Here is a 143,363-nt window from a genome sequence, read left to right as displayed (position 1 = left end):
CAATTAAGATAAAAAAACAAAAAACAATAAACAACAAAAAATATATATATTTGAAGGTTGAACCTCTAATGGAGAAGTGATTGTGACTGGAAAATGTTGTGAAAGAATAATTTAATAACATTATTGTCGTAGTTAAACATATACCAAACATGTCAAAGCTTGCAAAGTTAAACTACTACTAAAAAATCTTTAAACCTCTCAATCACAAAAAGATGCAGTAATATATGTGAAAATATTAATAATGCTGGCTGTTCTCACTGGTGGCGCTGATTCTTCACTGAAGTGAGAATTATAATGAAAGCAAAGCTGAGAGAGACAAATGCAGTCATGCAGTGACATCAAGAGGGTGCAAACAGTACTGCTCTATTTAAACGCAGGCTGCTGCTTATTTCAGTGGTTGCACTCAGGTCAAGACACAAACATGCATTTATAAACCTTAAACACTGCTTTGTCAAAAGAAATATATGTACAAATCAATGAAATATGAACAAAATAATGTAAGATACCAAAAACGCATATCTCTCTTATAACTGCAGATATCGGTGACAGTGTCTTCCATGATGGCTATGACAAAGACCTTTATATCTTCCAATAGTTAGAATTAGTTAGAATGTTATTTAAAATGAAAACTCAGTCATACATGTGATTGGTGATGGTGATGTACCCTACTGCTTGCCCTGTGACAGACTTGCAGCTCTGAATGGACTGATGGATGAAATTCACATATTTAGGGAGTTTGTTATTCCTGTGTTTACATTTCAGTTTGACCAGAAATTTTCAGAGCTCTTTTTATTTTAGGGCACCATCATATTTGGAACTTAAATAAAGGAAATGCATATATAAAAGTGATTAGAAGTGTCATTTCAATTGAATCCAACCAAGCTATATACAAATGCCCTTTCCCATTCTTGACAGTAAACTTTAATCAGTGTAATATTTTTAATTAGAGACGGAGAGCTGTGGAGCAGGGGGGCTAGCACTAGAAAATCACGTTTCTATGTTATCATATTTTACAGTTTACATCCAATTTATAAACTTCAAGATGACATAAGTGAGTGTGTTTAACAAAAACTCAATTAGTCCAAAATAAGAAACTAATCTTTACAATCTCATCTAATGACTGCGGTCTACTTGAGCTCAACTACAGATCCATAACCAACAAAAAATCCTGCATAGAGCGGCTGAGTGAATGTTGCCTGCACTCTGTGGAGGAGAGTCATGTCGTCAGAAACACTGTAGAAGGACAGAGTACCTGCACTGTGGTCCAGATACACTCCAATAGTGGAGGACTGACACGTGGAGATGTGAGTCCTGATATTGTCATGTCTAAATTCAAATTTATCTCTTATACTATATAGCGCCCAAGATGTGTCATCATTCCCAAATCCATAAACTGGTAGTCTGTTTGTGTTTGTGACTGCTACTGCAACAGTCCTAGACCACGTCACCTCCCAGTAACACTGGCCAGCACAATTAGGATCTCCTGAAAGAAAAAAAATGTCTCATTTTTTTTCTTTCAGGAGATCCTAATTGTGCTAACATCAGCAGGTTATTAAAAAAATTTTGTTTGTGTACTATGTTTTTGTAGTGCTTTTTTCTTGCTAGCAGATATTAAAATCTCACTTTCTGTGTTTGGAACCAGTGTGATATGTTGTGAATAGTTTAAGAATTCCTCTCTAGTTGTGTGTTCTCTTTGTGACGGTGACTGATCACAGTCACTCACTGTTGCTGATAGCTTGGTCCATTGTCCTTTGAGTATGTCCTGCGTCTTTTCCCTGATTTCTGACAGAGAAGCTGTCACATCATCAAAGTTACACAGAGGGTGAATACTGATGCTGGGTGGCTTCTCACTGAAAGTCAAGCTTGGCTGTGAGGGATACTTTTGTAGAAAGGTGATGTAATCCTGCATGTGACAGAGTTGTTCCAACTCAGATTTCTTCTGTTGTAGATCAACAGTCTCCTGCTTCAACTTTTCTTGAATCTCTGTAAGTCGACTCACCTCCTTTTTTTGCTTAGATCTGATCTGCTGCTTTAAATCAGACCTTATTTTTTCTAGGAGGCAGATAAGCTCTGTGAAGATTATCTCACTGTCCCTTACAGCTTTATCTGCAGATTGACTGATGGGCTTCATTTACTGCTGAAGAACCCACATGTGTTTATCTTGGTCCTTAATTCTCTGCTGGATTTTCTCCTGACACACCTCGAGCTCTCTCTGCTTCTCACTCATTTCTTTTGCAGCTGAAACTGTGTCGTGGCCTTTATGTTCATCCATGGAGCACAGATAACAGATACACTGCTGATCAGTGCGACAGAAAATCTTCATAGCTTCATTGTGATGAGAGCAGATATTGTCCTGAAGCTTCTGGGAGGGGTCCACCAGCTTGTGTTTCCTAAAGGCGGGGGATTCATAGTGAGGCTGGAGGTGCTGCTCACAGTAAGAGACCAGACACTGCAGACAGGACTTGACAGCTTTCAGCTTTGTCTCAGTGCAGACATCACAGCTCACATCTTCAGGTCCAGCATAGCGGTGAGTAGCAGGAGCAGTTTGTCCAGTCTTCTTCAGGTCCTCCACTAATTCTGCCAACATGGTGTTTTTCCCCAGAGCAGGCCTCGGTGCAAATGTCTGTCTGCACTGAGGACAGCTGTGGATGTTCTTCCGATCCTCTTCATCCCAGTGGTTTTGAATACAGTTCATACAGTAGTTGTGTCCACAGGGAATAGTTACCGGATCCTTCAGGAGATCCAAACAGATCGAACAGCAGAGTTTGTCCTGGTTTATCTGGGCTCCTCGCTGCGTCATTTCACCTCTGAGAATGCGATTGTGAAATAGTTTCACTTTCATCTTACCAGAAAAACAGGGCTGAGCTGCAGTTATTTCATTTCAGCTTCTAACACGCACTGACTGGCATGTCAGAGCACAGCATGCCGGTTACACTCATCTTTAAACTTGCAGATCTGTGATCAGGGCAGGAACAGAAAACACCTGAAATGAATGGGACTGACTTTTCTATATAACAGGAATGAGGGGGGAGGGGCTAATTCCTTCCTCATCAAACAAAGGTCAAAGTTTGTCAAGAGTGTGTGTTTGAGAGTAAGAGCACAATAAGCTTAGCAACTTAGCTTATCTGTGACTGAACTGCACCAATTTCATTGTATCATGAGTTAAAGAGGATTAAAGATTAGTCTTATGACTGAACAGATGCCACTTCCAAACTTATAGAACTAGCAGTTATTGTGTGGGTGAGGTACACTTGTACCTCACAATTCATTATTTTCACTTAAAATTTGCTATCCGCGATTTTGTTCACCAACACAATTAATTCATTCATTTATGCATCCATTCATTTTCAAAACATTAACATTTTACTTCATCTTTTAAATGTTATATCTTCTTCAAAGTGGCCTTTAAAAGTATAAGTTATATTATTATATTATCTGAAAGCAAACACTGAGCTAGAACTAGATGGCTCTGCAGTCCCATTGTCAATCACGTCCTTTATTTCAGCATTAAGATACTTTCTTCTCTCTGGACGAACCTGATAAAACATCTAATTGTCGAGGAATCCTCCACGTCTGTGTCATGTTGGATGTTTATTCATTTAATGTACATATTTAATGCCTTTAACTACTTAAATCACCTTCAAAGTTAATCAGGCCTTACCGATGCACATTTGCTCTCCTGCTGTTTTTAATTCACAGCTTTTACCCTCTCGAAACACTTTAATGAACATCAACAGGAACACAAACAGAAAAAAAAGATTATATGCATTCAAATAGTACAAATTTTATTTATGTTAAAGAAAACCAAATCCCTAGTCAGGTTTCCCACAGCAACAATAACTGTGCACTGTATATTATTTACATCAGCAGTATTTTCACAAACAAATAACTTTAAAACCTAAAGTTACATTAAATTGAGCAAACCTAATTTACTCAGTCTTAATGTTTTAGTACAGGTGTACCCCATGTTTTTGCAAAATGAGAACCCAATGTGGAAGAAAAGGCTGAAAAGAACAAAAAGAATAAGTATTTCCAGCACTCAGATGATGTGAATTACTAAAAAAGATAAAAAGGCCCAAAAGTTATAAGCTAACTAGGAAAAACACCAGTGCAAATCAATCAATAAGAGCCAGGCAGACAATAATAATAGAGGGAAATTGTCCCGAGTATACAAATCAGAAATCCACAGGCAAGGTTTATGAAATATGAAATAATTAGAACGGAGAAAAGAAACACAAATCAGCAAAGCAAAAGCAAAAGCAGAAAAAGAAACACTGGAGAGAAGGGTAAGCATGAACACAAACAAATATTAGTTTACAAATGAGGAAACAAAACCCTGATTCACAGATATTAAGTAAACCCCAACACCCTAACAGATACAGTACCAATCATTGGTTTGGTCAAGTTTAATAATAATAATAATACATAAAACAAGCTTCTGCAAATTTGTTCTAAACAAGTAAATTTCCTAACAGAACATCAATGGTGGTAGAGAGATAGTTTAAAGGGAAATTTCTAATCATCTTGATCACTCATAAAGGTTCATTTGTGGTTTAATTTTCCTCTTAGTGGACTTTTGATTTATCCCAAACGTAGCATATTTGGTAGTAGGGATACTTTTCTGCACAGTATGGCATAAAAAGCTCCACATGTTGTTCTTTAGTAATGGGGTCATTTTTATACTCCTGGTATAAAACATGGAAAATAACTGAAAAAGAAAATTAAATAGTGTTCCCCACTATGACTGTATTCAACCTTTGACTGGTTCTGCAGCTATATATGTGGACAATAGCTGTGATAAATTATGTCAACACTAAGACATGTTCAAATAACATTTGAATGGCAACCAGCTGCTGACAGTATTATGGTGTAAAGCTTTTATTCTATCCTGGTAAAATCTACAATAAGAAACGACTGATTACAGTAGGTGCATCGTAAAATAACACTACACAGAGTGACACAGTTACTCTTTCTCCTGCCCATCTATTTGAGTTCACACAATTTCAGAGAATTACCACAACCATAAACACTGAGTCCAGCATAGAGCGGCTGACTGAATGTGGTCTGGACTCTGTGGAGGAGAGTCATGGTGTTAGAGATCCAGTAGAAAGACAGAACACCTGCACTGTGATCCAGGTACACTCCAATTCTAGCAGACCGAGGACCCGAGATGGTGTTGCTCATGCTGTTGTGAATAAATTCAACAGAATTTTCTAAAGCCCAAGATCTGTCATTGCATCCAAATTCACTTTCATCTCCTGTTCTGCTAATGTCCTTGTATGTGACTGCAACTGTAGCACTAGCTGGTCCCATCTCCACCTCCCAGTAGCAACGTCCAGTCAGGCTCTCTCTGCTCAGAACCTGCTGTCTTTGAGTGAATCTGTCTGGATGATCAGGATACAGCTGTTTTTTTATCGTCAATCTAGCTACTCTGTTGCCTTCAGATAATATCAGCTGTGGGTGTGCAGTGTTTAGATCCAGTGTGATTTGACGTGAATACTGCAAGAAGTCAGCTCTGGTCTTGGGTTCTGGCTCCGGTAGGAGTAAAAAATCCGCACTGGTCACTTTAAGTGAGATCTTGGTCCACTCAAGTTTAATAGTATTCTCGAGTTTCTTTCTGACCTCTGATACAGCTGCTGTTACTTCATCAAAGTAACACGGTGAGTGAATATTGATACTGGGCGAGTTTGTGGATTCACTTAGAGACGACAGAAGAGGGTAACTGTGTAGGAAGTGGATGTGATCTTGTGTGCATGACAGCTGTTCCAGCTCTGTCCCTTTCCTCTTCAGTTCAGCGAGCTCCTGCTGCAGCTTCTCCTGTAGCTCCCCGACTCTGTTCAACTCATTTTTCTGCTTAGATCTGATCTGCTGCTTCAGATTGGAGCTTCTTTTTTTGATGAGTGAAACAAGATCCTCGAAGACCTTCTCATTGTCTCTCACAGCTTTATCAGCAGACTGATTGATCGCCTCCACCTCCTGCTGAAGCACCTTCACGTCTTTCTCCTTTTCTTTAATTCTCTGCTGGATGTTTTGCTGACTCACCTCGAGCTCTCTCTGTTTCTCTTTCCTTTCTGTTGAAGCTGGGACTGTGTCGTGGCCTTTATGTTCAACCTTGGAGCACAGACAACAGATACACTGCTGATCAGTGCGGCAGAAAATCTTCATAGCTTCACTGTGATGAGAGCAGACATGGTCATCAAGCTTCTGGGAGGGGTCCACCAGCTTGTGTTTTTCAAAGGCAGGGGATTCATAGTGAGGCTGGAGGTGCTGCTCACAGTAAGAGACCTGACACTGCACACAGGACTTGACAGCTTTCAGCTTTGTGTCAGTGCAGAAATCACAGCTCACATCTTCAAGTTCAGAAGAAGCGCTGACTGAAGTCTTCTTCAGGTCCTCCACTGACTCTCCCAACATGGTGTTTTTCCCTAGAGCAGATCTCGGTGCAAAGGTCTGTCTCCACTGAGGACAGCTGTGGGTTTCCTTCTGATCCTCTTTATCCCAGTGGATTTGAATACAGTTCATACAGTAGCTGTGTCCACAGGGAATATTCACCGGATCCTTCGGGAGATCCAAACAGATCGAACAGCAGAGTTTGTCCTGGTTTCAGTGGGTTCCTCCCTGCGCCATTTCACCGGTCAGAGACTATGATTGTGAAATAGTTTCACTTTTGTCATACAAAGAAACAAAACTGACTCTCATTCCTTCTGTTCACATGCACTGAATGGGGTTTACGTGCACACCATGCTGGTCACACCCATCTGTAAACTTGTAGATCTAAGTATAGGAACAGGAAACATGTGGGCCGAGTGGGAGTGTTTGTTTGGAAAGCAGGAAGCTTATTTCTCTGTGTTACAAAGATCAGTGTCCGTCTGAACTGAAACATCTGATCTGAGTGAAAGTGTGTGAAAGAAACAGATTAAAGACTCATGGACCATAACTTATTGCTTATTCAAGATTAACCTTCAATCTTGTTATTATTCGCACTTAAAAGCGATCATGTATGAATCTCTTCTTATTTCTCAAATCGGTTCATATATTTTATCCAAAAATCTTTGTACAATATTCCAAAATAACAAAGCTAAAGGATTTTTAATTAAGCTCTACGTTAAAATGTTTTAAAGCAGGAATAAAAAGTGACTTTCCCGTTTACTTGTGTAAAATTTTAAAGACAAATATATGAATACAAATGTAAATAACCACCAAAAGATTTCATGAAGGTGAAACTGAGGACATTTCCCTCCTTAAATAATATCCTTTTCAAAAAATGATTGCATTGAATAAATGCATGTAACTATAGAGGTAATGAGTAATGGTAAGTATGTATGTGTATGTATGAAATGCCCAGCATGGGTGCTTGTAAAGGTTTGTGCAATATGTTGTAAAAAGAGGCATGTAACAAAAACATGTTGGCAACAGCCTCCCAGAGAGAGTGTGTGTGTGACAGATGATATACTCCCGTCACTCCCACCTTACAGGTGCAGCTGGATACTTTAACAATCTAACCCAAAACACAAAGGTGACAATAGCAGTGCTACAAGGCCATCACACTCCCACCAATAAAAATATGGCTTAGCTAGCCATCTACAAAGCTGGTTTAAACTTTTGAACTTCCTTCATCTCAGCCCCATTTCTTCCTATAGAGGCATATGGAAGCAGAAAGAAGTTAACATTTAACAAAAAATTGAAAAGAATAGTACCGAGACACAGCCCTCGATAGTGCATCAGCCAAAACATTGTGTGCACCTTTATATGTTGAACATCGAGATCATATGACTGAAGAAGGAGGCACCATCTCATAAGACGTTGGTTGGGATTCTGAAGAGAATGAGGGAATGTGAGGGGAGTGTGACCTGTGTAAACTACAACCTGCACCTACAGCTTGATGCATGCTCAATCACCCCAGTAAGAAAATCCCAAAAAGTTGATTCTGTTCATCTGGACATAGCTTTGTCAGTGGCAGAAGTGCACCTACATACACTTCAAAATGTTGTAGAGTCCATATTAAACACGATGCTCAGACTGGACAGACCTGCCCTTGCAAAAGAGAGAGAATACAATAACCTCAGTTTTATCTGAATTTAGCAGCAAGAATATACAGGTCATCAAGATCTTTATGACATTCCTGCAGTTTGACTAAGCTGGGGATCCTTGTTTAGCAGTGAAAATGTATATTATCCCTTCAAATGATACTGCCTAAGGAAAGCATATGATGTAAACAGAACCTGTTCTGGCACTAAATCCTGTGGAACTGCATATTTAACAGTGTGTGAAGAAGACGCTGTTAAGCACACACGCAGGCTATATCCCAATTCAGGGTCTGCAGCCTTAAAGTACGCAGCCTTAACGGTCCACAAGGGCCGCGTACTCAAAGACCGCTAAGGCCGGAAGTGCGAGGCTTGTGAAATGGGACGGTCTAGCCTCCGTCGCGCTGCCCAGGTTGCCTAGCAACCATGATACTAACAGCTGGAAACGTTTCATACAGCTTTGTTTGACAGAAATGAAGGAGAACATAATTTGTTCATTTGTTTGTTTGTTTCTACATGCGCTTTGATCATTCTCTGTAAGATTAAGCTCAGCTAATGAACGGCGTATATTTTAAAGTAAAGGCTTTAAAACCAAGTTGGTACAAACGTCACTAATGTCACATAACTTTGCCGACATGTGGCCAACAGTAATGTTTAATGTTCTTCGTTATTAAACATTTGCACATAAATAAGTGACATAATATTCAGTACATACTTAAAGTTTTCTCGGGCGCCCCTCATCCGCCGTTTTTTTTTCGGAAAAATTGTCCACACCCACCGCCGCGCTATGCATTCTGGGATATGTTGGGCCACGACGAAGTCTACACCGCCACGTCCTTAAAATTCAGGGAAAAGGAGGACGCATTTGAGGGCCGCATTTCGAGCAGCCTTCGAATTGGGACAGCCTTCGTTGTGTTGCTGTGATGTAATCGGCCTTAAAATGCGGCCTTTAAGGCTGCAGACCCTGAATTGGGATACAGCTACACACACTCCATCCATTTCCAGGAACAAATAAGAGTCTATTAGATAGGAGTCAAACCATCTTATACTGACAGCATGGTCTAATCGCTGAGGTCTAGCAGGACGAGCACAGAGAGCACTATGATGAGCTCTGAAACTTTTCAAATAAGCCATTCATCTGAAGATGATCTGTTAGCTGTTTGACAACTACTCTTTCAAGAATCTTTGAGATGAGACGAAGGTTGGAGATGTATCGATAATTAGGTAAGAGCTGTGTCAACTGCTGGCTTCTCAAGTCATGGTTTAATTACGGCCTTTTAAAGGCCTGTGGCACGTTGCCCATTAACAGAGAGATTATTGCTTCTCAAACATGACCAATTAGTGGTAGGATTTCTTTGAGCACTTTTGAAGGGATGGGTTCTAACAGACGTGTTGACTGTCTGCGGGAAGTAATGGTTGAAGTTCACTCAGAAAGCTCAGTCAGAGAGACACTAAATAAATATCAGTGGTATTGAAGGTTGCTGTATGTAATGATAGATTTGTGAGATGATTATTATTTGATTTGTGAATAAATTCATTAAGTCATTACTAGTTAAGGTTAAAGGAAGACTCAGCTCAACAGAGCTTGGACTAAGAAGATTGCTTATACATTATCTCTCTTGTAAGAAAGCACTTCTGCCAGGAAGACACCTTCATTAGAACAAAGTTGAAGTACTGGCAGGAATCTGTTTTTGACCAGTTTGGGAGGGTGAGAGACTGCAGAAAAGAGGAGCATAGAGAAAACAAGAGGTAGGCAATACTCAAATTAAAATTTAAATAAAGACACATTTCAGATTGCTAAATGTGCCCTTGGCTTTTTATTAACAACCACATGATAAAACACCATCATACATCAAAGACCATACTGCTGCTTTTACTTAACAGCAGTCCTGATCGACTATTCCATTCATTCAGGAATAAAAAGACATCATCTGTGGACAGTAACACTAGCATGAAAAAGATACAGTAACAGTCAGAACAGGAACTATCATCAGTCTTGGCTCCTCAATATTCTAAACCTGATTAGAGGACTGGAAAAAAAACCTTTTCTTTGGGTTGATTGTAAACAAAATGAAACAAACATACACATACACACACATACCCACTCACACTAAGATAATTCTCCTGTTTGAACCTAAAGAACATGTAAGTTAACTTGGAATAATTTGTAAAAACAGAAAGGAACGTACAAACTAGTAAAAGTTAATCAAATGAAGATAAACCGACAAACCCTTGCTCTATTTCTGAAGTAAGCTCTGAAGATTGTTGGAGGAGGAAAGTGTGGTTTGTTTTTTTTAATGTAAGGCACCGAACAAAACAAGGATCCAACTTGGAAAGAGGTATTTAAAAGATTTCAAGCATGAAGTACCTTAATTTAGTGATTACTCTAAGTACACCTGGTTTGATGCTGCAGAGGAGAAAAGATCACCATTCACATCTCACTGTTAAATTAAGACACACTTTATAACATCTGACCACCCTGCATTGCCTAGCATAGTAACGTCCCACTATTATGTAGAATAAAATATTAAAAAGATGATGTCTTGACTTGTTTAACTTTAGCTCACTAGCTTAATGTGAAGGTAAATCTTTGGAGGTCAACGAATGGAAATCAAACTAACCGATGCTTTAGTCTGACTTAATGCAGTACAGATTAAATATTATTCTTATACTTTTAACGAAAACACTAATATGTCAAGTGTGCTGTAGACACAAGGCTAAAACTCAAAATCAAAATTATTATATTAGTGTTACAGTACAGAAAGACTTAGCAGGGATAAACTGACTAAAAATAAAACTCTTAAAATCCTGAGTTAAATAACATTGTCAGTCACACAGATGCTGCGTGACCTCAGACCTCATAATGACGGTCGTTTTCGGTGAGCTTTTTTCGCTTTAGTATTTCAACAAAGTTTGTGCATAGAGGTGCATCTGGAGGCGGGGAGTCTAGGTCACAGACAGGAGCGAAAAACAATTTAGAAGAGTTTCATTTAAGAAACTTCAGGAGAGCTCATTTTCTTTTATTCCCTTCTGGCATGCTCAGAATACCTTATAGGGAAAATGTTCTTAAACTGCAATAGAATAACTAAGTGCTCTTTGCACTCCCAAATATTTACAGCTCCCCCTACTGCAGTTTTGCTCCGTCTCAGACTCAGACCCGCCCCTTCAGATGTTTTCGGCCTCTCTCCGGGGAATCTCCCTGATGCTCTCTTGAGGTCCACCATGTGCCCGTGGGCGCCGTCGAAAGCTCTGCCCAGATGCAATAAGGTCAGCGTAGCCTTGGGCGTGAGAGAAGGCGTATGCAGATCGCCGGGAACGCCGGCCTCGCTGGAAGGGCGCTGGCTTTTTCTTATCGTCGTCTTCCTTCAGCTCCATCTCGTATTTCTTTCTGTTTCTCTGGACCTAAAGGACGATTGGAAATAAGCCGGTAATATATGAAGCAGAAGGGTCCATGGAAATACAGTAGAAAGTCATAATGGAAAGAAGAAATCAATTTTACTTCAAAAGATGGTCAGAATACAGCCTTAAAAGCAACTTGTAATTACAAAAGAGCGCTTGCATATTCTGCAATACAGCCGGCACCCTAATGATGCTGTGTAATTGTAATGTAAGAATGGTGGGTTAGGATAATCTATGCTACAGCCCTGCCATCAATGTTAGGAAATAAAGTTGTGGCCAGAATTAGTAAGTGATAATCATACATTTAAAGCAATGCATGAAAGAAACAAAAAAACAAAAAAAACAAAGCTATGTTGTTTTATGTTTATTAATATATTTATGTATGTCAAGCATCTTATTGCCCATCACCCAGGACTCCCCCACCTTCCCTGAGAGGGTTCAGGCTGATGGGTCAGAAAATGACCAGCAGGCTTGTTGCTGCACTGGCAGAGGTCTCACCTTGTCTCCTACAGAGGGCCAGATGGTTTTAGAGAGAAACTGGATGCAGATGACAGGCAGAAGGCTGATGCCCACAGTTAGGATGATGGTTAACCACAGGTACGGCTGGCGTAAAGCATTTGGTGCTACCCCTATAAACACAACATATAAATACACACACACATGTTAACAGAGAAATGAAGAATGAGGGGTTTATGTGGGGACCTTCAATACTTGGACATGATTCTCATTGGGTAAAATTATTAGTAGAAGGCTATTGCATTCATGCTAATGAAAATAAAAAGCCTTTTGTCAAAGCCTGACTTACTGACAACTTGTAGAGGATTTAGCAGTTAAAGAGACTTAACTTTTCTTGACAAACAGCTGTAAGGAGTGTCTACACTGAAAGCTACAAATGAATGATGAAGTTGCCTTAATGCAATTATTGTTTAATATATCAACAAGTAATTTGTCAGTGATATTGCAGCTTCAGCTGGCCAGAGATCCCCTAGGAGCGATTTAATCTGAAGCAGGCTTTAAATTGGAGGCCAACCAACACAGGAATTTTAGAATACGTCATCAACCCTTATTGGCTTTTTGAATAACAGTCAGACAAACCGCTTAAATTAGTGAAGCTGTGGTCAACTAACCTGTGAAGGTGAAAACTGAGGGGAAGATGACATGGATCCCAGCACTGTGGATGTCAAACATGACCCCAAAGTAGATGGCTATGCTGCCCAGAACTGCAAAGCAGTTGACAAAAGTCCAGTAGGAGGTATCTAAGGAGATCTGACAAGACAGGAAGGAGAAAAGACAGACAGGATATTTTACATAAAAGCCATTACAAATATCAATATTCTTGAGTAGCTCCATATTTTGACAACATCAATACTTCAAATAAGTCACAAAATCCGAATTATAATTCCTAAAAGCAAAAACTGAAAATTTATGCACTGCACATGCTCAGAAATTTGTAACCAACCTGCAGATTCACGATAAAAATCAAGGACGAGGCAGCAACGACAGCAAAGGACTGATAGTCTGAGGGGGCTTCTCCGTCTTGCCCCATGGTTTGCAGGAAGGCTCCATAAGGTATGAAGAAGATGATGAGTGAGACGAAGATGCCGTGGAACAAGCTGATGAAAAAGTTTTTGTAGTTAAACAACGTCCCCTGCTGACCGGGAATGTAGAGTTTGGGGAATTTTAAACTCAGTCTGTCGTTGACATCCTACAACAGAGAAAGAAAGAGAAGGTTTCAAGAAATTTTAAGATTAAGAAAAAAATATCTACTGAAGAATGACTCAACTAAACTTTAACTCTGTCTTTGTGCCATGAAATTATGAGAAAATTATGAAGAAAAAAAAAAAAAAGCTACCGGTATTCATAATTAGTTTTTACATTCATGCAGGATACAATAGCCCTCTTTTCTTTGGTCTACAACAAATTCAGCTTTTACCTGGTCAAGAAGTCCAACAAGTAGAACAGGCAAGCTGCTGTAAGCCAGATTGTAGAGTGTGATAAACCAGTCTTCAAAGGTGATCTGCGGGAAGGAAAAAACAATCATTTATCGTCTCTGTTGCTGTTCAGTATTATCTGTCACTGAGTGTGTACTTTAGAAGTAAAGCACCACAAATCTGCACTTCTCACTGCACAACCTAATCCAAAGCAATCATGCTACTTAGTGGGATGAGGAATTGAAGATGTAGGAGAGACGTCTGCAGTATCATAATCTTGTTCTTGCCTCTTGTGCGACTGGAGCATTCAGATGTATGCACCGTTAAAAGTATTCTTTTAGGTGTTGCTCAGTAAAAACCTTTGAAGGTTAACATTACGACCCCTTAGGCAAAAGGACCAAGGTACAAATTTAGACATTAAACCGAGAAGTTGATGTTGACTAATGGAAATTAGGTTGTGTGTGTGAAAGGCGTTTTCTGTGGATGTCTTCCAGCAGGAGAACATTTACTCTCTGCCATGTTTGAACATGGATTAAAAATTCTACAGAAATGAGCTTCAGTGTTTTGTGTGGGAGCTACTCACTACGTTTGCAATTTTCACGTGGGTTAAAGTACATGTTATAATGGGCAAACTCCATGAAAAGTTAGTCTAATGATGGCTATGATACTACAAACATTCCCTTCTTTTCAGAATAAAATCAAAAGGGATGACTTTCACAGTGCTGCTGACCTGTGAGGAGTATCCGTTGAAAAAGGAGTACCAGAAGTGGACCAGAGTGAAGGCAAAGTTCTTGAAGAAGAAGAAACGCAGGAACTTGCACATTCGGATGTAAGACCAACGCCCGTGCACCAGCAGGAGGCGCTGCAGGTAACGGAACTGAGCAAAGGCGTAGTCGCTGGACATGACGGCCTGCATCCCCTCCTGACCGCTGATACCGACACCGATGTCTGCAGCTGGAGGGAGAGCGGACGGGGAGAAATCTTAGAGCAGATTCGTAGAATCTTACACACTTGGCGTGAGCACAGTTAGCTTGTGTCCTTACTTTTGATCATATTGACGTCGTTGGCTCCGTCTCCGATGGACAGTGTCACAGCCTTCTTGTACTTCTTCACCAAACTCACCACATTAGCCTTTTGTTTCGGTGTTACACGGCAGCAGATGACCGCCTCGCATTCACAAGCCATATCCACAAAGTCAATCTACCGGTAGAGAGAAACATTTCACTGGATTTAATATCATGAAGACAAAAATTCTTCTTACTCACAATAATCAAAGTTTTTTGTTAAACCTGTCTCATCTCTTTCTCCCAATCATCCATCGGCTGTCCGTCCTGAGGGTTGCTTGGAGGTTGACGCCTCTTTAGACGCAGACGACGCAGACGACGGCGTTTCTTCTTCTTTTCATACAGAATTTCATTCTGAAAAGAATAAAGAGAGTAGATTAGTATGTAAACCATGCAGGGAAACCGTATTAAAGGCAATATATTACATTTATCTTTAGACTATAACATTGGCTAGGCTTTTTAGTACTACCAATTCATCTTTTATAGTAGCTTTAATTTAGTTTTGGTTTTTGAAGAAAGCTCACCAGCCATCCTCCAGTGATGATGAGAGCATTTTTGTTTGATCCGGGAAAGAAAGGCTCGGCCGTTTTCTTTTTGCCTCGACGGTAAGCTTGAGGGTCATCCCTTCTGCTGGCCTGACGTCTGGTTAGCTTCTCACTGTAGACACACAATACAGGTGATAACAGTGCTCAATTGCAACACAGTTGGGCCATAAATAGTATAAAAGATGGTTGGAACACTTTAAATATGAATGGAAACAGAATGCAATGGTTTCATTTCACTGTTTTCTGATGTTTTGATGGCGATGTGTCCCATCATCAAGTTATTTTCTTTTTAACATGTAACTTGATGATGGAACACATCATCATCATCAAGTTACATGTTAAAAAGAAAATTTTACATCTGTGATGGGGACCAGGTGGTGGTCCCCATCTTTAAGAAGGGGGACCGGAGGGTGTGTTCCAACTACAGGGGGATCACACTCCTCAGCCTCCCTGGGAAAGTCTATGCCAGGGTGCTGGAAAGGAGAGTTCGTCCGCTAGTCGAACCTCACCTCACCTATGGCCACGAGCTGTGGGTAGTGACCGAAAGAACGAGATCGCGGATACAAGCGGCAGAAATGAGCTTCCTCCGAAGGGTGGCTGGCCTCTCCCTTAGAGATAGGGTGAGAAGTTCGGCCATCCGGGAGGGGCTCAGAGTAGAGCAGCTGCTGCTCCACATCGAAAGGAGCCAGCTGAGGTGGTTCGGGCATCTGACAAGGATGCCCCCTGGGCGCCTCCTGGGTGAGGTGTTCCAGGCATGTCCCACCGGGAGGAGGCCCCGGGGCAGACCCAGGACACGCTGGAGAGATTATATCTCTTGGCTGGCCTGGGAACGCCTTGGTGTTCCCCCGGATAAGCTGGAGGAGGTGGCTGGGGAGAGGGAGGTCTGGGCATCTTTGCTTAGGCTGCTGCCTCCGCGACCCAGCCTCGGATAAAGCGGATGAAGATGGATGGATGGATGGATGGAAATTAATCTAACCTAAAATAAAATTTAAAAAAAAAAAAAAAAAAAAAAAAAAAGAAGAGGCCCCTCTTCTGTGGAACCAGCTCCCAGTTTGGATTCGGGAGACAGACACTATCTCTACTTTTAAGATTAGACTTAAAACTTTACTTTTGCTAAAGCATACAGTTAGGGCTGGACCAGGTGACCCTGAATCCTCCCTTAGTTATGCTGCAATAGGTGTAGGCCGAGGATTCCCATGATGCATTGAGTCTTTCCTTTTCAATCACCTTTCTCACTCACTGTGTTAATAGACCTCTCTGCTGAATCACATTTGTTATTAATATCTGTCTCTCTTCCACAGCATGTCTTTATCCTGTCTTCCTTCTCTCACCCCAACCGCTTGCAGCAGATGGCTCCGCCCCTCCCTGAGCCTGGTTCTGCCAGAGGTTTCTTCCTGTTAAAAGGGAGTTTTTCCTCCCCACTGTCGCCAAAGTGCTTGCTCATAGGGGGTCATGTGATTGTCGGGTTTTTCTCTCCATGTATTATTGTGGGGTCTACCTTACAATATAAAGCACCTTCAGGCTACGATGTTGTGATTTGGCGCTATATAAATAAAACTGAATTTAATTGAGTCTGCAGGGACAGTCCGCCTTGGGATGTCGTTTGCAATGTTCTTGTCAACCTACTTGACATCATCTCCGTAGTGGATCTCCATGTCGTCTGTCAGAAGTGAACAGGAATATCCGATGTTCTCTGCCGTTTCTGGGGATAAATTATGAAGATTAAAACACGAGTTCAGATTCAATTCATCCAAATTGTTACTTTAACCAGCTCAGGCATGTCGCTGTTATTCATGTGATACAGGTGTTTTATTTCTTCAGTTCAGTTCAGTTCAGTTCATTTTTATTTCAAACATTTCAAACATGTGCCTTCACAATCATTACAAAATATCATTCCATTATTTGTTTGAAAAGGAGTAGGCTGAAGTATTTACTTATTTGTCCCTACCCCCTCAAGTTTTACCTCTCATTCATTTAATTTTTTTTTTTTTTGTCTTAAATTAAACAAACAACATATGAAACATATGAAACATATGAAGTAAAACAAAACATAACATACATAAATCAAAAACAAGAAATTAGCAAGCCCCACCACAGTATAGTTTCTTTCATATGAAAAATACAGAATGTGTATATTTGCAGATACACAAGTTATGGAAAAACAACAAACCAAAACAAAAAAAAAAAACAACCAAAAAAGAACCGCAACACCATTACCAGCAACATTACCGTCCTGGGTTAACCCCGTTTTCTTCATTCTTATACTTATTTAAAATTAGGTTTTTATATTTTACTTTAAACTGTTTTATGTTTTGACTGTCTTTTATTTCTTCTGTTAGACTGTTCCATAATTTAACTCCTGCAATTGAGATTGACATAGTTCTTAAAGTTGTTCTAGCACTTTGTATTTTTAAATTCCATTTCCCTCTTAAGTTATACCCACCTTCTCTTTCTATGAACAATTTACAGATTTCTTTGGGAAGCAATTTATTTCTGACTTTATACATTATTTGCACTGTTTTAAGCTTCACCAAGTCTTGGAATTTAATAGCTTGCATTTTGACAAAGAGTGCATTTGTATGGTCCCTGTACCCTACATTATTTATTAATCTAATGGCCCTTTTCTGTATTATAGTTATTGTTTGTGTGTTACTTTTGTATGTGTTTCCCCAGACCTCTACACAGTAGCTCATATATGGCAGTAGTAAAGCACAGTATAAAATGTGCAGTGCTTTCTGATCCAACATATGCTTTGCTTTTCCCAGGACGGCAATGCCCCGTGCCAATTTCCCCCGAACATAAGTAATGTGTGGCTTCCAACAGAGCTTGTGGTCAATGATCACCCCAAGAAATTTTATTTCATTTACTCTTTCTAAATATACATTGTCAACACATATTTCTACTTCGATGTTTTTCTTTTGGTTTCCAAACAACATAAATTTGGTTTTATCTAGATTCAATGATAATTTATTTATATCAAACCACTTCTTTAATATCGTTAATTCCTGTGTGATCATTTCCAAAACCTGTGGCAATTCCCCACCTGAACACAGTATATTTGTGTCATCTGCAAATATTACAAACTTTAAAATCTCCGATACTCTGCAGATATCATTTAAGTACATAATAAACATTTTTGGACCCAGTACTGAACCTTGAGGTACTCCACAAGCTATATCCATCAAATTAGATTTATATTCATTTATTTGTACATATTGTTGCCTATTCCCTACATAGCTTTTTAACCATTCCAAAACCACTCCCCTAAACCCGTACTTTTCCAGTTTTTTTAATAGAATTTCATGATTAACAGTATCAAACGCCTTCTTTAGATCTAAGAAAACTCCGAGCGCATACCTCTTATTATCCATACATTCCGTTATCTTTTCCATTAAATCTATCAGTGCCAAAGCTGTTGATCTGTTGTTTCTGAACCCATACTGACTATCTGTCATTAATTCATATTTTTCCACAAAACTGTCAAATCTTTTTATGAAGAGTTTTTCCAGTATCTTAGAGAACTGGGAGAGTATTGACACTGGTCTATAGTTTGTAAAATTATGTCTTTCACCGGTTTTGTAAATGGGAATAACTTTAGCAACTTTCATTTTTTGTGGAAAAACTCCTTTTTGAAACGACAAGTTGAATATATATTTTAATGGTTTTACGATACCATCAATAACTGTCTTTACCGTTACCATATCAATATCATTCCAGTCTGTACTGGTTTTGTTCTTAAGTCCTCTAACCATGTCATAAATCTCTTTCTCTTCCACTGCTCTTAAAAACATTGAGCTACTATTCCTTTCAATATTTTCACCAGTGTCCCTTTCTATTCCATCAACCTTTATTTCTTCTGCCAGTTTTGGCCCTATGTTTACGAAGAATTCATTAAAGCCATTTACTATCTCCTCCATGTTATTAATACTTCTTGTCCCTTCTATAAAGTACCCAGGGTAATCATTATTCCTTGATTCATTTTTGATTATTCTGTTTAATACATTCCATATATCTCTTGTGTTATCTTTATTGTGTTCTAACCTTTTAATGTAATACTCTCTTTTACAGGATCTCATTATATTAGTTAATTTATTTTTGTAAGTTTTATACTTCATTTCACTTTCTATTGTTCTCTTTTTTATGAATTCTCGATATAGGGTATTCTTTTTTTTGCTGGCATTTTGTAGTCCTTTTGTCATCCATGGTCTTCCTGCATAGTTGTGTTTCCTATTGATTTCAATTACTGGGCAGTTTTTATCAAGTAATGTGTTAAATGTTCTTAAAAATCCTTCGTAAGCTTTATTAACTTCTGTTTGTTCATATACAATATTCCAATCTTGCTTTAAAAGTTCATTTCTAAGACAATTTAAGGTCTTCTCTGTTCTTATTCTTTTGTAAATAATCTTATGTCCATCGTTGTTCACTTTATAATGGCAATTATACGATGCAAAGACTGGTAAATGGTCACTTATATCATTGATTAACAGCCCACTTTTTATCTTTCCTTCTATTATATTTGTAAATATATTATCTAATAGAGTTGCACAATGAGATGTTATTCTGGTCGGTCCTTCTTGTGCACTTTGGGGTGATGGTACCTTTCTTATCTCCAGTCAGGACCCAGATCTTGATGTCTGCTTTAGCCAGCTTGGCAATGGTTTCTGGAACTCCATCCTGTAGTTTATCCTCAATAGCCGTTGCTCCAATTAGCTAAATGCAAGAGAACTCGTTACTAGCTGTAACGGGAGCTTCTTGCTTTAAAATCCGATAGATTTTTAGCAGAAGAGATTTTTTAATTAAAACATTCAAATGAAGTCTACATGTATATAGAAACTAAAGCGTAGTCATTTCCCACTCACCATCAGGTTGTTCTCGATCTGCTCATACACAGCATCCAGGGCAGCTTCGCGGTCATTCATGGTCACCTGGGCCTCTTTGTGTCTCCTGGACCAGGCTTCGAACTCTTCAGCGCTGATGTCTTTGTAACACAAGCACAGTGTCCGCAAGGTCTCGTTGGCAAAGACCTGATAACATGAAAATGTTGACTTTGTTTACTCCTGAGAGAAAAAGACAGCATCTGGCATGCTGCAAATGAGATTAAACAATAGCTCACATCAAGAGCAGTCTGGGTGGTTTCCTTATGTTTGGAGCTGGGGGAGAGACGCTCGTAAATGACAGTGTCTGCTCCTTTACAGTAGAGACGAATACGGCCATCGGGAAACTTCACTAAAAAGACAGTACATAGAAAGATCAGCGGTAATTAGACAGAAGTCTCAGTGAGGTAAAAAGTCAAAAGTAGCAGGTCCAATCTGTCCAGTCTAAATAGCTTTGATAATATTGCTCTTATTTGTTTTAGTTATTTCTATAAAAAGACCGTAGTCATAGTGACGTTTGGAAACCTTTTTTGAAATTTGTAATTTTTGCCAGTTTGCAAAAAACAAAAACAAACAAACCCTGTTTTATTTTCTATTTCACTTTAAATTAAAAATAAGAATTTAGAGAAATAAAACTATGAATGAAACTATTGACTGAGACCATAAAGTCATCGGGAACCTGTTTGTTGAAATCAGAGATATAAGTAGGGTCATTTCCTTTAGATTTCTAAATGACCGCACTTCTTTTTGCATCCAGAGGTGCTGCCGCCTGCTGACAACTAGAAAGAAGGTGAGTCACAGGTTTCACTTTTTAGGCCCTGAAGCAATATGCCCATTTATATACAATCTATATTCCTTACACTATAAAAGGATGGCATGTGGTGCAGTAGCGACGGTTTTAGCAAGATCTGGATCCACGTCCAGGTCATGCAGCATCCACACATATTGAAATTACAGAATATGTTTAGGATTAACTACGTATGCATTTATATTAAAGATTGTCCAAAACAAGTAAAACTGTTCAAATACTTTTGAGTTCTGTGCCAGTTGTGCATTTTGAGTAGAAACATAATAAAATCCTTCCATGATTTAGTGAAGACTTGATTTATTCAGTTTTTAGGTGGCATTTCATCAGTTTTTCATTCATTGCGCATCCTTCAGTAACTTGGTACTTTGTTTTGTTTCTGTTTCAAAGTTTGATGGGTTTTTTTCCCTTGCAGCTTCATGTGTATGCAGATAACTGTACATCTAAAGAAGTATTTAAGGACATTATGTCAGGCTGTGTGCTCGTACAGATGATAGACATGCGCTTGCGGTCAGAGTTGAAGTCGAGAAGCGCCAACATTTCGTAGGTCATCTCCTGATCCATCTCCCTGATGGTCATGGTGTCCTGCGTACGAGACAGAAACACGTAACCAAAGTTCCTGGCAGCCGTGACCAGGGCGCCCTCATCAGGAGACGCTGCCTGGTATACGAGATCATCTGAGAGGACAGTACAAAAGCAGATGTCAGTACCTGCAGTCTTCTTTTTAAATAGGACCTATATTATGTGACTGTAGGATTACCGTCTTTGTGCTCCACCATGACGGTGTGGCAGAGGGAGAGCAGTTTGAAGAACTCCATGGCATCTTTATCCTTCTTGGATCGGACATGGGCAACCAGGGAATGATCTATGAACTGGAACTTCTTATCAGCATAGCGGTTCCAGCTCCAGTCCACCAGCTGACATAAAATAGAAAAAGGTTTTATGACTTTCCATTTTCCTGGGTTTATAGGGTTTTTTGGGGACCATTTTTACAGATTGCTGAAGATCGAACTGACATTTAATTTGTTTCTACTCATGAAAATTCTTTCAACTCATTATTTAGATTTTACCTTTCCTCGTTCCAGTGACACACCCTCAGCAGTAGTTGGATCACCTGTGGGGAAAAAAACCAAAGACAACCCCCCACAAAACAAACTTTTAATGCCAAAATTACAAATCCACAGTACAGCAACTGTCAAAAAACAAAAAACACACTGAAAGACAGGAATGAGAGGTTTTAAATAGAGTTGATACAGGACCCAACAATTTACTTAACATATTTTCCTAGATTCATGTATTTGTTTCATTTTCTGCTTTAATTTGCATTTGATTCGATCTTTTAACTCCCTCAAAGCTGTGCCACAGGCCACTGATCAGGAAACTGCTGCTTTTCTTTTGTTACCATTAATCAAAAACATGTATTTGGCACAAACTTCATTGCCGGTAGTTATGTGCCATTATTACCTGTGTAGCTTAAAGTTTGGGTAACTTTAAGCTAAAAACCAACACCGGAACATCACAGGTGGCTTTTCTTTGGGGGGGGGGGGGGGGGGGTATGTAAAACTCCCATTCCTGAATCTTATTTTTTCCTTGTGTGAAACAAAAACTCCTCAGTACCATAATTGCGTCCAGCGATGGTGCACTTCTTGAACTGCATGATATTCTGCGTCAGAGTTCCTGTCTTGTCGGAGAAGATGTACTGGATCTGACCCAGCTCCTCATTCAGGGTGGTGGTCCGAGCCTGCAGACAGTTAAAGGAGTTTATGCAGCAGAGCTGTAGTGATCAACTGAGGGTGGAAAATCTGCCATTTTCACAAAATAATCTCCAATTAAAAAGGTCTGGTTTACCACAAAACAGCATATATTCTTCATTTATGTCATATGATTTTGGTTTGGTACAAAAAAAACGAAACACTCCCACAAATACTCTTCGCCTGTTTAAACGTCATTATATTCTTGAATACCGGAAATGGCCATTTAATTGAGGGGCAACACTCACAGGCCTTCAACAACATACAGCATAAAAGTGCGGTGAAAAAAATCAGTTAAAAAAGATAATTGAAAAACAAACATGCAAGTGTTAATGTACCTTAGCTGGGGTGTCTTTTTCTGCAAAATACATCTGCAGGTCCCAGTTGATGAACTTACTCTGGCCCAAGCGAATCACCTCCACGCTGTAGACAAAGCACAAAAACTTTTATTTGGTGTACTGTTGAACACACACAAATCTGAAAGTGAGCACAAAACGCATTAATATAATTGTTTTCACTTAATTTTGTCTGGCTTTATGTACCTGACATAGAGCGAAATGGGCACCATGGTGTTGAGAACGATGATGTATCCCCAGAAGCTAAGGAAGCCTCTGTAGCCGGGGGTCTGATCTTTGCCATCGAACAGATACCAGGCCTTGGTGCCGATAGCCTCATACCAGTATGTGTGACCAATAGCCAAACCCGCGGACACCAGGATGAGCAGTGCAAAGATCTATGGTGAGGAGTAACAGAGAGACACCAAATAGCTGTTGAGAAGACTTCATATACTACTTGTATGGCTTGACTTACTTATTGCAAATGTATTGTTTAAGTGTCAGTGCAAGAAATTTTGGGGGGGGGGGGGGGGGGGGGGGGAGACCTCAAAACATATTCAGAAAAAGCAAACATCATCAATAGCATATTTGCATCACTTAAACAGAAGCCTTCAGGAAGATTGGGCCTACACATTCAGTCATACAGGCCAACATTTACCTCAGTCTGTGGCGAGGAGGTGCATCAGATAATAGATATGAAAATAAATATACACTGTGTGTTAAAATGGTGATTGAAGCTTACTGTGTAAACCATGTAGTTCATCAGTTCATCAATTTTGGTCCTCTTGAACCTCGTCTTGCCACCATTTTTCATGATTTTGGTATCACCTCCTACAACAAGAAGTCAGTAAAATACGTTCATTATTTTAACCTTTACAATCAAATTAACCAAACTTTTGAAATACCAATGTTTTAAGAAGAGGAACTGCCAAACTACAACACAAGAAAGTACAATCTGGTATTGAGTTAGAAACAAAAACCAATAACACACACATTTATATTTAATTATTTATATACTTTTTAAACAAACAACAACAACAACAACAACAAACACACACCTGCAAAGATGACCAGCCCATGACACCAGTCAGTGTTTCTTATCTTGCAACCTCGGAGCAGCATGTTGTCCAGTTCCAAAGGGTAGCGCTCCCTGTCCCACAGCATCATCCCCGTAAACTTGTCAAGACGGTTGTTTGGCTCCTCGCACTCGATCAGGGCTACGGGACAGAAAAAAAGGCGTTGGTTCAGAGAAATAAAATAAGAAATAGCTTGTTTCTGTAAGCATGATTCAAACTGAATGAGTGTGTTGTGGTGATCCAGTTCTTACCATTGAAGTCAGCGAGCTGATGATCCTCCTGAAGTCTTTCATCAGTCACTCGAAGTCCCATCCTAAACTTGAGGTTGGTTTCGCTGCAACGGGAAAACAATATATACACAAAGACCTGAGAACTGATTCCAACCCCGTCTGGGAGAATGATTAAAAACAAAGAAAAATCCCCAGATCATTTCTTTGTTTTTGCAAAAAATAAATAAATGATTATGATCTTGTTTGTATCACTTTCTAATTCATTTCATTTCTATTCCCATTCACTGTAAACACGTTCTATTGGAGGATCTAACTGCACCACATATACAAGTATCTGTTTGATTTAAAGGTGTTCCCTCTTAAAAGCAGAACGCGTTCACACACCAGAGCAAAGACTGTTTGGTTCTTAGAAAAGGCTTTTCAAATTTGCTCTTCTCTTCTCAGTTAGTAATTTGTTGACTGAACACTTGGGAAAAAGACTGATTAAATAGAAATTCCTCAAACACAGTACTCTACTCCAACAGTCCATTGCATCGTTTGTACAGTTTAACCTAATATATGGTGATAGCACAGTACATGGCGTTTTCCCCCCTCTTTCTTACCCGTCGAGTTCAGCTGTTTCAACATAACACAGGCTGTTTGGGTTGGAGCTGGACAACAGCAGGAGGTCAGCCTACAGAGTGAAAAATATATATATAAAATATCTGAAAATATAAACATTTGAGTTTTCAAATTTATAAAGCACTCAAAGGATTCAAGGCACACATCTGTGATTTCTTAAGACTTTCGCTTTTGCTCAAAACTAAATGATCAATCAGCTAATATTTTAAGTTCTGGATTATGCAATGCTGTATCATTTTATTCAGCTCATTTCTTTATACCTAGCAGATGTGGATACATTTTAATCCAAATACATTTGATGAGTGGAGTGCCTCCAGGATCGATCAGGAGTCCCTTTTAAGTAAAGTATAAAGAAAATGACTATACACTGAAGATTATATTTTTGTAAACGTATGTAGATGACACATTAGTTTATGTAACAGTGAACCTCATAATGGCCTCAGCATGTCCCTCTAAAGTCCATTTGCCATCTTTGAGTTTTCTTCTGTACCTTTTCTCTACAGTTAAATATATATAAAAATGGATGCAGCTGTTTGATGTTACCCATTAGTTTGTGAAATCTCAAGTTAAAACTGAGCACTGAATTTACTACATCATGAAAGTGACTGAAACCACACACACATCCTGGATAATGCTTTCTGATTCTAACGAAGACTATTATTTTAAAGATTACATCAATTTAGTGAGGTTATTGGTCTTCACGTAATAATATTTCATCTTAAAGTCCCATAGCGCTAAAAAAGTTGAAATTCAGTTCACATCGTAATAGGGATTTTTGAAGGAAATAAATTAAGTGTGTGCTCATTATGTGAGCTTGTTATGGCTGATTTAAATTAAAACTAATGCAACCTTGTAGGAAAAACCCCCACTTTGGGTGAATTATCATACCGGAATAAAGTCATTTTTCTTGAGACGAACCACATCTCCAACCTGGATTTCCCTCCACTTGGCCTCTTGAAACCTGAAGCAAAGAGAAAAGCATAAAAAAAAAAAAAGAAAGGGAAATGGGTTTTGTTTTGTTTTTTTAAATTGATTAAAAAAAAAAAAATTTTGATAAGCAGCTTTCTTCCAACCTGCCATTTAGTAGAACCTCAGACTTCCTGTTGTTGATCTCGTTGTCCATCCTGTGGCGTGCCTGAAGGAAAAAGACATAAGAACATGAAGAATAAAACAATCAAAAACTATGCAGAGTAGCTGTAGGAGCATCCAGTCAACTTGAACCTTTTCCTCGTTCTTCTACAAAGGAAACTGAAAATATATCGCTAGGTTTTTTTTGAACTGATTAAAACAATGCTGCATGTTGTTTTGCCAAGATGAACAATGAGAGTAAGCAAGTTTGCACCTGAGGGCCAAGTCGAGAAGACAATGACAGAAGAATTAACCTCGCATGTCTTCCAAAGACCAAATCTTACCAGATCGTCCACCAGATCTTTGATAGCGGTGATTCCAAGCACGATGACCAGGGGAATCAGAGTAGTATACCAGGGCAGAGTAGAAATCTCTGGAATAATCTAAACAAACAAGACATTTGGTGGCACTCACTGATCCCCATTCTTTGCAAAACTGTCAGTCATAAAACAGATAATGCATAGAAGTAATATTTATACCTGTAGGATGAGCAGAGCCAGGAAGTAGACATTGGCTACTCTCCTAAACTGCTCATACAGATTCAGGGGCAGAAAGGTCAAGAAATTGTACTTGTACGTCTTAATGGCATTTCCCTGCAGAGAAAAGAAACAAACAATTTGCTTACTTCTCTATTCCAAAAAAACGAGTCATTTTAAACGCAAGAGCTTATTTTGGCAGCTTATTTAAAAACAACTTGATTTCAATTCTACTACAAAAGTAAATTCAGACTAGGCTTGAAGACTACATGTTTATGATAAAGCAAGAGTTATAAAATTCTCGATTCTGGTTAGAAAGACAAAGATGCTCTGCAGAAAGTAGGGTTGAGAAATTGTAAACTTATCATGCTGTCAGTACTGAGCTGATGCTGTGTTTCATTTACAGATAACCATCTAAACTCTGCTTATTACACCTGGTTTCCACTGAGCAAGACACTGAAGCTCTGCCACTGTGGGAGAGCTCAGAGTTTGATTTCACAGAGGGCAGACTCTCTTCTTACTGGTGCTGAATGATAAGAGCTGGCTCAGGGCAGATTCCCCCAGCTGGTGTCCAATGGGGTGATGGACATTGTTCTATCTGAGGCTATGCTTCCATTCTGTATCTGTGTTATGTTGAACCTTCACATAAATATCAAAGCAAACAGAAGCAGTTAGCCAAAGGTTCTAGTCTGGAACAGCGGATTGCTTTTTAGACTAAGACCTGCAGGTGAAGCAGGTTTTTTTTGTTTTTGTTTTAATAAAAATTCATTTTCTGTTGCAAAATGTCATGGGAGAAAATGGGAAAGGTTTCCAAACTTGTCTTATTCAAGCTAGTGATCTCAGTCATCATCAATATGAGAAAAAAGAAGTATTTCCTCAGGAATATGTCCAGTTCTTTGAGAAACTACATACTATTAACCACTTTTATAGCAATTAACAGTAAGAAATGCACTGACGTTTTGGCATCTTGCTAGTCTGAAGCATTCAGGTTTTTATTCACGCCATAACACAATCTTGTCTCGCAGCCACAGGACTTGGGCATTATAAGTCAACCATAAACTCCTCTTCATGCCGAAGTATTATAGAGCTACATAAGAACCGATCCATTTAAGATTTTACCATGCCCACACACATCAATGAACTCTAGAAGCTACTAAATCATGGTGCATACTTGTGTTTTGCTTTTTTTTGTTTTTGTTTTTTAATTTACAGGACTGCACCTGTTTTTATTAAGACGTCAAGCTTTTGGCATCTGTTTACTACATGCATTAAATGTGAACTTTTTCAGAATATACTTGTACTTCTTTAGATTAACACACAAAAAAATATGGCGTAATCAACAGGTTATTATGCAGTGGTATTGATGTAATTTATTTATAATGTAATTTATGACACTTTAGCACCACCGGGCAACGCTATGTGGCTTCAATTATATAGTAGAGAAGGCAGCATATCCATTTTGGGCAGCTAATACCAAAACAATCTAGAGATCCACAGAACTACAGAAGAGCTACGAGTATTTTTAAACATCTCCTGGCATCAGGATCTACCGTATCTGACTGTGTTTGCTGGTGAAAGAAAGGCCGCCCCAGCAGGGTGATCAGGTTTCAACCTTGACAAAGGCCAGTGACACGAAGCATAAAAATCTCTTCCGTGTTAACCGGCTGTCAGAAGGATAAACCACACAGCCAGCAACAACTACTTTAAATGGTTTTCCACATGAAGGGAGACAAATTTAACAAATGAACTGTGTGATGAACAAAAGCTGTACATAAATCAAAGAACAAGATTTTCTCATTTGACTCCAGTGTAGCACGCCCAACCCTCATCGAGTTACATCCACCTCATCCCATTATTCATCTACAGTTCCATTCATAACTGAACAGCGTACAAAATAAAAACATCATATTTTATAAAACACCCTCTCAGTGGGATGCCTGATGGAAAATACACACCTGCCCTGGTATTTGTTTAGGGTGTGCCATGTTCAGCTCTATATGCTGAGGGTTTGGTTTACACCACAACCAACAGTCAATCTGCAGATAAGTACATTAAATGGCCTGCTGACATAATGTCTAAACTTACAGAGTATTTGCTCTTCTTTATACACAGAAAGACTTTTTTCTTAAACTCTGGCAGCTGGTGATAGGGTCGGTCATTGGCTTTCACTTTCCAGGTGACGTCTGCGAAACAAGAAGAAAAAAAGAAAAAAAAGACAGTGTTTTAAAAATATACCTAATGTTGATGAAGTAAACTATAGAATAAATAACATGTCTGTTACTTATATACTCTAGAAAGTTAGGCTAAAACACAGACTGTATGTGAAAGATGGATGTAATCAACATAACTTCACCCACCAGTTAAATTAAAAACAAGAAGAAACCCCCCCCCAAAAAACAGAACAACTCAATTTTCCAAAGTAAAAATCAAGAAACTAGAAATGTCTTGATGCATATGCTCAATCATCCAGGTAAGTAAATCAAAAAAGATTGATTCTGTTCATCTGGACGTAGTGTTTTGTGGGAGAAACGTTTCGTCACTCATCAAAGAGACTTCTTCAGTCTCAGCTGACTGCAGGTTTCCCCAATCCTATAAACAGGACATTGCACAGTGACTGAAACCAGCCAACTGAATGAACAATGGGCTGTGAGGTCAGTTCCTTGATCATAAATATGCAAACTGTCATAACCATTGATCAACAACCACTGATTAATGGCCACTAGTACCATTCACAGAGAGTTCGGGGATGGCTGCAATCACAGCATTATAAGATGGTGACAGATGTACCCTTAGGCCCCCTCCTCGATTCAGAGATGGTCTTTCCCTTTTCACGTAAATGGCCTCCTTGACTCTGCGCTCAAACCAGCGTTCCTCCCTGTCCAGGATGTGCACATCCTCATCATTGAAAGAGTGTCCACTGGCCTGTAGGTGTGAATAGACTGCAGAGTCCTGGCCTGACGAGGTGGCTCTTCTGTGTTGTGTCATCCGCTTCACCAGAGGTTGTTTGGTTTCCCCGATGTATAAATCCTGGCAATCCTCCTGGCACTTCACAGCGTACACTACGTTACTCTGTTTGTGTCGGGGACCCGATCCTTGGGGTGGACCAATTTTTGGCGCAGTGTGTTTTGGGGTTTAAAAGCTACAGAGACCCGGTGTTTAGAAAAAATGCGTCTCAACTGCTCCAATGCTCCTGACACATATGGGATCATTACAGGTTTTCACTTAGGCAGCGGTTGTCCTTCTCTCCTGGATTGGTTGGAGCTTTCTTTAGGCGCCTTCCCAGCTTTGACAAAAGTCCAGCTGGGATAACCACATTTACTCAGGGCCTTCTTGATGTGATGTTCTTCTGCTTCCCTGGCCGCTGTCTCTCTGTCAGTGGGGATGGTGTTCGCTCTGTGTTGTAGCGTCCTGATGACACTCAGTTTATGCTCCAGTGGATAATGAGAGTCAACCCCTTAAATACTGATCTGTGTGTGTAGGCTTACAGTAAACATCAGCTTATCAATGGTCATAACAATTTGCATATTAATAATCAAGGAACTGACCTTACAGCCCACTGTTCATTCAGTGGTGCTAGTTTCCGTCATTGTGCAAATGTACTGTTTATAAGGTTGGGGAAAACTGCAGTCAGCTGAGGCTGAAGAAGTCACTTGGATGAATAACGAAAGGTTTCTCCCACTAAAAACGCTACGTCCAGATGAACAGAATCAACCTTCTCAGAAGAAACTAGAAAGTCCCCAAAAGTGGGTCACAGTATGATGTGATGCTAGGACATTTAACCACACATCAACCAGTATTATTTGCCTTATAGTGACATTAGTTATGCACATGTTAATAACACTTAAAAATCCACTGAGAATTTAAGGAGGCTCAAACATATTTGTCATTCACCTCAAATTAATCTCATGTCCATTAAAATCTGAACAATACTTTGGGAGAAATAGAAATTGGTATGAAACAGGAAAACTGCTATAAAATGACACATTCATCCCCTGAATCAGAAGGAGAAAAAAAAAAAAAAAAAAGGATCAGCGCACGTCTTGAATAACTCACCAGTGGGTCTTGTCTCCACTTGGGGTTGCGGTGCTCTTTCTGGTGCCTCTTCTTCCCCTTCAGAGCTTTCCTCTTCCAATTCGTCATCCGTCTCATCGTCACTGTATGGCATGACCTCATCATCAGGCCCCAGGGAGCTCTGGGTGTCGACACGTCGTCGACTCATCTTGGCGGGTCAGTTATCTCTGAGAAAGGAAAAAATATGAAGAGATCAGTAGGTTCAATAATAATTTTACAGATTGTTTCACAGTGGAGTCTTCAGACCGTTTCTGAGAAGTTCTGCAACTTTTTAAAAAAATCAATCCAACAGCTACGTTGTGCAACGACTGCAATGATGCACCAGGTGCCTTTTTTTCCAGACCTGCTTACAAAAAAAAAATAAAAAAATTAATGAATACATAAATGAATAGATGGAGTCAGCAGATCAGTTTAATCCAGACAAAACTAATATATGAATGATCTGTAGTGTGATTTCCTGAATAAAGGTTTATACTAAGGATGCATCAGACACTAGATATGACTTAGATGATAATACCAATGCTAAAAGCTAACCTGCTCAGGATGTGGGGCCTCTTACATATGTTAGTATCAAGATTGTCTTAAAGAAAATGTAAACTCACAATCTCCAGAAACTTAAACTGACAGTTTTCCTTAGGGCTCGTTCCACATAAGCCCTCAGATTCAGCATATTTTATTTGTACAATAATTATACAATTTGTTCTGGCCTCAGTTTTCAGACCCACACGTTGCATCCATCATTTATATACAGCTCATGAAGTCGTGATTTGCATTTTTCTTTTTAATTCCAAGTCTGTTTCATAAATGAGGAAGATGATGCAAACACTATAATGCATCATACAAAGTAGTACAGTTGAAATCAATGGGGCCTTCAGATTTCCATAATGTACACAGTAAACTGTAAATAAATGCATTGACTATAATGAAAACAATCTAAATAAATTTAAAACATTAATATTTCAATAAATAAAAGAAAAAAAAATTGGTCAGGTTGACAAGGATTAATGGTTCCACAGGCCTCAGTTTCTCAGACGAAGAAGTGAAAGTAAGAACACTGCAGGGGGAAAAAGCTGTGACAGCAGTCACAAGTCTAACAGGTTTACAGATGCCACACACTGACTTAAGAATATGAAAAGAGCAGAAATGCAGCTGAAGCAGGAAATGCAGATCTGCCTCCAGCTGACTGATCAACTCTAAAAGTTTTCACGGCCGGAAAACTGACCGCCCACGTGTAGTATCATTATAGCCATTAATACTCAGTAATCAGTCACAAGAAGGGAGCTGTACTTCTGTTTTTCTCCCTACTTTGACTGACAAATGCCATGAGCAAAACGACGCAGTGTGATGACGTGGGATCCGTGTCGAAGTGATCGTGTCCATGTGAGGAATGCAATCACTCCCTCCTTGTCATCACCACCTCTCATTAAGGATGAGCTTTTTATAGCCTATTTGCGACGACTGGAACAGCAGGACAAACCTCCAACAGCAGTTTTCAGAGTTTAAAGCAAAGTCTTGTGTTTGAAAAGTTTATCTGAAGGGGAGGTGTGGTTCTGTGACATTTAATAAAGCAAACCTTGTTGGTCTTACCGCTGCACTGAATGGCATGACACAGATAATAACCTATGTGCTTCTGTGCGGTTCAGTTACTCAGTGGAACACAGATTATTTATCGACTGCTAATAATAGTTCCTCACAAAAGAAACGTTTCTGTCTTCTTGTTTCCGTCGTGTTCCCTAAAAACTACCGTGTCCACCTGTTTTTGGAAATTACAGAGGTCTTAAAGCACATCTTCAGAAATGAACCAAGCCGAGTGCAATTTACAGGATGGAAATATACAGGATTTGGTTTTCTCTGTTGATATTTTATTTTAACTGTTGTACAGTGCTTTGAGACTTATGTCTGAAAAGAGTTGTATAAATAAACTTTACTTTCTAACAAAACATTTTTCCAGTTTACTTAAACCTGGCATAGTTTTCATTTTTTCCTAATGTGACTATTTCTTTTGCCAACTTTGCACTCTCCACGACAAAGAAGAGAATCGGGGAAACATCCAGTCTCACAAAACAGCACGAGGCACAAGATCCACTTCAAAATATAGTTTGCCCTGATGAGGTAGCAACCTGAAATCCTCGCCAATAGTTAAAATGTGCAATTTTAGACCAGAAACATATTTACAGCCTGGTACAAAATGTTGTTGATCTCTGTAGCGACTTAGTGACAACTGTACACTGGTGACAAAACAAAAAAACAAAAACCCACTCATCCATTTAATATTAAAGTTTAAAGTTATGTATTTTAAGGGGAATAGCTGCCACCTGTCTTCATGCTACACCAGTCTCTGACCTCAACTGTGTTTTGTGTCTTTTGGAACATTTGTAATAGAGTTATATGATAATAATAACTTTATTTGTGTAATTAATCCCATTTACCTTTGGGTGACTGAAATTCTAATATTGGATGGTATGTTAATTAGCACTTATTAGCAAGTAACTAATCAACCAAGAAATTAACCAAGCTTTATAGCTTATTTTCTTTGTCAGCTAATACTAGAAAGCACAAATTCAGGGTTTAAATATCCAAAAGATGAAAATTTATTTTCATAATATCAATGTGTGTCCATCTTTTGTAGACAGATTAAAGGTGGATGTAGCTACAATGATGTCATCCACTGGTTTCTGAAGCCTCGAGATGAGCGTTTCCATTGTTACAATCTTGTGTGGGGGGAAAAACTGGATGTGACAAAGAAAGGCGGGTCTCAATGTGGAACTGTACGCTCATGGGCTCACAACTTGTAATTGATAAGTTGTTACCCAATAAGCTTGTGATTTCATGCCACAAATAAATTTTTAAACATTGTGTCTAACACCTTGTTTCAGTATATATGCGGCAATAGAGGCAATATGCATGACGCCATAGTTCATTTTAAATAAACTAGAGGGTTATAACTATAACATACATGACTTTTTAAAAAAAATAAAATAAAATTGTTTGGTCTTACCTCAGCTTTGATAGATAATGTAATGAATTGGCCATTTTATGGGAAATCTCCCTCTGACATCTGACTGACTAACAGTTCCTGATTAAAAGGCGCCAAGCTCAGATTGGCACGCTCAATCAGCTTAATGTTTAATGTTGTTAAAGAGTCTTTTAGCACAGCTGATAAGGTTGATTAATTTGGTTTCCAAAAACCAAACATAAGCACTGAACAATGTCAGGAGACACAGAAATGTACCAAACAGAGCTTAGCAGGCCACTCGAGGCAATTATAGTGCAGTCAGCATCCTGTTCTTCGTCTTCATATTAATGAACACTTTTTCCACTTTGAATTTAAACATCGGTCTATCTGTATGCAAGCGCTCTTCCCAAAAAGAGGTTTACGTCAAATTAAAACTGCACAATGAATAAATCAGTGGCAGCTAAATTTCAAGCAACTCATTCAGATTCAAAGCTTTGGTCACACTTGGAGCTTTTGCTAATATTGTTTTTTTACAAAACAGGTGTACTTAATGACACGTCAACACGTCTGCCATGTAACAGGCCCATCTGACAGCTGACATTGCCGGCTTGGACCAGCTTTTCTTGTGTTCCTATTATGAATGTGAGCCACACAAAGAAATTCCTTTCCACTTGTTGGGCAAGAAAATCGAGTTTTAAAGCCTTCTTAAGTCATAAAGGAAAAATATTTTAGTCATTGAGTCTTCAGTCTACACAACCATGGTTTCAAAGGTTTCTAAACCAGACGACATGTTACGTCTCAGTGCATTTATCACCTTTATCGCCACAATCAGTGTTCATGTAACAGCGTTTTTGCAGAAAATGTTCCATAGCTTGTAACTGATTGCCCAATTCTATGTTCTGCCAGCTTACATTTACTATTTATTACCAGCTCGGTGTCAACATTTAATTAAATATTAATCATGCTTTCCTTGCCAGAGCCTCTGTAAAGGCTATTTATTTATTAATTGGTAAGCACAGAAGTCTTCTCACAGACCAGGAACACAGCTCGGCACGCTTTGTGCATACATGTTTAAGCCCCGCCCTCCTCACAGCCTGTAGTGTGTTCCCATGCGTCGTGTTCGTCAACAGTATTTCACAACTTTAATTAACAGTTGCAGCAAAATTTCCACCAATGACTTGTTGGCACACATGAATTTCATGTCTGACCCACAAAAAACAGGGATGAACATATTTAACACACAACGAACACACAATATACTGTACATGCAAGATGGTTAATAGCTATGTATTCACTGCCACTGAATAAAGCCGTTTTGCTTAAAAGGTTTTATGTCCCATCAAAGATAAAGCAGAGCCATAGAAAGGGAAAGAAAAAAAATGGGGCGGTAAGAGTATGTCTTCAGACTCTTGCTGTGATTATACTGATAATAATACACTCAACAAAAACAGCAGGAAACTGCTCAAACAGACTGAACAAACAAGGTAATATTCAGATCGCTCCTAAAAGTTTTCATTCAGCTAGAGATTTATATAAGAAGTTCATTTCTATTCAAGCTCTCCATTTACAGTGGGTGTTTTGGCTGAATGGGCCTTGTTTGAACATACAAGTCCAAACACGAAAACATGGGAACACAGAGATTTGATGACGGGAGGGGCGGGAGAGGAAGAGGGGGATCGAGTGTGTAGAGTAAAAACTTGCTGCTCTGACCTCACTTGGCATTTCCACCATCTCTCAGCAAAAACGCCACCTTTAAAAGTCAAATTATTCTAAACAACAGTCCATCTAACCAGAAAAACTTTCATCACCCAGTCAAACAACACCACGCCAAAGGAACAGACAATGCCAAATAATGCTCTGCGTCACTCCTGCATTCACGGATATATCCTTTAAGACACCTGTCATCACTGCAGGTATGCATGCCATCAAAACAACTTCTTCCAAGCGAGTTGGCTTCATAAATGCACAAGTCTAAAAGTTCTGTTAAGTTACAGTTTTGCAGCTGCTTTAATAAAAAGGCAATTACTGGGAAATTTGTCAGGATATCCAGACCAAGACTTCCTGATGTGTCCATGCGAAGTACAAAGACAGCTGATGGTTACAAGAATGCACTCCAGTAAATGCAGCCGTCTCCAACAACTCCGTGTATGTTTGTAAGAAATAAACAGGGTCTTTATTTCAGTGTGACCAGCTGTAAAGACACGCTAAAGAGCAACACACCATGTCCACCTAAGCAATCCACTTAACATAAAAACAGCTCTGGACCAACGGAGTGGAGCTTTAGCCTTGCTTAAAGTCAGATGCATCAGTGTCAACATGCCCACAATATTAACTCACTCTTCATGTTTAAAGTGAAAAATCCACAGTGTTGTTTCAGAAAAAGCAAAAAAATACAACCAAAGAAGGCTCAATGATCCGTGGACTAATATTCAGTCAATTAACAAGGGGAGAACATGATATAGAACTCATTCAAACAAATGCAAAATAGATGTGTCTAAGAAAATATATCTGGTACGGGAACTATACTTTTGCTGAAAAGAAGTCTGCAGCGCATAGTGAGGACAGCAGAGAGGATCACTGGAGGCCTCTCCCACCCGTCTCCCAACTCTACAACAAACACATCATCCGACGTGCGAACAGTGTAGTGAAGGACACTTTCCACCCCTCAGATGCACCTTTCTCCCTCCTTCCATCTGGCAGACGGTTTTGCAACATCAAAACCATAATGACCAGACACTGCAAGAGCTTCCCCCCCACCCCCCCAAGCAGTCAGAGCCCTCAACTCACTACCACCAAACAACTGATATACACAAACGCCTTACAATACTCACCAAAAGACTCAAAAACAATAAAAACTTGCACAAATTCACTACAAACTGGACCTGAGAACAACATGCTTATTTGCACACTCAGTGTGAAGTAGTCAGACTCGAACGTCAAAGAAGGTGGTAGGGAAGCAGACTATGCAGACATTTTAGGTTTCCAAGGTGAGCAATTTATTTACAGTGAACTTAATTTAATGTAACTTAACAAAACTTCCCCCAAATCAATTCAATTAACAAAACTCAACATAACATGGCTCTGGTGACACAGCTCACCTCCCCTCTCTCCTGCATCTGGTAGAGACTGGCTTTAAATAGGGCCATCAATTTCCCTCCAAATGCCCAGCCAGTACCACTCACTCAACTGAGGGATCTAAAACTCTACACAGATTATCTAAAAACACAAAACCTCTACACACTTCTAATATGCACATTTACACAACTAAATGGCAGTATTAACGAAAGGAAAAACATTCAACAAATCACTTTAAACCTTAACACAAACAAAATGAAGTATCTCTATGGACAAAGAAACCTCTCCACTTGGTTTGACCTGCTGGTGTCATATGTGACATCATCAGGACTTTAAAATGAGGAAATGCCAGGCGGGCGTTTCCCACACCTGACCCTTATGACGACTGAAAAGACAAACAAAGTAAGTATGAACAAATGACTTAATCTGTAACATAATAAAGTATGAAGAAACATAACTTAGTATTTGTCTTAATTTGCAGAATGTTTGATTTGCCGGCAACAAAACGCTTACACAAACAAACCCGGGATAGTGAATGAAGCAATGTTACTTGACAAATAGCAAATCATAGAAACGGAATAACGTGTACAATGTGCAAAAAAAAAAAAAAAAAAAAGTAAACACATGTGGGACAAATGGAGAGAATTATAACTGCTCCTCCACTTTGTCACACTCAGTCACACGGTTACTGAACACATCTACATAATATTATATTTGCACATTTTGGACCTTACACATGCCTTCGTCCTGTCTTGTCTACAATATCCTGACCATAACTTGAACCTGCTATTCAATACCTACTGCACAATCCACTTTGTATTGTCTCTGTCCCATCTTTGTTTATTGTACAGTTACTATTGTATAGTTATTATTATAGTATTGTATACTTAGTAATAGTACTTTTTAATCTTTATTATAAAGACAATAACGATAACAAATAATCATTATTATTTATTTGTAATTCCTAGTTTTCTATCTCTTGGAGATAGATCTTTTATATTCTTATAAATACACCATGTAGGGCTTGGGGTGAAACAGCATTTCAGTACAGTGGAACCCCGACTTACGAATACCCCATTTAACGAAAAATTCAAGTTACAAAGGCACTTAACGGCAATCTTTCTGCCCGTGTTACGGCAAAATGCCCGTGTAACAAAATCTGCTGGCTCTGATTGGCTGAGTCCAGAAGGCCCACAATGCCTTCCGAATCATGTGACAACCCCCTTGGCTTTCGTACTTGTGCTTCGCTGTTCCATTTGAACAACGTATTGTTGTTGCAGTTAGCAATTAGCCTATAGCCTATTGTTCACTCAAAAGGAGCGATGGGTGCTTCTACTTATGAAAATTTTTCACTTACGAAAGACCCTCGGGAACGAATTACTTTCGTAAGTCAGGGTTCCACTGTACGTTGTATACTGTGTATATTGTTGTACTGACAAAGTTCTTGAATGTTGAATCTTGAAAGAAGCATTGAATCATATGAAAATTATGTGGTTTTACAAAGCTGCAAATGAGCCGTTTATCAGGAAGTTTCCACTCCTTTTTAGTTTCCCCTCCTTATTAGCCAGTCATGATTTTTGCATCAAAATTACTATAAATATGCCATTACTGCACTGAACTGGATGATGCTGAGAAATTTCCCAAGCATATGAGAAAAATGCTTGTGTTTGGCCACGATGAGTCTGATGTTTAGCATTGCATCATGAGCTCCAGCTTCACATGGCTCTAAATGAGTCATTTGAGACCCTTCCTTTTCAACTTTTAAATGTTTATGGTGGTAATGAGACACACTCTTACCGTAGTTCAGGAAATAGTTTCCCTTATCATTATTTTTTATTTTACCAACATGTCTCATATCTGTTGATTTTAAAGGCTGGCAGGGCTTTTGTCTCACACCACAGACTGCACTTTATAATCCAGTTAACATGACACAGTTGAAATGTAGAAACCTGCCCTGTCAGAAACAGTATCAATGAATACTACTCTTTGGGTTTGAAAAAAATGAAAGAAAAAAGGTTTGAGTTGAAATATAATGGTAACAACTTTTTTTTTAATGCTTAATTTTCTTGTCTCAACAACCACCATGCTGCAGAGGGGATCGTGCTTTTTGATGACCCTTTCCTTGTGTCATGACTCTGAGATGGCTGTTCAAATCTTATGTTTACAATGAACAGCCAGTAACAGGGGAAGAAAAAAAACAAAACAAAAGGGCACTTTGGGCTGTGCCAAAGACATGAAATAAAGATTATTTTGAACTGTGAATCATACAAAACTATTCTAGAACAGTGCAGTCGTTAAAATAAAGAGCTAGGTCCCCTTTAACTTCTGGAACTAGACAAGTGAAGTTAAATGTCTTTTCCTGTGGCTGATATCTTCAATCTGTTGTCAATATTAAATGTTAATATATTTTCAAGTTCTTTAGGAGGTATAAATAAATATATCAGACACTACTGTGAAATAACGAAGAAGCGGAACCTCATCAACTTGACCTAAAAAGCTGGTTTTATCACCTGGGAAGTCAACTGAGGTTGAAAGCAGCCTCATTAACAAACAAATTCATCAGTTTTCTTTCCCGAGAGCTCAGCGGTTCCTGCACAGGTCTCCCTGATAACAGATAACGACCAAAGTGAGGCTTAGAGGCAGCCACGCTCTTCAGGATCGCTCTTCAGAAAACAGGTTTTGCTATCTGGTACAGGATATCCCTATGGCAACCAGGGGGAGCAGGAAGGGGTGGGGGGGGATTCACAGAGTGGGACAGAATAGAGCATACCTAACTGACGACACTGAAACCTGAGGAGGGAGGAGGTACAGCGCTCCGTGAGACTGCTCAGGTGAGCCTTCAGACAAGTCAAACAAGAAGCACAAGACTGCGGATCTGTAGATAATGACCCTTAAATATCAAATTTGCATTTGGCCTAATATTTAGTCTATGTCTTCTCTAAGATCTGCGCAGAAAGCCATCCAAAAAAAAGTCAATTAAAAGATACAGAAATAAAAATGTAATCATAAAATAAATGACTTTGGGTGCCAGTTTGCAAGTAAACTCAAAGTTAGTCCCTTATTGATATAATGCCGTACCAGCTGTAAATATAATATTTACAGTTTGCAGCATTGCGGGAAGACCTCACTGGAAATAGTTATGCAGTGTGTGAAGTTTGAAGGCTGAAAGGCAGCTTTTGTTTTTAGTAAACAGTGTCTTCACATCAGGGTACATGAACAGGATCGAAGTGCACTTTTGTATGTGTGAAAAATGTGTTAAAGTCATGTGACTGCATGTTTGTTTAGGTGAAAAACAAGTTTGAAGAGCAAAACAAAAACAAAAAAAACAAACCACACACAGGCATGTATGAAAATATGAGCTCACCAGATGGTTGCCTGAGTTAAACTCTGCTAGCGTAGCACACCACATCCACTGTATTGTGGGTAATGTAGGCCTCAGGTTTCAGAAATGAAAAATACAAACCAGAGACGACTACTTCTCTAAATGTCCATCATTAATCTGAGAATATTGTGAAATATAAACACAACAGCAGGAACTCAAACAGCAGTCATCCACTACCAGCTCCAGTATTTGTGTTTCAGTTATTAGAAAAGAAAATAATCTGATAAGAAATTTCACTTGGCCCATTTCTACTTGGTTCATATCCAGAAGAACACAATTACAATAAGACTGAGGTTTATTCATGTTTTCTCAGTTATTTCCAAAGCCTAAAAGAGAACAGCATCGTTTTGGACTTTACAGCAGGAAAGATGGCTTCCATTATGAAGATTAGTGCTGTTAAAGGTGTCTGACATTTAAAAGTATGAAAAAAATCGTAAATAGCATTAAGTCACTGATCATTCCAGTTTTCAAGAAAAACGCATTTTTCTTACTGCTGTGCTTAAAACTCAAAAGCATCTCTACATTTAGAGAAGTTTTTTAAAATCATGAAATATTTAAAATACTGCTGCTGACCTACAGAAAGCTCACACGAAATATACTGTACTGGTCTTAACAAGGTTGCAAATAGAGCTTCAACATGCAACAAGAAGAAATGGGAGTGAGACAAAACATTTCTTTGAGCATGCAATTTATTGAAAACAACGCTTAAACTGAAACAGGTTGTTTTATAGCTGATCAAAAGTTTAGGACCACACCTCCAAAAAACCTGTAACCACCCCCAAAACAGAAATCAAAGTAGCTCCACCATTATTGATGATCACTTCGTTGCAGGATGCTTCATGCAAGCACTTCCATGAGGTGAGTGGGAACATTTCTCAAATTGGTGAAGAGCATCTCCTGTCTGGAACTGTTGTCCATTTTTGTAAACTTCCCTTGCCATCCATCCCCAAAGCTTCTCAATTGGATTTAGATCAGGAAAACACACAGGATGAGCCAAAAGATTGATGTTATTCTCCTGGATATATTCCCTTGTTCTGTGTACTGTCTCGTTGTCCTGTTGAAAACCCCAGTCGTTACCACACAGATGAGGGCCATCAGTCATGAGGAATGCTCTCTGCAACATCTGGACATAGCCAGCAGCCGTTTGACGCCCCTGCATTGTTCCACTGAAGGAAAAAGCATCCCAGACCATTATAGTACCCACGCACTGTACATGTCAGTTGGGATCTGCTTGTCATGGCAGTGATGTTAGAAACCATCAGGGTTACATTTTTTCCTCTCTGAGAATAAAACTTTCTTCCATCTTTCATTGTCCCATGTTTGGTGCACTCTTGCAAAGTCTAAATGATCGGTTCTGTGGCGTTCAAGGAGACGAGGCCTTTGTAGACGTTTTTTGTTTTTGAAGCCCTTCAGTCTCCGATGCCGTCTGATGGTTATGGGGCTGCAGTCTGCACCAGTAACTGCCTTAATTTGGGTCGAGGATCATCCAGTGTCTTGACAGACAGCCAGTTGGGTCCTCCGGCTCAGTGCTGGTAAAATTTTGGAGTCTTCCACTTAACTTTTTTTGTTCCATAACCCTCAGGATCATTTAAGAAGTCCCAAATGACTTTCTTATTGCGTCCCACCTCAGCAGGGATTGTGTGCTGCGTGAGACCCTGCTTATGCAGTTCAACAATAACACCACATTCAAAAAGGGAAAGTTTTTTTGCCTTTGCCATCAGTACGTCATGACAGTGTGACTACCTGACAGAAAATGACAATGAATCCACATTTGCACAGATTTGGCCTTTTAAAGGGATGTGGTCCTAAACTATTGATCAGCTGTAAAACAGACTGTTTCATGTTAAGCGTTGTTTTCAATAAATTGCATGCTCAAAAAATGTTTTGTCTCACTACCATTTCTTCTTGTTGCATGTTGAAGCTCTGCTTGGAACCTTGTTAAGATCCAACCAAGCAAAATATGATTTTTTTTGCCATTTTTCAAGTGTTCTAAAACTTTTGATCAGGACTATACATAAGGAGAATACACTCAAATGCTGAAAAACTGCTCATTAAATGAAAAACATATTTAAGAAGAGAGGCATTTTTTTGTTCTAAACAATTAGCAATAACTGTCAAACTAACAGGTTTGACTTTCAAATTTAGATGTTGAGAAGAAACATTTTGTATGTGAATTTGGGCATTTTGAAAAGGTTTGTTCTTAGTTTTTGTTTGTTTATATTTTTAAATAAACATAATTGGTTGTAAGAAAATGAGATTTTACAAGTCTGTGGTACTGCTGAGCCCTAATCCACAAAACCAAATCCCTTGTTCCTTGAATTAAAACCTAAACCTGACTTAACGCTTATGGAAGTCATTTCTGATTTTCCTGCTAACAGAGTCAAAAAGGGGGAAGAAAACAAAACCGATTTGGTTGACCTCATTTAAAAAACTGAAAGATATTTGTGTCTGTGGAACTTTGAGGACAGAATAGATGCGATTGGTCGCATTAACACAGAGTCGGGTTTCTGCAGCACCTGAGGGGAATCCGTGTGAGCTGATGTCTGTAATACCCAAAAAAAAAAAAAAAAAAAAAAAAAAAAAAAAAAAAAAAAAAAACCCCAACCTGAACAATGACTGCCTGTTCTCTGCAGAGTCGGTGTTAAATTCCAGTACAAAGCTAAACTATTCACCATATTCCTGCTTCCTTAACATCTTCTTTAATACTCAGTTCTTTTCAGTCAGCAGAGTCCATCTCTGTATTTTAATGTAAAACAACTGAGACTGGGGAAAAAAAAAAAAAAAAAAAATCATAAAAAGGTTGTTTTTCAAAAATCAGTTTGATTCATTTGAGGAACATTTGTAAACTGTAATGTGTGGTCGCCTCAGCTCAACGGGAGAATATTATTCCTGCTTTTGTGTCATGACGTTTAGATGACTGTAGATTGTATTGTGATGACACAGACGAGTGTTTAAACAGGCTGTTGAGAATTTTTAGTGAATTGTTACTCACTCATTTTTAAAACAGTTGTTTATCCGTTTGTCTTATTGTATCTCTGTATTGGCTATAATGACACTTATTATCTAATTAAGTAAAAAGCATTTAATAAATAAACTTATGTTTACATTATGAAATATATATTTTAACTCATTTACAGATACGTGCTTCCATATGTGTGTATGCTATAGCCAAATTTAACAGGTAAATGATTAAAGAAAGACTAATCTATAAAAGTTTGTTTGGTTTTTAAACAGTTGTTTAAAACAAGCGGCTGATTCAGCCGACGTGACGGGCTGAGGAAGGTGGTTCCAAAGTTTAGGCGCTATGACCTCAAAGCATCATCATCATCACGTTTGGATTTAAATTAAGAACACTTTAAAGACCTTAATCCTTTAATTAGAATAAGATCTGAGGAGTTCTCATATTTAAGCCACACAGGTTTATGCCATCACTGTTTCATATAGGAATTTGGTTGCTCAACAGTTTGTCCTCCATCACACTTTCTTTTTCACAATGCTCTTAATGTTTACATGAGTGGCTGAGTAAATATGCACATTAAATAAATAAAATAGATTAAAAAAATAGAGGTTTAAAAAAAAGGGTAAAAGGTAGCAAAGATTATGAAAATTCTGTACTTTGAGAAATGTTTCATGTTTTGCCAACATGCTGGCAAAGTCCTCACCATCTGTACTCTTGAAAGTTGTCGTCTCTCTACACTTTTTTTTTTGTTCCCACTCACATTAATGACCCGAGTATATTTTTTCGCCTCCAAGAAACTGATACGTTTTCTATGTTGCCCCATGTCTACTTCTTTTCAATAAAACAACCAGCGTCTTAGTGTCCCCATTTGAGATGTCGTTTTCGTACAACTTCTCTATTAAAGATAAAAGATGTAAGATGATTTGAAAAACATGTTTCTGTTTGCATTTAGATAGCTTGCAAAAGTCTTTTGGGGAAAGTGAATTCTCTGTCTATATAAAATAGAAGAACTGCGTGGCCCTGGGGCAAACCACTGTACCGCTAGGACTTTAACGTTTCTGTGGATTAAGATGAAGCTCTAAGACCGTGGCAGGAATCACAATAACTGGCTTTCCCCCCCTTTTTAAAATAACAAACACGCATAGACTTCATATCCTATGCAGTCAAATTCTATTTGACTCCTAGTTTGCATCTGTTTGCCTTTCCTCACATGTGAGCAGTGACTGAAACCTCAAGATGGCTCAAGGTTTGATTAAGAAAGATTCTGAACAGAAGTGGTTTTTGTTGGAGTGACCTATAGGGAGGCCTCAAGGCCAACAAAGACACCCACACTCAGTTTACATTCTTAAATCGGGGGCTCTTGGTAAGTAATTTTAAGGATTTTAAAGAGTCTGGGGCAGAGGGCCACAAAGGAAAAATAAAACCATCAAACCAATAATTTATTAAAAAGCTTCCACAAAGCTGCTTTAGCAAAACAGGTGAACTGGCAGAGACGTTGCCACATTCCCCTCTGGGCACAGTGAGTATGTCAGGGCAAGTGGTCACAAAAGTCTGCAAGAGAACTAAACGGAGCCTGTAATGACCTTGTTAAGAGTTTTACACTTTCCAATTCATTTACTCATTTATTTAAATTCAGTTTAGTCTCTGATGATTTCCAGAGTTTTGCTGGTTTGGTTTTAGTTTTTAAGTGTCTGAAAGTGAATGAAAATGAAAAACTGTGTACATTCATTTTTGTGTGTCTTCTAAAAACGGGTGGTATTGATTAGGGGCAAACCTTAAGAAGTTCAGAACAGGTACAAATAATACACTGAACTCACATCCCAAGTCTCAATAAACATCTGTATTAAAGGATGGCCATCTCTGGGCTACAGGCCATACTTTTAAAACCCTGGTGCTCACTTTAAATTACCCCCATATAGCAAAACTATTGCAGCTGGGCCATTGCATCTCTCGGGGGAAATACAGTTTAAGGACCAGGTGTCTTTGGATATGCAAATAACTCAGAGCTTAATGAAGGAATTAAGCGAGATTAATGAAGCGTACTCCTTACTTTATATGCCAATTTAAAAACATTATTTCCCTAATTATCAGTTCAAGGAGTAAATAAGCGATTAGTAATTACCCTAAATATTAATTAAAATACCTAAAGATGGACTCAGTGTTCAAATAGGTGTTGGAGGGGAGAGAAAAAGTTGATAGATTCACTTTCATGGTGACAAGAAGACAGATGTGAGCCTTCCTGTTATCCTATGTGTTCCTATTATTCCTGTTTCATTGTCATAATGTTTGTGAAAGTTCTTTAGCAGATATTTGCGGATAACTCAGTAGCAAACATCGGATTTATTAAGTACGCTGGCACAAAACACTTCCTGGTGTCGTCACGTTGTTAAATCTGACGCTTATCTCAAACATTAGCCATGGAAGCATTTCTTAAGCTTAGACATGGATGGTACTGGGGGGGAGAAAGTATGATAACCTAATAAAAGAAGAAGGGCAAAAAATGAAATGAAATGAATGAAAATCTGTGATATTATTGAATAAAGCACTAATTTAAGAACAGACTCCTAAACCATGGATAAAAGCAGATAGACAGTCGTGACAGCACGAACAGAAAGCTTCAGATGGAGTAAGTGAAACCTGTCCGATCGTCCATATGGAAAATTTGAAGAAAATTTTAAAACAGCCTTCGTGAAGCCTTGACCTCACATCACTCTTCTGTCCATTTGCCTCTCAAGTCACGATTCAAATTCTCTGTCTGTGCCTTCAAGGTCAGGCATTTCCATAAGAAGTACGAATATTTCCCTAATCAAAGAGACTCCAACTTGCTGCGTCTGCTGAGGAAAAACTTCCTTGCATGTTTATGGAAAAAAACATCCAGGCTGGCTGGGATGGGTGTACCCACCAGCCGCCATTGTGTTCACAAATACAACAGTAGCCACAATTGAGGGTGTCCAGGCTTGAATCACAGTGTTTTAACTGCAGACAAGACGTGTTTATATAGTAGCCATATGTAAAGGGCTCCACTTTTTTACTATCAAATGTTAGACCGTGAGAAGTTTGCAGCATGGAGAGGTTACGCAAGTTATAAAGAAGGAAATGGGGTGGCGTCAACACAACTAAAATTTATATGGAGGCCTAGAAGGGACACAGGGATAATAATAATAAATAAGTATTATTATTAATTCATTGTTTGAATAAATAACCTTCAAGTCATTCAAAAGTCACATTCCAAAATTAAACAATATGTCCTCCGCACACTAAAAACGCTGGGTTGTTACATCTAACCACACGTGGGACTGAGCCTGTTGAGCCACTGTCAGTTATATGTATATGTAGCTCAGATGCCAGTTTAGTGAGCGTAGTGCCAGCCCTCGTCACAGCTGATGTGCATCTATCCAAAGCCTTGGGTTTTATAATCACACAATGCATCTGTATAGCTGGGCTTTAGTTTTGTGCTTGTCTAGATTAACGTTGCATGGGCTCGGTCCAGTTAAGTGACGTCATTGATTGTTGACCATGTAGATACAAATACAATAAAAATAAGAACAATAGTGTAAACAGGTAAACAAAGAAAAGAGATACAGAGTTGCCCACAACACCAGGATGAAGTATAAATGTACTCAGTCCACTTGGTAATCCCCCTTTCATTTTATAATCTACATTTTTCAGAGTAAACACGTGCTGAAAACCCAGATTTTAAAATCAGTTTTTAATACAGCCGTAAAATGAGGATGTGATGTTTAAGTTAAGTGCTTAATTTTTCTGTCTTCTGTGACAGCCAAATTCTGGAATTCACCTCAGTCAAGTTTCATTATTCTTATGGATTTTAATCAGAATTCCCAAACTTGAGCAAAAGCAAAAGATTTCATTGGAAGCACATAAAAAGATATTTTTGTAAAATGCAATACACTGGGGGTTGTTTTTTTTGGACACATCTGTTCAATACACATGTCCATTTACCTCAGACACTGAACGAACACAGAAACACGAGGAATGGAAAACGTATGATAATTTTCGCAGCTGTGATTTGCCTTAGTCATTCTGGTATTTATTGTGGAACACAGCCACTTTTACCAGCCCTCCAAGTTTGTCTGGGTATCACAAATGTAACATGAATACAATTTGATACCACATTGAAATACCATAATAAAGACATGTCGCCCATCCAAACACAATCCAGACTGTATTTGGTCCTAATTGCAGCTACTTTTGGCGACCCACAGCTCAGGTAAGGCGCTGGTATGTGTTGTATGGCAGAGGTGTGGCCCAAATGTCAGGACCTTTGTCCCATACAATGTGGGCTTGTGGCAAAGCTGAGACTGCACCACTCAAACCTCATTAAAAGTGTTAGTGAAGACCAAATGTGGGCCAGAGAAAAGCACGGACGTGAGCCACAGCAGACAGAATAATCCACAGCATACTTCAAATTTATCTGATTTCAACCAGGAAGAAGAATGTGATTGTGACGAGACAGGTGATGCCCATGTTTTCATGCCCATGGGGCTTAATTTTATTTATTTGCTTATTTTAAATCTAGGGAACACATTAAGGTATATAAAAATATAGAAGTACTGAATATATCCCAACCCCACTCAGATTCCAGAGAGATTCCACTTGAGAGCAACTGGATCCTGTTAGGGAAATTCCTCCTAATGGATCATCATGTTATGATCATTTTTGAAGTTGTAAATTGCTGAATGATACTGACTTGAGAGCTTCTAACGTGTAGCCTTCCTTCACAGGAAACAAAAGAAACGTAAAAGTAATTGTTACTACCCAGAAATTTGGAAACAATTCAGACATCATTCAAACAGAACCAGCAGCTTTTTAAAATCATTTTTGTAAGTAGCCTAAAGCAGTGTTTCCGCTAAAATATGCAGTAGAGATTTTAAAGTTAACCTCTTCTTGGACATGACAAAAAGACCCTTATTTCAAAACATTCGCGATCATTGAGGAGTTTCCAGTGGGAAACTTTAACCGACAACAGAGGAAAGGTGAGCCGCCCAGGGGAAACTCTGGTTTATGCCCAATCTTTAACACTTACAAACCTCACAAACAGCAAAGTACTCAAAGCAACGCTTATACGTCTATATTTTAGCTCGACTTACTCGTTTCCTCGTCAGAATAGTATTAAAAAGGTGAATCCTGCTCTCAGTCGGTGTCCGGAGCGCTCTGTCACCGCACCATGTTGTCAGCTTCTTCCTGATTGTGCAGTCTCAGGCAGCGGCTCCCCGCCCTTCTTCTCCCGCTGCCTCACCTGGTTTAGTCCACACAAACCTGCCGGACCGGTCTCTCCTCCTGTCCCGAAAATAACAACGGAAAACGACGCGTTTAGGGGGCAGGCTGCAGCTGCGGAAGTGGGCGCGGAGGTGTTCTGGTCACGTGACGGACAGGTAACGGCGTCTAATTGAATTTCTAATTAGACCATGTGGTGGCTCAAAGGGCGATGCTACGTGCCTGGATATATGATGAAACGTGTCGGGGGGTTTTATCGCCTTTACGGGGTCTTATCGGGGTCTTTGTAGTGGGGAAAAGTGGGGCAGACCACTGGTGCTGTGCACAGTGGTGGTAAATCCAATACCGATGCCAATGTTTTTTACCTTTATCATTTGTGTGATGAATGTTTGTCAAGTTGCAAATTCTGAACACATTTTAATAACCACTAAATCACAGGGAGTTTTACTTCCCACAATAACTACACAACAAAACACAACTTTCAACTTTTAATGCAAGGTGTTTTTTTTTGAAAACCTGTAATGTAAACGTACCTGCCACATTTACATTTACAAAGAGGACTAATGTTGTGTTATTTAAATGTGCTGCACGCTATAAATTAAACAGACACGACAGTCAAGACAAAAATAGGTAAAAAACGACGTATCAGTCCTATCACACTGGTATCAATCTTATACCAATACCAGCATTGGCATCGATGTTCTGATCCGCTTACTTCTAAAGACTATCCAGAACCCTAATGAGAGGTGGGGCCTTAGCAAGCCTGCAATGGCCCATATCAAAATGAGTCAGCACTACAGCATGACACACATGGCCCTTCATTTTAGAAACAGCAGCAGGTCCCTCTTCAAATGATCTGATGACAGGGAAGCTCATATAGTAGCAGCTTAAAGTCAGTCCAAGCAGTCATGTATCAAAGCAGGTCCAACATTATACTTTAATGTTAGACAAATGAGGTAAGCCGGCATTGTGAGCAAGCAGGTGTGCTTCAGGCCGATGAAACCTAGCTTGCCACAATCATTGCTTCTCAATCAAATATTTGTTGGCAGTTTATATTTACATGACGATACCCAAACTTATTATAGTTCATTACAATTACAATTAAAATTTGATGTGAAACAAACAACCAAAATAAAATGTCCTTTTAAAAGAAATGTCCTTAGTTTTAGTATTTTCAGTATTTTTTAGTTGTCAAAGACTGATGAGGTTCTTCAGTGAAAACTGATGTCTGTGGTTTTATTGTGAGTTTAGACAATAAATTGAGTCTGAGTTTCCTAAATCTTGAGCCTTTTACATGTTCTCTATACCATAATACAGGGAGTGCAGAATTATTAGGCAAGTTGTATTTTTGAGGAATAATTTTATTATTGAACAACAACCATGTTCTCAATGAACCCAAAAAACTCATTAATATCAAAGCTGAATGTTTTTGGAAGTAGTTTTTAGTTTTAGCTATTTTAGGGGGATATCTGTGTGTGCAGGTGACTATTACTGTGCATAATTATTAGGCAACTTAACAAAAAACAAATATATACCCATTTCAATTATTTATTTTTACCAGTGAAACCAATATAACATCTCCACATTCACAAATATACATTTCTGACATTCAAAAACAAAACAAAAACAAATCAGCGACCAATATAGCCACCTTTCTTTGCAAGGACACTCAAAAGCCTGCCATCCATGGATTCTGTCAGTGTTTTGATCTGTTCACCATCAACATTGCGTGCAGCAGCAACCACAGCCTCCCAGACACTGTTCAGAGAGGTGTACTGTTTTCCCTCCTTGTAAATCTCACATTGGATGATGGACCACAGGTTCTCAATGGGGTTCAGATCAGGTGAACAAGGTGGCCATGTCATTAGTTTTTCTTCTTTTATACCCTTTCTTGCCAGCCACGCTGTGGAGTACTTGGACACATGTGATGGAGCATTGTCCTGCATGAAAATCATGTTTTTCTTGAAGGATGCAGACTTCTTCCTGTACCACTGCTTGAAGAAGGTGTCTTCCAGAAACTGGCAGTAGGACTGGGAGTTGAGCTTGACTCCATCCTCAACCCGAAAAGGCCCCACAAGCTCATCTTTGATGATACCAGCCCAAACCAGTACTCCACCTCCACCTTGCTGGCGTCTGAGTCGGACTGGAGCTCTCTGCCCTTTACCAATCCAGCCACGGGCCCATCCATCTGGCCCATCAAGACTCACTCTCATTTCATCAGTCCATAAAACCTTAGAAAAACCAGTCTTGAGATATTTCTTGGCCCAGTCTTGACGTTTCAGCTTGTGTGTCTTGTTCAGTGGTGGTCGTCTTTCAGCCTTTCTTACCTTGGCCATGTCTCTGAGTATTGCACCCCTTGTGCTTTTGGGCACTCCAGTGATGTTGCAGCTCTGAAATATGGCCAAACTGGTGGCAAGTGGCATCTTGGCAGCTGCACGCTTGACTTTTCTCAGTTCATGGGCAGTTATTTTGCGCCTTGGTTTTTCCACACGCTTCTTGCGACCCTGTTGACTATTTTGAATGAAACGCTTGATTGTTCGATGATCACGCTTCAGAAGCTTTGCAATTTTGAGACTGCTGCATCCCTCTGCAAGATATCTCACTACTTTTGACTTTTCTGAGCCTGTCAAGTCCTTCTTTTGACCCGTTTTGCCAAAGGAAAGGAAGTTGCCTAATAATTATGCACACCTGATGTAGGGTGTTGATGTCATTAGACCACACCCCTTCTCATTACAGAGATGCACATCACCTAATATGCTTAACTGGTAGTAGGCTTTCGAGCCTATACAGCTTGGAGTAAGACAACATGCATGAAGAGGATGATGTGGACAAAATACTCATTTGCCTAATAATTCTGCACTCCCTGTACTTAAAAAGACTAAAACTAACAGTGAAACTAATGAAAAATACTTTTAAAATAAACATTTTCAAACAACAATCCACAAATTCAAATCAAAATTACAATAAAAACTGATTAGAAAATACAAACCTATAAAAACTCAGTGAATGCCTTTATTGAACTTTTTCTAATTTTGTGAAACATTATGAGGCAGCACACTGACACACCCATATACATATTTCTGTATTGCTTAATCATCCAGTATCTACAAAACAATTAGACTGCTTTATAATTTTTGAGTTTGATAAGATCCAAAGATTCAAACAGGAAGTGGCATTATGGGGCGATCGTAGCTCAAGAGTTGGGCGTTTGTCTTGTGATCGGAAGGTTGCCAGTTTGAGCCCCAGCTCCAACAGTCATTGTGTCCTTCGGCAAGACACTTCACCCGTTGCCTACTGATGGTGGTCAGAGGGCCCAGTGGCGCCAGTGTCCGGCAGCCTCGCCTCTGTCAGTGCGCCCCAGGGCAGCTGTGGCTACACTGTAGCTTGCCATCACCTGTGTATGAATGTATGTGTGTGTGAATGGGTGGATGATTGTGTATAGTGTAAAGCGCTTTGGGGTCCTTAGGACCAAGTAAAGCGCTATACAAATACAGACCATTTACCATTACTGTGCAAGAGTCTTGAGCCCCGGTGAAAGACTTTTTGGCGGGTTAGAAAACTACAAATACCATTCACTGTACAGTCATCCTTTAAATTAATAATAACAGAGACATTAAAAGAGAGAGGCGTGGAAGAAGTGTAATTTCTGAATCAAACTGCAAATGTTGGGCGATTTTATCAGATTTGGCTGGTGATTCTGTACATGATTTTTTTTAACTTCCTATTTACCACAAAAATTAAAGAGAAGGCTCTGATTGATCTGTAAAAATAGTTTCTCTGTCAGCACATCGTAATAATTGTGTTATACTTCATTTATTTCACTCTAAAGGCATCTATTGAACATTAACTGTTACATTTGTAATGTGATTTTGGAGTTTCAGTGAGATGCACTGTATGTTTAGCTTTGATTTAAAGCCTAAGTCACTGTGTCACTCTAACTCTCAATTCTTAAAACCCAGTGCAATTCCATGGGAAAGTGTAATGGGACAGCATTACACCAAAAGCTGTGTTTAACAATATCTTAATATGTATTTTTTCTTAATCTGAGAGTTTACATGCTGCCGATGCTTCTGGTGCCTTTTTATGTTATCAAAATACTTTGCCAGCGCTGATTTTCTCCTCCGTTGTTGTTACACCTAAAGAGATTCTACAGATTAGCAAGTATAAAAAATATTTAAAGATCAAATGTATGTGCTTTATTTCCCTGTCAATCATAAATCTTTTTTGATCGGTTTAATATGAGGCTAAGCTCTTCTACAAATACTCATTATAATGATGTTTATTTATTTATTTTTTGTATATATATATAACACCCGACCTACTATTTACTATGAAGGCCTAAAAGTGCCTAAAAAAATAGTAAAAACTGCAACATATCTAAGATGATGATAATAATAATAATAATAATAATAATAATAATAATAATAATAATAATAATGATATTAATAGGCCTACTACTAATAATAATGTTAGCATTTATGAGTCTGTAAAGTGTGTTGTGATGAATTTTCTTTTTTCTAATTGTCTTTTCTTAATTATTTCATTTTTCATGTTCTTCATTTGTCCATTGTTTCTTTATTGTTCATGTACTTTGCCTTTTAATTTCATTAATTTTTCTTTTTCTTTTATTTTCAATTTAATTAATGTATTGTATGCATGTATGTGGATTTAATTTTATTTATTTATTGCATTAATGGCCATGTTATTTTTCATTTTGCACTGCATATATAGTTAGCTAAATTTATGGAGCAGTCCATTGTTTTCTCTACAAAACTCAGTGGTGAGAAGTAAATGAAATTTGCAACATGTGAGGTTTGGATCAAAAAGCACATTTTCCTTTTTTGTCCTTTATTCATTCATTCATGCTTTACGGAATTTGTAAGATTTATGAGACCAGCGTTTGATTTGATTTGGTTTGCACTCCTTTCCCCCCTAAAAATTAAGATTTTTGTTGTTCGTTCCTGTTCGTAACCTGTTGAGGCCAATATAACGTGCGGACACAGACTCGGCGAGGACGAAGAAGAAAGCCCTACATTTCCGGTTGTGTAGTAGCCAATCAGGAGTCACATCCTGGAGCAACGCACTGTAACTGTAGTGTGTGGCTCGGAACCGGACGGCTAGTCGGCTAACCCACCGACAGAAGGCTAAAAACAAAACACCGTATATTTGTTAGGTTTCCCTGTTTGTTCGCTCTGAACATCACCCGGGTAACCGCCTCACATCGCAGCAGCACACTGCACCATGGTAGGCGTTAAAGTGATCGGGAGCGACCCGGACTTCCAGCCGGAGCTAGCCGCCGCCGGCTCCAGGCTCGCCGTGGTGAAGTTCACAATGGCCGGGTAAGCTCAGGCCCCTCGAGACTTAATCCTTAGTTTCGGGATATGACTGAGAAACATTCAGGGATAGTCGCTTAGCCGCTTTGAGGAGGTGACATGAGCTGAATATTTCTCTCACCGGCAGCGTTTATTGTAATGTAATTACGGCCGGCATGCTAGCGTTATGCTAGCAGTGAGCGAGGCGTTAGCTCACTAGCGCTGCTGCTTACAATGACACGGCAGTATTACAGCAACTTGGCTGCTGAGGTGTGCGAGTGAGCTGGCTGATTAAATAGAATGAGCTCTACTGTAGCATTGTCCTCATGAAAAGCAGAACTACTACCACTAGCATAACAAATGATCTGTTACGTGCGGGTTTTCAGGTCTTTGTGTGATTTTATGAACACTCTGATTGTAAGAGGCTTTGATTGATCTATAGGCCTGTTAAGCTGATGAAAAGACAGCAGATCAATAGTGATGATAATCAGTTTAAAGTATCTAAAGTTAAAGGTTATGTCTTTCGTTTGGGACACATTAAATGATGATAATGCTGGGTTCTTGTCCTGAGGGTAAACTCACGTACCCACAACAGCAGCAAAAAGGTCTAAATGAAAAGTTTAGACCAACATTAAAACTTGTAATTCATTTATTAGTTTACATTCTACTAAAGGTTTTTATGATATTATAATAAATAAAGGAGTAAGTTAAGCTTGTATTAGCTTCACTGAGCAGTGTTATTGTGTGTGGCAGATTTTCATCACATCTTGCAGGACAAGTACTGCAACAATTGATGCACTGATCCATCGTGAGACTAGAATTGACCGCTAACCTGCTCTGTCCTTCCTCCTCAGGTGCCGGCCATGCATCAGAATAGCTCCAGCTTTCAACACGTTGAGTAACAAATACCCACAGGTCGTCTTCCTCGAAGTAGATGTTCACGTCTGTCAGGTGAGTCTGATTCACCACGTTGTTGACATCCTGTGCAGTCCTGAAACAAGAAAAATACAGTGCTGTGAAAAAGCACTGTATTTTTTCTCTACAAAATGAGTAAAAATATGAGTAAATACAGCCACCCAAACTTACATAGCCTTGTGTGAAAAAGTAATTGCCCCCTTTATTAAGTGAGATTAGCCACATTTTTTGGAAAGCTGAGTGCATTTTCATTAGCCAGACCCAGGCTGAATTACTGTCAGACCTGATGAGTCAAGACATGTAAATAGAACCTGTCTGGCAAAGTGAAGTAAGATAAAAGATCTCAAAAAGCAAGACATCATGCCACAAGCTAAAGAAACTCAAGAACTGCTGAGAAGCAGAGTCAATGACGTCTGTCAGTCTGAAAAGGATAAAAAGCCACTTCGAAAGCTTTGTGACCCCAGTGAGAGCTGTTATCCACAAATGGAGAAAGCCTGGAACAGTGCTGAACTTTCTCAGGAGTGGCCAGCACAGCAAAATTACTCCAGAACACCATCCAAAGAACTTCAGGTTGGCCTTAACTTGCCTTAGTTAAGGTCAGAGTTCTTGATTGAACAATAAGAAAGACTGGGCAAAAATGGCATCTATGGGAGATTTATAAGGACTCATTCTTTTTAACACTCTTTGCTATTCTCCATGGCCAGCTGACGGATCTACAACAACACAAGCAAGAGTAGCCCACAGAGCAGTTGTACCACATACTTTGTGTCATGTTTTTCAACCCTGAAAGTTTAATTGGGATGTCTCCTGCACTTATGAAGTCACGAGGGCTCAAAAAGGCTACAAAAAAATTTAAAAGGTTCCAAATTTCAGCCCAGATGAGATACATTGGTGGCCTATAAGTCAAACAATTGTCATACTGATGGTTGATTTCTATGGTTTCATGAAATTAATACAAAAAAAACAAAAGGGGGAGGGAGTGGGAAGCAGACCAAATTTACTATGAATATTGATTTTCGTCTATTAATGGGAAACAAGCTCAAACTTAACTGTGACCTAACTGACAATATTACTGATCGTCTACAATCCCTGAAGTCGTCATCATCATCCTCTGCAGACTGAGTCAGAGCAGCAGAAATGTATGCTTCTGTCGGGGGTTATGAAATAATAGACATGTGTGGTGCCGGTCAATAGTGAGACCCAAACAGGCAAGTTTAGTTGCACTAAAGTCTGATTATATTCTGAATTTTAAATATATATTTTTTCTAATTTCCTTAGGCAACGGCCGCAGCCAACAACATCTCAGCGACACCAACGTTCCTGTTCTTCAGGAACCGGGTGCGGGTCGATCAGTACCAAGGGGCAGACGCTGCAGGTCTGGAGGAGAAGATCAAACAGCACACAGAGAACGACCCTGGAAATAGCGAGGACTCTGACATTCCTAAGGGATATGTGAGTGGATAATGTTCCTGATGGCTTTCAGAATCAGAATCAGAATCAGAATTGCTGATGAGGACAGCTGGATTGTCCGCTGGCCATCAGCAGTGTTCAAATAAAGAAATAATCTGTGCATTTATTGCTAGTTGAAGACAGCAGTCACGAAGTTAGGGAAAAGGTCATTAGTCATTGTCTCCTTTAGGGATGTGCTTTTGCTTATGAATGCCAGCTCAGTACGTTCCCCTATATTTACATTTCTCCTGAGTTATTTTACAAAGTTAGAAAAGCTGTTTAAGCTGAGCCTGGTGTAAAGAATGGTTCACAGTCTCTTCCTCACAGTGAGAAATAAAGCTATTTCTCACTGTGATTATTGATCAGTACTCTACATCAGCATTTGAAAAAGTTGGACCAGTGCATCATGAGCCAACTTGACTACCAATAAAGGTGTGAGTCAATCCAGTTGTCCCATATTTCTGTATTTTTTTCAGTGTAAGATATATATTCATTGTGGTATTATTTAGAAAAAGCAGCATGTCGGATAGCATTGTTTTTTAAAAATGAACTTTAATTAAAATAAAATGCCATTAAAGTTCATATTTAATAGTTCTTATGTCAATTTTCATCAAACCCAATAAGACATTCTTACATTTTTTAGTACTCTTAAGGCTTTACTGAAGGTTCTCATCAGTGTTGGTGTGTTATTTGTGGTAGATGGCAGTGGGTCACGCCCCCAAGCAGACAGCATAACATTTTCACTATTTTCAGTGCTGGCAGCTCTTTCCAACAAGGAACTGAAGTCACTGCTAAACCACAAGACTATTGACAAAAATGTGTGTTTTACCTCACCTGACACAGGAGCTGTTTCGTCCACTGCTTCCTAAACAAGTTAATTATTTTGTCTTAATGTGTAACTTCTGTGTTTTAATAGTTAAGTTTGAATAAAAGATAAAGTTATAAAATACGAAGTCCACACAAAAACAGACCAACAAACTGTTATCTGTGATAAAAAGCATTGTTTTGTCAGCTTTATTTCTTCACAGCGGCTGAACTTTGTCACCTGTTGCCACTTATGACATTATAAATTAAAATGTACCTTTAAAGTTTGAGTTAGTGTTCAGATGAATCACCACCACATCATGTCACCATTAATCATACTGTCTAATCTTATCTCGATAATCCACTCATATGTTTCAAAAACTAAACATCATCCAGCCATACTCTGTACTAAACCAATGTAAGCACTGATTTGACAGTAATGCTCTCTGATTCAGTAAAAAATGATAGAAAAATACCATAAATAGCCCAACTCTGTGAAAACACGTGCAAGCTTTGCCACAGATGAATGAAAAGGTTAAACAAATGTGTATGTAAACCTGCTGCAGTACACACATGAATCCAGCTTCATAAATATCGAGCCGTACACGAAGTTTGAACTGAATAAATGAGTTTGCCTCCTCTGCTGTGTTTCAGATGGACCTCATGCCTTTTGTGAACAAAGCCGGTTGCGAGTGCCTCAACGAGAGCGACGACTGCGGCTTCGACAACTGTTTGATCAAAGACTCGTCCTACCTGGAGTCTGACTGCGATGAACAGGTTCGATTTTTCACTTCATGCGGGAAGTTTAAACATTACAAGTTTAAAGTTCTCACGAAATCAGTACCTCGCTCAGCCTGGATGTTATTTCCTCAAAGAAGCTGGTTTCACATTGAGAATGTCTAATAGATGAGTTGTCTCTTAAAAACATGTTTAATTTGTTTGGACCTCTTAAAATGTGACGATACATTTTCAGGGGTTTATCCTCATATGAAATATCTGGGTAATCATGATACTTTTAAAGTGGTGTTCCTGATAATTGTTTTTTCTTATTCTTTCTAATATTTGTCTCCTGAATACTCAAGAGAGAAATTTTTAGCATATGGTTTTAATGACCCTGAATTTAGATTTTTTTTCTCTTTATGTTCATGACACTTTTAAACAGGAATGTAAACTAGCTAAAACATATTGTGCGTTTAAAAAATGAAACAAAAATATACAACAAATATCTTCATTTCAGACAACATAACCAGCACGAGAGGCTTTGCTGATTATATTTATTGATTTAACAAATCCCACCCATATCATAATGTCTAAAGCTAACAGACTTGACATTTAGACATTTTCAAACAATACAAAATAAACTGAAACTCTCAGGTTTGTTCAGGAAACTGAAACAAAGCTAAAACTAACTGAAACCCTTAGTCTGCTCTCATTCTGTTTACCACCTTAATAAACTTTGTTATATGTGGAGCATCAACCTGATGGATGTTTTCCTTTTTAAATTTTGTCCAGTTCTTGATAACGATCGCCTTCAATCAGCCTGTGAAGCTCTTCTCTATGAAACTACTGTCCTCAGACTTTGGTGAGTGTTTCTCCTGCTGACATTAATCACAGCCTCTGGAGCATCTGGAGGCGCTGATATGAACTTTGTCAGTTTCTGAGTGGTAAAAAAAAATCATCATCTTCTTTCTGTGTCTCATTTTTTCTTTATTTTTCACTCTCTGTCAGCCCAAGCCCCTAAGGTGGTGAAGGTGTTTATCAATCTCCCTCGGTCGATGGGGTTCGACGACGCAGAGCGGAGCGAAGCCACTCAGACTCTGGAGCTGTCTGAGGAAGATTACAAAGAAGACGGTTTGATTCCTCTGCGCTATGTCAAGTTTCAGAACGTACAGAGTGTTACAGTAAGTGTTACCAACAGTACCTCTGAAACATTACTGCAGTTAGATCTTAATGCATTAGAAATGTATTTTAAGAAGGTTGTTAATGAGCAGCAGAAGAGGCTGTGATGCAAACGGCAAAAATGCTCAAGTATATACAATAGAAGTAAATCCTGTAGGTGGGGGGAAAAGCTTTTAGAGGTTTATTTGTGGGATGGTCACCAAAATTGTGAGTTATAGGAAAAAGACTTCCCTCTTGGAGGAATTTGGAGAAGTAGCTTGGGAAGGGTTGCCCTATGGACACATTGCACGCTGGCAGAATCAATGAACAGTTAAAGAAAAACATTTTTTGTGTGTTTTTGTTGAATTGTTAAATCATTTTCTTGTTTTTTTTCCCCTTCAGTTGTTCATTAAGTCAAACCAAGGAGGCGAGGAGACGACAAAAATCAACTACCTGACATTCATAGGCACTCCGGTGCAGGCCACTAACATGAACGATTTCAAAAGGGTGAGGAGCAGCTGCAGCAGCCTGTGCTCATTTGTGTAGAGCAGTGTTTGACACTCACCCATGTTTTGTCCCCACGCAGGTCGTAGGGAAGAAAGGCGAGAGTCACTGAGCAGGAGAACAAAGGGGAGGATGAGGAGGAGGCTGAAGATGCATCCAAGGACTTTCCCCCTCTCTGCCAAAGCTGTCACACACATGATGCTCACATACAAACACACACAAACACACAGGGCCTCCAACTGTCCTCCTCGAGCTCTGAATGAATGCTCCACCTGTGGAGTCTATAAATCATTTGTATTTTAATTCTGATGGAACCTCTGTAAATAAAACACGATCCTTTTTCAAAGGCACGTGCGTCAGTCTTGATTTATTTTAGTAGTAACACCACGAAGACATGGCTGCTGGAAGGTTATACTATTATTCACTATTATTGAGTCAGAACAAATGGTATTGGTTTACTGATGCATGACAAGCTGCAACCTGAAAAATGGAAAACAAAATGTGCTTTCAGTTTTATCACCACTCAAACTATTCCTCTCACAGGTATCAGCCATGACCTGAAAATCCACTTGCTCTTTCCTCTCGGTGGTAAAGTTTCTTGCACTCCATGTTTCTGAGAGGTGAAATGTCAGCGCTAACTATTTGTTTGGATCAGAACAAATTCTGATGTTCAATATGTTTGAGTGTTTCTCCTGAAGGACCCGGTGACTATTCCCTGTGGACACAACTACTGTATGAACTGTATTAAAAGCTACTGGGATGAAAAGGATCAGACTGAAACCTACAGGTGTCCTCAGTGCAGACAGACAGATCGTATTAAGTATGAAGAGTTGGACAGCACCAGAGCCAGACATGATTCACACCTACTGGCTGAAGAAGCTAACTGCACATGGCAGCACAAATGAACCAGTTGCTGATCATCTGCTAGAAACTGATTTCTGATGTTTCCTTGTGTTTTTATATGTAATTATTTTTACTTATTTTGGTTTGTTGCTTCAAGGCAACACTGTGTGACAAGGGGTAGTCAAACAAGTTATTCTATAATATGTTTTATTAGTACAACAAGGATGAACAAATAAACAATAAATAAACAATGTAAACATTTCACAGAACAATAAAACACCAAAGTACAGCCAACATTTGACCCTAACCCCATGCACACACACACACACACATGATGTGTTTCCATCACTTTTGGGGACATTACATTAACTTACATTCATTTCCTGGAGACTTATTCTACCCATCACAAGTCCCTGCCTGAACCTAACCCTGAATCAAGCCTTCACCCTAAAATGTAATGATTTACCTTGCAGTTTGTCCCCATAAAGTAAGCGAGACCTCACAATGTGAGTGTGTAAACAGATTTGTGTCCCCACAACGATAAGTAATACACGTCACACACACACAATTACTTTACCAACTGACCCCTGACTGCCTAAGTGTCCCTCAAAAAAAAGTAAAGTAAAAGTAAAAAACATTGACTATGATCATATAAATGCACACAAACACATCTCTACACACATATGCTAATGCATTATATTGCCTGAAAAAAAATTAGGCTAACTACACAGTGTTGCCTTGAGGCAACAAGTGAAAATTAACAGTTTTACTGTATAAATAAATTTCAAAAAGTAGAACAAACAATAAAATATACTTCCTAACATATTAATGCACAAAGTATTTTTATATACATTTATTTCACTATAAACATGTAAAATAGTGATCTTTATCTTACCTCCTAATGGAGATGTCTCATCTTGCAGAAATTGGTCGCCCCCCCCCCCCCCCCCAAACTTAAAGTCACCACCTTCAACTCATCATTTTATTGGAAAGAGATGTGCCTCGTAGCATTATTTGAAGAAAAAAAAAGTTTGTTTATTTTGAAGGGCCAGCGTGAGACATGGAAATGTGGTTTGTTGCCTCAGGGCGACGCTAGCAGTAGTGGGATAGTTCATGACAACACGACTCAGTGCCCACACACATGGATACTGGAATGACTGGACACTAGGGGCTCGAGCCCTTAACAGGAACTCAGTGGGAATGTGGCGAACATCACTAAAAGATGCATTTTCACAAAAACTGTATTTTCATAGCTTTTATAACCGCGTACTGCAGCTGTTATGTCACCTAGCTATGTTACACAAAGCAATGAGCTGTCATTTCCAGGACTACGCATTTGTTACGTAGCTGCTTCTGGTAACTGGCGTGAGACACTAACTTCCCCGTGGTGCTCGGTTATAAAAGGGGACTCAAAAGGACCGATTATAAACCTGCAGCTTTTTCTAGAACTGCTCCCTGCCAAACATTTAGTGTGGTGAGTAAGAGCGGCTCTGTTCAGCAGAGCTACAGTGGGCTAGAGACAGACAGAGGGGTAGACTCAAACATTACATCGATTTACCATCTATTCATTCTTAAAAAAGCTCTTAAGTTCATTTATATCTTTTAATTTATATTCAAATCCTATTACAAATCTGTTCTCAACTAATGCTAATGCCAGGAATTGTTCTTTTAAACAGATTTATATTTAGAAGTTTGCAGTTGTTTACTTATTGTTTTCGCTGTTTAATGTAATTACTAATATGTGCGGAGCCCACTGTTTTGTTACTGTTTCCTCGGACGTGCTGATGGAAATACTGTTCAGGTTAGGCAGATTGTGAATGATGTGAGCAGATGCGCAACCTTGCACCATGCCTCTGAAGCGTATTAGAACAAAACCAATAAACGTTATTTGTTGTATGATGGGATGTAAATATGAGGGGGGAAACTCGCTATTTTCAACCAGTTCAACGGACACTATGTGTCACACTATGTATCTAAAAATGTTGTTGAACAACTTTTAAACTTCAATTAAGTTGTGAAACATGCTCAACAGACTGCATTAAATAAGCTGTATTATGTTCACGGTCTGCCTGAAGAGGACGCCATTACACTGCAAGTTCTTATATATGTAATTATATATTATACTACGATGCAGTTACTTTAGTTTAACTTATCGATAACATTTACATGAATATATAACTCAAGGTTTACCTGTGTTGAAACGTGAGCACAACACATTTGCATTTCTTCTTCTCCTTTTCCCCTCTGTGGGCGTTTACGTGGAGCACGTGAAGGCGTCACGTTCGGGTCCGTTTAGCTCCGTCCGCTGCTCCCTGACAGTTGAAGAGGACACACCGAGGCACGAAGCAGCGAGAAAGACAAAATGAAGGACGTCAATATTCTGCGGATTCTCGTCATAATCCTGTGTGCGGTGGTTTTTGTTGCCGTTTTAGTCTTTAACGCTTTGGCCGGAGCGGGCAAAGGTAGGTGAAATATCGCTGTTCAAGAAGTGAGTTTCACAGAGCTCGAAAAAGATTAAAAACATAACTGCAAGACTGTTAAAACTGCACACGGTGATACATTCTCGGTGTTTTATTTCTGGTTTTAGTTTTCTTCCTTCACAAAAGCTGTATTTTCAGAAGTTTTGTTAACTGTTTACTGCAGCTGTTATGTCACCAAAGCATGTTACACCAACCAGTGAGCCGTCATTTCCAGGACTGCGTATTTACATAGCTGGTACTGCTAACTGGCAGGAGTAACAATAACAGCTCACAAACTTCCCACAGTTTGTTATAGTTATGAGAGGGGGCTCAAATTAACCAGTTATTAGTACGAAGTTTATATTATTTTTATCCTAATAAATAGTCTAAGTAAAGTGTAGGAATAGTGACTGTGGTATCCCTCCGCCCACTGGTTCTGCTGGACGGGAAAGATCCAACAGTGATTTATTTATTTTTATATATATATTCAGGGTGTGGCCGAGAAAATGCTCCGCTGGCCTCCCACATGGATAAGACTCATTTCCTTCCTCAGTGAGCTGGCAAATAGTAACAGTGTATCCACTTTTTTTCTATTTTAATCACAGTTTTTACTGTGATCAATTTGTTTTATGTAATGATAGATATTAAGTCATTATTTTAGAGATCTTTTAGGAGCAGCAGGCACTGTGATTCATGTAAAAAGTGTAAGAGCTACTCTGCAGCAGAGAAATGGTGAGCTTGAGACAAAGAGGTAGTCTAAAACGCACACGTTAAATTTAAGCCTGCCTTCTAAAATAGAAGTGCATTACATTAATGGAAACGAAAAGAAGTCCTTATAATTAGGACGCATTGATGTTTATACCTACGAGAGGTGATCCTGCATAGGTCACCAGTCCGTCACAGAGAAACGATCGTCCACATTCATGCTGACACCCACAGCCTTGCCTCTTACAGTCACGTCTTTGGACCGTGGGAGGAAAGTGGAGCACCCAGAAGTCACAGTGTTTAGGATAGATTTAGATTTTTTTATGGCAGGAGGTTGTTATGTGCGCACGCATCAAAAGGAGGAACACACGCTTTGTTATATGAATTGAATGCATATGTGTTTGCCAAGCCTTTTTGTGACTGACGCATAACTGAACATAATAATCAGCTGCTCCTGAAGTGAATCTCCTCCATCTTGGACTGCAGCAGGCCTCTTGTACTCCTTGTTCTGCTCTCGAGCCTCACTGTGGCAGCAGCTCTGCATCTGCTTTAAGTTAAGACTAAGACTTGGGAAGTTGTATAAACCTGAACATTGTCTCCCTGTTAACCTAAGATCTTTTCCTGTGAGGTGCTTTTTAAAGAGTAGGAGAGCCGTTCTCAGAATTCTGTAATGCTTTCAAAATGACAAAGTAAGGGTCAGTTTTTTTCTGTTGTAGCTTATTGTTTATCAGTGATTTTACTACTTAATAAAGGTCTTTATGTTTGAGTAGTTATAAAGGCTCAAAGGGAACATCTACAAACAAAATGAGGACTTTCTTTAGTTTACTTCGCATTTAAGATGTTGCTAATTTAACAAACAGTCCCAAAAAGTTGGAACAGGTAAATAAAAGTTTGGAAAAGTAAGTGGTACCAAAAAATACTGGAGGAACATTTTGCAACTAAGCATTTGATTGGAAACAAGTCTGTAACATGACTGGGTTTCTCAGATGTAAAGATGGGTAGAAGACGTTCATCAGTCAGTAAGCAGTAACCCTGCTGATCTGAGACATTTCTCTTTAATCCAGCTGAAGTAGTTCTGTTTTTCTGCATTTCCCCCTGTAACATCTAGTCACATCACATCAGTTTTCTTCCATCTTTGTGTTTGCTGCTTTGTTGCCCCTGTAAACAAACCAACTGGAATGCAAACTCCACCAGTGCACATTTGTTTATTCTCTCTGTCTGTTTTCCAGGTCCCTTTCATACTTCTACAGGAAATGTATCAGCCCGCTATGAGACAGGCATCACTCCAGCTGGCTGGACCTTCTCCATCTGGGGTGTTATCTATACCTGGCTCACCCTGATGGTGATTTATATCACTTCATACACATGCAGAGGGTAAGCTAGCATCAAAACACCTGGACTAAATCTAAACACACAGGATGAAACTGATATTTCTCTCTCTGTTAATAGATCCTGGGCTCAGTGTCTGCTGCCCTACGGCTTCCATATTTGCTGGCTCTCCAACATGGTGCTGAACATTATATGGCTCCTGCTGTGGGACGCAGAGTATGTCTTCATTTTATTTACTACTACCTGTTCTTATGCTTCTTTTGGCTGCTCCCTTTACGGGTCACCACATCGACCTCTTATCTCACCCTGTCGCCAGAGTCCCTAGATCCATATTCAATATCCTTTATCCAACATATCTATAATCCTTCTTCTATAAATGTCCTTGTCTCTCTATATTTGTCTCCAAAGTGCCTGACTGCCTATTCACTCTTCACCCTCTACATAGCTGCCTTCACTTCCTCCCTACTAAATATGCATTCATGAATCACTAACTTTCCATCTGTTCTCTTCTCTCTCTCTTATTTTCTTCATTTATGCACTCCTCAGAGTACTTTTCCATCTTCTCACAACATTCACTGCACTCATTAGTACATTTCCATCTCTATTCTTAATCACCCTAGTCAGAGATTGAGCTGGAAAGGATGTGCAGCAGGTTACCGCTCAGAGTCTCCTGTGCTCTTGTCTTTGCTTCTCTTTCAATTTGTCTCTTGCACACACCGTATATCTGCTATAACCCGATTGATCTAGGATTTTTTTGTTAGGCAAATATCAATATTTTGTGATTTTTAAAAACCCAATGAGTCCTTACCTTAATATGATGACAATACAGGTGTGATCTTGTGTTGTCGCTGCACTCATAGATTACTCATTTCCACACTGCCTGAGTCTGCTTGGAGCAGCTAGCTGTTGTGTTTGTGGCATTCCTAACAGGGAAGTTGCAGAGTGTGGTGAACAAACTCATAACACTCATAATGTAGTTGAACTTTTGGGGCTCTTGTCTCGCCTTTACTTTTAAGATGCTCATATATGCCATTACTGATTTATTGTTGGATGGCTAATATCAGCTGATACATTATCTGCTGTTTACAAGAGCTCCAGCCCATCCAGTATGAATATCTTATTCTACATATTTGATTTAGCACTGCATGTCTTTCCTAATGTACCTCAGCAGTTATCCATTTGTGGCTTTTGGCTCCACCCTGGCTGGGTTCTGCTTACTAGGAGTTTAATTTGTTTTTACTATTTTTCTGCAGCACAGTACAAAATTGAAAACTTCAAGACTGTTAAATTATACATGTGGTCGTATCAGAGACATAATAAGAAGGAATGGACCCTGGAGTTAAAGTTTAGTTAAAGAGAAAAAGGTTTAGCAAGAGCAGCACATGGTTTAAATTGTTCCACGAGCTTCATGAGGTCGTAAACTGGAGCTTTTTCAACATTCCTGAAGTAGTTCTCACATATGCTGAACACTTGTTTTTTCTCACTTGTGCGTCTCTCTGCACTCAAGTTCATCTGATACACTCTCATCACCCTGCTGGTGGGTTAGACCTCGCAGGTGTGTTTTGGCTCGTTGTGCTCTTGGAAAAACAAATGATGGTTCCAGACCAGGTGTGTCTGTGAAGACTGGAATAAATTCCACATGTGTTACTAGCAGAGCACGAGCACTTGTAGGACGAGCTGTTCATCCAGACTGAGTCATGCAAATAACTGGAACTCGTTTGAGCCAGAACTGAAGTTATATCTTTGATGATGGCTCCAAAACAGTGGTTCCTCTGTATCGGACTTTGTAACACTTGGCAACCAAACAAAAATTCAGACAGGACAATTTAGGATGATCATCCTATACTGTGAATACTAAAAAAACAATAGTCAGTGCAGTGCAGCATGAAATGATGTGCCGTTCCAGCCACCATGGAAAAGAAAACATAATAAATAGTTCTCACGTTTCGTAGTTCTCATGTGGCACAGCGGTACTTGCAGTAAACATACAGTACTGACAAAAGCCTTTTGCACAGTACACATGCATCTACCCCTTCAGTTGACTCATCCACTGTTTGCTGAAGCCTCATCAGAAATGGTCTCAGTGGAAAAGTGGCTGCCAAGAAGCCATTCTTATGAAAGGAAGAGAAGGATGACATATGCCAGATTTCACAAGAACTAGACTGAACTGGTCTGATGGAGTGGTGAATCCAAATCCAAACTTGTATCCAAGTTTTTGGTTCAGCTCATTATCAATATGTATGGAGGAGGACAGGAGAGAGGTATAACAATGAGTGTGTACAGCCACCTGTAATCTCTATTATGGTTTGGGGCTCCATTTAAGCCGGTGTTGCTGGGAATCTTTTCCAAATTGATGGAATTGTGAACGTAGAAATGTGTTCACAATGTGCAGATTTTGATCCATCAAGTAATACCATCCAAAAAAATCATGTCATTGGCAACGACTTGATTTTTCATCATGGAAAGAATCTGAAACACACTCCCAGTAGATTAAAAACATACCTGAACAGGAAAAACACACAGATTGGCCTGCCTAGAGCCTGGATGTCAACATTACTGAAGCAGTGTGGAATCATTTGGACAGAGAACAGAACAAAAGGCAGAAACATCCAAAAAGATTTAAGTGTCCTTAAACATGAAGATTAAAGATGGCCAATGGCCATAACAGGCATTGCCTTTAAGGCTCATTAGAAATGTACAGACTGTATGCATGCACGTTTCAATAAATCACCATACTTAGTGATAAAGATTTATTATGGATGTGCAAAGAATCATACTGATAGCTGTGCCAAAGTATGCTACAGTGGGGCAAAAAAGTATTTAGTCAGCCACCGATTGTGCAAGTTCCCCCACCTAAAATGATGACAGAGGTCAGTAATTTGCACCAGAGGTACACTTCAACTGTGAGAGACAGAATGTGAAAAAAAAAATCCATGAATCCACATGGTAGGATTTGTAAAGAATTTATTCGTAAATCAGGGTGGAAAATAAGTATTTGGTCAATAACAAAAATACAACTCAATACTTTGCCAACAAAGGTTATGTTACAATAACAGAGGTCAAACGTTTACTATAGGTCTTTACCAGGTTTGCACACACAGTAGCTGCTATTTTGGCCCATTCCTCCATGCAGATCTTCTCGAGAGCAGTGATGTTTTGGGGCTGTCGCCGAGCAACACGGACTTTCAACTCCCGCCACAGATTTTCTATGGGGTTGAGGTCTGGAGACTGGCTAGGCCACTCCAGGACTTTCAAATGCTTCTTACGGAGCCACTCCTTTGTTGCCCGGGCGGTGTGTTTTGGATCATTGTCATGTTGGAAGACCCAGCCTCGTTTCATCTTCAAAGTTCTCACTGATGGAAGGAGGTTTTGGCTCACAATCTCACGATACATGGCCCCATTCATTCTGTCCTTAACACGGATCAGTCGTCCTGTCCCCTTGGCAGAAAAACAGCCCCATAGCATGATGTTTCCACCCCCATGCTTCACAGTAGGTATGGTGTTCTTGGGATGCAACTCAGTATTCTTCTTCCTCCAAACACAACGAGTTGAGTTTATACCAAAAAGTTCTACTTTGGTTTCATCTGACCACATGACATTCTCCCAATCCTCTGCTGTATCATCCATGTGCTCTCTGGCAAACTTCAGACGGGCCTGGGCATGCACTGGCTTCAGCAGCGGAACACGTCTGGCACTGCGGGATTTGATTCCCTGCCGTTGTAGTGTGTTACTGATGGTGACCTTTGTTACTTTGGTCCCAGCTCTCTGCAGGTCATTCACCAGGTCCCCCCGTGTGGTTCTGGGATCTTTGCTCACCGTTCTCATGATCAGATGATGAGTTCAAACAGGTGCCATTCATACAGGTAACGAGTGGGGGACAGAAAAGCTTCTTACAGAGGACGTTACAGGTCTGTGAGAGCCAGAGATTGTCCTTGTTTGAGGTGACCAAATACTTATTTTCCACCCTAATTTACGAATAAATTCTTTACAAATCCTACCATGTGAATTCATGGATTTTTTTTTGCACATTCTGTCTCTCACAGTTGAAGTGTACCTCTGGTGCAAATTACTGACCTCTGTCATCATTTTAAGTGGGGGAACTTGCACAATCGGTGGCTGACTAAATACTTTTTTGCCCCACTGTAAATATCAAGGTGACTATGTAGGGCTGCTCAATTAATCGAATTTTAATCACGATTACGATCTGGGCTTTCAACGATCATTAAAAATGACGGAGCCGATTATTAGCCCCTCCCTCATTTATCCGCGACACCTTAAAGGCCGGTCCGTGAAAATATTGTCGGGCATAAACCGGTCCGTGGCGCAAAAAAGGTTGGAGACCGCTGATTAAGAGGACCCGAGGGAAGCTCGGAAAGCTAAGCAGAAGTTATTTGGAGAGTGACTGCCGTTGGTTGAAAAGAGTTTAAAAAAAAACAACTTCAGTGGTGTTGCACACTATTTTATATTATTTTTTTAAAGTCATTGTTAACCCTTTAAAGCCGGTCAGAGCAGCACGCTCCGTTTTGTGCAACTATTTTTAAATCCCTGTAGAACCGGAACCGTGTAAGCTAGCGCAATAATTTGTTTTGCATATGAAACCGGAGGAGTTGTACTTACATCTGATGCCATCAGCTTGTCCTCGGTCACGGTTTCCTTCCACATAAAGCTTTGCAAAAATTGCATAAAAAGCTCTTGCAGCAACAAAAACATAATATTCCAGAAACACGCTTTGCCGATCCGATCAGCTGTTAGTAACACTTCCTACATTGAAACAGATGTCAGCGCGAACTGTCGCATGTCCGCCATTTCCTGCTCGAAACTGGAAGTGACGTCATTTTCGCGGAAATTGTAGTTTTTTTACTCGTAGGCCTTAAAAACCTATACTGGTCATGTTTGACTTTTCTGAATAGTTTCTGGGATGCTTAGAACTCGAATTGCACTGCTGGAAATAGTTTATTTTGATGCACCTGCTGTTTTCTTTGCAAATTTGCATCATAGGATTGTTTTTTCGTTTTTCCTGCAGTATATAAAAACTGGTGTATCTCCAAAATAAAACTATGAAGACACTCAAAATAAATTTCCTGTTGTTGTAAACTATTTTTTGCAACTTTTTTGTATTTAAAGTTTTGAGGGATAAACCTCTTAAATTTCTCCAAGTAGATATTTTACAAATATGTAAAAAAAAAAAAAAAAAAAAAAACGATTTTCAATTTTTTTGTAGTTTATTGCACTTTTTTGCAATTAATGTATTTACTATGGACTTAATGCATACATATTATTAAAATATGGGCTATAACAGTTGCATAGCAAATTGAAATGCTCCCACAAATGGCACTACAACATGTAAAAAAATAATATGAGCTCTGGCGGATTTGGTTCTATAGTAGGTCTTAAAGGGTTAAATAAATATCGTCAAATAATCGAGATCTCAATTTCAGTGAAAATAATCGTGATTATCATTTTTGCCATAATCGAGCAGCCCTATGACTATGCATATCTGCAGAAAGGCAAATAAATATCCTTTGAGATCTTTGTGAATGGAAGCATTTATGTTAGTTTGTGAATAATGAGTAGTGCATGAAATAAGAATGACCAAAATGTAGTATAAATAATATGAATATGCAAATAATGAACATGCAATTATGTACTGAAAGCTCAGTTTGCCTGAAAGTCACTGTGGTAAATTATGTTCAGTTACTACAATGCGGACACACCATTCAGTTAATAACAAAAGGAATTGTTGCCCCTTTGTCAGCTCTGTCTCTCTGATGTCTGACCTTGTAACTTAATAATCTGTACTTTATTAATCACATTCACTCAGTTAAGCAGTGGGCAGCCACCAATCCAGTGCCTGGGGAGCAGTGTGTAGGGACAGCACCTTGCTCAGGGTAGCCGTTCAGTGGACTTGAACTCCCAACCTTCTGATCATGGGGTCACCGCTCTACCTACAGAGCTGTTTCTGCCCCCTATTTATTGCATTCATTGTTTCTTTCTGTTTCTCTGTCTTCCAGGATGATGCTGGCATCTTTGGTCGTTTTAATCCTGATAGCGGTTTCCGGCTACAGCGCTCTGTTCTTCTGTTGCTTTGCCACAGATTATTATGGACTCTGGTTACAGACATACCATCGCAAAGACCTGACCTTTCTCAGAGTACTGGTAGGACACAGTCAGTGTGAAAATTTCTTTGATTTTTGCATATTCGTCACACTTTAGTGTTTCAGATCATCAGACAAATGTTTATATTAAAATACCCATGGCAAATATGTTTTTAAAAAAAAGAAATTAGGAAGGGGGCAAATACTTGTTAGATGAGTGTCAGCTCTGTCCCCAAAAGGCAATAGTAAGAAACTGTTTGTCTCATTTTCTTTTTTTCAGGTCCAAAATGGTTTGGCTGTCTATGCTACATGGACTTCTATCGCCTCTCTGATCAATTTCTCTGTAGTTCTCCACCTGTGGGGTGTGGATAAGAGCACGGCAGCAACTGCGTCACTGTGCATCCTGTTTGCAGAGGTGGTGGCATGGTAAGCTCTGATTGGATGAGGTTCAGGCACAGGGATGTGGGAGCTAACAAGAAATTACCTTGAAGATAATTTCTATGATCAGGGAGACAGAAGAAAGTCAAATATAGATTCACCAGTTAAATCTGATTTTTTTTTTTTTATATAAACGAAAGCAAAGGTTTGCTTTGCCCTAAAATTCACCCTTAAGAAGCCACTTAAATTATGTGATCTCCCTCCATCTTTTGTGACTCTAAAAACCCCAAAACACTGATGGTGTAAGAACGACACGCATAACTGAATAAAAGTCTGTGAGAGAATCTCCAAACAGTTTGTTTCAACAGTAAACAGAAACACTGTTTGATGATGGCAGGTTCATTCTGGAGAACTGGGTGCTGGACCGCTGGGTGCGCAACATCCTCACAATCTACCCGGTGGTGATCGTGGCTCTGGTCGGAAACGTCTACAAGCACTTCAACCCAGCTGATCCCACTCCAAACGCCATCTTTATGGGTGAGTTCAGCAATACTTATTTATCAATAATGATTATTAATGAGCTAGTATTTTTTGTTTGGTTTGGTTTGGGGTTTCTGTTCCATTTGAATATTATACGGGTGTTTCATGCATGGAAAAGCTGCTTTCTCCACTGAAATGCTGCTTATGAACTACTAGAAATGTGTAAACTTTATAAAATAGTGAATCTGTTTTTGTCACCCCTGAAACACAAATATAATAAACTTGTGTCACAAGAATCATCAGTTTATTCAGTGAACAGAGGCAGAGAGGAGTTCAGTTAATTTAATGTCCAGCCTTGGCCGACCTAACCACTAGCTGCCCTGCTTGTTTTCTCTCTGCAGTTGTGCTGTTGGTCGTGGCGTGCATCCTTTTCGTGTCCAGATTCTTCACGGTGCTCTGGAGGAACAAGTGGCGCCCCCTCCACTCCCCGGGCTCAGCACGGCTAATGGTGTCACCCCTCGACGGCAGGACGTTCAGAGTCCTTTCTTAAACGAAACTCGTGCCTCCCCAGACCCACTGAGTTACATGTTCACACCACCTCCACAGTCATGTTTGAAGGTAGATCTAAATGTTAAACAGAGTTTATCTGTCAGCATGGGGAACAAATGTATTTCTTCAGTGGAAGAAAGAGTCTGCACGGGAAGGCAGGAAACCCACAAATCTTTTCTATCTGTTCTTCAGCTGTACTGAAGAAAATAGAAAATAGAAATACCGTCTTTAAAATACTTTAAATTCTTTTAAAAACTACTACAACTATTTAATACACTGCTTAATTTTATCTTAATGTACTTTATTCATGTATTTCAGTGTTCCCCACTCACACACTTTAGTTTGCAGGTTTATTAGTGGTTCCCACAGTATATTTGGCAGCTCATTTTTGATTTCTCTTTTGTTTTAGTTTTTTATCCATCTGAGACAAGTTCACACTCCATGACTTCATGATCTCTGTGCTCTTATTTTGAAAGTTCGATCACTGCTAAATAGGGATGGGTATGGTATTGCACCGGTTCTGACATAAACGGTAGTAACCAGACCGAAAAGCAGCGCACATTTTGGTGCTTTTTTTTTTTCCTGAAATGTCATACATCTGTTTGTCCTGACAGATTCTGGTCCTGAAATCAGGACGAGAAACTCCAACTCCAGCTTCTTGGACTGCAGATAGTTGATGTTAGCTGGGTATCATGAACCTTTTTTTTTTTTTTTTAAATTTAAAATAAATAAATAAGATTGTAGTCATACCAGAATGCCAAAACACCCGGCCATACTAAATGTGTGTGGGGAAAAACTTCATTGCATTAGATTCATGTTTTATATTCTAAGACTGTTTGTTATTGCACTTGTATTTGCTTTTGTACATGTATATCAATGCTGTGGCACTAAACCTCACTGTACAGTATGATGACGTTTGACAGTGGAACTTGACTAACTCTTCCTGAAGCACTTACAGTTTTGTTGACCTTGAACGTTGAAATAAATAAATGAATGCAGCCTCTCTTGTCTCCTGACTCTTTCAGTGCATGTAGAATCAGGCTCAGCAGGGCTTTATGTTCTTTGTGTTCGGCTGCTCCTGTCTGATCCACTCAGCTTGATCCACATGCGTTTTCCTTGGTGCTTAGAATGTTTTTCACTATTAACACATCCACATTTGATTCATACACTCGGGTCTGTGAGTACAGTCTGTTTCTGATTGGCTGCGCTGTGATCCCAATGAGGCCCTGATTTAGTGGGCGGAGGTTAAGATTTAAGATACTAAGTGAATCTTTCCAACAACGCTCCGTCTCCTGGTAACTCCTGTGTTATTATGTTGTCTGGCTGATATTGTATGGTAAGACTTACCATACAATATCAGCCAGACAACACTTACCAGGTAAGTGTATTGCTGGTTTAGTTGGTGTAACCTTCTGTTTCTCATGAGGAAAGAAAACCATGTTGTTTTTAATTCCAGCGTAAAGTTTTTACAAATACTTGAACCAGCTCGACTGACTCTGCATGTGTGCAACATGTCTGGTTCAGTCCCTGTGGGTGGCATCTCTGCCAATCTCTCATAAGGGATTTCCTGTGTTATGTACTTTGGCAGTAGCCACAGCCATTGTCACATCCTCCAATTATTAAAAAGGTTGGAGATAAAATGCCTCTCCACCAGCCTTTCCTGAAGTTGTCTTCCAAAACCTGATTTTGAAGTCCCCCCCTTCTTCAGAACAAAGCCACTTTCACAGCACACACTTCTGCCCCACACAGGCTGAGCAGCTGTGGAGTTCTTTGAATGCAGCTCCTATATTCGTTAGTCTGCTTTCAAATATCAAGCAGAATATTGTGATTGCCTCAACCTAAACCCATGTGTATGAAGGGAATACAGAGCTGAGGAATAATTCATTCAAACCAGTTAACAACAACTGCCATCTCAATGGCAAAGACCCCAAAACTATTAGAGCGAGACCTCCAATGCTCAGACTATAATGTTAACAGGAAAAGGAAGAATTCCTTTTTAACAGGAAGAGGCCTCCTTGGCATCAGGATCAGGGAGGTGCTGCCACCTGCTGGAAGTGGTTCAGGTTTGAAGGGAAAAGAAAAGAGAAAACAGGAGCCTTAACCACACCAACCCTGACTGTAAGCTTTCACACACATGAAAAAACAAAAAACAAAACATTGATGTTGACATTATACATTTAAATGTTGATCGTGTAAACTCAGTTTTTAAACTGTGTCACCTCTCTGTGGTATGTTCGATGCTCACCTCTTCTTCAGCTTTCCTGCTCTTTTGGTATCTCGTCAATCTGCTGCAGTCTGCAGATGTGAACCCAGTGTGGGAACTAAAACTGTCACCATTATACAACATACCAGCTTGCATATGACTGCTTCATTGACATCATGGCTTTATACAGCTGCTTCAAATAAAGACAAAATAAGAGGTTTGACAAAGTTGAAGAAGTCAAACTTCACTGATTGCTTATTTTACATCATTCTGTGAAATACAGACTAACACACCTGACTTCAACCTTTAGGTCGTGGACAGTGTCTGACATTTATATTATTTTCCTATAAATTATTGTAAATAATTTTAAAAAGGTCTGTTTATCGAGTGACAGGAGCAGGGCACGAAAAGTGGGTTCACTGTGAGACAAGGAGTTGTAGGACATGAGTGTGCTTGTTTGATACAGTGACTCATCAGTCTGTGAGGACCTGTGATTCATGGTTGCAGACAATACAGTTGTTTCGTCGTTACTTTAATGAGGCTAAATCTGTTTGGGCTTGTGGCAGCCAAGCTGAAGAAGATGAGAGTTTATAGCATGAAGTTACATAAATGTGTTCGTCCCACGACCTCTGACTGCAGGAGCTCGCTGTTGTTCCTGATGCTGATCTAAAGCTGGAATGATGTGTGTTTGCTCCGGTACAACATGGCAGTAAGAGACAAGGAAATAACAGTTAACTAAAAGATTTTAAAGATTAGTATTATACAAGGTTATAGAAATTTGGTTTGTTAAATTTTTTTTGTGTTGATTTAATTTCTTGATTTATCATTGATTTCTTTTCAAACTGTTATACAACTTATTTATCAATGCTATTTATTTTCTTGGTTAAGGATTTGATTATTTCTATGGGGGTAAGGGATAGGATAAGTATAAGCCATAAGGCTTCAGCCTATTCCTTTTTCGGTTACTGTTTGAGTACTTTTATGTAAAATTATAATCTGTTGTTGTTGTTGACTGAAATAAAAATTTCAATTCAATTCAAAAGTGGATGTGAAAAAATAAAATAAAATAAAAATAGAGAAAAGATCCTTAGTTCTGGTATTTGTTAATTTGGTGAGACGTTAATGTCTAACGGACTGCGAGTCAATTGCTTTCTAAAAGTTCTGTTTGTATTGTAATATCTATACTTGCTTGCCCCTGTGTGACACCCAAACTCAGGCCAGTCACCCTCCAGTGTCAGCTCTTGGTTAAGTGTGGGACAGTTTTAGTGATAAATAAATCCAGATCACACAGACAAACACTGATTTGGATTTTTAACTCCAAAGGAAAAGCTCAGAATCAGACATTACAGATTACAATATTACTGCCCGATGAGACTGGATAGAAACACACTGACTGACTGACTGACTTTCCATGTTTTGATACATGAAAGGTTTTGGTTGCTTAACATTATTATTTATTTTTAGTGTCTTGTGTATATCATTTAATCTGGCAGACTTCAGCATTATCCAGTTTATTTTTAAAGCCCTGCTAATAATGCAACTTAATCTGTAAATAAGTTAATGATTTCCTAGTGTATGTACACTCACCTACAACTTTTTTAGGCACACCTGATCAGCTGCTCATTAATGCAAATATCTACCACATGGCAGCAACTCAATGTATTTAGGCATCTAGACATAGTCAAGGAAGCCTCCTGAAACTCAAACCGAGCATCAGAATGGGGATGAAAGGTGTTTGAAGTGACTTTGAACATGTCTGTTGGTTCCAGACGAGCTGATTTGATCTCATAGGGTTTTCCAGGATTTGCAGAGAATGATGCTGTCAGCTAAGAACAGGAAACTACCGTTCACACAGGCTCACTGAAACTGAACAGCTGAATGTTGCCTGGTCTGACAAGTCCAGATTTCTGGGGGTAGCAATATGATATAAACAAGATGAAGGCATGGATCCCTCTAGACAACACAGTGTTTGTCTGTGTGATCTACGAGGCAACCGTGGCTCACGGGGCGACCGTGCATCTGTCGCCGGTTCGATCCCCGGGCTCTTTGTCCTGGTCGTTGTTACCTTGGGCAAGGCACTTTACCCTACCCTTTACCCTATCGGCCCCTCTGGATGGCGCGATATGGCAGCCTTGCTTCTGTCAGTCTGCCCCAGGGCAGCTGTGGCTACAACTGTAGCTGCCTCCACCAGTGTGTGAATGTGAGAGTGAATGAATAGTGGTATTGTAAAGCGCTTTGGGTGCCTTGAAAAGTGCTATATAAATCCAATCCATTATTATTATTATTATCCATCCTGCCTTGTATCCACAGCTCTGGCTGCAGGTGATGGTGTGGGAAATATTTTCTTGGCACATTTTTTTATGAACTGAGCATCATTTAAATATCACAGCCTACCTGAGTATTGTTGCTGCCCATCTCCATCCCAGTATGGCCACACTGCACCCACCGTTTGATGATTGCTTCCACCAAGATAACGCGCCATGTCAAAAAAACTCAAACTAGTTTCTCAAACATGGCAATGAACTGACTGCACTCACATGGACTCCACAAGCACCAGATCTCTGACCTTTATGATGTGGTAAAAGGGAGATTCACATCAGAGTTGTGCAGCTGACAAATCTGAAACAACTCTGTGACACCATCATGCCAATCTGGACCAAAATCTCTGAAGCATGTTTCCAGCACAGCGCTGGACAAATGGAGAAAACTTGATTGAAACTGGAAACTAAATAATTTTGAGTAAAATCAGCAAACACTGTATCAGGTAGGAAAGAAAAACACGCTCCAAAGGTCCTGGTCATTTTCTCTCATTTACTGGATTTTATGATAAATACGTCTCATAAATTTCTAGATGTTTTAGAAACACTGCCTTTGTTAACGATTTGCTAGACAATAAAACACTGGCCATACGAGACAATCAAATAAAAGTTATTTAAACTAAAACACTGTTTCGAAGCACTTTACCTTACTCTCCATGGATGAAATATTCCCAATAAAAACATCAGCAGATAAGAAGCTGTTATGGCGTCACATGACATTAAGTTTTAATTTTGAGATGTTTTACAATCAAATCTGTTACACATACAATATAGAAATGAATTGAATATTTCCATGAAATATCATTATTTTGTTTAATAAACATTCTGATAAATAAATTGTGAAAATAAACCCAAAAACTTGACACAATCAGAAAGATAAATTTTCAGTTTCTATTTAGTCAGTTATTGCAAACAATATCAGAAGTCTGTCACAAATCAAGAAAAGATTTAAAAATAATATTTATTATCTTTAGAGAAATGAAGATTTCAATAAAAACTGAGTTTTTATTGTATAAAATGTCTGTGCTATCTTCTAACAATGAACTGATGAACAATCACTTGTCTGTTTTTCCTAGGCCACTTCTTATAATAAAAAGTATAAAACAAAGACATTTTACCTTCAAGTGAGTATCTTGGTTTATGGAGCTTCTTTACTTTTTGTTGCATAAGATAATGATTTTATGACTTTTATCATTTTTAACTTGAAATCTCACAGATTTCAGCGCTACCGCCGTATACACCGAGCCCAACCAGGAGTGGGCACCTAGTCTGGACTCTGTGGAGGAGAGTCATGGTTCGAGTGCTTTCAGAGACGCTGTAGAAGGACAGATAAGTGTAACTATTAAAATGATTCAGGAACACTCCAATTCTCGAGGACTGTGGACCTTTAATGAAAGTGTTGCTGCCTGAATTTCTGAATGTATAACCGCCACTGAAACACTCCAATGCCCATGAACTGTTATTGTTTCCAAAAGCACTCTCTCTTCCTGATCTGCTTACACTGCTGTCAGCTAATGCTATAAAGACATCGTCCCCGCTCCACTCCACCTCCCAGTAACAAGGTCCTGTGAAAATCTCTCTGCTCAACACCTGAGGCCAGTCAGTGAATCTGTCGGCGTGATCATAGCGCCTGATTGTCTGAGTATGACTATATTTTGCTTTTAAGCCAGGCCCAAGCACAACATGCTGGTGTGCTGTGTTTGGGTTAAATGTGATTTCACATTTATATTTTAAGAATTCAGCTCTGGTCTTGGGCTCTGTCTCTGACAGTGAAACATCCCCCTTAGTTTCTTCAACAGCAGTTATGGTCCATTCAACATTGTCCTGCAGTTTCTCTCTGGTCTCTGACACAGCTGCTGCCACATCCTCGGTGTAGCTCTCAGGATGAATATTGATGCTGGCTGAGTCTGGAGCTTCACTGAGACGTGACAGCAAGGTGTAGTTGTGTAGAAACTGGGTGGGGTCCTCTGTGTGAGAGAGCTGCTCCAACTCAGCTTTTCTCCTCCTCAGCTCAGAGATCTCCTGCTGCAGGACCTTCAAGCTTTTCTCTTTCTCTTTAATTTTCCTCTCGATGTCCATCTCTCTCTCTTTGAGCTCTCTCTGCTTCTCGTTCATCTCTGCTGCAGCTGAAACTGTGTCGTGGCCTTTATGTTCATCCATTGTGCAAAGAATGCAGATACACTGCTGATCAGTGCGGCAGAAGATCTTCATCACCTCATTGTGGCGAGGGCACATGATCTCCTGGAGCTTCTGGGAGGGGTCCACCAGCTTGTGTTTCTTAAAGGCGGAGGATTCATAGTGAGGCTGGAGGTGCTGCTCACAGTAAGAGACCAGACACTGCAGACAGGACTTGACAGCTTTCAGCTTTGTCTCAGTGCAGAAATCACAGCTCACATCTTCATGTTCAGCATGACAGAGATCAGCTTTAGCAGCTTGGAGTCCAGTCTTCTTTGTTTCCTCCACTAAATCTGCTATCACGGTGTTTCTCACCAGAGCAGGCCTCGGTGTGAAGGTCTGTCTGCACTGAGGACAGCTGTGGGTTTCCTTCTGATCCTCTTCATCCCAGTAGATTTTAACACACTTCATACAGTAGCTGTGTCCACAGGGAATAGTCACCGGATCCTTCAGGAGATCCAAACAGATCGAGCAGCAGAGTTTGTCTCGGTTCACCTGGTTTTCTCGCTGCGCCATTTTCGGGATGATAAATGTAACTCAGCTCGTTGTCCCCTCACCTGTCCAACTCGTTTCAAACACTCAACGTTGGTTGGAAGAACACAGGAAAGCTTTATTCCTTTATTCTGCGAGGATAATAAGCAGGTCAAACTGGAAAAGTTTGTCTCTCTGGAAATCTGAAAAGTTAGCTTAAGTAATCCAGACCAGTCTGTCTCTTAAAGCAACAGCACACAATTAACACAAAGGTACCGAGGAGGCGCAAAAAGGTTAGAAAGTTCCTCCTCCTCTTTTTGTGAGCGTAAAGAAGGAGATCAAAATATGTTAAAAGGTACCCCGGCTGTTAAGACATGTTTGCGCTAAAATATGCACTGTACTTTTAATAATATATATATGGTATTAAAATACGGCAAAATGTTTTCCTTTCAAGCACATTTTATATAAAACCAATTACCAGTAGGTCACCATTGTTATTTACTTCTCAATGCACTCTGGGGAGTGACGTCATACGGTTGCACCGCATCGAGTTCACAGTTAGCAGCGCCCTGGAAATGGCTTCCGTTCAACCTTTCCAGTTTGAACCAGAGCAAACCGAGAGCGAGGATGAAGATAGTCAACCAGTACTTATTTTAGATGAAGATGAAAACAGTCCGTCACACGAGGACGCGAGAGTGAGGGAAAACTACCGGTGTCTATGCGGCTACTGAGAGCGTTTGTTGTAAAGAGCTCAATTTTATGGCAGCATCTATCCATGGTATCGCATAACCGCACAATAAGTACATTAATAGAATTCGAATTTTTATTATACAGTGAAATTACGATATTGTTATTTTTACAGATTCTCCATGCAACACAGTGCACCAAAACCTTGAAGTCGTATGTCTTAATCCAGATGTTCTCTGGTATAGTGCTGGTCTACCAAGTCATAACCAGGTCACTAGGCAAGTTAATTAATACCGTTGCTACACTATAAAAAACAGGCTAGCTGAATGAAAGCCCCTATGACAACCAATACATGTCATTGTCCCAGAATTCATTGTGTGGGAAAAACATGGCCGCTCCCACGGCTCCAAAATAGTTTTAAACAACAAAGATTTAATGAATAACAAAAAATTGTAGATATTCTCAAGTATGTTTTTATGTAGTGGAGATAATTCGTAACATATTTAGAGTAACTTGGTAATTACTTCCTTTTAAAGGAACTAATTACGAAATGTCGGTATCTTGATTGATCTTCATTTTGATTAAACAGAGATGAATTTCTGCATCAGCCTGAATCCATGAGCCACACTGCTTTAATCTGTAAACACAGTGAACAAGTTTCGGCCTTAATATCCATTATTGTGTCCCCTGGTTGTGTTACTGTGGATAAAACTACACAGCACAACTTACTTCAGTCATCTCTGGCTGCAACATTAAACTGACATACACATCAATGCTCTCATTTCCTGTCCTAAACGTCTGTGGATCATGTTGAAGATATCAACAGAAATATTGTAGTATTGCTGAGCAGTGCTTTTTTCTAATAGCACTTTGTACTACAAGATGGTGCAACCTCATTTTAAACCAGACATCACAACATGCTCACTGGTGAAATTCTGCCCTCTTGTGGTGAAAGATAAGTTAATTTCTACCAAAAAATGATCATAAAAGTAACTTTAAATGAACAGGAAAAAGAAAACATTCAGAACAAATATCAAATTGTTATTATAAGTACATCTCTGCATAACATTGTAGCTTTATGAACATTAAAGAAAACAAAAAAGAAATATAGATTACACACAAAAAAAAGAATAACTTTATTGATATTGTATTTTTAGTCTGTAACTGAAAAGATTTAAAGTGCATGTAGTCACAGTGAAGCCAAGCGCTACATACACTGGTCATATTTCCCCGTTTTAGCTTTCGGGAGACTTTTGTTTGTCTCATTAACTCTGTCTCTCTCCTCCTTTCTCTTTGGCACTGTTAAATATTTTTCATTTTTTCTTCAAGCTTTGTTTTCTGCACTTCATTTCTCCTGCTCTGTGCTGTGCGTGCACATGCTTGGAGCAAAAAAAAAAAAAACCCAAAACAACAAAACCCTGCCACCTACTGTAGTGGATGTGCAATTACAGTTTATTCTAGTACGGCAAAAAAAGAATCTTCCTCGCCCCCCGGCATCGGGCCACACTATTTGAGAGGGACTGCTCTGGGGTCTTTACCTGACAGTACAGCAAGGCTTGAGGTGGTTATTGTGATTTGGAGCTATATAAATAATATTGAATTGAATTCAAATAAAGAGTAGAAAAACTAAACAAAATTTAAAAAAGTAAATATTTTCAATATTTTATCTATTACTCAGTTGTCTTAATGAGTTTGGTAGTGATAGTGTTAAACTGTCAAAAGCATGTTTAATACATAAATTAATCAAATCTTGTTTTGCCTTTAAAGTTCTATGCCATGGAATAAAGTCCTCTATGTTTTACAGTGGATTTGAGTTAAACGTGCATACATCTACAGTGTTTTTATTCTGCTAACAACAAAATTACCTAGTAGATGAATATGTCGGACAATAAATTTTGTCATCTTAATGTTAAGATTTATAGCTCAGACAGAGCTGATCAATGGGGAATTGACAAAAGGCATTAAAGTCCTGTTCAGAGCTCTAGATGAATGTGAAGTTGAAACGTGCTCGCTCCCACAGAGGAGAAACTGTTGTGTTAAGGTTGTAACCATGAAGAAAGTGGTGGCCTGTCGGTGCAGTGGATCACATCTGGACTGTGTAAAAGGTGTATTTCCCTGACCTTGACTGGATTTCATTTGGCATTTAACTTTCATTGCAGCTCTGGGCGCTTTGCAAAAACACAAAAAGACATTTTCTTTTTTGCACCCCTCTTCTTCAGGGACTTCACTGGCTCCCTGTGAAATTCCAAACAGTATACAAGCTTCTTCTGTTCAGCTGTACTGAGTGTGAGTGTGAATGAGGTGATGCTGCCCATTCTAACCACCTGAGGTCTGTCTGTTCACCTTCAAGGCCCTTTATAAGCGTGCTCCTCCTGACCTGTTAAGCACTGCCTCTTCTGCCCGCTCACTTCGAGCCTCTTCTTCTATCCAACTTGTTGTGCCTTGTTTTGGCCTCAGCACCACGAGAAGCAGAGCTTTCAGTTGCTCTGCTCCCAGGCTGGGGAACTCTCTACCGCCAGATATAAGAAACACTGGTTCTCTCCCCCAGTTTAAATCTCAACTCAAAACCCATCTGTTCAATGCTGCATATTCACTGTGAACCGATTGTTTATTTTATCTCGTGTTTTTTAAATTATTGTTCTCTGTACTCCATTTTTAAGTTTCCCTGGGTGTCTTGAAAGGCATTTTTAAATAAAATTAATCATTATTAATATTGTCTGTGAAGGTTCTCAGTCATCCAGGTCATCGTAGTCAAAGGAGCTTGCAAAGAAAAGCGTCTGGACTTCTTTAAGTTACTTGAAGACGTTTCACCTCTCATCCGAGAAGCTTCTTCAGTTCTAAGGTCAAATGGTGGAGAGTCCCAGATATAAACCTAGTGGGAGAAACCCCCCACAGAGGGACAAAAGGACCCCCTGATGATCCTCTAATCGCCTGAGCCAAGGTGTGAAAGCGGGTGTGGGTCCCAATCAGCCAGAGTTTCGGGTGAGTTCATTGTGAAACCTGGCCCCACCTTATCATGCAAATTCCTGAGATCAGATGGCCCAGGATGTGAGTGGGCGTTAAGGCGTCTGGGAAGGGATCTCAAAACTGGATTATAGATGGCAGAGAGTTGGTGTCGTAAACCCCCGCCTCTGTTCAAAGATGGTCGCTCAGTGGACATAAATGGCTTCTTTCACTCCTCTTTCAAACCATCTGTCCTCTCTCCAAAATGTGAACATTGGCATCCTCGAAAGAGTGTCCTTTATCCTTAAGATGCAGATGGACTGCTGAGTCTTGTCCTGTGGAGGTGGCTCTTCTGTGTTGTGCCATGCGCTTGTGAAGTGGCTGTTTGGTCTCTCCAATGTAGAGGTCTGGGCATTCCTCGCTGCACTGTACAGCATACACCACATTGTTAAGTCTGTGTTTGCTGAAGAAGCTTCTCGGATGAGAGGTGAAACGTCTTCAAGTAACTTAAAGAAGTCCAGACACTTTTCTTTGCAAGCTCCTTTGACCATTATTATTATTATAATTTTTCTTTTCCATATGAAACAGTAATTGAGAAACCAAGGAGCTTTAATGTGAGAAAAAAAATCCACTATTGTTAAATAGTAACCAGCATCATAATTCTGTGTTTCTTAGTGATGTCATGAGAATCCAAACTAGGAACACTGCCAATGCAGTAAAGTTTTATTGTCATGTACAGATAAACAGTGTAGCCACATTTACCCGTAATGAAACTCGTGCTCCTCAGCTTTACATGAACATATAGAAGTATGCAGTTATATTAAAGAAGATAACAATAATAAATAATAAAATCATAAAGTATTAAATATTAAGAGAATTTAAGACAACTGTTTGGTATTTACAGTTTCGGGGTTTTTTTGGGCTTTGTTTTTTTTTACAGTTGTGCAAAAACCTGTGCAGTGAGGACTTAAAGTGATTTAAAGTGGCAGTGTGTAGAGTCCAGTAGTTGTAGTGAGTGTGTAATGGTGTGTATATGTTACACACTGAAGGACGACAGGGTTCATTCAGGTGCACATGAAGATTTATTGCGCTGAAACACAGCAAAACAATTCAGTGTTACTGGCGGCTTCCATTGTAATAACTGGCCTGCGTTACTTTTGTGGCATTACGTGTAATGGCCACGTATTAATCAGCCCTTAACACACAGAGAAAATGACCAGTACACAATAGACAACATAACATGTACTGGCTGGTCTATTTCCTATAACTTTAACTGAAACCCGCTAACAGTTTCCTTTCACCTTACTGATGGAACAACACGGTTACAGAGATTAATGCAGGAGGCTAACATGACTTAGCTAGCGCACAAATGTTACTAGGATTACCCACAGATAACGTGAAACAACTCCCTTATTCGCTCACATTAAACACCATATAAACAAGAATTACACTCCAAACATGTTAAATAAGCATCAACTTTACATAAATGTATGTAGTTCTCGTATATTGCTCTCACCTGAAACACAGCAAAACAATTCAGTGTTACTGGCGGCTTCCATTGTAATAACTGGCCTGCGTTACTTTTGTGAAGGATTATTTTGCCAGTTACCCGTTTGGCTGAGCCGCCACTGCCACCTACTGGCGAAACTAAATACCGCCCTAACATCACATCAGGTGGGAGCAAATGAGCTTTTCGCTCTGTGTTATGATGCAAACTATTGTCACAACAAATAGCAAAAAAATGATGATGGGGGGTGGGCACGAACACATAAGGAACACATCTGAGACTTGTTCTTAATGCTCAAAATACTCAGGGCGCCACATATAGAATGTAAACAGTTCCAAAGCCTGATGGCTTGTGAGTAGAAACTGTCTCTGTGTCTGCTAGTGCTGTCCATATTGATCCTGCATGGCTGGCAGTTCAGTCCTGGTGATGCCCTAGGATCTCACAGAGGGTGTGATCTCACCACCCTGTGCAAAGCTTTGCGGTCCAGAGCGTTACATCTGCCATACCTGGTTGTGATGCAGCCAGTAAGAATACTTTTAATGGTGCATCGGTGGAAGTTTGTAAGTATTCTGGAGTTCATGCTGAATCTTCTCAGGCGCCGCAAGACGAAGAGCTGCTGTCTTGCTGCTTTTGTGTGACCAACGCAGATGGTCGCTGATGTTGATGCCCAGGAATCTGAAGCAGCTGACTCTCTCCACCTCTGCTCCATCGATGTGGATGGGGGTGCGGCCTCCTATCTGCAGTCTCTTGTAATCCACGATGAGCTCCTTGTTTTTGCTGACGTTAAGCAGCAGGTTGCTATCGCAGCACCATGATGTCAGGGTTCTCACCTCTGCCCTGTATGCCATCACATCTTCTTCACAATGCAGCTGATGATGGTGGTGTCATCTGCAAATGTGATGATGGTGTTGGAGCTGTGTGTTGCTTTACAGTCATGGGTGAACAGGGCTGAGCACACATCCCTGTGGGCCACCTGTGCTGAGTGTGGATGAGGTGATGCTGCCGATCCTAACCACCTGAGGTCTGTCTGTCAGGAAGTCCAGGATCCAGCTGCACAGGGAGGAGCTGATGTTCAGATCACGGAGTTTCATTCTGGATGATATGATGGTGTTGAAGGCGGAGCTATAGTCTATGAACAGCATCCGCACATATGTGTTTTTCTGGTCCAGGTGGCAGAGGGGAGTGTGAAGTGCAATTTCTATTGCATCGTCTGTACATCTCTTTGGCATGTAGGCAAACTGGAGCGGATCAAGTGAGGCAGGGAGTAAGGATGTGATGTGAAGAAGGTGTTCAGCTCCATCAGGTAGAGAAGCAGTTACCTCCCTCAATCTGACGCTGTTTCCCCTTGTAATCTGTGATGGTCTTCAAACCACTCACATGTTCCTGGTGTATAACACAAAATCACTCCTTGCTGTCCCCATGTCGAGACTGAAACACTGGGGGGGACTGAGCTTTTGCTGTTGTTCTGTTCCTTTCTTGAAGAAAGATTAAAAGAAATTGGTTCAAGAGACTTTTAAATGATCTGTTTTGTGCCCATTTTAATGAATCAGTTCTTTTGGCCACTTAGGATCCCATGTGAACATGTGTGACCATAACTTACACATGTGCTTAACAATCATTAATAATCTTCGACTGCTTTTTCATAGCACAAAGATCCTCCACTCAACATGATGTCAAATGTTCAGTGCTTCTGTTTCACAGTAGAATATTTAGATTATTTCAACATGAAGGAAATAAAGACATAAAAAGAGCTTTGTTCATCAGCTATGAACTGACAATCTTACATCTTATTTTCAATTTCACATTTTTTAAAACTCTGATGTAATGCATAATCTCAGTCTTTCAGGTTTTTTCTTCTTTACATCAGACTTTTCATGCTGACAGTTTCTATTTAATGGTTTCTACATTTTTCTGTTTCAGGTCTCTTTACTGTTTCTTTGTGTTGTACGCTAAGGTTAGAGCAGTAAAGCTAACAATAAAGCATACAGGCACAGTGATGTGATTAGCAGTTACTTATTTGTGTCTGCGTGCCTCAAACAGCCAGCCAGGTTGTAGATTATATTCATTCCTGAACAGGAATGACCTTTAGACATCTATGGATGTAAGTATCATCATCTCATTAAATTATCCTTTTGAAAATTTGTTGAGTATGAATATAATATGAAAAATATGATAAAATATTATACTATGTGAAAATAAAGGAAATAGGCACCCATTTAGAAATGGATTATTTAATACAGCCCTGCCAGAACAAAGCCAAGTTTTTATGAACTCAGCTGTGCGATGTTGGTGAAACTCGATGTCAGACTCAGACATGTAATTTTAGTTTTAGTTTCTCGTTTGTGTGCACAAATAGTGTTCGGGTTAATGATGAAAATTTCTTGTTATGTTTCTAAAATGTAATCGGTTTTAACTTAAAGATAAAAACATTACAATTGACAACTGAATTTCATTTCATTTATTGGGATTTATCTTGACACATTTCAGTGGCAAGTATTTGATTTTTGTTCAGCCAAATGAGAAAAAGACGTCCTCCTTACATTTATTTTTAAAGAGACTAATTTCAGGCATCTTTACACTTTGTTTCAAGTTGTTCTCAGGTTTTCAGGGACATCTTCCTGACAGCATAGCCATCATTGGTATTTTTTTTCCATGATTCCGTCTGTACTGCAGCACTTGTGATTAGCTGTGGCACTGAACGTTGGGCAGCAGTAAGCAGTCCAAAAGTACTCAGGAACAGTCACCCTGTTATTGATCTTGGGTTCATCTTTCTCATAAGGCATGACTCCAGTGATAACATACATTTTTGGCATGCAGACATTAAACCTTTCTAACATCTTCTCGTCCTGTAGACTCCAGGGGCCATTATTGAACTTTTCCATTTGAGGAACAATATTTGTCAGGGTGAATGTAGCCTCTTTGTCTTCTTCTGTCTGTTGGTGACCACTGGGGGCGAGGTGGCCTCTGGTATAACCAGAGTGTTTATAGTCTTCATTGACTGCCTGGCTGTTCTTCACATTTTGGTCAGGATGTTTTTGGTACTCCATTCCTGTGTTGACTTTGTCTGATACCAGCTGAATGACAACAAAGACAGACTTTTTATTTCTTTAGAAGCTACAAAGATTATTTATCATTCTTCATGTTGCGTGAGCAAATTGTCCTTTACTGCAAGTTTGTGGGGATGTGTAACATTGAGAGCATACTGTTGGGCTTAGTTGTGTAATATTTAAATGTGAGCAAGCCAATCAAATCCTACATGCCTTTTTTAATCATCATTTTATTAAAGATCATCTTATTTTGTGTATTTTTTCTTCTTTATCATGTCCTGTTATTTATTCATTTATATTTGGGTTGTTTCAGTTATAGTTATATAGTTCATTATATGTTATTACATTATATTACATTACACATCATTGTAAGATGTGGTCTAAGGCAGGACAGAGAGGTCAGGATTTGTAGAAGGTTCTTAGTCCCTCAAATCGATCGTGTCATCCTTCTGCTGACCTGTCAGTAAAATCAACCAAACACAAGGTTAGCGTGAACACACTGTTAGCTTTAATATTTCCTGCTGTAGACTAACCTATGAAGAAATGTAATGGGAAGCCTCCACACTGCAATATTTAGTAGAAGACTGGTCCAAATGTCAGTTTATCACAGCAAAATCCACCACCAGTGCCAGATAAACTGATGGGATCTCGTGGGACTTTAAACACAACCATCTCCAGGATTTACAGAGAATGATGCTGTCAGCTAAGAACAGGAAACTATTCACGCTCACTGAAAATAGAGCATGAATAGTTTCACGAGACAATCAAATAAAAGTTATTTGAACTAAAATACTGTTTTGAAACAATTTACCTCACGCTCCATGGACGAAATATTCCCCCCAAAACATAATCCACACTAAACAACATCAGCAGACAGGAAGCTGTTTTGGCATCACATGACATTAAGTTTTATTTTTGAGATGTTTTACAATCAAATCTGTTACATACAATATAGAAATGAATTGAATATTGAAATGAAATGCAAACAAAAATATCCAGGAATTTTGTGATCATCTTCAATTATCAGAAGTCTGTCACAAATCAGAAAAGATTTAAAAATATGCTTTAGTATGTTTAGAGAAATTAAGCTTTATTGTACAAAATGTGCTATTTTCTAAGATTGAACTGATGAATTATCATTTGCCAGTTTTTACTAATCCACAACTTAGAACATGAAAATGTATAAAACAAAGACATTTTACCTTCAAATAAGTGAGTATCTTGTTTATGAAGCTTCTTCACTTTTTGTTGCATAAGATAATGATTTTATGAATTTTATCGTTTTAACATAAAAGCTCACAGATTTCAGCGCTACCACCGTATACACCGAACCCAACCAGGAGTGGTATAATATCGTTGGTACTGTACCAGTACTGGATCTGGACTCTGCGGAGGAGAGTCATGGTTCGAGTGCTTTCAGAGATGCTGTAGAAGGACAGATAAGTGTAATGATTAAAATGATTCAGGAACACTCCAATTCTCGAGGACTGTGGACCTTTAATGAAAGTGCTGCTGTTGTCTTCTCTAAATTCATAACCACCACTGAAACACTCCAATGCACATGAACTGTTATTGTTTCCAAAAAGACTCTCTCTTCCTGATCTGCTTATGTTTTTGTAAGCTAATGCTATAAAGACATCGTCCCCGCTCCACTCCACCTCCCAGTAACAAGGTCCTGTGAAACTCTCTCTGCTCAACACCTGAGGCCAGTCAGTGAATCTGTCGGCGTGATCATAGCGCCTGATTGTCTGAGTATGACTATATTTTGCTTTTAAGCCAGGCCCAAGCACAACACGCTGGTGTGCTGTGTTTGGGTTAAATGTGATTTCACATTTATATTTTAGGAATTCAGCTCTGGTCTTGGGCTCTGACTCAAAGTCTGAAACATCCCCCTGAGTTTCTTCAACAGCAGTTATGGTCCATTCAACATTGTCCTGCAGTTTCTCTCTGGTCTCTGACACAGCTGCTGCCACATCCTCGGTGTAGCTCTCAGGATGAATATTGATGCTGGCTGAGTCTGGAGCTTCACTGAGACGTGACAGCAAGGTGTAGTTGTGTAGAAACTGGGTGGGGTCCTCTGTGTGAGAGAGCTGCTCTAGCTCAGCTTTTCTCCTCCTCAGCTCAGAGATCTCCTGCTGCAGGACCTTCAAGCTTTTCTCTTTCTCTTTAATTTTCCTCTCGATGTCCATCTCTCTCTCTTTGAGCTCTCTCTGCTTCTCGCTCATTTCTGCTGCAGTTGAAACTGTGTCGTGGCCTTTATGTTCATCCATGGAGCACAGATAACAGATACACTGCTGATCAGTGCGGCAGAAGATCTTCATCACCTCATTGTGGCGAGGGCACATGATCTCCTGGAGCTTCTGGGAGGGGTCCACCAGCTTGTGTTTCTTTAATGCTGCTACTTCATAGTGAGGCTGGAGGTGCTGCTCACAGTAAGAGACCAGACACTGCAGACAGGACTTGACAGCTTTCAGCTTTGTCTCAGTGCAGAAATCACAGCTCACATCTTCATGTTCAGCATGACAGAGATCAGCTTTAGCAGCTTGGAGTCCAGTCTTCTTTGTTTCCTCCACTAAATCTGCTATCACGGTGTTTCTCACCAGAGCAGGCCTCGGTGTGAAGGTCTGTCTGCACTGAGGACAGCTGTGGGTTTCCTTCTGATCCTCTTCATCCCAGTAGCTTTTAACACACTTCATACAGTAGCTGTGTCCACAGGGAATAGTCACCGGATCCTTCAGGAGATCCAAACAGATCGAGCAGCAGAGTTTGTCTCGGTTTACCTGGTTTTCTTGCTGCGCCATTTCCGGAATAAATTCCATCCAACTCATTTCAAACACTCGATGTCGGTTGGAAGAACACAGGAAAGCTTTATTCCTTTATTCTGCGAGGATAATAAGCAGGTCAAACTCACAAGTCTTCTTGCTGGATGATATAAAACTGGAGAAGTTTGACTGTCTGGAAATCTGAAAGTTAGCTTAAGTAATCCAGCGAGGGTTGGTCTCTTAAAGCAACAGTACGTGGTTAACACAAAGGCACAAAGGCCTTTTTACGCCGAGGAAGCGCTAAGTTCCTCCTCTTTATGTGAGCATGAAGAAGGTACAGAAGTACGGAAGCGTAGAGCTGCCACCCAGGCAAAAGAAAAATACAAGTGTATCACGTTGTAACGTGAAAAGTTTATTGTTCTAACAAGATACTTTTCACGTTTGAATAACATAATATCACGTTATTACAATATACATAATTATCACGTTCATACAATATAAATATTATATTGTGCGAACGTGATAATTACATTGTTTGAACAAAAAAGTTTTCACGTTATAACATATCTTTTATTGTTCGAGCATGATATATTGCCGTAAAACATCGTGAAGTGGGTGACAGTGCAGATCAGAGTGTGAGAAAATGGCTCGTTTATTGGAATTAATTAAGTTCTATTTTATGCTTGGATTGAGGCATGGGGAGATTTGGCTGTTATTGGGCAGTTTGGACAGTATTGTGATAAGCATGCGGACACTTAGAAGAAACCTAAAACGCATGGGACTGTACAGGAGAAAGAATGAGTCCGATTGAGGTGGCAGGATTTCTTATTGATCAACTGGAGGAACACGGGAGGCTCCATGGATACAAACTACACCACATTCAGGCAGGTTATGTTGTCACGCAGAGTACTGTGAGACATTTACTGAAATATCTTGGCCCTTACGGTGTTGAGCAACGACGCAGAAATCGCCTAATGCGATGTATGTAACACGTATGTAAATCCTGGACCAAATTTTATGTGGCATATTGACTCCTATGACAAACTGAAGCCTTTTGGAATCTGTATAAATGGAGCTATTGATGGCCTAATCAAGAGTTATGATTTGGCTTCATGCCTATTCAACAAACAATGATCCCTATTTCATAGCAGAAGTTGAAAAGAGGATGGGAACACCTGCTAGGATTCGCTCTGATTTGGGAACAGAAAATGTCATAATGGCGGAGATGCAACGATTCTTGCGATGGACTATGGATCAGAACGTCAGAAACTGTTTTATTACTGGGTCCAGCCAGGGCCCCGGCCCGTGCCATAGGCCGTATAGGCAAATGCTATGGGCGCCGTCCATCAGGGGGCGCCACGCCAGTGCCACAAATGTTGAAAAAAAAAATTGGTACTATTATTTCTAAATACAAAAAATAATCCCACGTTAATTAAAATGCAAAGTAAAGCTTATTTAATAGAAATATTATTTGTTACAACATTACGCCCCCCCCCCACCACCACCACCACTTTCCCTGCCAGTGGCGGACTCCCTCAGACATCGGTGCGTTGGTGGTTCTTTGTGTCTGGGGGTGGGCGTCCAGGTACACACCGGCTCACTCCTTGGCGGCCGCTTATCGGGGCCTGGAGCCTGGGGTTCGCTCGGGCCACTTCGGAGGTGGGGTCACTCAGGCACAGCTGGCTGCCGGCGGAGCTCACGGGCGCGTCACTGCAACTCCCCCTGGCTTCTGCTCCGCGGCTGCTGAATGAGCCCTCATCTGGGACTCTCCTTAGCTCTTACTGGGACAGTGGCGCAGCTGCCCCTCTGTGGGTCTTCCTTGGTCTCTTGTGTTCTGGGGGCCTCTGGATGTCTGGAGTTTTGATCTCCTCCATACCTGCTTGATACCATAAAGGACAGGGCTGTGGCCCCCCCACACTCCCTAGCAGATCATTACATGGAGAAACCTTTGGAATGCAAGCATGCTGATCCACACAGGTATGCACACAGGTGTACACATGGGTATTCACAGACGCGGACTACAGCTTTCTTGGCCTCTGCCTCAAAGCACACTGTGCGCTGTCTATCTTGCGTGCTGCACAATATCGTTTATTACTTAGTAACTATTGATATCTACTGCTAGCTAGTTTATTGTGATGGTGCTGTTTTTTTATTATGTTGCTCTTTGTTGTTTGCTTTCTCTTCTGTTTTTTTTTCTCCATACAGGTGACCCAGGTGTTTTGTTTTTTTTTTTGTTTTTTTTTTTCTCTCTTCCCCCCCTTCTCACCGTCTCTTCTCCCCTTTGGTTTTCTTTCTCTCCCTCTCTTTCTTTTATTCTTTCTCCCTGTCCTATCCCACAGTCATGTCTGTTCCGTTTGTAGCAACTGAAAATAAAATAAATTCATAATTATAATAAAGGTCAATCAAATGGACCAATATGGCAAGGCCATGATGATCCACTTGGTAAAATAAATCCGCTTGGCATCTTTCTTGGCCTTAAGATACAGCTTGGTTAAGTGACCCTTTAATCCAGAAGGGGGCAGCACTACATCGTGTCAAACTGGTTTAATATGAACTTTAGCCAGCCTAAATCCTGTTTGTCTGTGTGAGCATGTGGAAATAACTGGTGTTAAGTTTAAAAGGAGAGAAGTGAAAATAAGATTTAATAATCAATGAAAAAGTGGACTTACATGGTAATGTTAATGAAGTTGTCAGCCCACTGATATGGATGGAAATATTTTGCTTTTAATATAAGGTTTTAAAAGAGAAAGAAAGAAAGAAAGTGGATTCATTTTGTTGTTTTATTGTGTATCAGTATAAGCGTGTGCCAGAAACACACCACAGAATTTATAGTCTTAGCTTATTTGCAAAGGCCCGTGGCCTTTAAAATACATGAAACTCAACCACAAACACAGAGGTAGTACAACACACAGTCTGCACAATACAGCTCACAACTGAACAACAGCAAAGTTGGCAAGTCACAAGAAAACCATTGAATAGAGAGCAGCAGATCATCCATAATTGCATTGCTCAGAGTTTCAGGTGTAAATGATCTCAGTCAAAATCCAGACAAACAGCGGTTTGCCGAAATGGGGATTTACATAGAGCCCTTTATACTCCTCACTGGTTGCTCATCATGTTTCTGAGTACAGTCATCTTAAGGGTAACTAAGCACCTGAGGAGCCTGATCATGTGATAATTTGCATACCCTGCATCCTATTTAAAGCATTAAATTTTGGCTCCTGAGCTTAGCTGTGCAGTATGATTCTCAATGGCATAGATGAAGTTGCTTGAAACATTCCTTAGAGATTTTGCTCCATATTAACATCATAGCAACCACTAATGCAAATCTCCCATTTCACACCATCCCGAGGGTGCTCAGTGGACTGCGATGGTTACTGTGGAGACCACTTGAGTACAATGAGTAAATGGTCTGGTTCTTATATAGCGCTTTTCTACTCTTCTGAGCACTCAAAGCACTTTACACAACTTGTGCATTCACCCATTCGCCCATTCGCACAAGCACATTTTTCCTAGGTGCTTTCTAACTGACATTCACACACATTCATACTCCGATGAATGCATCGGAGAGCAATGTCGGGTTAGTATCTTGCCCAAGGATATTTGGCATGCAGACTAGGGGAAGCCAGGAATCGAACCACCAACCTTCCAATCAGTAGATGACCTGCTCTACCACCTGAGCTACAGCCACCCTGTCAGTTTGCTGTCATGTTCAAAAAAAATAGTTACAAATGATCTGACCTTTATGACATAGTGTAATCCTGGTTGAAGCAGCCATCAGACAGTACACAGTACTTTATGACCACAGTGCACTGTGGTCTGTAACAATACTCAGGCGGGCTGTGGTGCTTAAATGATGCTCAGTTGGTATGAAGAGGCCCAAAGTGTTCCCCACCACCATTACAGGGTGACCGTGGCTCAGGGGGTTGGGAATCGCATCTGTAACTGGAAGGTCGCCGGTTCGATCCCTGGGCTCTCTGTCCTGGTCATTGTGTCCTTGGGCAAGACACTTTACCCTACTTGCCTACTGGTGTTGGCCAGAGGGGCCGATGGCGCGATATGGCAGCCTCGCTTCTGTCAGTCTGCCCCAGGGCAGCTGTGGCTACAACTGTAGCTTGCCTCCACCAGTGTGTGAATGTGAGAGTGAATGAATAGTGGCATTGTAAAGCGCTTTGGGTGCCTAGAAAAGCGCTATATAAATCCACTCCATTATTATTATTATCAACAAGCTGAACTGTTGATACAAGTTGTTTACACCAAATTGTGACTCTCTTCTGCTGCTGTAGCCACCTGCTTCAAGGTTCAGTGTGATGTGCATTTAGAGATGCTCTTCTGCATACCTTGGTTATAACAAGTGGTTATTTGAGCTACTGTTGTATTCCTATGAGGTCAAAGCCGTCCGTAAAACCTATTCTGAGATTGATATGTGAGGAAAATCCCAGTAGATCAGCAGTTTCTGTAATATTCAGACCAGCTGGTCTGGCAGCAACAACTATTCCATGTTCAGAGTCACTTAAATCACCTTTTTTTGCCTATTCTGATGCTCAATTTGAACTGCAACATGCCTAAATGCAGCTCTGTGGCTGATGTTAGAGTCCTAATCTATGCTTTTTTTACACATGACCTTTGAATTTCTTTATTTCCAGATAAAGAGTGGGGTAATGACAGATTAAAAATCAAGATAAAGGCTAATCGATCAGGAAATAAGTGACTAATCATCCAAGATTTAATTTGAAGAAGTTTAACATAAGTTTTAATATAAGAATGAGCGTTATCAAAAAATAAACGAAAAAGAGGCTATGGTTAGAACTGGAGGATCAATTGCTGGAGTAAAATAAAAAGTATATGTAAAAGGACATGGGTACAGTGTCCATTTATCCAACATCAAATGCAATAAATCACAATAAGAAGGCACACCGCGTTGTAAGCACGTGGATGATTTTATTTACAATATTTTCTTGTGCAGCTGCCTTGTCCCATTACAGCACACTGCTCTCCTGTTAGACCCCAGCATCCTACTGAAGCAGGGAAGGCGTGACCAGGTAATGGAGAACAGCTGTGTGGGTCAGCCTGCTCTAACACCACACCCTGAACTAGCTGCTCCACCCCTTCTCCCAGAGCTGAGCTACAAACCACACCCCACCACAGTGGGTCCATATAGTAGAATAAACAACCATGACAAATATACCAGTTAAGGTTAATTTACCCATAAGTTCCATTCCAAACAGTTCAACAGGCTCAGTTGCCTATCTGGGGGAAGAGGACAGTGTTGCATTACTATTAATGTATTTGAAAACTGTTCAAAGTGTTTAAGTGTTTGATTTCCTTCTATTGGAATAGATCTTTTCTCCTCAATTCACCTCAATCCACTAATGTTGACACTGAGCTCTCAGCTTATCTCTTGATTGCAAACCTTTCCCTGCTGACTGTCTGGTCAGAATAGCAGATTTGTTTAAACTCAAGAAGATCCCACAAAGTTTCTGGAGAACCCCTAGCCACTTATCTAAGAGTTAGTGCAACGTGACTGTATCACCAAATGTCTGGAAATCTAATTGTACTTTACAAAGCTTCACTTGTCCTCACTTTTACATTTTAGAGATGCCTTTTTGAATGAGAGTGGTTGCTGATCAATGGGCATGAGAATTTGCATAATTATGATGAATAAACTGACTTCTCAGCCCATTGTTCCTTCAGTGGGCTGGTTTCAGTCATTATGCAAATCTCCAAAAGTTGATTCTGTTCATCTGGACGTAGCGTTTTGTGGGAGAAACGTTTCGTCACTCATCCAAGTGACTTCTTCGGTCTCAGCTGACTGCAGGTTTCCCCAATCTTATAAACAGTACATTTGCATAATGACTGAAACCAGCCCACTGAAGGAACAAAGGGCTGGGAGGTCGACCGTTTAAATATTTTGTTACTCTGAAAATATGGCAGTATGAAGCTAAACCTTTAGCTTGACGGCTAACGCAATGCTAAGATTTCCACGGAAACGATCAGCGGACATCGTTAAAGTACTATTGGTCTACATTCTTCTTCTATGGTAGCAGCCTGGGCAGAGTAACAGCCAACTTTAAACTGCGCCATCTGTTGGCACAAATTACAATAGAAAACATTATTGCGACAACACGTTTTTGGGGAAAATAACAGAGATTGAAACTTTATTGATAATTTGTCCAAGTTGAAAAATGCCCTCCTCCAAAAATATCGTGTGACAACCTCATTGCCTTACAGAATTATGACGTCACACACATGTAGAATCTTACCACCATTCTGATCCTTTGATCCTTTGATCCAAAAACCTATAAATAGCGGTGAAGAGCAACGACTTTTAGTCCGTTTCTCGCAGCCTTGATGTGTGCAGCATTGAACCGTTCGCCAAAAAAGCCTTTTGAAATATTTGGATCCTTTGCAATTCTAACTGTATCCAGACCCAAGATGTCTCAAACAAATCCAAAGGGACAAGAAGTTGACCCCTACACTCTTCCCTGGGATGAGCCACTAGACTCTTCCCTTTCCTCTCTTCCTTGGTGTGACCAAGTGGAACTAGAGGAAAAGCGTTTGGAAGAAATGGAGGATGAAGCGCTCAGAAACACAGAGAAGATGAAGTTCTTGATGGAGGAAAATGAGCAAAAGAGCGCTCAACTAAAAAAGTTGTCATGCCAGCTTCAAGAAAAGGAAGCTATTATTGAGGAGAAACAACAAGATCTCCATGACATGGACAAAAAGAACCAGGAGCTCCAAGGAAAGCTTGATGAAGCCCTGCAACAAAATAAAAAACTTGTCCAAGAGAAGAAACAAGACGCCACGAAGAAGAGAGGGCTGCACAGCAATCTCCAAGAAATGGAGCTAATGTACAGTGTATACAAAAAAAAGCTTGATCACACACTGCAAGAAAATGAAAAGCTTCTGCAAGAGAAAAGGCAACAGGAGTTAAAAGAGAGAGAAATGCATTCCAAGCTTCAGAGTATCAAGCAACACAATGAAAGCTTGCAAGGAAAGCTTCATGAAGCTCTGCAACAAAATAGAAAACTCCTCCAAGACAAGAAAGAAGATGGCATGAAGAAGAGAGGGCTGCACTCCAATCTCCGAGACATGGAGCTAATGTACAGTGTTGACAAAAAAAGGCTTGATCGCACAGAGCAAGCAAATGAGAAGCTCCTCGAAGAGAAAAGGGAACAAGAAATCAAACAAAAAGAAATGGATTCCAATCTGCAGAGCATCAAGCAACAAAATGAAAGCTTGCAAGGAAAGCTCGATGAAGCTCTGCGACAAAATAAAGAAATCCTGCAAGAGAAAGAGCAGCTGGACAGAAAGCAGGGAGACATGGAGTGCCAACTCCAGCTCATGGAGGGAAACGACAGGATGCTGCAGGTAAAGTTGGATGAGACACTGCACAAATATCAAGACCTGCTTCAAGAGAGAGAACAGCTGGTCAGTAAGCAGAGAGAAGAAAAACTTCTTCTCCAGGAGTTTGAGAAGAAAAAACAAAACCTGCAAGAACTTTACAACAAAATGAAGTTCAAAGCATCTGAGCTGGAAGGAGAAAATGAAAAACTACAAAAACAGGAGGCAACATCTAAAGTGCTGAAAGAAAGGTTGGAAGAAAAACAAGCCGAAAAAGAAGAAGTGGTGAAAAAATGCAACAAGCTGCAGAAGCAAAACACTGAAAAAATCGAGGAGCTGATCCTCATCCTCGAGAAAAAGCAGAAAAAGAAAAAACGCTTCTTCTGGAGGAGGAACACTCCTTCTTTCACTACTGCCAATGTCACCTCTTCTTCCCCCACCTCTATTCCAGCTTAATCCCCCCCCCCCCCCCCCTTAACTACTAACACCTCTCCCATCTCCCTCCCCTCTCTTCACAGTCACCCCCCAACCAGTCCCGACAGTTGACTGCCCCCTCTAGAGCCTGGTTCTGTCATAGGTTTCTTCCTTTAAAGGGAGTTTTTCCTATCCACTGTCGCCTCGTGCTTGCTCAGAGGGGATTGTTGGGGTTTTCTCTCCTCTCTCCCTTTACATCCCACCCACCCCCACCTTTTCTTTTTTCTTAATAATTGAACAATAAAAACAATTGGCCGCTAATTAAATGTGTCAAATCAATGTCTTTATTCAAGAATACAAGAAATGGGTAATAGCTGCATGTGTGTTTGTGTGTGTGCATAATATGCATACTTTACGTGTTGGATCCAAATCCCACAAGGAATTAAATAAAACAAGAAGACAAACAAAAACAAATATTTCTCTCCCTTCCCAGGTCAGGAATCAGGATGAGGAAGAAATGAGGTCAGATCAGTGCAGGTTTTTGCACTACTGACATAAAGTTTCTGCTGATTAAAAAAAAAGTATGTCGATATTTCTGAAATACATTTGCAAACAAATAACTTTGACAACTTGTGTTTTTTCATAAAAGAAAAATCAGAGAGCAGAGCTGGTAAAACAGCTTAGCTCTGCAGGTTACAGGAGATCAGATGCCAAATACTTTTCATGACAGTCTTCGTTATTGCATAAATCTCCCCTTTTATCATTGATCAGTAAATCACTGCATATACATTCATCTAACTGTTATAATTTCATGAGGAAAGATTCTCAGATGACTGAATGGCGGTTTTAGTAAATGTTGAACTTTATTGTGATTTCTATTTTTAGAATCAATAGCACACATTTTGATTTAGTTTTGCAAGCTGCTGATTTCACACAGATCCACTGCCCAAACGTGCCTTTGAGTTTTTCATCATTTAACAAGAATAGGCTCAGGCAATCATTGTGTAATTAGGCTTTGGGAAGGTCTGGGGACAGGTATGATGGTGGTGGTTTTAAAGCACTGTGGCACAACCGCTTGACTCAGGGAGATGTTAAAGATGCCTGCTAGGACATCAGTCAGCTGGTCAGCACGGGCTCTGAGCACGCGTCCAGGTATATTGTCTGGTCCAGCAGCTTTGTGTGGGTTGACTTTAGTGAGAGTCCTTCTCACACTGGCCGTGGACAGGGACAGCACTTGGTTGTCTGGCAAGGGGGTGGCCCTCTATAGTCCGTCTTGCGTCCCATTTAAACAAGTGCGTGTTCACACTGCCCCTGGATGTCCTGGCCTCTGAGGTTAAGGTGTACGGCTCCTGGTTGTCAACTGACCAATTTATCATGGCAAAGCCTGTGGTGGACAAAAGATAAGAGGCTGATGATAAAAATGATCCATGCACGCCTTATGACCTACAGCATGTGCAGTTAACACAGCTAAATGGCTGTGAAATTGTAAAATTACTTTTGAAATAAAGCTATTCAAAGTCAATTAACTGTGACTATAATAATAGCAATGTTAGCCAGCAAACACAACGTTAGCACTAATTAAAATAAGCTGCTAGGTGATGTTACGGTTTCAAGTTCTCTCATTGTTTGACATGTAGGGCAGATATTTTGGTGACACTGAGATTAGCCAGACACTAAACAGCAGTGTAATATCAACGCTAGATTAGATGTTTTCTAATCCGATAAAATGACATTATTCCTGTTTATAGAAGATGTTTGTCGTCTGTTTGTTTGACTGACAGGAACAGGAAATAGTGGTTGGAAATTACTGTTGGTGTTACATGAGGGTAAAGAAGGGCTTTAAGCACCTGGGTAAAAACTGGACCCATGATGAAACACTACAACAAGTACAACATATTCTCCAGTTTTAATATGTGACCATACTGTGCAGACTGCTGATGAGTTACACGGTTACATTTCATTAATCATTGTTAAACTAAAGTGGTAAGCAGTTACTTTATCCTTTCACTTAAAATTTCCAGGAAAAACACGACCTTGGCTACTTTTGTGCTTACATTTGATCTATGCTGGGTCACTACTTTTGCACTATAATGCTGCTGCTGACACCTTGGTTCACACTGACAATTAGAAAAAAGCTGATAGGAAAAGAAGGATGGAAAATGCCTGGAATTTAGTTACACTTGCAAATACTGCTTCCTCCAAACTGCAAGCATCAATAAAATGTTACAGTATTGTTTTCTATATCTGTGCATATATCCTTATTGGTAGTTTTCTCGAAATAGAAGATCTTCATTTAAAAAAAAAAAAATCTCTGATAACATTGCTGAAGCTAGCGCCCACCCCTACTGCACGTACTGCAAATATAAAACTGATATATACTTACATCATGAAGCAGTTGATGTCTGGTTTCTGACAAATACAGTAAAGAGGTGCGTTCTCCCCCTCCATACCAGTGTTCTCAGGCACTGGTACATGGTCAGTGTCAGACACTTCACTGTCCTACAACATACCACATAGGACCACATTAGAAATGACATGTATGTAGACATGCTAATTATACCTGGCTAAATGGATGCAGTAACAAAATGTTACTTAACTACTCTAGTTATTAGTTTCCAGATGTGTGCAGTTGCTCCAGTCTTACTGACAGTATACTGTTTCAAACACCAGTGCCAACATTTTATTTTTTAAATCTTAGTATGATTCTGCACCAAGACTTGTGGCCTGTTGCTCAGTAACTTATTGTCTGACTACATTAACTACAGTTCATAAACATCATTCATTTTCTCCTACTTATTTTATTCAGGTTGTATTCCAGCTGTCATAGGGCAAAAGTACACCCTGGACAGGTCGCCAGTCTGTTGGAGGGTTATTAGAGAGACTCAGACAACCACTCACACCAACAGCCAACTAACCTAACCCCGCGCATGTCTTTGGAGTTCAACACCAGACTGGCCGAATCACAGATAAGCAGGGTGTCTGTGCTGCAGAGCACAGCTGTGTCAGAGACTCTCGACATCAATGTAGCGTTAAGGATGCGGAGCGATGGGTGCACTAACGTAATGAAATTATGAGAGTGATCGTCATTGTCTCTATGCTGTTGCGCTCTTATTCGTATTACTGAAACCATATATCTATTCTAGCTCACCCTAAAACTGTGGAGAAAATTGATCTGTTAATAAACGTGGTCAATTATTTGGGAATGTTCTGGCAAGAACGTCGCATTCTTCCGGTGGGGAAACTAATCATAATACATAATAATAATAATAATAATAATAATAATAATAATGACAACAATAATAAATATAATCACCGGTAAAGTCAGTTAGCGAACACTACTGGCATGTAATGCCAATGACGACCATTTCACAAACTGTCGAAAATGCTCAAAATGTTGTCGGCACCAAAAGTGAAGGGCTGACAGTTGTGTTTATATACGAACCGTAAGCGCTAATGTTGGTTAGCATCAGCTAAAGCGAGGAAGTTTGACACTTGCAGAGGCAGTGAACACAGAGAGAGCTTAAAAACGCATTGTGTGGTTTTTTAGTCTTTGCTTCGTTGCTTTGGGATTATTTTTTTTTTTTGCATTAAGACGTTGCCCACAAAATTACAGATATAACGGTGATTTAGCTGCTCGTTGGATAAACCCATGGACCTTAGAAAAGATCAACACTACTCGGATGTAAGCACCCGTGTATAACACAATAGGCAAAATTACGCTTGCTAACCTTTCCACATCACAGGCTTCACATTAAATAAACATTTTTTTCAAATACTCACCATGATCTGAGACCGTTTAAATATTTTGTTACTCTGAAAATATGGCAGTATGAAGCTAAACCTTTAGCTTGACGGCTAAAGCAATGCTAAGATTTCCACGGAAACGATCAGCGGACATCGTTAAAGTACTATTGGTCTACATTCTTCTTCTATGGTAGCAGCCTGGGCAGAGTAACAGCCAACTTTAAACTGCGCCATCTGTTGGCACAAATTACAATAGAAAACATTATTGCGACAACACGTTTTTGGGGAAAATAACAGAGATTGAAACTTTATTGATAATTTGTCCAAGTTGAAAAATGCCCTCCTCCAAAAATATCGTGTGACAACCTCATTGCCTTACAGAATTATGACGTCACACACATGTAGAATCTTACCACCATTCTGATCCTTTGATCCTTTGATCCAAAAACCTATAAATAGCGGTGAAGAGCAACGACTTTTAGTCCGTTTCTCGCAGCCTTGATGTGTGCAGCATTGAACCGTTCGCCAAAAAAGCCTTTTGAAATATTTGGATCCTTTGCAATTCTAACTGTATCCAGACCCAAGATGTCTCAAACAAATCCAAAGGGACAAGAAGTTGACCCCTACACTCTTCCCTGGGATGAGCCACTAGACTCTTCCCTTTCCTCTCTTCCTTGGTGTGACCAAGTGGAACTAGAGGAAAAGCGTTTGGAAGAAATGGAGGATGAAGCGCTCAGAAACACAGAGAAGATGAAGTTCTTGATGGAGGAAAATGAGCAAAAGAGCGCTCAACTAAAAAAGTTGTCATGCCAGCTTCAAGAAAAGGAAGCTATTATTGAGGAGAAACAACAAGATCTCCATGACATGGACAAAAAGAACCAGGAGCTCCAAGGAAAGCTTGATGAAGCCCTGCAACAAAATAAAAAACTTGTCCAAGAGAAGAAACAAGACGCCACGAAGAAGAGAGGGCTGCACAGCAATCTCCAAGAAATGGAGCTAATGTACAGTGTATACAAAAAAAAGCTTGATCACACACTGCAAGAAAATGAAAAGCTTCTGCAAGAGAAAAGGCAACAGGAGTTAAAAGAGAGAGAAATGCATTCCAAGCTTCAGAGTATCAAGCAACACAATGAAAGCTTGCAAGGAAAGCTTCATGAAGCTCTGCAACAAAATAGAAAACTCCTCCAAGACAAGAAAGAAGATGGCATGAAGAAGAGAGGGCTGCACTCCAATCTCCGAGACATGGAGCTAATGTACAGTGTTGACAAAAAAAGGCTTGATCGCACAGAGCAAGCAAATGAGAAGCTCCTCGAAGAGAAAAGGGAACAAGAAATCAAACAAAAAGAAATGGATTCCAATCTGCAGAGCATCAAGCAACAAAATGAAAGCTTGCAAGGAAAGCTCGATGAAGCTCTGCGACAAAATAAAGAAATCCTGCAAGAGAAAGAGCAGCTGGACAGAAAGCAGGGAGACATGGAGTGCCAACTCCAGCTCATGGAGGGAAACGACAGGATGCTGCAGGTAAAGTTGGATGAGACACTGCACAAATATCAAGACCTGCTTCAAGAGAGAGAACAGCTGGTCAGTAAGCAGAGAGAAGAAAAACTTCTTCTCCAGGAGTTTGAGAAGAAAAAACAAAACCTGCAAGAACTTTACAACAAAATGAAGTTCAAAGCATCTGAGCTGGAAGGAGAAAATGAAAAACTACAAAAACAGGAGGCAACATCTAAAGTGCTGAAAGAAAGGTTGGAAGAAAAACAAGCCGAAAAAGAAGAAGTGGTGAAAAAATGCAACAAGCTGCAGAAGCAAAACACTGAAAAAATCGAGGAGCTGATCCTCATCCTCGAGAAAAAGCAGAAAAAGAAAAAACGCTTCTTCTGGAGGAGGAACACTCCTTCTTTCACTACTGCCAATGTCACCTCTTCTTCCCCCACCTCTATTCCAGCTTAATCCCCCCCCCCCCCCCTTAACTACTAACACCTCTCCCATCTCCCTCCCCTCTCTTCACAGTCACCCCCCAACCAGTCCCGACAGTTGACTGCCCCCTCTAGAGCCTGGTTCTGTCATAGGTTTCTTCCTTTAAAGGGAGTTTTTCCTATCCACTGTCGCCTCGTGCTTGCTCAGAGGGGATTGTTGGGGTTTTCTCTCCTCTCTCCCTTTACATCCCACCCACCCCCACCTTTTCTTTTTTCTTAATAATTGAACAATAAAAACAATTGGCCGCTAATTAAATGTGTCAAATCAATGTCTTTATTCAAGAATACAAGAAATGGGTAATAGCTGCATGTGTGTTTGTTTGTGTGCATAATATGCATACTTTACGTGTTGGATCCAAATCCCACAAGGAATTAAATAAAACAAGAAGACAAACAAAAACAAATATTTCTCTCCCTTCCCAGGTCAGGAATCAGGATGAGGAAGAAATGAGGTCAGATCAGTGCAGGTTTTTGCACTACTGACATAAAGTTTCTGCTGATTAAAAAAAAAGTATGTCGATATTTCTGAAATACATTTGCAAACAAATAACTTTGACAACTTGTGTTTTTTCATAAAAGAAAAATCAGAGAGCAGAGCTGGTAAAACAGCTTAGCTCTGCAGGTTACAGGAGATCAGATGCCAAATACTTTTCATGACAGTCTTCGTTATTGCATAAATCTCCCCTTTTATCATTGATCAGTAAATCACTGCATATACATTCATCTAACTGTTATAATTTCATGAGGAAAGATTCTCAGATGACTGAATGGCGGTTTTAGTAAATGTTGAACTTTATTGTGATTTCTATTTTTAGAATCAATAGCACACATTTTGATTTAGTTTTGCAAGCTGCTGATTTCACACAGATCCACTGCCCAAACGTGCCTTTGAGTTTTTCATCATTTAACAAGAATAGGCTCAGGCAATCATTGTGTAATTAGGCTTTGGGAAGGTCTGGGGACAGGTATGATGGTGGTGGTTTTAAAGCACTGTGGCACAACCGCTTGACTCAGGGAGATGTTAAAGATGCCTGCTAGGACATCAGTCAGCTGGTCAGCACGGGCTCTGAGCACGCGTCCAGGTATATTGTCTGGTCCAGCAGCTTTGTGTGGGTTGACTTTAGTGAGAGTCCTTCTCACACTGGCCGTGGACAGGGACAGCACTTGGTTGTCTGGCAAGGGGGTGGCCCTCTATAGTCCGTCTTGCGTCCCATTTAAACAAGTGCGTGTTCACACTGCCCCTGGATGTCCTGGCCTCTGAGGTTAAGGTGTACGGCTCCTGGTTGTCAACTGACCAATTTATCATGGCAAAGCCTGTGGTGGACAAAAGATAAGAGGCTGATGATAAAAATGATCCATGCACGCCTTATGACCTACAGCATGTGCAGTTAACACAGCTAAATGGCTGTGAAATTGTAAAATTACTTTTGAAATAAAGCTATTCAAAGTCAATTAACTGTGACTATAATAATAGCAATGTTAGCCAGCAAACACAACGTTAGCACTAATTAAAATAAGCTGCTAGGTGATGTTACTGTTTCAAGTTCTCTCATTGTTTGACATGTAGGGCAGATATTTTGGTGACACTGAGATTAGCCAGACACTAAACAGCAGTGTAATATCAACGCTAGATTAGATGTTTTCTAATCCGATAAAATGACATTATTCCTGTTTATAGAAGATGTTTGTCGTCTGTTTGTTTGACTGACAGGAACAGGAAATAGTGGTTGGAAATTACTGTTGGTGTTACATGAGGGTAAAGAAGGGCTTTAAGCACCTGGGTAAAAACTGGACCCATGATGAAACACTACAACAAGTACAACATATTCTCCAGTTTTAATATGTGACCATACTGTGCAGACTGCTGATGAGTTACACGGTTACATTTCATTAATCATTGTTAAACTAAAGTGGTAAGCAGTTACTTTATCCTTTCACTTAAAATTTCCAGGAAAAACACGACCTTGGCTACTTTTGTGCTTACATTTGATCTATGCTGGGTCACTACTTTTGCACTATAATGCTGCTGCTGACACCTTGGTTCACACTGACAATTAGAAAAAAGCTGATAGGAAAAGAAGGATGGAAAATGCCTGGAATTTAGTTACACTTGCAAATACTGCTTCCTCCAAACTGCAAGCATCAATAAAATGTTACAGTATTGTTTTCTATATCTGTGCATATATCCTTATTGGTAGTTTTCTCGAAATAGAAGATCTTCATTTAAAAAAAAAAAATCTCTGATAACATTGCTGAAGCTAGCGCCCACCCCTACTGCACGTACTGCAAATATAAAACTGATATATACTTACATCATGAAGCAGTTGATGTCTGGTTTCTGACAAATACAGTAAAGAGGTGCGTTCTCCCCCTCCATACCAGTGTTCTCAGGCACTGGTACATGGTCAGTGTCAGACACTTCACTGTCCTACAACATACCACATAGGACCACATTAGAAATGACATGTATGTAGACATGCTAATTATACCTGGCTAAATGGATGCAGTAACAAAATGTTACTTAACTACTCTAGTTATTAGTTTCCAGATGTGTGCAGTTGCTCCAGTCTTACTGACAGTATACTGTTTCAAACACCAGTGCCAACATTTTATTTTTTAAATCTTAGTATGATTCTGCACCAAGACTTGTGGCCTGTTGCTCAGTAACTTATTGTCTGACTACATTAACTACAGTTCATAAACATCATTCATTTTCTCCTACTTATTTTATTCAGGTTGTATTCCAGCTGTCATAGGGCAAAAGTACACCCTGGACAGGTCGCCAGTCTGTTGGAGGGTTATTAGAGAGACTCAGACAACCACTCACACCAACAGCCAACTAACCTAACCCCGCGCATGTCTTTGGAGTTCAACACCAGACTGGCCGAATCACAGATAAGCAGGGTGTCTGTGCTGCAGAGCACAGCTGTGTCAGAGACTCTCGACATCAATGTAGCGTTAAGGATGCGGAGCGATGGGTGCACTAACGTAATGAAATTACGAGAGTGATCGTCATTGTCTCTATGCTGTTGCGCTCTTATTCGTATTACTGAAACCATATATCTATTCTAGCTCACCCTAAAACTGTGGAGAAAATTGATCTGTTAATAAACGTGGTCAATTATTTGGGAATGTTCTGGCAAGAACGTCGCATTCTTCCGGTGGGGAAACTAATCATAATACATAATAATAATAATAATAATAATAATAATGACAACAATAATAAATATAATCACCGGTAAAGTCAGTTAGCGAACACTACTGGCATGTAATGCCAATGACGACCATTTCACAAACTGTCGAAAATGCTCAAAATGTTGTCGGCACCAAAAGTGAAGGGCTGACAGTTGTGTTTATATACGAACCGTAAGCGCTAATGTTGGTTAGCATCAGCTAAAGCGAGGAAGTTTGACACTTGCAGAGGCAGTGAACACAGAGAGAGCTTAAAAACGCATTGTGTGGTTTTTTAGTCTTTGCTTCGTTGCTTTGGGATTTATTTATTTTTTTTGCATTAAGACGTTGCCCACAAAATTACAGATATAACGGTGATTTAGCTGCTCGTTGGATAAACCCATGGACCTTAGAAAAGATCAACACTACTCGGATGTAAGCACCCGTGTATAACACAATAGGCAAAATTACGCTTGCTAACCTTTCCACATCACAGGCTTCACATTAAATAAACATTTTTCAAATACTCACCATGATCTGAGACCGTTTAAATATTTTGTTACTCTGAAAATATGGCAGTATGAAGCTAAACCTTTAGCTTGACGGCTAAAGCAATGCTAAGATTTCCACGGAAACGATCAGCGGACATCGTTAAAGTACTATTGGTCTACATTCTTCTTCTATGGTAGCAGCCTGGGCAGAGTAACAGCCAACTTTAAACTGCGCCATCTGTTGGCACAAATTACAATAGAAAACATTATTGCGACAACACGTTTTTGGGGAAAATAACAGAGATTGAAACTTTATTGATAATTTGTCCAAGTTGAAAAATGCCCTCCTCCAAAAATATCATGTGACAACCTCATTGCCTTACAGAATTATGACGTCACACACATGTAGAATCTTACCACCATTCTGATCCTTTGATCCTTTGATCCAAAAATCTATAAATAGCGGTGAAGAGCAACGACTTTTAGTCCGTTTCTCGCAGCATTGATGTGTGCAGCATTGAACCGTTCGCCAAAAAAGCCTTTTGAAATATTTGGATCCTTTGCAATTCTAACTGTATCCAGACCCAAGATGTCTCAAACAAATCTAAAGGGACAAGAAGTTGACCCCTACACTCTTCCCTGGGATGAGCCACTAGACTCTTCCCTTTCCTCCCTTCCTTGGTGTGACCAAGTGGAACTAGAGGAAAAGCGTTTGGAAGAAATGGAGGCTGAAGCGCTCAGAAACACAGAGAAGATGAAGTTCTTGATGGAGGAAAATGAGCAAAAGAGCGCTCAACTAAAAAAGTTGTCATGCCAGCTTCAAGAAAAGGAAGCTATTATTGAGGAGAAACAACAAGATCTCCATGACATGGACAAAAAGAACCAGGAGCTCCAAGGAAAGCTTGATGAAGCCCTGCAACAAAATAAAAAACTTGTCCAAGAGAAGAAACAAGACGCCACGAAGAAGAGAGGGCTGCACAGCAATCTCCAAGAAATGGAGCTAATGTACAGTGTATACAAAAAAAAGCTTGATCACACACTGCAAGAAAATGAAAAGCTTCTGCAAGAGAAAAGGCAACAGGAGTTAAAAGAGAGAGAAATGCATTCCAAGCTTCAGAGTATCAAGCAACACAATGAAAGCTTGCAAGGAAAGCTTCATGAAGCTCTGCAACAAAATAGAAAACTCCTCCAAGAGAAGAAAGAAGATGGCATGAAGAAGAGAGGGCTGCACTCCAATCTCCGAGACATGGAGCTAATGTACAGTGTTGACAAAAAAAGGCTTGATCGCACAGAGCAAGCAAATGAGAAGCTCCTCGAAGAGAAAAGGGAACAAGAAATCAAACAAAAAGAAATGGATTCCAATCTGCAGAGCATCAAGCAACAAAATGAAAGCTTGCAAGGAAAGCTCGATGAAGCTCTGCGACAAAATAAAGCAATCCTTCAAGAGAAAGAGCAGCTGGGCAGAAAGCAGGGAGACATGGAGTGCCAACTCCAGCTCATGGAGGGAAACGACAGGATGCTGCAGGTAAAGTTGGATGAGACACTGCACAAATATCAAGACCTGCTTCAAGAGAGAGAACAGCTGGTCAGTAAGCAGAGAGAAGAAAAACATCTTCTCCAGGAGTTTGAGAAGAAAAACCTAAACCTGCAAGAACTTTACAACAAAATGAAGTTCAAAGCATCTGAGCTGGAAGGAGAAAATGAAAAACTACAAAAACAGGAGGCAACATCTAAAGTGCTGAAAGAAAGGTTGGAAGAAAAACAAGCCGAAAAAGAAGAAGTGGTGAAAAAATGCAACAAGCTGCAGAAGCAAAACACTGAAAAAATCGAGGAGCTGATCCTCATCCTCGAGAAAAAGCAGAAAAAGAAAAAACGCTTCTTCTGGAGGAGGAACACTCCTTCTTTCACTACTGCCAATGTCACCTCTTCTTCCCCCACCTCTATTCCAGCTTAATCCCCCCCCCCCCCCCCTTAACTACTAACACCTCTCCCATCTCCCCCATCTCCCTCCCCTCTCTTCACAGTCACCCCCCAACCAGTCCCGACAGTTGACTGCCCCCTCTAGAGCCTGGTTCTGTCATAGGTTTCTTCCTTTAAAGGGAGTTTTTCCTATCCACTGTCGCCTCGTGCTTGCTCAGAGGGGATTGTTGGGGTTTTCTCTCCTCTCTCCCTTTACATCCCACCCACCCCCACCTTTTCTTTTTTCTTAATAATTGAACAATAAAAACAATTGGCCGCTAATTAAATGTGTCAAATCAATGTCTTTATTCAAGAATACAAGAAATGGGTAATAGCTGCATGTGTGTTTGTGTGTGTGCATAATATGCATACTTTACGTGTTGGATCCAAATCCCACAAGGAATTAAATAAAACAAGAAGACAAACAAAAACAAATATTTCTCTCCCTTCCCAGGTCAGGAATCAGGATGAGGAAGAAATGAGGTCAGATCAGTGCAGGTTTTTGCACTACTGACATAAAGTTTCTGCTGATTAAAAAAAGTATGTCGATATTTCTGAAATACATTTGCAAACAAATAACTTTGACAACTTGTGTTTTTTCATAAAAGAAAAATCAGAGAGCAGAGCTGGTAAAACAGCTTAGCTCTGCAGGTTACAGGAGATCAGATGCCAAATACTTTTCATGACAGTCTTCGTTATTGCATAAATCTCCCCTTTTATCATTGATCAGTAAATCACTGCATATACATTCATCTAACCGTTATAATTTCATGAGGAAAGATTCTCAGATGACTGAATGGCGGTTTTAGTAAATGTTGAACTTTATTGTGATTTCTATTTTTAGAATCAATAGCACACATTTTGATTTAGTTTTGCAAGCTGCTGATTTCACACAGATCCACTGCCCAAACGTGCCTTTGAGTTTTTCATCATTTAACAAGAATAGGCTCAGGCAATCATTGTGTAATTAGGCTTTGGGAAGGTCTGGGGACAGGTATGATGGTGGTGGTTTTAAAGCACTGTGGCACAACCGCTTGACTCAGGGAGATGTTAAAGATGCCTGCTAGGACATCAGTCAGCTGGTCAGCACGGGCTCTGAGCACGCGTCCAGGTATATTGTCTGGTCCAGCAGCTTTGTGTGGGTTGACTTTAGTGAGAGTCCTTCTCACACTGGCCGTGGACAGGGACAGCACTTGGTTGTCTGGCAAGGGGGTGGCCCTCTATAGTCCGTCTTGCGTCCCATTTAAACAAGTGCGTGTTCACACTGCCCCTGGATGTCCTGGCCTCTGAGGTTAAGGTGTACGGCTCCTGGTTGTCAACTGACCAATTTATCATGGCAAAGCCTGTGGTGGACAAAAGATAAGAGGCTGATGATAAAAATGATCCATGCACGCCTTATGACCTACAGCATGTGCAGTTAACACAGCTAAATGGCTGTGAAATTGTAAAATTACTTTTGAAATAAAGCTATTCAAAGTCAATTAACTGTGACTATAATAATAGCAATGTTAGCCAGCAAACACAACGTTAGCACTAATTAAAATAAGCTGCTAGGTGATGTTACTGTTTCAAGTTCTCTCATTGTTTGACATGTAGGGCAGATATTTTGGTGACACTGAGATTAGCCAGACACTAAACAGCAGTGTAATATCAACGCTAGATTAGATGTTTTCTAATCCGATAAAATGACATTATTCCTGTTTATAGAAGATGTTTGTCGTCTGTTTGTTTGACTGACAGGAACAGGAAATAGTGGTTGGAAATTACTGTTGGTGTTACATGAGGGTAAAGAAGGGCTTTAAGCACCTGGGTAAAAACTGGACCCATGATGAAACACTACAACAAGTACAACATATTCTCCAGTTTTAATATGTGACTCCTTCTTTCACTACTTCCAATGTCACCTCTTCTTCCCCCACCTCTATTTCAGCTTAATTCCCCCCCTTAACTACTAACACCTCTCCCATCTCCCCCATCTCCCTCCCCTCTCTTCACAGTCACCCCCCAACCAGTCCCAACAGTTGACTGCCCCCTCTAGAGCCTGGTTCTGTCATAGGTTTCTTCCTTTAAGGGTAACTTGCATTAGGAAATCTCTGAGCTGAGGAGGAGAAACACTGAGCTGGAGCAGCTCTCTCACACAGAGGACCCCACCCAGTTTCTACACAACTACACCTTGCTGTCAAGTCTCAGTGAAGCTCCCGACTCAGCCAGCATCAATATTCATCCTGAGAGGTACACCAAGGATGTGACGGCAGCTGTGTCAGAGACCAGAGACAAACTACAGGACATCCCCAGTGAGGAATGGACAAAAACCTCTCTGAGAGGAACTGAATGGGATGTCTTATTGTCACAGACAGAGCCCATGACCAGAGATGAATTCTTAAATTATAAATGTCAGAACACATTCAATCTAAACACAACACACCAGCGTATTGAATCTGTCCAGAGCTTAAAAGTAGAAAATAGTTCTACTTAAGGTGAAAGGTATCAAGATCACCCAGACAGATTCACTGACTGAAAATCTGGCTTTCTGTTCATAAAATTACATTTATGAATGTGGAACCATGGGCACATGGTAGCATTAAATAATTAAAAAAAATTATAGCATCAAATGCGGAAGCATCTTTGCCCCCAATGATTATAGCAAACAATTAAAATATTCATAGACTAAGAAGCAAAATAAGAAAAACTATTATCAACCACAAGAGTCTTCTTTGATTTCAGTCCCCGTTGCTGATTGGTCGCATTGTTATGGCACATGAGTTGACTGACGCGGTATTCCACCAATTGGATTTGCTTGACGTCTCCACTCTCGCCAATCAGCGCCTGGGAAATGAAAACACACTTGAGTCTCCTCCCTCTTCCCTTCAGTGTGTGTGAGAGCAGGCTGTAGCAGGGCTGATGCAAAGTTGCATGTAACCGGTTAGCAGTGAATACCGGTCGTCGGCTTTGGAGGTTAAATTCCGTATTCTTTAAATATAAAACTAGCGAGTTTTAGCGGGCTGCTGCTGCAGTAACAGAGCCGAAATGGCGACGGAGATAACGAAAGATGTGGAACAGATCTCAGTAGGTAAGGAAGGAGAGTGAGCTAGCTGGTTAGCTAGCTCCCACAGACATGTGTGGCTTTAATATTGCATCAGTTGCAGAGATGTTAGCAGTTAGCCTGCTGTGTAACGCCGATTTCTGATTCTGTCAGGTCTCTGGAATGATATGAGCTAATATGTGGCATGATCACGCATCGATCGGCCCTTCTTACCGCTGCAGAACCAATGAAAGTCATTATACAAACGAAAACATTAGCAAGGATATGCTAACATTTAGCCACGGCAGCTGTCAGTTTGCAGTGGAGAAGCAAAAGGAGGCTGCGGCAGACCTGGATTTGAATATCTCACCGTCTTTTATTTAATTGATCAAACCAACATCTAACCCGTGACTGTATTTCAGTCTGTTTTAATCAAGCAGAAAACTGAAGGTACTTTCGGTTTCATTTTAGGGTGTCACTATGATAGAATTCACACATATGTGGTGTAAATATACAGCAGATTTTTACACATTACATGTAAAGTTCGTGTAACGATAAAAAGCGTGACAGTCTTAGTCTTTACCATTGCCTGTTGTTACCCGGAGGCTGACTATTTTACATGTCAGATATTTGAACACATGATGCAATCTTGCTGATCACATTGCTCAGTGGTATGTAGTAAGTGTGAAAAGTACTGCACCAGTCACCTCATTAGCTTTATATTACAATATTAAAGAGGGAACCCCAAGGGTCACACGGTCACTTATGAGGATGTACTCACTTTTAAAAGGAACCAGAATAAATGAGAGATGGTGCAAGATGACCTGATCCCATAAGCTTGAACAAGTAAAGTTTGAAGCCTGAACTTAAAAGTACAGAGGGTGTCTGCCTCTTTGTCTGACATTCTTTAGCTATCAGGAAGATCTCCTGTGTAGGAGCCGGTTGCTGAAGGCTCTGTCTCTGATTCCTCTTTTGGAAACTCTGAGTCTGAGAACAATGTTCTCTACTAGGATAATTTGGTACTTTGAGGTCTGAGATATGGTGGCGCCTGATTTTGCAAGACTTTATATATGAGGGGCAGAAGTTTAAATTCAATTCTCATATAAGAGGGCGCTAACGTGGGAGAAATGTGACGTCTCCTTCTTGTCCTTGTTAGTACCGATGTGTGGAAGTATTTTAAATGTGTTTTGCTCACAGCATTTTAATTCTCTTGAGTGACGAGTAAGCCCTGCCTTGAACGCAGGTAAAATCTGAGCGCCAGAAACTTAAGAGATTGCACATATTGAGAAAATACTGAGCCGACTGTGCTGGTGTTTCTCAGGTGAGCTGTATGTGTCAGATAAATGTGGCAGCGACCAAGACGGAGATGGCACGGAGCAGAAACCCTTCAAAACTCCTCTCAAGGTAACTTGTTTGTTTACTTCAGATGTGCACGGGTAAAAATGCTTCAGGCTGCATGGATTGTGGGATGTCTGTCAGCACCTCACTGTGTCTTTGGATCTTCACAGGCTCTGTTGTTTGCTGGAAAGGAGCCGTTCCCCACCATCTTTGTAGAGTCCCAGAAGGAGGGAGAGGTTGGTTATATTTATAGATGATCACTTTAACAAGGATAGAAATCCAATCTTTACCATTTTGAACCCAACTTTGCAAGTTTTATTCCAGTACCAGCTGCAGCACCTGTTTTTACTAACTGTTATTAATGACTGATTCAGTTCATTTTCCTCCTCGTCTCCCTCAGCGCTGGGCGGTGATCTCTAAGACACAGATGAAGAACGCAAAGAAGGCTTTTAACCGCGAGCAGATAAAGAACGATGCCAAAGAAAAGAAGGAGGTTTGTGTCTAACCTCGAGATGTTTCCTACAATCAGTGGGTCACAAAACATTCTACAGATTCATCCGTTTTGTGCTTTTCTCTTCATTATGGCTCCGCTGTGTTTGTCGTAAAGGCCGAGGACAACGAGAGGAGAGAGAAGAACCTGGAGGAAGCCAAGAAGATCGTCATTAAGAACGATCCCAGTCTGCCTGAGGCTGAAGCAGTCAGTCTTTCTTATTTTACCTGTATTTTGGCTCCTGCTCCTGTTATAAAGTTTGGTTTTAAGTCTGATTGAACTTGAACACAGAAGTTAGCAAAAAACAGTCCAAAGAACAGCAGCTCTGAATGCAGCCTCATTTCCAGCTCCATCTTTTTAGTGTTAGACTCAGAGTAGCTTTGCATGATTCACAGTTCAAAGTAAACAGCTTGTTTCGTTTCTATCTGAAATCACTGAATGACTGCATTATGCTTGATTTATGTTTACATTTAATTTGAAATATAAGGCCTGAGCTTTTGGTTGCTTGCAGATTTATAAACCTCCTTATTGGGAACCGTTTTATGAGAATTAATTGTTGTAAAATAATATATATGAGAAAAAATAAGAACAGCCCTCTTAACCTGTTCCTTAAAGTTTCACTTTTTGGTTCTTTACATTCATTTTTAATATTTTGCAGCGGATGCAGCGTTTCTGAATAAAAGTCACATACAGTTTAAAAACAAAGAAAGTAGATTAAGCTGAAAGTAACTGGCTTTGTGTAGATAGAAAACAGTTCACAGACGACATTCCTGAACCAGAATGGTTTGTGTGGAGCGATAAGCTTTGGCTGGTTTGCTGCTGTTTGAATTGAGCAGCTGAAACACAGAAGTTTGTTTTAAACCCCAAACTAGCTGAACAATCAATAGAAATATAAATATGACTCCAAAGTCTGAATCATTTCACTGATTCTTCTTCTTCCTGGTGATGATTTAAAGATGATTGTTGTCTTTATTTCAGGTTAAAATCCATCGTCTCCAAGAAAAGAGAGGCCAGAGGGTCAAAGTGTTTGGATGGGTTCACCGCCTCAGGAGGCAGGGTGAGGAAACAGTCGATCCATTCAGTATTTACTCATTCTCATTTCAATTTAAGATTCCAAAGTCAGAGAATTCAAAACTGATTTGTTGCTTGTTATTCATTTATAATACGGACAGCTGCATTAAAGGCTTAAACGAGGATATTTCTGAATTATTTTGCATTTAAGAATAATGTCAAAATGACAAACTTGAAATGAAAAGATTAATTTGTAAGTTTAAGATTCTTTACTGACTGTGAAAAGAGAGAAATGAGTAAGATTCAGTTTTTAAGATTGAGCCAAATTAAGTTTTTTAAGAGGATAGAAATAATTAAAATGTTACTTTGAGTCAACATATGTGTATTATTATGTTTTTTTGCTTTTTATTTTGTCTCCTCCAGGGAAGAACCTGATGTTCCTTGTGCTGAGAGATGGCACCGGTTTCCTCCAGTGTGTCCTCTCCGATCAGCTGGTAAAGCTTCATAAACCCCCATTTTTAACCTTTCTACACTGTGAGCTACATGTTATGGTTAAAAATTAAATGTTCATGTCCTGTCACGGCCAAAAGTTTGGCACCGGTGTGGTTTTTCACAATCTTTGCTGCTTCTGTCTTTATTCACAGTGTTTCTGTGTTGTTGTGCAGAGTGATCAGAAACGTATTCACAAGCTGCAAAGAGCTCCCTGGGATTAAAAAGTTGTTTGTTTGTTTTTTTGGGGGGGATAAACGTTTAACTGCCGCTCCTAAAACATTTGGCCGTGAATGTAGTTCAAGACATTTCTTTTTATCCTCTACCACCAGGCCTAAGCAGAGAATCAAAGATTTAACAAAATCGGTGGGAGTGATTCATTTGAAGTTGGTGCTTTAAAAAGAAGCTGTTTAATTTCTGAAGTTGATTCTGAGTGCGACTCTCTGTTGTTCTTGTCTTTAGTGCCAGTGCTACAACGGCTTGGTTTTGTCCACAGAGAGCACGGTGGCTATTTATGGGACCGTCACTGCAGTTCCTGAAGGAAAGCAGGTAAACTCACCTGCTGCAGAAACCTGCTCTGCCTGTGCATGCTCACAGGAAACTAGGTCACCCAGAGCAACATGTTTACATGCCCCACAGTTCTTCCTGGAATCATCCTAACAAGAAATCACCGCATGACTGAAAGTGTATTTCAGTAATGAGATTTGAGTTTCTGTTATTTTTATCAGTGTACAGTAAATATGTTGTGTTAAACTAATAGTTGAACAGAACAGAAAACTTTGTCTTCTGCTAAAGTCTGAACCATGACTGAGGAACAACCTGAACAATCTAGTAAACCGTCTGTTTCCACTGATGAGCCTCCTCAGCCGTTACAGATGCTCTGCAGATGCAGGACGGAGATGTTCAGTGAGTTCTCCACGTCTTCTTTTCTCAGGCGCCCGGAGGCCACGAGCTGCACGGCGACTACTGGGAGCTGGTTGGCTTAGCTCCGGCGGGCGGGGCCGACAACCTACTGAACGAGGAGTCGGACGTGGACGTCCAGCTGAACAACCGACACATGCTGATCAGAGGAGAGAACGTCTCCAAGATCCTCCGAGTCCGATCCACAGTCACACAGTGCTTCAGGGACCACTTCTTCAGCTGTGGGTACTACGAGGTGAAGCACAGATTTATTGTGGATGCCAAAATGTGGTGGGGTTGGGTTTGTTTTGTTTTTGCTTCTTCACCTCTAACAAGGAAAGAAACCCCCAAACCTGATGACCTCACTTTTAGTCAGTGACACTCTGTGCCTCTGTCACAGGTTGAGAGTAGTTTTGCAGATTAGGAATCAGATCCACCTGAACTGAAAAGCTCCTTAGTCACGTCAAGTCGATGCTGCTGGCCAGATGCAAGCTAAATAGCTTTTTTCCAGTCTTCTTAAAGCAGCTGCTTGAGTGTAGCTGGTCACATATTCCACCTGCAAATATCTGTCTGTGGCCTAAGTTTGTAGTTTTTAGCTGATTGTCTTATCTGGGACCTATTGAAGGATTTAGCCTCTATCAGATAAGAGCCTGGTACTACATCTTCTTATCAAATCCAAATGCATTCAAATCACTTCTTCAGTTTGTTTATTTGATTACAGATATTTTAGTCATAAAAGTGCAGTTTAATAGTACAGAGAAGTCTCACTCGACAGCTGCTCGCTCAGAAATAAAGTCGGTAATAACTACAAACCGTTATGGTTGTTTTATTTTATCCTGCTTTGTGATTGGCCCGTTTCTCCTTTATTCTGAAAAATATGCAGCAGCAGTAAGTTTGAGGGTTGAGTGTGAAAAGGAGCAGACAGCTCGGCATCAGACTGAGGATCGCTTTGCTCTACAATAATCGTTAATTTATTTTTCCGGTGTAGATCACTCCTCCGACTCTGGTGCAGACTCAGGTGGAGGGCGGCTCCACGCTCTTTAACCTCAATTACTTTGGCGAGCAGGCGTACCTGACGCAGTCCTCTCAGCTCTACCTGGAGACCTGCATACCTGCCCTGGGCGACACCTTCTGTATCGCCCAGTCGTATCGGGCCGAGCAGTCTCGCACTCGCAGACATCTTTCTGAGTGAGTCGCCACGTTACAGCTTAAAAGCCTTTCTGCAAAGATCTATCATTTACTTACAGTGTTTTTATTATTGTCCTCCATGGTCAGATACACTCACATCGAGGCGGAGTGTCCCTTCATTACATTTGAGGACCTGCTGAACAGACTTGAGGACCTGGTGTGTGACGTGGTGGACCGAGTGCTCAAATCTCCCGCCGCAGAGCTGCTCTACGATATCAACCCTGTACGTGACGAGCGACAGTTTTGTGCTCCTGCGTCATTTTTCTAACTATTCTGGAGCATTTGACCTCATAACATTCACGTGTGGTAGTAAAGTTGATATTTTGTTTGGTGACTATGGCTTTTCCAGAACTTCAAACCCCCGAAGAGGCCGTTCAAGAGGATGAACTACAGCGAAGCCATCGAGTGGCTCAGAGAGCATGACGTCAAGAAGGACGACGGCACCTACTACGAGTTCGGAGAGGTGACGGTTGAACACAGCACATCATTCAGCTGCTCAGCTCATCTTATAAAGTCCCCAAAACGTCTGATATCAAAAAAAAAAATAATCAAACATATTCCAAACAATTCAAATTCATGAGTGCATACAATCCATTAAACATTCATCAATGTTTTATTAAGTTTTAAAACAGTCCCCTCGATTAAAATGTTAAAAATTTTCCAAAAACACCCACATCTTCATTCCTTAAAGTATTATTCACACCAGCTCCTCTGAACGTCTAAGCCGGCCTACACTTGTGACAGACAAACAGGAAAGTGATCTTCAAAGATCCTGTCAGTAGCAGAGAGCTGCGGTTTTCAGAGACGCCTGTAGAGGGCACTATTGTACAACTTGTTAAAAAGCTCAGCTGTCAAACTTTGGTCTTTTCAGATGTTCTGCAATCATTTACAATTTATAAATACGGTTTTCTCCTACCTGAAGAGTTTTTTATTTTGAATATTCATGAAGTCTTTCTTTGATTCTCTCTTTCTTTGACTTGCCTGTTGTGTCGATATTTCTCCCTCTGTCAGGACATCCCCGAGGCTCCAGAGAGGCTGATGACCGACACCATCAACGAGACCATCCTGCTCTGTCGTTTCCCGGCCGAGATCAAGTCTTTCTACATGCAGCGCTGCACCGAGGACAAACGCCTCACCGAGTCGGTACGAACCTCACAGATCCAGCTGCGGTGTGGCTGAAGCCTGGTTAGAGAGCGGGGAGGTCATGTCCTTCACTAAAAGTACAGTTTCTGTGTGAAGAGGAGCATGAGCTCTTCACTTCAACCTGAGCATTAAGTAGGTAAAAAGGTAAAGACTTAAAGTATAAGTAAGTTGGTGATGAGTGAGTTAAAGGCTCGGCAGGAGAGTGTGAGTGACCTGTGGTGTGAGAGACGAGGTGTAGAGCTTCACTAAAGCAGGTCATCTGTGACTAAAAACAATGTTTTATCTTAAAAATAAAGGCAGGACAGCAGAACGGCAGTTGTGATACAGCGGCATGTCAGGAAACAACCAGCGGCCTTATTAAGATATGATCTGATATATTCATTAAACACAGTAAAGGTTCAAAGTTCTTTATTTGTCACATGCATAGTTATACAAGTATAACACACAGTGGTCTGTCTCAAAAACAAAAAACGTGAGTTACCTGGATCCCTCGAGTATCGTATGTTTGTCTGTGCTGCAGGTCGACGTGTTGATGCCAAACGTTGGTGAGATCGTGGGAGGGTCGATGCGTATCTGGGACGCTGAAGAGCTGCTGGAGGGATACAAGAGGGAGGGAATCGACCCGACTCCATACTACTGGTACACAGACCAGGTAAATGAACACTGGTTTGACCTCAGATGTTTTGTGCACCTCACTACATCTTTACTTTGTGCAGTTAAACGACTCACGTGGCAGTTAGTTTGTAACGTTAGCTTGAATAAGGTTATCAAACATGTGCTAGTCGACGTTAGCCAGAAGAAAGACAGTTCAGGACTTGGGGACCAAATCCTTGTTCAGCTTTATCATTAGATAACAGTGGTTCTCTTATGGCTGATGCAGTGGCTTCCAAACTTTTTGTCTCCGAGGACCACCAAACAGGAAGTCAAGATTTTAAGGCCCACCTGGAATGAGCCCTAACGTTTGGCTTTATTGCATCACTGCATGTGTGTAGTTGTTGGTAGCTGTGTGTTTCAACAGGCTTCTGTGTGTGTTTCAGAGGAAGTATGGCACGTGTCCTCACGGCGGTTATGGTCTGGGTCTGGAGCGTTTCCTCACCTGGCTGCTGAACAGACACCACATCAGAGACGTCTGCCTGTACCCGCGATTCATCCAGCGCTGCCGACCCTGAGCACTCACACGCCCACACACACACACACACATGCAGTCAGTACACCCGCATGTGGCAGCGCACATTAAATGAAACCGAATCCATAGTTTGCCCGTGTAGCTTTCATTTCTGAAATCTGAAGAGTTTAAAACTTCACCATGCAACTCCTCAGAAACAAAGTCGGACGCCAGCTGTGCTTCGCCTCTAACCTTCACAGCTTCCTCCTGTGACTTCAAAAGTGCATCTGATCATGTTCAGTGTCTGATTATTAAACCAGAAATAAACAGTTGTTTCCTGTAAGTATCTGCTTCTGAATGTTGCAAAATATTAGCTCAGTCCACCTTAAATTCTTTGTTTTTCTTCGGGAAATTTGGCTTTAAACATTGAACCTGCAGCCACGACATTTACTAAAATAAGTCAGCCTTAAGAATATTTCAGGTGCTCCTGAACAGAAAGCTGAAAAATATGAATCGAAGAATAAAACAAATCCACTTTATTCCTGAGACTCATCGGTGCGTCCGTCCTCCTGAAGTCTGGACTCAGGAGAAATTCACAGCCTCAGCATTGCTTCTCCTGCACGTGGTCCTGGGAACATTTTCTCAAAACTGTTCGTCATTGGTGGTTTAGAAGTGTGACATACTGTACGTGTTGGCCTCAGGGGGTCTTATTGTGTTTCTGTTCTGCCTCTTCATCTGAAATAAATAAACTCTTACTCGATCAACTGAAGTTAAATAAAAATGTGATTCAGACGTGGCTGCTTTGGGCTTGTGTCCTTTTTTTTTTTTCTCCTTTTAACCGTAACAAAACCTTAATTATTTAACCTAACAAACACTACAGGACATTTTAATGAAAGATATTTTATATTAACTATTTTTACTAAGTTCACACAACGTCTGGCCCCATGTCATGCTCATCATCTTGCGAAAATCTGTGCCTTTTGTTGCTGCTCCACATGCTACAACACCGCCCCTACAAAGTTCCAACAAAGCAACACTTTAAGATGCCGTTTTTGCTCCTTCCAGGCCGGATACTTTGACAAAATCCTCGTAGACATTTCATCAGATCAGCTTGGTTTTTGGTCGGATCAGTCTAAAGATCACAGTGATGCTATATTGCAAAGCGTTTGAGTTCATGTTGGAGGGCATGTCCATGGCCCTATTTATCTTATGTCAACCTTAGGACTGATGTTTTTGCACCAACTTTCTTTTGATTGGCTGCTCCTCACAAAACAGAAGGAAATTGCAGCGCTGCAGTTCCACTTATGACCACTAGAGGCTGAGATAATCCAACACTTGCTTATAAAGACTTTGAAGCGAAAGAACCCAAATGGCGACAGGTTGCGTCTGTGAGAACTTCCCCATCTGGCAGCTTTTGTTTCTTTCTTTGTGTTTCTGCTTAATTTAACTTCCTCTTCTTGTAAAAATGTTTTTAAGGAAGAAGGAAACATTATGCAAACTGGAGAAACTGGTATTATTTAATAGGAATGTGGGCCATTCAAACGAGATTCTGATTCAAGGAAATAGTTTTTTGAGCTCTTTAGTAAGGCCTGATGCTGTTTAAAACACACTTCTATAGCATTTTAATCCCTTATTTAATTAGTTTGATTACCGGGAGGTTGTTAGGCAAATGTTTGTAGACGCTTTAAAAAAAACCCATCAAAACACATGTTCTGACAGAGCAAAGCAGTCGTAACAGGCTGTTTATGATCAGCATGGTAAGCCTTTGGCCACTTTTGCACCAGAAAGTGCAGCATAAAATACACAGCAGGTCAATGAACATGTGAAATGTTAATTATGAATAACTCATAATTAAATGCAGAGGGGCGTAATAGTGGGGATCAGGTTGGATCAGCTGCAGTGTCAGGTGATCAGGTGTGTCACAATTATAGAGCACATTGTGTGTTTCGCTTTTTCTGTTTAAATTAACGTTTCTCTTCTTGTTTCCAGCTCTGATTAAACTCTGATACTTTATCTCCTAACACATGTCTCTTAACACGCCGCCTGTGGGCGTGACCAGCACGGCCGTGGGCGGGGTCCTTTAACGTTAAGATGACGCCACACTGAGATAACGATTCTACGTTAAGCACGCCACGGTAACAAAGCAACAGACCGGAAATTGACTCAAGCTATTTCTATAATAAAAGCACGTGTTCTTTTTCTTTTCTTTTTCTCAGTTTAAAGCAAAAACAAAATAGATATCGAGCAAAGGGCTTGTACAATGCAGCTTACAATCCGTTTCTATATATAATTTTACTGTCATAAATACAATGAGAAATGTGAAATATATGTTCGGTTTAATTTATTCAATTATTTTTTGTATACTTACCTTCTTAAATCCCAAATAGTTGTAATTAGAGTAAAATAGTTCACTAATCTCTGGAACTGACATGGTTTTCTATAATTTGTGTAATCTTTTGTATGACCTTGTATTTTTCTTTTTTTCTTCCTTTTATAAATTTTGTTGTTATTTATTTATGTATTTACTTACAATAAAAAAAAGCTTCAGTTTTACTGTTTTTGTTGTTTTGTTTTAGTTTTGATTGATTTTATTTTATGTTGTGTTTCATTGTCTTTATTCTAGATTGTCTTTTATTATTTATTTTGGCTTTTTTTTCGTTGAACGTTGACGGAAAAAATATTGCTGAGAAGATTTAATTACAAATAATAAAATGCATTGACCAAAGACTAATACTACATGCTTGAATAGGAATGTAAAAAATAAAAATCCGACTTTAGGGGACAAAAAAACCTAAATGTCCTATGTTGTAATACCACTTCCAGTTCGGAAGTGCCTGATAAATATCCTTCATAGTGTAATCATTAAAAAATATAATAGTGACATCCTCTTATGAGGAAATTATCCAGGACACATATTTTAGTTTTTAAAGCGTTTAAATATATTTTAAGAAGATATACAGGTGAAATCTAATGAAAAAGATGACATTACATCAATGCAGTTTTTGTAACGTTTAGCTCGTGTTAGATTTTGTTTCGAAACTCTAAACCGGAAGTTGTTTTTCATTAGCTGTTATAACTCTTAACGGAAGTCCTTGCAGGCAGCCGGCGGTAGCTGAAGGAATCTGGCTGTGGTGTCGGATAGTACCGTGAGTTACTGTGGATCCAGCAGCAGAGAGTCTCAGCATCCAGCCTTAATCTTAGCAGGCGCGGAGACGTTTTTTGCGTCAGTGAAAGCGAACATGATGGCAGCCCTGGGCAGCGCCGGTCGTTCGATCCAATGTGAGTGTGATTGCGCCGCCAAGTTAGCCTGAAGAGAAAACTTCCAAGTTTTACTGGTTTTCTGAGGATTTAATGTCAGGGCATAAACAGCATCACAGCGCTTATTTTACACAGTTTACAGTCACTGAATTATTTTATTTTTATTTGCCAGAAACTCAACAGCACGCTTCTGACATTGACATCAATATTTTGTAAATGTAAAGTTAGCTCAGGGGATAGCATAACAACTTCCTGGCCGGATGTGCCCCTCGCTTTTAACAACGTCCTTTATTTTGCCATATTACTGACTTTTTTTTTTTTTTTACCGTCACCGTCGTCTTTTTTGGAATACATCGAACCCAGGTTTTGTGTATAATACCCATGCGGTTAGGCGGAAAGGCTAAAATTATCTGAATGTGTTACCATGATTGCTCTCTTATTTTGTAAACGTTGGTGTTTCTGCGGCTCATTTCCACAAGCTTGACGCGGCAGAGCTGCGTCCCTTTAGGTTGCTGTGCGAACGTGAGCGTTACATAAGGGATTTATCCCATGCCTAGGCTGCATTTGGTGAGCGTCAGGTGGCCTGAAACTATCGCCAGTGTGCACATACACTTCGCGTTTTAGCGCCGGGAGGAAGAAAGAAAGACTCGAAGTTACACAATTGCAGCTCTGTGAACTTGCGTAACCTCAGCGAGCCCCCTGGCGGTGCGGCGCGGTACTGCTGGGAGCGGTTATGAAAGTGAAGCCGGCTGAACGCATCGGTTAGACTGTATAGTTATTATCATTATTATTAGAATAATAAAGTTTATTTCCACGACAGCTTTCAAGAAGTACTTTCAAAGTGTTTCCCAGGATATTTGAAAAAAAAGGGCAACGATCTAAAGAAGAGAATGCACGCAGTTAAAACGGCAATAACAGTTTAAAAGCTCATTCATGACTTCAGCTTCATAATCCATAAATAAATCTGTAACAGATCCACTAATCTGAGACCACTTTAGGATTTATGGGTACTTTTAAAAAGTTTAAAGTAAACTCTGTATCTGCCAGGAAGCTGGTGTTAAGTTCACTCTTGCCCAGCAGCTGGGGTTTGAGGCCTGAGTGGGTTAGGAAATTATAACAGTCCAAACATGATGAGATGAAGCAAACAAATCTTTATTTATATAGACTGTTTCATCCCAGGTGGGGGCAAAATTGCCTCATTCATACTCTATGAACAGATTTATAACTGATTCAGACCATGCATGTGCACAGATGATAATGAATGAAGGCCATAACTTAAACGCACACATCTATCATTATTTTTTTTGTGTGTTTAATATTTTGTTTTTCAATAAACCCCCAAAATGCCCAGAATGACAATAAAATTTTAAAAAAGGCAATTAAATTACACGTTAAGACCAGAAAGACCAAAAAATCGTCAGCTTGAATCCAGCTGTGATTTTGTGTGAGCGCTTACATTTTATCTGCATTTCTATGCTCATATCAGTGCCCATTTATCTGCACAAAGCCTGAACCAGTGCAGCCATGACAGATTTAAAAAGGAGCCAAAATGCAACGGTAAAATGTTGTTGTTGTTGTTGTTATTATTATTATTATTATTATTATTATTATTATTATTATTATTATTATGTACTATTTTAATCCATAAGCAAAATAGAAATTAAGATTGTTATTACAGCTATAACTGTAGTTTCACAGTACTTCTTTGGAGAGTAGCATTGGCTGTGTTACCTCTGTGATTTTTCTGGAAGAGAGACTTTTGAGTTTAATGTAACAACAGATTTGCTTTCTCTTCACCTTAAAACTGATCCATGGTTGAACTCTACACTCATTACAAACTGATCGTTACGCTCACTCACTGATTCTTGAGCTAATAAAATCATCTAATTGTTGTTCCGATGAATCGCACTGTTTCTTGTTCTTCAGTTGCCAGGAGCAGCTTGAGTCTGAGTTTGAGACGACGCTCCACTGCTGCAGCCGCCGCCTACGCCCAGACTCCAGAGACGCAGGAAAACAGGTCACACACGCCACACTCGATTTCATGTCTTAGCGAGGACATCTAATTGAAATAATGCTTTCCCTAGCTGCTTATCCTTACCCTAAATATCAAAAATGAATACCTACCCTTAGAGCTGGGCGATAGAACGATAACGATATGTATCGCGATATAACTTTTACTCGATAGAGAAATTAAGCTATCGCGATAGACCTCGCCGCTCTTGTCCTCTTAAAAAAAAAAAAAAAAAAAAAAAAAAAAAGGTCAGCCAATCCAAATTAAGTAGCGCAGAGCCGAACCAATCACAGCCGCAGCGTCACGTGGCGTGACTTGTTACAGCACAAGTGCCAAGCCGCACGTGTGTTTGTTTGGGAAGCAGCCAGCGGGTAATGGAGCCAGCGGGTAATGGAGGAAATGAGTGTGCCGACTAGAAAAATCAACCGAGCGTGACCGAAGAGAAAACAGATGATGGTTGCAATGCCGGAGAGATTGTCGAACGGAAGAGCCATAGAAGTTCCGTAGTGTGAAGGTATTTCGGCTATTTCAAGTCTGACAAAAAACAGTAGCGTGCACTGTAAATTGTGCCGAAAGCAAGTCTGGAAATACAATAAACTGGTGCATGCGTCACACTGTGCGCCACGTTATTGTTTCGGTGAAATGAATTTCTACAATACTGTTACTGTTAATTCTACTCTCTGCAGTGTTTAAATGCTTACATATACACACAGTTACTGTCCGTCCACACATACGACTCGGTTCTGCTTCTATGCCCCAGCTTTGTTTACTTTTTCCCACCGAGGCTTCTAGACTTCTGATTGGCCAATATTTCTGCACGGTTAGGAATCTAGCGCCACCTGCTGCTTTGGCATGTTCATAGCAGCGTTTTCCTTCATTTCTGCCTTTATGTGTGGACGGGATTATTTTTTAAAACGAAAAAGGAAAATCTCCGTTTTCAAAAATACCCGTGTACGTGTGGACGTAGCCTCAGTCTCTGACTGGAAGCGCTAATTCGTCATTCGGCTTTTGTCAGACTAAAGTAACTGTTAAAACTGTTTGAAAAGCTAAGCTATACAACAAGGAGAGATTGAGAATTTCCTTTTAGTTCTCAGTTTATTTGATATTGATAAAAGTTAGTCAGTTTTGTCTGTTCTTCTGTAAAACAAACTAAGATTTATTTTTAGAATTAATATTTTGTTTCTAAGTGGAATTGACAATTTAGTCTGTTTCGTTTGTTCTATTTTGAAACTTAAACGCTTTAGCGGCTGCCTTTTGTGTAGTTTGCAATATTTGCCTTTATTTATCTGAAAAAGTCTCATGTTCCTTAAGTACATCTACCCTGTTGAACTTATTATGGGAAATAAATATTTAAATAAAAACAAGCTGCTGATTATTTCACATTTTACTTGTGAGCAACGGCACATTTAAATCTTACAAATATAGTTATTTGGCTTATATCGTGATAGATATCGTTATCGCCTGAAATGAAAAAAAACATATCGTGATATGAAAAAATCTCATATCGCCCAGCTCTACCTACCCTTAAGCCTTTGCCTAAACCTAACCATAACCTAATTGTATCCCTGACACTAAAACCACATTTTGAGTCTCAAAAATGCCTTCAAACTTGTGGGGACCGGGACCACAAGGGCTGTTGGTCCCCACTAGTGATGTGCGATACCACTGATTTCCTTTCTGATCCGATACCAAGTAAAAGTCAGGGTGGTATCGACGATACTGATCCGATACCGATACTCTGTACAAAAACGTAATGTTTCATTGTATTTCATAATACAATATATAATTGTATTATGTAATTGTAATAATATAACTTCATAATTATTGCAGGACATCAGACTACTTGTTCTTTTTGCTTAATAATGTAGAATTATCATGTAGAAATAAAAAACCTGAAGTTGTGCCCTATTTGAACATGTTGAGAGACAGACGTCTCTCAGGACTCCCTGAGAGACGTCTGTCTCGCCCTAGCAGCACCTGTCCCTCTCCTCCTCTTCAGTTCGCCTCAACATAAGCTCGTCATATTCTGTGATGTGATTTACTCTCAGGTGTTTGACGAGGTTAGTGGTGTTGCCACAACACGTCACTGTCTTGCCACATGTATCGCAAACTGCGCCTCGGCCGTTTGTGGAGGTAAAATACGTGCACACATGACTCCATTTATGCTCAGCCATTGTTGTGAGTGCGCACGCCAGGGGCTGGACACATTTATACAGCTGTGTTTTGCACATGACTATGAAAGGCGTAAGAGGAAATAGTTCCTTCCAATTTAGACAATCCGAATGATATAGTTTCTTTCCACTTTGTTCCTGTTAATGAAAAACTACAAATTTACCCCAAAGTACTAAAATATCGATATTTTAATATGAGAATTGATTCTAGAACATAAATGACTGGTATCAGAAGAATCGATATTTCAATATCGATCCGCACACCACTAGTACCCACAAGTATAGTAAACTTCCAATTTTTGGTCCCCACAAAGATGTTTATACCCGGCGTCCACAAACACACACACACACACAAAATATGAAATAGGTGTAAATGGCTAAAGGGCTCTCTAAACACAGAGTCAGTGCCAGAGGTGGGTGGATCAATCCAAGTATTGGTATTAGATCGATACTAGCCCGATAGATTCGTACTTTCTATCGTCTATGTTAAGTTTGCTTTAGCTGCTCTCCTATTGATTGATTTATTCCTTTTATTTCAGAAGCAAAGTCTAATAAAACCGCTCCACACCAGTGTGCAGGGCTGTATACACAAAGATTCCTGACCTTGTCTAAAAAAACAAAAAACACGTTTCACAAAGCATCTTGAGTCTAAAAGAAGGTGAAAGCCTGTCAGGAGTGAGGAGGGGAGAAGACGTCCTGTAATGATTAAAGAACAAATAATGGTGGATTTCATTTCCTTTCATCTTCTGTGAAATCGTTTCTCCTGGTCTGACCTGCTGGGGTTCATTAGAAATGACAGGGACTGTTTTCACCAGTTTGTCGACATCTTCTCACACAGGACCCGCCTCACGCCTCTTTATAAAATTCTGTCCTCCTCGAGCTGACAGTTAAGCTATATTTATGAATGCGACAGCAGATTATTGGAGTTCAAAGCTCACTGAAGGGTTTAAAACCTTAGCAGTGAAACATGTTTCTCGGAGCTGCTACGGCTGTAAGGCCTGCAGTGATGTAGCGTCAGAGGATGGAAAAGCAGCAGGCAGATAATTCCTGCTGAGCTTTGCCCACATTGGTCTACAGCATAAATGCTTTTATGCAGTTTTTTGTGCATAAATACATTGGCGTCTCCTCCAAGCAGGTTTTCTTCTGTTAGGGGAAATGTTTACCCTTCACTACCAATTTTCATAACTGGACTTTCATTTATTAAAGCATAAAATGCATTTTTGTTAATGAGAAGTGGGCATAAACATCAGAACTTGTTGTATGTGAGGAAAGAAAGATAAATGACCTTTATTAACTCTAGTAGAGCAGGGCGATATGACCAAAAACATTTATCATGATATACATTTGAAAATTTGCAATAACGATATAACTGACGACATAATTGACACTAGACAAAATACTTCACAACTCCACAACTTTTATCAGTGCAAAAACCCATCAATGTATTTTCACTTAAACAAGCAGCTGTTTTTTTTGTGCATTAAAGTTATATAAAAATGTAACAGTGCAAAATCCTTGCTGACAGTTTAACCAAAAGACATTTCCAGTGGAAACTGGCCGACAGATCCTCAGCATAACCATGTATAATATCCACAAAACTTGAAGAGGTTATACACACACAATATGGTAATATTATGTTGAAGCACAGTACGTATCCCTCCGCGAGGCTCCTGCCTACGATAGCCGTACTGCTCCAACAATCCATCAAGCGGTGCGGCTTCGTAGCTTAGCAAAGTCGTACTGAAACATTTAACAGATTTTCGAGCGCCGTGTACGACATAAAATCGTTTCAAGGTCAGTAAACAAAACCAGAATTCATACATAAGGCACATGGGATTATAAGGGGACCTGTTGAGTTTCAGAAAAATCAAAGGATTGATTTTAAGTGTGCCATATTTTCCAAACAACACGGTAATAACGACGGCCCGCTAGCATGCTCTACCAAAAATAGTGCTTTGTCGTGTATCTGACGGGCGAAAGCTAAACCAGTTCCACACCACTGAAGTTGGAGCATTTTTACAAACCAATTCTGATTCATCTGTTTCATTCAACGATCTGTTTTCGCTCTTCTCATTCTGCGTCGCCGCCATGTGCTTATGTAAACAAAGGCACTGCTCATGCGCGTTTTACCCATATTCTATCGCGATATTTCATTTTCCTATCGTTGCCCAAAATTACACCGGTATTACCGTGAACGGTATGATATAGTACAGCCCTAAACTCTAGATCAGATTTGTTAATTTGCAATTGATTAACATTAAAATACAGACTGCTGAATGACCTGACTTTGTACTTTGTGGGGTGTAAACGCATTGAAGCACTGAGTCTGGTTTAGATCCTGTTTGGCTCAACTTTTCATTATTTATTCCAATAATTTATGCCTTTTGTTCTTAAACGATTAAATTTACCTAACAGAAGCTCCCCCTTGAAATATCTTCCCAGTCCCCCTGGCTTCCATCCATAATTTTTCTGACCTAGATTTGGCCTAGTGCACAGTTTCTACACAGTGTCACATCTTTTAGGGGTGTTAGATGTGAATTATTGATCGTGACTCTCTCCTGTCTGCAGGAAGCCAAAGACGGGGATCCTGATGCTGAACATGGGAGGACCCGAGAAGCTAGAAGATGTTCACGACTTCTTGTTACGCCTCTTCATGGACACAGACCTGATGAAACTCCCAGTACAGAAGTACGCACACAGAGATCACGCTGCCTTAAATGCAAGGAATTATTTGCAAATGTGAACACAAAATATAGTGACGCAAACAGCTGACCTTAGAGTTGAGGTGGTCGGTGTTTAACAGCTGGGATCTCGGTTTCCCAGCGCTCGCTCCATGCATTTAGCCCGTAATGTGAACTCTCCGGTGGACAGGATGTAAACAGGATATAAAGCTCTGATAAGAGGTCCTTCCTTCAAACAGTCCTCTGTCATCATTATTTCAGCAGGGCTTTGTGGGGATCTAGTGGATTATGTTATGCTCTCGTGCTTTTCTGAAACTCCCCAGATGTTTTCTGTTTAGATTATGTGATGAATTAAAAGCAACTGCTTTATTTTTGGGTTTACACATATGTAAGCACACACAGTGGGGGCGGGCGGTTTGAGGAAGTTTGTTGGGTGACGGCTCTGTGCTGTGTCCGTATTTCATAACGTCCCACTGAAAAGAAAAATCTTTGTGGTTTTTAGCAGCACTGATCCTTTTTAAAGCAGGCGTGACTGACCCAAGATCACACACTTTGACTTCAAAGATTGCTCCACCTCAATATGAATGTTTTATGAGCCACTTATTGACTTTATTTAGACCTCGGGCGGTCCCGACCCCGAGGGAATGAAGCGCTATAGCGAAAGTCTGGATATTTGGGTGCAAATGTGTCCTGTGACTTAACCAAGGACGTCATTCCAAACCAGCAGTTTGATCTGAACTGAGTTCACTCTGTGAAGAGCTTTCCAGAAATTAAGACCCGCTTAATGCATCCAGTTCAGGGTCTTGGGGTGGGGCTGTCACAGGATAAGATGCGGGGTACACCCTGGACAGCTCACCAGTCTGCTGAAGGGCCTCGTGCATGGTTTTGGGCTGTGGGAGGAAGCTGGGGTACCCATACAGAAGGACCCATGCTGTGAGGTGATGGGGTTGGCCACTGCACCACCGTGCTGCCCTGCACATAAATGCACATAATGCAACTTTCTGTACAGTTTTGGAACATTTTTAAAACATTGAAGAAATGTCAAAGTCGAACTGTAACTGAAACACAAATGACTAAACACGTTTGTCTGTCAGTCGGCTGACCTCGGTTGGACCTCGGGGGTTAAGCCTTTCTTACACTTGAAGCTGTTTGACTGTAAAGTAGAGAGATTCCCATCAGCCACTGCTCCTCTTTGTTTGCTGCTAACATGCCGGGTTAGGATGGTGAGCATTTCAGCATGCTAACATTAGCAGGGGGTCAAATGACAGCTGTGTCTAAGTATAACCTCACAGAGCAGAGCTCCCTCCCTTTAACTTCTATTTCACCCAGAAGTGAAGCTCTTTGTGTGAAGAATCTCCTTTTATTTATTTATTTATTTATTTATTTATTTATGTATGTATGTATGTATGTATGTATGTATGTATTTATTTTTAAGTGTCATGATTGTAATCTCTGCTCTGTGTAAGAAAACAACACGAGTGTCCGTCTCCATGTTGTCCAGCACTGAGACAAACCATCCTCAGAAGCTGGACAGAATAATACTGACCTGCTAGGGGGTCGTGTTGTGCATGTTTTGTATAATTTTAGACCGTTTTGTGTTTCTGTTTTATTGTTTGGCCTTTTAAAATGCTCAAATATGACGGCACAAACTCCTTGTAACCCTGCACCAGTGCTCAGTAAGGTCTGTTTGTTCATCCATGCAGCATCTGCTCGTTGGACTACAACAGCATTTCATGATGTAACAGGATGAATCCAACTAGACCTGACAATAGAAATGTTAAAATAATAAATTCCTGCCATCATTGTGTACTTGGTGGTCACTTTACCTTTCCTGCTTCTGGCCATTTTGAGCAGAGTTGTCTGACAGGTTTCCCTGGGGTGGGAAACACAAAAACGGTGCAAACGTTAGTGCTTCTTGCTTCTCGCTGCAGAAAGTCCATGCTGGAAACTCTAAACTAGATTTATTGTCTGGTGTTTGGTGACGCTTGTGGACATGAATCTCACCTCCGTGTCCATGGAAACTGCACATCTTACTGAAAATGTTAATAATGAACCTTGACCCTTTAAAGCTCCAGAAATCACACGTTATAGTGCTGTTACAGGTCATTTGCTTTTCTTCTTCTTCGTTGCTGCGCAATAATTCACTGTATTAAATCTGTGATGCATTAAGTGTGAGTTGTGTAACTGCAGCTGTGCGATCTGCCTCCCGCTCTGCAGTAAACTCGGCCCATTCATCGCCAAGCGGCGCACACCGAAGATCCAGGAGCAGTACAGCAAGATTGGAGGAGGCTCGCCCATCAAACACTGGACGTCCATGCAGGGGGAGGGCATGGTGAAGCTGCTGGACGAGATGAGCCCTGAGACGGGTGAGGATGCCTCACAGAGGCCTCCGCTCCTCCTCAAATCTGACAGCTTACATGGAGTTAAAGTCATGTTTGGAGGCAGTTTGTGTGCTTTTATTGAGATTATGGTTTGCTTGGCTGTTGTTGGCAAAGTGTGTGTGAAATGGAGATAGTAAGACAGCGAAGGAGTGTCTCCTCACACGCCTGCAGCACACCTCACTGATAACACAGCAGCAATCTGAAAGCTGACCAGATCTGTTAGAATTTGGTCTAAAAGCACGATAATCTTCATAAAAACCTCCCTTTAAGCTCCTGAAATGTTATTTTTATTTGAAGATTTCAATTAAACTGCATATCCTGCATATTCAAACTGTAATGTTGCCAGTGAGTTTCTCCCGTGCTGTCTGGTCATTGGCTGTTTCTTCTCTCTGCGCAGCTCCTCACAAGTTCTACATCGGCTTCCGGTACGTTCACCCGCTGACGGAGGAAGCCATTGAGGAGATGGAGAAAGAGGGAGTGGAGAGAGCTGTGGCCTTCACGCAGTATCCTCAGTACAGCTGCTCCACCACAGGTGACACAAGCAGGAAATGATGTCTGTTAAATGTAGAGAACATGTAAAAGGAACAATCAGAAGATTACTCAGACGTTTGTGTCCGTTAATGCCGCCACACCCAGGGTGCTGTCTGCTCTGCGAGCTCCTGATAAATACACTCTGTTCTCTCCAGACTAAATCACACTCAGCATGTTCTCAGACTGTTCCAAGAACGCCCAGCTCACACGTGAGGCAGGCACACTCTTCAAACCCACAATCCATCCATGAATCGGTGCCCACAGACTGTTTTTGGGTTACAAAATATGCATCTGAGGAAGAAACTTTGAGGAAATTTATTGATTAGTGATTGGCAGCAGCAGAGAGATTTTATTCCTGTGTAATGAAGTATTTCTCAATGTGTTTTCTTTTGCTCACAGGCAGCAGTCTGAACGCCATCTACCGTTACTACAGCAACAGAGCTGACAGGCCGAAAATGCGCTGGAGTGTCATCGACCGTTGGCCCACACACCCTCTGTTGGTGGAGGTTAGAGACACACGCACTCATTTTCATATCTTAGTGAGGACATCTAATTGGCATAATGCTTTCCTTAGCCGCTTACCCTAACCCTTATGATTAGGCTAATTCTAACCCTGACACTACAACCACATTTTAAGCTGCAAAACTGCCTTCAAACTTGTTGGGACGGGCATTTGGTACAGTGGAGGCCAATTTCTGTCCTCACAAAGATGTCTAAACATGTGTGTACACACATGCAAAGTAAAACAAACTAGTACTGATGTACACGATTCTGCCAAAAGTATTCACTCATCTGCCTTCACATCCATATGAACTTGAGTAACATCCCATTCTTAATCCATAGGGCTTAATATGATTTTTGACCCACCGTTTGTAAAGGCTTCAGCTCTCCTGGGAAAGCTTTCCATAAGGTTTGGGAGTGTTCATGAGAGTTTTTGACCAGTCTTCCACATGTGCACATGTGATGTTGGGTTGGGCGAGATGGCCGGCTTGGAGTCTTTGCTCTAATTCATCCTAGAGGGTTTGAGGTCAGGACTCTGTGCAGAAAGGAATTCAGTGAGCTCCTGAGAGCGACCCATTCTTTCACAGATGTTTGTAGAAGCAGTCTGCATGCCCAGGGGTGCCTTTTATTTTTTTATTTTTATTTATTTATTTATTTTTAAATAAATAAATACACCTGTGGCAGTGGGAGAGATTGGTATATTTGATTGGGTGAGTGAATGCTTTTGGTAATATAGTGTGTAAGAAAACAGAGTCAGTCAGTAAGTCACCACGCAGCTAAATGACCAGAAAGCAGTTGTGGTGGGTGATCATGGCAGCTTTTTGTCCTGACTGTGTTTTATCAGCTGAGGTAAATTTCACTAGCTGTGTTTATAATACACCCTAAGTGTGTGTGTCTGTGTCCAGTGTTTTGCAGAACATATCAGAAATGAACTGCTGAAGTTTCCAGAAGATAAGAGAGATGATGTTGTCATTCTGTTCTCGGCACACTCACTCCCCATGGCTGTAAGTATGAAAAACTACTATCAGTACTGCTCTAGCCTCAAAGTAACATGCTAATAAAATACTCAAGTTTCACTCACCAGAACTGGACCACAGACTTCTCTAAGCTCTGTACTGCATAACACTCATTATATTTCTCAGATAATTCAAGTAAAAGGGTCATAAAATCGAGTGAAGTGACTCCAGCTTGCAGCAGCTGTCGGTATCACACCCATCACCCCAACTTTTAAACTTTAATACATTTGAAGGGGTGGATTATAAAAATGAGAACAGGTTTTTGTCACCAGACTGTAAAGTTTGGCATTTGCTGTCACAGTTTCTGGGGACTGACTCTTGGAAAGGAACGAATGAAGCCAGAGTGGGGTCTGGTCCTTATTACTGATGACACTGATCAGATGGTACTGACACTGACACTCTTATAAAAACTGATGTGCTTTCCACAAATTACTACTAAAATTTACTGATATTTCTCAGTATAGGCATTTCCTTTCACAATGGAGTAGTAGTATTTATCTCTAGAAAACAAAACCCACTTCATCTTCATTTTCTTTTCGTGTAAAGAAGTACACTTTAAAAACTATTCCGATTTGTTACCTGACGGTTCATCAAAACAGATGAAAAACCTGAAATATCTCAACAGAAATCAGTGCAAATTCAGTTTGTCTTTGCTGTTAGGAAGCCTATAAAACTGTTTTCTGCTGCTTAATTGGTTAGTTTGACAGCACATCTTTGGCATCTATATCCAACATGTCACCAGCAGTTCAGTGTAACTACTCACACTTTAAATCCAGGAAAGTCCCAAACTCTGTGATAGGCCAAGCTTCTCAGATGAGAGATCTGATTTCCTCGTGCCTTGTTAGCTTTCTTTGAACCATGCCATTAGGCAACAGAAGGTTTTTGTCCAGCTGAAGTACTTTCTTCCAGCACATTATTCAGGAACTGCTTAATGTGTTAATGTTGCTTAGCGCCGTGCTGTTGTGTGCCCTGTGCTGCAGGTTGTAAACAGAGGTGACCCGTATCCTCAGGAGGTGGGAGCCACAGTTCAGAGGGTCATTGAAAGACTGGGTCACTGTAACCCCTACAGACTGGTGTGGCAGTCCAGGGTGAGTAAACATCACTCGCTACGTAATTGAATAAACCAGCAGCACCACCTAGTGGTGACAGTGTGCTGTAATAATCAGGTAACGCTGCATACTCAACACTGATCACACATCAGTTTGTAATGCTTATCAATATGGTTTAAATTCACTGAGCGTATGCTTTGCTGTTTTTCACACAACTTTCATTGTCAAAATGCTTTTTTTGTTTGTTTGTTTTGTTTATTTATTTACTTTTTGGCATTATTTCACCCTGAGCCTGACTTTAAAAAGACAAAAACGCACATAGCGACATGGTCACCACAGGCCAAAGAAAGTCTGTGACATTCAGCGACTGAGTAATGATGGATTAAGTGACCACTAGTGATGCAGAGTGGGCAGGTTCCAAGTAAGGGGGGCATCAACACAAGAAACAATTTGCTCATCACTTTTAACTTTGCAGCTGCCTGGTTGTTGCTAAGGGACGTTCCAGACTCCAGTTGCCTAGGTAACCCTCTATTTTATTTGCCACACCATCAAAATACAGATAAGAGCATCCTTTGCGCTCATAGGTAGTCGCTCCATTCGCCTAAAAGTTCAGTAAAGTTTAACTTGGGATTTTCTATGGGAAATACTCAATGTCACCTAGGCAACCGGAGCCTAGACTGTCCCCTATGTCACCATCGGTGACAAAATGCTTTACTTCCTACATGAGCAGGAGCCCATCTGGTCACCGTAGGTAAGAATAGATTTGGGCAGTGCTCACATTCCTGGCAAATGTGTTCAGTTTTTCTTTAGTTCTGCAGACAGACTCTTCCAATCCAGCTTTACCTTCTTATTATACTTACATGCAGCTAAACTATTAATATTATTTAGACCTGGCCGGCCTGCTTTTGTGTTTTGTGTTGCCACAAGATGGAGCCACTTGTCTGACTAATATTTTTGCTATTTCAGAGTAGAAGCCCTCAAAGCTCCTCAGTGCTCAGGTCACAGGGCCTGGCAGCTTACATAATTCACAAATGATAAAAATTTCACAGTGGAAGAGGACTCTGAGCTGTCACTGGCTACCTGTAGGGCAGAATGAATAACCCAACAGGGTGAAAATGCACAGTATGTGGTACATACAGTAACACAGGGTACCAGAGATAGCCTTCCTGCAAGAAGATCATGGTATCAGTTTTATTTATTTTATATTTAATGGGATTTCAAGAAAGGTCACAGGGTCGTTTACGTCCTCACTGAACCAGGAACACCTTAAACCACCTTGGACACGTCATCCATCTATAGAACTTAAGTCAGCCATGTCCTGTGTGTGGTCTCTCAGGTGGGGCCCATGCCGTGGCTCGGTCCCCAGACAGACGAGGTGATCAAAGGTCTGTGTGAGCGAGGGAAGAAGAACCTGCTGCTGGTGCCCATTGCCTTCACTTCGGACCACATAGAGACCTTACACGAGCTGGACATCGAGTACAGACAAGTGCTAGGAGAAGAGGTGAGAGGGGAAAAAAGCAGTGTTTATATACATTTCCTCAGTTTTATGTAAAAATTAACCGGTACATAAATACTGATTTAAAAGAACAGAATAAATCTGCAGCAGCCTTTGGAGAAATAAACTGAAGCAGGCAGAAAGTCAATTACCCAGACCTGCTCTTTCTCTAAAGTCCTTAGAAAGATTCATTAAATAGGGGAAACGTATTTATGCATTTGTGATCTACAATTAGGGCTAAGGTCTTTGTACTGGTTGTTTTGGTTAGCTAAAGTGTGTGTATGTGTGTGAGGTTTGTTTCCAGCAGCCCAGTGCCCTCTGTCTGTCTGAAGGCACCAGTAAAATGGCCACCAATCAATGTGACTGGTGCCATAAAGATACACATTCTTATACCCATGAGGAACCATCGAAATCGTTTCTAAACTTGAACCTGAAGAAACACATCTGTCTTCCAGTCCCAAGTTTTGAGGTCTGAAATGCTAAAAAAAACAAAACATACTCCACCAAAAATGTGTAACACCTCTACACACCTGATGTATTAAATTCCTCGTGTTTGGATTAATTTACTCCAAAACAAGACTGTCGCATTAACTGAGCGTTTACTACCTTTTTTCTGTGTGAGTCTAAATTGTTGGTAGATATGTGCAGTTCCAGTTTTTCCCAGTGGGCTGGAGAATATCATGACGATCATTTTAACTGATGTGTTGTGGTCGTGAATCACATATGAGCTGTGGCAGTGACTGCATTTTCTCTTTGGGTCTATTGAGTTTCTAAAGCTCAAAAGCCAAACGAATGACTGCATAAAGCTATAAAATGGAGTAAAGCAGCAAATGCTGACCTTTTAAGTCCACAATCAAGAGACTCTTTGGTGTTCTGACTCCACGTTCAGAACAGAAACTCAGACAGGAGCAAAGGAATGAGGAAAAGGGGGGGAGGGTTTGTCCCCTAATTTTGCAGTTTTCTAAGATGTTATGAACATTTGTGATGTGTTGTTATTTTTCTTTCCAGTGTGGGGTGGAGAACATCAGGAGGGCCGAGTCATTGAATGGGAACCCTCTCTTTATGAAGGTACCTGTCACACACTAACCTGACCCATGTTTGCAGAACAAAGATTTTCTTTAAAAGAAATGCAGATGCCTAACATGAAGTGCCACGCTGGTTTTTAAAGTCATGTTTTGATCCCTTGCGTTGAGCATTTTGGCTCTAATGTCATATGCAAGTGTTGCATATATCTCAGAAACTGAGTTGTTAACCACCGACTGCCCTTTATACAGTCCTTTTTACTTCAAATATGACCATAATTGACAAAATGAGCATCATCATCAATCAAATAACAGTTAAAATGAGCAACTTGGACAATAAACCCATCAAGAAACTCTTCACTGAGGTCACAGATCAAGTGAGAAGTAGGGTCGTTTTTCCCATAGACTTCTATGTAGTTGCGGCTCGATTTTATAACCAAAGGAGTTGCCCTCTGCTGGTCATTGGAAAGAATGCAGATCCAGCTTGCATATATATTCGTAAAACAATATGAAGACTGACAACGGGTAATTATTAAAAGGTGCAAATAAATGTGGAAAAATGTTCAACCCCTTAATACAAAAGAATAAGTGTGAGTTTTCAATTGGTAGATAAATTTTCACTCATGTTCCCAGACTGTAAAATATTCAGATTTCTTTTCAAACTTGCAAACTTACAGCTCTGTCATCAAACCTTTTCTCTATTAATGCCAGCAGAAAGGACGAGTAAAGTAAATGACAACAGTATATGTACAGTAGAAGAAGAAACAAGCAAAGATAAAGTTGAGGTATGCTCCCGTGGGGCATGTTCATGTCATATGACATTTCTTTCCTGTCGTAGGTGAAACCTTTTCGTTGGCACCATAGAGCTTTTTACCACATAACATATATAAGAAGTTAGTTCTCACAGTAAAACTTCTGAATCTGAATGAGGTGGATGTGATTTAACCTTCTAGGCGAACTGCATAAAATGATGAAACCTGTCATTTCCATTCCCACTAGGTGGCGCTCTAAGCAAAGATTATCATGTACATGTGTTCCAAGGCAGGACTTCTATCTATGAACTTTGGGGCAGATTGGGCGATCCAGGTTTTGAGCTGCAGCAACTTTTTGTGTTTTACTGTTTCATGACGAATCATTGAAATTTGCCCTGGCACCATGGAAACGCTCTTTAGCAAAAACGCAAAGAAGAATTCATTAAAGTACACTGCCTGGAAATTGCTAAAACTGGACCAAAGTTGCATTGTAAATTAAAAATGGGGACCTTCCTGTTGTGTTCAGGGTATGGCTCTCATAGGTGTTTTTATACCTTTTGGGATGACACACATGTGAGCCAAATTTCATACATTTACATAAAACAAGCGGCTGTTTCGTTTGACTTTGCAGGCAAGACCCATAAAACCATATTTAAGTATGAAATCTGTAAGGGGGTCAAAAGAAGAGATGGTCCTGTGAAGTAGCTGCAGCCATGAGATGGTGAATGAATGAGTGAATGCCTCCTTGTGTCCTTCGTTCTATCCTTTATCTCTTTCCTTCTCCATTGTCACTATTTTTCCTTCCATCCCTCCTTCCTTTCCTCTCTCACCTCACTCTCTCCCTTCATCCTCAACCCTGAAACCCTTCTCACAACAGGCAACTCCTCCAGCTGTATCGTGTGTGTTTGTGCGTGCGTGTGCACAGGGTTTATTAAAGGAAAGGGGCAGATCAATGGGAACCTTTAGAGCTGACTACAGTAGAACTGAACCGCCCGGCTGGCTGGCTGGTCAGGCCCGCCGTGCTCAGAGACCCCTTGCCGTGTGTGTGTGTGTGTGTGTGTGTGTGTGTGTGTGTGTGAATCAATATCCAGAGGATGATTAGTTGGTAGTTACTGAAGGATGGTTTCCTTGGTGTGGTTTTTAGTTTCTCAGTGAGCTGCTGCCGTCTGCAAGTAGCAGCAGCTAGAAAATACAGAAAAATGCATTCATCAGGATTTTTACTGCACACTCTGGCTGGTGTTGAAGCTTCATTTAAAAAAAAAAAAAAAAAAAAAAAGTTCCCCTCAAAATTACTACACCTAACAACTTTTTAAAGCAATTTCAGAGTTGCAAAAAATGTCACCTGTAAGACTAAAATTACAACAGTTCAGGTAAAGTTTTGGAGCGCTCCTGTCATCCTGTATGTTTGGTGTAAGGGGATCTTAAGACAAAATTTGCACTTCAGCAGTTGAATGAACTATCATGTGACTATTGTAACACCCACCAATAGGTGCACTCGCTCCAGTCTAGTGCATTAGCTGAAGTTGTAGTTCATGTTCACTGTGTTTGTAACCTTGTTGAGTAAATGATCATTTGCTCACAGATGTGGTCAGACACATCCACTCATCGTGGGCATGAATGTCGTGGTAATTCTGTGCTTTTAATGATATCTTTGAGCGGTTCTTTTTCCAGAGTGGAATAATTGTACAGCCTACATCTTTAATGACTATTTATTAAAAAAAACAAAACAAAACACTACAAGTTGGTACACAACTTCATTCATTTATTGTTTTTTCTCAGTTTCAAACACACATTAATTATGTATGCAGGTAGCAGCTCTGCCAGTTGCTTTTGGTCACATATCCTGCCAGAGGCTTGTTGATGGATACCATTTGTCTTGGCAGAATTGGTAGCTTATTTAACTTGGTCTCCTGGTGCAGATCTGGCTTTAAGCATAATCCACAAATTTTTCAATACGGTTGAGGTCGGGGATTCGGAAAGGCTATTCCAAAGGCTTAATGTTTGCCTGCTATTTTAAAACTAGTTTTGATATGCGTTTTTGATCATTGTCTTATTGGACCAACCACTTGTGTCCAAAGTTCTACTGTCTTACTGATTTGACAATTTTGGAGGTAGTCCTCCTCCTTCTTTATTCCAGGCCTATTAACGGGAAGTTAATATGCCTTGACCTTATCAACTTGAAATACTGCAGAACCTATAGCACAACATTAAAAGATTTAAGTGTACATGTATATTTGAGCCTGTGTGGATTAAAGAAAAGGATTAAAAGTTCTTGTTTGTCTATTTATTTTCTATTTAATGTCTTTCTAAGACATTAAAGATGTATGCTGTACAATCCTGTTTAAAACAAACACAGTGAAAAGGATTCTTATTGGCTTTTTACCCACAAAGGTTTCAATTCTGATTATAGTAACCACCACCATTGCTTCAGTGCTGTGTTCTTTATGCCTTTTAAAGCTTAATATATATTTGCTTTGCCGGGTTACAGCATTAGTTACAGCGTAGGGTTTCAGAAAGGTTTGCAGATATGTGCCCAATGTAGAAGTTATACTTAAGATGGCCTACTTTCTTTTAGCCTTTAAAATTAAAATGCTGACTCCAGCCATCTGTTTACTGGTTATATGGAGCCCTAATCTGTGAGGCACAGTTTGAACATACTTGTCTGACTGCTGATATTCATTTATCTCGTTCAGGCCTTGGCAGACCTGGTCCAGTCCCACTTGAAGTCCAACGAGCCATGTTCCCGTCAACTGACCCTGCGCTGTCCGCTTTGCACCAACCCCACCTGCGGAGAGGCGAAATCCTTCTTCGCCAACCAGAAGCTCTCATAGAAACTCAAGACACACATTCTGATGCAGCAGGGCTACCTGTGGAGGAACTCGAGGCCTTCTTCTAAAAAGCTTCATTCAAACGCACAAGCCCACACCACCTCTCCAACAAGAGTGTCAGTTAACCAGGAAATGCCACCAAGAAAGGACCAAATGGTTTCTGCAAATGTATTCCCACACACACATTTACTTTAGGTTTTGGTCTTTAGATGGGACTAATATCTGCCTTTCAAAACCTCTTTATGCTACTTAAATTCATCATTTTATTTCACCAGAGAGGTTAAACCGTCAACAGATACCATTTGGTCAAAGCTTGTGTAGATTAGAGAACTGGGACATCACATGACAGGAAAAAATTGCACTAAAAACTGCATTTCCCCTTACTCACATTCCATTTGCTTTGCGCCTGCAAACTTCCATCAGAGACCCCATTTTCTTGCCTCTTTGCTGGTGCTAAATGACTAACAGTCGGCCATGATGACACAACACGCACCCAAAGGGTTCTGGGCTGTCTGGCCATTTCCTTCGCCCTTCATCTCACCTGCTGCTTCACGCCATTGTCTCTCCAGGTGGTAGCCCCGCCCATCCTGTTGTAACTCCTGCAATTTGATTGGAGGAGGTTGGATCCTGTGTGATAGGAGGGTACTGGCGGGCTTAAGAGAGAAAAAGAGGTTCATATTTAAATTAAATAAAACTAAATGAATTCTTGTGATGATCCTTCATCTGCTCTAATTTCATAAATGAACCCCAGTGAAGCTGGGAAACTAGAGTCACACACTGACCCTGTGAGTGTCATAAGCAAGCTAGAAAAATACGTTGCTTCTGTTTTCCTGCTGAGGGAAAAACGGAAACCAAAACAAGTCAAAAAGCGATGAGGGATAATCGAACTGTTCACATCTTGAGCTGTCCGTATCAGTAAAGGTCCAGCCTGTGAGTTAGGGGTTGTGTGCAGCTATTTATTTTGAGAGCGATTGGCCCAGTGACGTGACCAGGAGATGAAACAGTAGCTGCATACTTTTTTTATTTTTATTTTTTTCAAATAAAGTAAAATGAATGTAATGAAGAGACCAGTCAGAAATGTGACTTAAAATTGTAGCTTAACAAGGAAGAAGTTACCATAAAATTGTGAAACTATATCAGTGAAGCTGCTCATGAACCCTCCATGAGGAAAAACAAAGAGGGAACAGACGTTACTGGTTTTTATAGTAGCAGTACTGTTTTCACAAATTGAATAACAGCCACCAACATCATCAAGCTTAAAAATATCTGGAAAAGGGGGGGGGGGAATGACATTGTCTGTATCTGTACACCTGAAACTGAAGCTAAACCTAATCTCTTTAAAGATGAGGAAAGTAAGAAGGAAAAACAAGCAATTAAAAAGAAAAACTAAGTGATCAACACGAGATATCCTCACATCTGTTAAAGGTTTTAAAGGCTCGTACAGCTATAAGGCCGAACCGATTTGGTTTCAATGGGTGTAACAATTCTGAAAAGACTAAAATCATCATATTAATGCTGCTTACTCCCATTTTTCTATTGGGCATCACCAACTTAGAGTTTTTTGTTGCTGTTATGGTTTCTCTTGTGAGCCAGTAGATCAGTACTAGTTGAATACTTTAAATCTTCTTTATCAGTATAGGTGCTGAGTCGGTGTCAATTCCATCACTCTCTAACCAGAGCCAACGTCAGAAAATGTCTTTATTCTTTAAAGTATCCCATCCTTTGGGGCATGATAAGAACTGGCTTCAGTTTGGAAGGACTAAACAAAATGTAGATGAGTGCAGAGAAGTAGCTCGAAAATGACATTTGTCAGGTGTTTAACTGCAGTTTACCTCTGACTGCTGTCTGCATATAGAAACAATTCATCCTGATATTATTGTATCCAATTTAACCAGTGATTAGTCTGAATTAAAGAATTCTATAATTGATTTCAGTGTGGGTTGATAAAACTCCAGATGTCGTCTCAGTGACTGCTGGTTTGATTCCACCTGACTTCCTGTTGTCTTGGAAATGTCCGGGATTTGGGAAGTGATGTTTGATAGTGATGTGTCGGTCGCGAACGAAATGGCTCTTAGAGCCGGATCTTTGACGTGAACGACGCGAGCCGGCTCCTTATCGCGAGCCGTGGAGTT

The 143,363-nt window shown here is 40.2% G+C and overlaps 10 protein-coding genes across 10 annotated transcripts; 5 read left to right on the top strand and 5 right to left on the bottom strand.

Annotated features, from left to right (window-relative positions):
• Positions 1-2,064: 2,064 nt before the first annotated feature.
• LOC146705454 (E3 ubiquitin/ISG15 ligase TRIM25-like) lies at positions 2,065-2,820 on the bottom strand. Its single transcript, XM_085463111.1, has one exon. It carries the CDS (start codon positions 2,798-2,800, stop codon positions 2,132-2,134), a length of 669 nt encoding a protein of 222 aa, XP_085319237.1. The 5' UTR covers positions 2,801-2,820; the 3' UTR covers positions 2,065-2,131.
• Positions 2,821-3,711: 891 nt separating this feature from the next.
• On the bottom strand, positions 3,712-6,635 carry LOC146705453 (tripartite motif-containing protein 16-like). The gene has a single exon (XM_085463110.1). It carries the CDS (start codon positions 6,520-6,522, stop codon positions 4,984-4,986), a length of 1,539 nt encoding a protein of 512 aa, XP_085319236.1. The 5' UTR covers positions 6,523-6,635; the 3' UTR covers positions 3,712-4,983.
• Positions 6,636-9,789: 3,154 nt separating this feature from the next.
• atp8b1 (ATPase phospholipid transporting 8B1) lies at positions 9,790-47,973 on the bottom strand. Its single transcript, XM_085463109.1, has 30 exons — positions 47,811-47,973; positions 30,313-30,497; positions 28,345-28,442; positions 26,263-26,376; positions 26,068-26,166; positions 25,729-25,790; positions 25,544-25,616; positions 24,637-24,707; positions 24,056-24,138; positions 23,787-23,945; positions 23,471-23,559; positions 22,936-23,126; positions 22,732-22,816; positions 22,260-22,383; positions 21,713-21,756; positions 21,403-21,559; positions 21,131-21,319; positions 20,077-20,189; positions 19,823-19,987; positions 19,562-19,673; positions 16,590-16,665; positions 14,943-15,075; positions 14,644-14,772; positions 14,398-14,554; positions 14,085-14,308; positions 13,357-13,440; positions 12,883-13,128; positions 12,551-12,689; positions 11,922-12,052; positions 9,790-11,426 (listed from the first exon to the last, which is right to left on the bottom strand). The coding sequence occupies exons 2-30, from the start codon at positions 30,476-30,478 to the stop codon at positions 11,190-11,192; spliced, it is 3,750 nt and encodes a 1,249-aa protein (XP_085319235.1). The 5' UTR covers positions 30,479-30,497; positions 47,811-47,973; the 3' UTR covers positions 9,790-11,189.
• Positions 47,974-52,920: 4,947 nt separating this feature from the next.
• Positions 52,921-59,145, top strand: txnl1 (thioredoxin-like 1). Its single transcript, XM_085463107.1, has 8 exons — positions 52,921-53,276; positions 54,104-54,200; positions 55,443-55,616; positions 57,072-57,194; positions 57,930-57,999; positions 58,146-58,318; positions 58,698-58,802; positions 58,882-59,145. The coding sequence occupies exons 1-8, from the start codon at positions 53,179-53,181 to the stop codon at positions 58,909-58,911; spliced, it is 870 nt and encodes a 289-aa protein (XP_085319233.1). The 5' UTR covers positions 52,921-53,178; the 3' UTR covers positions 58,912-59,145.
• Positions 59,146-61,883: 2,738 nt separating this feature from the next.
• LOC146705450 (uncharacterized) lies at positions 61,884-72,640 on the top strand. Its single transcript, XM_085463106.1, has 7 exons — positions 61,884-62,104; positions 64,036-64,180; positions 64,256-64,351; positions 70,147-70,291; positions 70,511-70,656; positions 71,006-71,145; positions 71,490-72,640. The coding sequence occupies exons 1-7, from the start codon at positions 62,005-62,007 to the stop codon at positions 71,636-71,638; spliced, it is 921 nt and encodes a 306-aa protein (XP_085319232.1). The 5' UTR covers positions 61,884-62,004; the 3' UTR covers positions 71,639-72,640.
• Positions 72,641-76,859: 4,219 nt separating this feature from the next.
• On the bottom strand, positions 76,860-79,242 carry LOC146705449 (tripartite motif-containing protein 16-like). Its single transcript, XM_085465195.1, has one exon. It carries the CDS (start codon positions 78,847-78,849, stop codon positions 77,356-77,358), a length of 1,494 nt encoding a protein of 497 aa, XP_085321321.1. The 5' UTR covers positions 78,850-79,242; the 3' UTR covers positions 76,860-77,355.
• Positions 79,243-87,876: 8,634 nt separating this feature from the next.
• LOC146705448 (tripartite motif-containing protein 16-like) lies at positions 87,877-90,008 on the bottom strand. The gene has a single exon (XM_085463105.1). It carries the CDS (start codon positions 89,814-89,816, stop codon positions 88,272-88,274), a length of 1,545 nt encoding a protein of 514 aa, XP_085319231.1. The 5' UTR covers positions 89,817-90,008; the 3' UTR covers positions 87,877-88,271.
• Positions 90,009-101,104: 11,096 nt separating this feature from the next.
• On the top strand, positions 101,105-109,131 carry LOC146705447 (uncharacterized). The gene is made up of 3 exons (XM_085461005.1): positions 101,105-103,196; positions 106,064-106,206; positions 107,362-109,131. The coding sequence occupies exons 1-3, from the start codon at positions 101,754-101,756 to the stop codon at positions 108,842-108,844; spliced, it is 3,069 nt and encodes a 1,022-aa protein (XP_085317131.1). The 5' UTR covers positions 101,105-101,753; the 3' UTR covers positions 108,845-109,131.
• A 2,564-nt stretch (positions 109,132-111,695) lies between these two features.
• On the top strand, positions 111,696-120,331 carry nars1 (asparaginyl-tRNA synthetase 1). The gene is made up of 15 exons (XM_085463104.1): positions 111,696-111,919; positions 113,193-113,275; positions 113,380-113,445; positions 113,610-113,702; positions 113,817-113,906; positions 114,678-114,756; positions 115,134-115,204; positions 115,662-115,748; positions 116,134-116,355; positions 117,088-117,287; positions 117,375-117,510; positions 117,637-117,750; positions 118,299-118,430; positions 118,951-119,082; positions 119,468-120,331. The coding sequence occupies exons 1-15, from the start codon at positions 111,877-111,879 to the stop codon at positions 119,597-119,599; spliced, it is 1,680 nt and encodes a 559-aa protein (XP_085319230.1). The 5' UTR covers positions 111,696-111,876; the 3' UTR covers positions 119,600-120,331.
• Positions 120,332-122,569: 2,238 nt separating this feature from the next.
• On the top strand, positions 122,570-141,948 carry fech (ferrochelatase). Its single transcript, XM_085463103.1, has 11 exons — positions 122,570-122,814; positions 124,720-124,810; positions 129,544-129,663; positions 131,874-132,022; positions 132,435-132,569; positions 132,968-133,074; positions 133,975-134,073; positions 135,066-135,173; positions 136,471-136,635; positions 137,638-137,697; positions 141,097-141,948. The coding sequence occupies exons 1-11, from the start codon at positions 122,775-122,777 to the stop codon at positions 141,232-141,234; spliced, it is 1,212 nt and encodes a 403-aa protein (XP_085319229.1). The 5' UTR covers positions 122,570-122,774; the 3' UTR covers positions 141,235-141,948.
• The last annotated feature ends 1,415 nt before the right edge of the window (positions 141,949-143,363 follow it).

Source organism: Copadichromis virginalis, linkage group LG7, assembly GCF_057382275.1.
Source record: "Copadichromis virginalis isolate Kocher_CV1m ecotype Utaka linkage group LG7, C_Virginalis_male_GT1.1, whole genome shotgun sequence".
Taxonomy (NCBI): domain Eukaryota; kingdom Metazoa; phylum Chordata; class Actinopteri; order Cichliformes; family Cichlidae; genus Copadichromis; species Copadichromis virginalis.
Note: the sequence above shows the minus strand (reverse complement) of the source record. Positions and strands in the feature narration are given on the sequence as shown.

Coding starts and splice junctions, on each gene's coding strand:
- LOC146705448 (XM_085463105.1), bottom strand. CDS start 89,816: ATGAGTTGGATGGAATTTATTCCGGAAATGGCGCAGCAAGAAAACCAG.
- LOC146705447 (XM_085461005.1), top strand. CDS start 101,754: ATGTGTGCAGCATTGAACCGTTCGCCAAAAAAGCCTTTTGAAATATTT. Junction 103,197..106,063: donor CTTCCCCCACCTCTATTCCA/GCTTAATCCCCC, acceptor TCACACCAACAG/CCAACTAACCTAACCCCGCG. Junction 106,207..107,361: donor TTAAGGATGCGGAGCGATGG/GTGCACTAACGT, acceptor ATAGCGGTGAAG/AGCAACGACTTTTAGTCCGT.
- LOC146705450 (XM_085463106.1), top strand. CDS start 62,005: ATGAAGGACGTCAATATTCTGCGGATTCTCGTCATAATCCTGTGTGCG. Junction 62,105..64,035: donor TTTGGCCGGAGCGGGCAAAG/GTAGGTGAAATA, acceptor TCTGTTTTCCAG/GTCCCTTTCATACTTCTACA. Junction 64,181..64,255: donor ACTTCATACACATGCAGAGG/GTAAGCTAGCAT, acceptor CTCTGTTAATAG/ATCCTGGGCTCAGTGTCTGC.
- LOC146705454 (XM_085463111.1), bottom strand. CDS start 2,800: ATGACGCAGCGAGGAGCCCAGATAAACCAGGACAAACTCTGCTGTTCG.
- LOC146705453 (XM_085463110.1), bottom strand. CDS start 6,522: ATGAACTGTATTCAAATCCACTGGGATAAAGAGGATCAGAAGGAAACC.
- fech (XM_085463103.1), top strand. CDS start 122,775: ATGATGGCAGCCCTGGGCAGCGCCGGTCGTTCGATCCAAT. Junction 132,023..132,434: donor CGAGATGAGCCCTGAGACGG/GTGAGGATGCCT, acceptor CTCTCTGCGCAG/CTCCTCACAAGTTCTACATC. Junction 134,074..135,065: donor CACACTCACTCCCCATGGCT/GTAAGTATGAAA, acceptor CCTGTGCTGCAG/GTTGTAAACAGAGGTGACCC.
- LOC146705449 (XM_085465195.1), bottom strand. CDS start 78,849: ATGGCGCAGCGAGAAAACCAGGTGAACCGAGACAAACTCTGCTGCTCG.
- txnl1 (XM_085463107.1), top strand. CDS start 53,179: ATGGTAGGCGTTAAAGTGATCGGGAGCGACCCGGACTTCCAGCCGGAG. Junction 53,277..54,103: donor GTGAAGTTCACAATGGCCGG/GTAAGCTCAGGC, acceptor CTTCCTCCTCAG/GTGCCGGCCATGCATCAGAA. Junction 57,195..57,929: donor AGTCTGACTGCGATGAACAG/GTTCGATTTTTC, acceptor AATTTTGTCCAG/TTCTTGATAACGATCGCCTT.
- atp8b1 (XM_085463109.1), bottom strand. CDS start 30,478: ATGAGTCGACGACGTGTCGACACCCAGAGCTCCCTGGGGCCTGATGAT. Junction 25,617..25,728: donor GAGGTTCTACTAAATGGCAG/GTTGGAAGAAAG, acceptor TCTTTGCTTCAG/GTTTCAAGAGGCCAAGTGGA. Junction 16,666..19,561: donor CCTGACTGGAGATAAGAAAG/GTACCATCACCC, acceptor ATTTATCCCCAG/AAACGGCAGAGAACATCGGA.
- nars1 (XM_085463104.1), top strand. CDS start 111,877: ATGGCGACGGAGATAACGAAAGATGTGGAACAGATCTCAGTAG. Junction 117,288..117,374: donor ACTCGCAGACATCTTTCTGA/GTGAGTCGCCAC, acceptor CTCCATGGTCAG/ATACACTCACATCGAGGCGG. Junction 117,511..117,636: donor TGCTCTACGATATCAACCCT/GTACGTGACGAG, acceptor TGGCTTTTCCAG/AACTTCAAACCCCCGAAGAG.